Source organism: Phocoena phocoena, chromosome 18 (assembly GCF_963924675.1).
Source record: "Phocoena phocoena chromosome 18, mPhoPho1.1, whole genome shotgun sequence".
In the NCBI taxonomy this organism is placed as follows: Eukaryota; Metazoa; Chordata; class Mammalia; order Artiodactyla; family Phocoenidae; genus Phocoena; species Phocoena phocoena.
Window position 1 is genome coordinate 208,292 of NC_089236.1, and position 119,091 is coordinate 327,382.

Below are 119,091 nucleotides of genomic sequence, written 5' to 3' on the forward strand. Positions count from 1 at the left end.
GCCACCTTAAAGTGGCAGCTAGAAAATATCATGGCGGGACAACATCTGCCCGAAGAGGTGGCTCTGCTTCTCGAGCTTTGCGTGAAGTGTTTTTATTCTTTTATGACATCAGAGAGGAGGGATGGAGAGCCTCTGCCCGTGAGAAAAGGGCAGGTCAGAGTTTGGAAAGGTCGAGGGCACCCCTCTGGCCAGGTGCCTTACAGCTAACAGCACAGCAGCGCCCTCAGGGACTGTTAGAGTCTGAAACAAGGGGCTGTCGACCCCAGCGCACGCCCCTTGGCCTGCCTCTCCACTGAGGGATCGCAGAGCCTGGGCTTGTCGCTGACTCTGCCCCCCGCTGGGGATTTCCTAATCATAATTCCTTGCTTCAACGCAAGCGAACTAAATCTCTGAAAATATGAGTGTTGTTTCTTCCTTGGTGTCTACAGCTTTACATTTCCAAAAGAAGAAAATCTGATAGCAGTGGATGTATGTCTTGGAATGGGAGTCACTAGAGAAATGCACATGGGCCACAGAGGAGTCAGGAGAGACCTCGAGAGTGTAAGGTGATGCGAGTGAGAAAATGTCGCTGCCATGTCAGGAAACCAAGCGTGCTGCAGCCATCAGGCCGTCACAGTACAGCGGCCCAGCGGTGAGCCCTGAGGGAACCAGGATGGACCACTGCAGCCCTCCCACACAGCAAACCACGAGGAGTCTCCAGATGGGAAAACACAGGGTACTGCCCCAGGTAGCTGAGGAATGATTTCAGGGAGCCCAGACTTCTGCATCTTCCCATACATAGAAAAGCACCAAATTCATTACCTTGAGGTGTCTGGTTTTCTTTAACTCACAGTAATCGTTTGATGTTCCAACTACCTAGCCTTTGTGGCAAAAACTCCCTGACCCCTTCAGGGCCGCCTGACACCTGCCTCCGCCCAGGCTGAAGCCCTCAGGTTTGTTTTTTGTATTTTTGAATTAATAATCTAATCTATTATACATTTTAGAAGAACTCATAAGGCTTGTCTTAGTACTTTATAGTTTACAAGTCCGTTCATCTATTATCTTGTTTAATCCTCACAGTACCGATATCAGCCCCATTTAGCAGCGAAGGAAGCTGACGCTCAAAGATGTAGAAATCTTCCTCCAGGTTGCACTGAGAAGGGGGGATTTGAATACAGCCCCTGGCCCTCAGGTGCCAGGGTTGTGACCAACTGATGAGGTCTCTTGATAAGGTTTTTGCATATCTGGGAGCTTTGTTTTAAAAAAATGAAAAAAATACCTTCTTATCTTTAGCAACTGCCCTGCATTGGTCTGAATGGTTTTTGTACTCCAGTCTCATTAGAGTTGGGTGATTTAGTTTCTTTTGCTAACCCTTGATATAGTTCTTTAGGGAATTAATTTCTCTGGCATTGTGAACTGTGAAGCCCTCAGTTTTGTCCACCGAATAGAACATAACTCTCAACTTTTAGGTTGTGCATTTTTTTTTCCCATCGACAGCAATCTGTCTCTCAGTGTGGGACTTAGTCCAGTTGCAGCCAGCCGCAGGACGGCTATTAGATAGCACAGGCCTGGGCTTCACCCTGACCTTCTGAGTCAGAACCTCTAGGTCCTAGGCCTCTGCATTCTCATAACCTCTCAAGGAATTCCTAAGCGCACCAAAGTCTGGGAACCACAAGTCAACCTCTGCTGGTTAAGTTCAGGCCAGAAGTGTCTTGAGCTCTGCAACTGAGGGCCCACACCCAACACACCCAGGAAGGCAGCCACCTGCCCTGATGGTGACGAATATGCAGGTGGAGACCGCTCCCAATTAACGGCCCTGAAGACGGCAGGGGAGGCGCACTGGGGGATGCTAACACCCTGCTGCCCTATAGGGAGGCTCATGGGGGTACATTTCCTCAACTTTTAGGGCCCCAGAGCTCTCCTTGGGACTATTTTTCAAGAAAGGACACTGCAGACCCCATCCTGTCCCCTAACTCTTCATAGCAGCAAGGTTGAAGCTTGCTCATCCCTACAAAGGCCCCCAAATCTGGCCTGGAGCTGCACTGGTCATCTGTCCATCAATCTAAAATTTCATGTCTGTGCAGTGCGTCTCTGTTATAATTCCCAAAGTAGAGTTTTCTGAAGGTGGACATGGGAATTGGTGTAGTAAAGTCCAGGAGCATGGTCCAGAAATCAAAACACTGGGACTCGAGCTCTACCCAGGAAGGTCAGAGCCTTGGCTTCCCCATCCTGAATGAGGATGTGCGATTCAGTGATCGCTAAAGGTCCTTCCTGCCCCATTGCCCTGAAATTTCTAGGGACAAAGCCAGAGTCACTTCCTGAAAGAGGGGTATTCTGCCCCCTCCAGAATATTCATGGAAGACAGCTTATACCTTCTCACTGCACACCTCTGCTAGCAGTGACTCAGAACAGAAAGGTCAGAGGCAAAGTAGCAGAGGACCTGAAAACCACCTGCAAAGGTAAGAAAGGCACCAAACTGCAAATGCTGTTTGTCATGGGCCTGGCGCCATCTGGTGCCCTTGGAGACCGTGTCACGCTGGCTGGAGTGTCCTCCCTATTGCCGGGTTCTGACACCAAGTGAGCGCTCACAACTACATTTCTACTGGGCGCGTACCGTGTACCAGCCTCTGTGAATGTTGTATAATCAGTTATTTTCATGACAACCTGATACTTTTAGTGAGTCTAGAAGGAAAATGGTAAACCCAACGTTTTATCGAAACAAAAGCAGAACTGAAGTTAAAATATACTTGATCCTTTTTTTAAAATCATAATAAAATGCCATCGTGGAATATCTGTCTCTATGTTCTGAGGTGGCACTACACCAACAGTGTACAGGAAAAGGGTAAATCAAGGTTCATGACGCTGTCTATCCAAATTACTGTGTTCCATCGCACCCCACTTCCTCCCACTCCTATGCATATACCACCAACAACAAAACTGAATTTTAAAGTAGAAGGGAAGGTAATACAGCTCATGGAAGATAATAAATCACATGAATGTTTAGCTCGGGGAAAGACTTCTTAAACAATATGCAAATATTGCAAGTCTTAATGAAAATACCATAGTGAAATAAAACACCTTGGGACAACAAGAGGTATCAAAGTGAAGAAACAAGTCACGGCCTGAAAAGTATATTTGCAATGGAATCCAGGATAAATAAGGAATTGCTACAAATCAATAAGAAATAGAGGGCTTCCCTGGTGGCGCAGTGGTTGAGAGTCCGCCTGCCGATGCAGGGGACACGGGTTCGTGCCCCGGTCTGGGAAGATCCCACATGCCGCGGAGCGGCTGGGCCTGTGAGCCATGGCCGCTGAGCCTGCGCATCCGGAGCCTGTGCTCCGCAATGGGAGAGGCCACAACAGTGAGAGGCCCCAACAGTGAGAGGCCCATGTAACGCAAAAAAAAAAAAAAAAATAGACAAACATGTCCCCCGACCAAACAAATATGAAAGCCTGAATGACCGATAAATATGACATGATGCCAGCCTTACCAGTCTTTAGAGAAATGCAAATTAAAGCCACAAGGAGATATGAAAGTACAGCCATGAATTAGCAAAATATAAACCGATGCTAATCCAAGCATTTGCTAGAAGGTTCATACACTGCTGGTGGGCGTGAACAAGTTGGCTAAAAGGCAAAGAAGTTTATCTTGTATACTTTTGGGTGGGGAAAATACCTCCCCAGGTAATCTAGAATACACACCTGCCTTTAGGGGGGCTTGGGATTCAAAATATGCTATTGGAGTAGTCTAGGAAAACACAAGCCAAGAAATTAAAGTGGTCCTAGATTCATAGTTCTTTGGGAACTATGTTCTACAAGAAGCAAAAACATAATCTGGAGAAATATATCCTTAATGCTGGCTTCAAAGGATTCCCTGGGAATTCCCTGGCAGTCCAGTGGTTAGGGCTCCACACTCTCACTGCCAAGGGCCTGGGTACAATTCCTGGTCAGGGACCTAAAATCCCACAAGCTGCATGGTGTGGCCAAAAAAGAAAGGATTCCCACAGATAAACACTCCCAAACGTGAGTTTAAAATCCAAAATTACCAAACACATGAGGAAACAAATCACCATGAATGAAAATCAGTAGAAATAATAAATTGCAGAATTGGACCCCTCAAGAATGTCAGAGAAAGAAATTTGGAGGTACATAATGAAATAAGTGTTTAAAATATCAAATTAATAAAAGATAGAATCAAAAACATGAGAAAGGTACACAATACTATCCAAAAAGATCAGGCAAATTTGGAAATTAAAAAAAAAGAACATCTAGAATTAGATTAGTCATTGAAAATTTAACTCAGTGGTCAGGTTAAATGCAGATTAAATCCAGGTGAAGAGAGAACTGATTAACTGGGGGATGCATCTGAAAAGAATTATGCAGAATGCAGCACAGAGATAAAGAGTGGAAAATATGAAGGAGAGGTTAAGAGAAATAAAGGATAGAAAGGGACGGCCCTGTTACTGTCTAAAAGGAGTTCCAGAAGAAAACAACAAGGAAGAGGTAGTATTCAAAAAGACAAATGGGGCTTCCCTGGTGGTGCAGTGGTTAAGAATCCACCTGCCAATGCAGGGGACACGGGTTCAAGCCCTGGTCCAGGAAGATCCCACATGCCGCGGAGCAGCTAAGCCCGTGTGCCACAGCTACTGAGGATGCACTCTAGAGACCGCGAGCCACAACGACTGAAGCCTGTGTGCCTAGAGCCTGTGCTCCACAACAAGAGAAGCCGCCGCAATGAGAAGCCCGCGCACTGCAGCAAAGAGCAGCCCCCGCTCGCTGCAAGTAGAGGAAGCCCGCGCACAGCAAGATAGACCCAATGCAGCCAAAAATAAACAAATATATTAATTAATTAAAAACAACAACAGCTGTCACTTGAAAAACCTTCTAAAAAAAAAAAGACAAATGACTGAGAATTTTCCAGACCAGTATGATAGGAATGAATTCCTCAGATTGAAGAATTGCAATCAATCTCAGGGAGGGCAAATAAATATCCACACTTCGATATTATAACGAATGTATAGAACACCAAAGAAAAACAACTTACCTATAAAGAATGACAATTGGATTCACAGTAAACTTCTCAATAGCAAAAATAAAGGTCAGAAATCAGTATGATGCTATCTCCAAAGTCTGAGAAAAAAAAACTGTCAATTTAGAATGTTATGTTACTAAATGATCATTCAAGAATGAAGATGAAATGAGAGTATTTTCATTCAAATAAAAGCTGAAAGCATTCACCATTAAGATACTTTCACTAAAGACATTTCTTCAGGGTGTCCTTGAAGGAGAAAAATTATCCTAGAAGGGAGGTATGAGACACAAGGAGGAATTAAGAATTGGCCAGGGGCTTCCCTGGTGGCACAGTGGTTAAGAATCCACCTGCCAATGCAGGGGACATGGGTTCAAGCCCTGGTCCAGGAAGATCCCACATGCCACGGAGCAACTAAGCCCGTGTGCCGCAACTACTGAGCTTGCGCTCTAGAGCCGGCGAGCCACAACCACTGAGCCCACGCACTGCATCTTCTGAAGCCTGGGCGCTCTAGAGCCTGTGCTCCACAACAAGAGAAGCCACTGCAATGAGAAGCCTGTGCACCACAACAAAGACCCAACACAGCCAAAAACAATAAATAAAAATAAATAAAAAAAAAAAAAAAAAAAAAGAATTGGCCAGTGTGTGAGTAAATGGCCAGACATTATAAAACTAGATTACCTGAATAAAATTAGGTTATTTCTTAAGCTAGCTGGAGCATAGATGAACATTCATAATTTTATTCTTTTTTTTTTTTTTGGCCGTGCCACTCGGCTTGCAAGATCTCAGTTCTCCCAGGTCGAACCTGGACCATGGCAGTGAAAGCACCAAATCCTAAGCACTAGACCACCAGGGAACTCCCCATAATTTTATTCTTTATTCCTTATTGTGGGGCTAAAATATTTTATAATAAATTTTTTTAATAGTGCAGAGGAGGGAATTCCAGGCAGAGGCCCTAAGGTTAGAAAGAGCTTGATTTACTTACAGAAGTGAAAAAGGCCAGCGTATCTGGAGCATAGTGAGGAGTAGTGGGGAGAATGAAGCTAGAGAGGGAAGCAGAGGCCAAATCATAAAACCTTTGAAGGCCGTTTCAAGGATTTGTCCCAGTCAGTGGGAAACCATTAAAGGATTCCAAACAAAGGATTTAAACAATCTAAATTAAATATTAAGATAATTCTGGCTGCTCCATTTGAAAGGTCCAGAGGTACTAAGACCTATTATATGAGGCCTAAACATGTCACTGTATTTCTCACTGACCCCGATTTACCCAGAATTTATTCAGCTGGGATTACCAAGGCATAATTCCCTCCATTTGGCCTGGTGATAATCAGTTAATTCCTTTGTACTGCACCACATTCAATTCACCTGAGGGCGCAAGAAAAACCCCTATGCAATGAGATTGCCATTATTCAAATTACAGTGGAAAAGGAGATGTGGCTAATTGCTACCATGTTGAGTGCAGGGAGAAATCTGAAGGTTTGGAGGAGGGGTAGGTGGCTCTAAAGCTGACGCACGAAGGATGAGGAGAATATGAATTGATGAAGAGGAAAGAGTGGGCATTCCAGATGAGGGGAACAAGTAATACCACTCACAAAACTGTAGAAAAATTAGCAGGCTACATGGGAATACTGGCTTGATTGGCACTCTAAATTCCATTTTGGATTAGTAATAGAAACTATTGGTTGGGTAGCGTGGAGATAGGTTAAGGAATCAGTACTTTTTCCTGAGGGCAACAAAGTATAAGGATTTTTGAGTATGGGTGAGCTTTTATTAAAATTGAAATATAGTTGATATACAATGTTGTGGTAGTCTCAAGTATATAGCATGGTGATTCAGCTTTTGTTCTTTGTAGGGTTTTTTTGCAAATTATATTCCATTGTAGGTTATTCCAAGATATGGGGTGTAATTCCCTGTACTACGCAGTATATCTTTGTTGATTATCTACTTTATGTATAGTAATTTGGGTCTGTTAATCTCATAGTCCTAATTTGTCCCTCCCACCCCATCCCATTTGATAACTGTAAGTTTGTTTTCTATGTCTGTGAGTCTGTTTCTGTTTTATATATAGATTAATTTGTATTAATTTTTAGATTCCACATGTAAGTGATATCATGATATTTGTCTTTCTTTGACTTATTTCACTAAGCATAATATTCTCTTGGTCCATCCACATTGCTGGAAATGACAATATTTCATTTTTTTTTATGGCTGAGTAATAGTCCATTGTATATATAGACAACATCATCTTAAGCCAATCGTCTGTTGATGAGCACAGGGGTTGCTGCCATGTCTTGGCTATTGTAAATAGTGCTGCTATGAACATTGGGGTGCATGTAACTTCTTGAACTAGAGTTTTCATTTTTTCCAGATATATACCCAGCAGTTGAATAGGTGGACCATATGGTAGTTCTTTTTTTAGTTTTTTAAGGAATCTCCATGCTGCTTTCCATAGTGGCTGCACCAATTTACATTCCCACCCACAGTGCAGGAGGGCTCCCTTTTCTCCACACCCTCTCCAGCGTTTAGACTTTTCGATGGTGGCCATTCTGACTGGCGCGAGACAATTCCTCATTGTGGTTTTTATTTGCATTTCTCTAATAATTAGCAATGTTGGGCATCTTTTCATGTGTTTGTGAGCCATCTGTATGTCTGCTTTGGAAATGTCTATTTAGGTCTTCAGCCCATTTTTTAAAATTCCGTTGTTTGTTTTATGATATGGAGATGTATGAGCTATTTGCATATTTTGGAATATTAACCAGGAGTGAGCTTTTGAACAGAATACTTCTGTTTCTATTTCCAAAAATACGTAGAGGGAAAAAGAGAAAATGAAGCCTATGTGCTGATTTTAATTCTTAGCAGCTGAAGCCACCCTGCCATCCCCAGGTGCTTCATCCACAATATACTTGCCAAATTGCTACCAGATTACTTCATCCCTTGCTCACTCGATTTCCCCAGGACACTACTGCTTAAAGGGTAAGTCCAAACTCCTTAGCCCAACATTCAAGACTCTTTAAAATTCGACCCCAATATACCTCTCCAAAAAAGCTCACTTTAAGGAAGTTAAAACTCTGGCCAAATGGTCTATAAATTCCGAATAGGCCACAGCATCTCCCACCTACTTTCCCTTGCTTACACGGTTCTTTCTCCCTGGAATGCCTCATTTCTTCTGTTTACCTCTGTAAGTTCTACCCAGGTTTTAAGGTCTAGTGCAAACCCCAAGCTAGGAAGGCTTTTCATACAACGCAGACAATTCTTATTTTCTCTAACTTTCCTCTGGCATTTAATACAAGCTGCCTTAGTAGAAGTTACCCTTTTAGGTAGAGGGCTACATACCTCTCAAGCAGGAACCTGTTAGTTTATAAATTCTTAGCAGCCCCAAACTTTCTCAGCACAAGGCCTTGTATATATACCATTAGCGTCGACAACTGTTAGTAATAATGACCACCCCTTTGGTTTGAAATTGTTAACCAAATCTCCCCACCTATGGGTAGCTAGATTGGCTTCTCCACTAAGGCCGCTACGACCCACTAGAGAAGGAAGACAACTTCAACACAAAGGATCGTTCGCTACTCGCGACGCCTAACGCAATATAGTGAGTAACGCGTGGTTGGGTCATGAAACGCTTCCGGAGAACCACGCGGCCTTGTCTCTCACGCTCCAGGGGGTAAAACAAAAAAACCGCTACGCTCAGCCGGCCGCCCCAGGCTGACTGGAGGGAGGGCTGGAGCTTCCTCGCCACCGATTGGCTCCCTGGAGCCGCCTCCTCCGGTGATTGGCCACTGCCGCAAGGGACGCCGGGACGGCACGCGGCGCTGGCCTCACATTCGAGGCGGCGACGATGGAGGCGGCGGCGTACTGTTTTGGGCAGGTGGAGAGCAAGGGCCAGGCCTGGGGAGCCGCCGAGGCCCTGTGCAGCCGGTGTGGAAGAAGGTCGTCCGGAGCTCCGGGTGAGGGGCTGGGGGTCAGCCCGCGGCCCGCCGGCCGGCGGGGGAGCGGAGAGACAGGCTGGTGGGCAGTGGCCGCGGCGGCGAGAGAGAGCGGGGGAGCCCAGGCCCCGAGCCCGAGTCCGTAGGCCGCCTGCGAGGTCGGGACGCAGAGGCCTGGAGGGCGGCCCTCACCCCAACTTCACACCCCACCCCCTCACACCCCCTTCCACCCCCTCCCCCCGTCCCCTCACCCTCATCCCCCCGCCCCACCCCCCCCTTCGGCCCCTCCACCCCCTCACCCCCTGCCCCACCCTACCCTCCCCCCTACCCCCTCACCCTCCACCCCCGTCACCCTCTCCCTCCACCCCCTCCCCTTCACCCCCTGCCCCCTCCACTCAACCGCCTCACGCCCCCACCCTACCCCCCTACGCTCCACCCCCTTCCCTTCCCCCAACCCCCTTCACCCGCCCCCTGTCCCCTCCACTCAACCCTCACCCCCCACCCCTGCCCCGCCCCACCCCCTGCCCCCTCATCCCCCGCCCCCTCCACTCCACCCCCCTCCTCCCCCCACCGCCACACCTTGCGCCGCCCCCTCCCTCACCGACCGGTTCGCAGGTTCGGGAAACGGGGGATGTGGGAATTTGGCCGTCATCCTGTGGTAAAGCAGCAACGACACGTGATTTTCTTGTGCGGCTCTTGTTGTGGTAATGAAATGTTGCTGAAATTAACGGGCGTGGGGCGTGTTGCTCCGTTTGCTTCAGGCGTTGTTTGGAAAGTAGCGCGTCACTTTTGTGCGTCTTGTGTTCTTCTGTCCTGGGCCGTCGGGGGCACCGTGCGCTCGTGACCCGCCCACCGAGACTCTCCTCCGCTGAAAACAGGTTCAGGTTACTTGAACGGCACCTAACAGGCCTTAGAGTGCTGTGCTTCTGCCGGGGCGGGTTGTTGACTGTCAGCGCCTGGAGCTGCCAGAAAGCCTTACTGTCACCCTGTGTGACTGTCACATCTTTGTACTTGCAGAGCGAAAGTCAGTTTTCTCAGTCTCTCCGGGACGGACTCCGCTTGGGAGACCTGAGCGTGTAGAGAAAGTTGGTGTGTTTTCCGGGGAAAGAGGCAAGTTTCTCCTGCCCGGATTTCGATCGCTGCTGTTACGTAGAACATCTCCATTATTTGAATGATGTAGTACTGCAGAATAGAGTTTTAGAACGTACGTTTTTAAAATCGCTGGTTCTTTCATACATTTGTATTGTGGTGCTGAGAAGTACTCAGTTGGAAAGATGGTGCCTCTGCATGTAGAATTGTCAAAGTGCTTTGTAAGCTGTAATGCAGCACACATACAGTATCAGAAATCTTATAAAAGCCTTTTGATTTCTTTAGTAACATTATCTCTGGAATTTAAATAGAGCTTTAAAATTTAGCTTGGTTATAAGAAAGTTTAAGATGTTTCCTTGGCTTAAAAACTAAAGCTCTTTTTTATCAGAAGAATGCAATTATTATAATATAAATCAGCAGGAACACTATAATTTTATAGTAAATGATGACTAACTTTATTTAGCTACTTTTCCCTTTTTCTTGCGAAGCCTTTTAAAATGACAACCTTTTGAAGTGACATAGCTATAATGTTTATTATGATAAAGTTCTGCTTAGAGTATTAAAATCTTGGTATTAGATTTTCAGCCAGGATTATGGTATTTCCCTTCATACATGCGAAGTTTGTGAAAATGATCTTTATATGGGTCGCGTGTGTGACAGTGGTGGCATTTGACTTCTGCCCTGGCTTCTGTCTTTGCCAATGTCTTAATCATTAAGGCTGGGGTGGGGGGTGTCTTTTTTTTTGGAGTATATTTGATTTACAATGTTGTGTTAGTTTCAGTTGTACAGCAAAGTGAATCAGTTAAACATATACATACACCCGCTCTTTTTTTTAGATTCTTTTCCCATACAGGCCATTACAGAGTATTGAGTAGAGTTCCCCGTGCTATACAGCAGGTTATTAGTTATCTAGTTTATATATAGTAGTGTGCATATGTCAATCACAATCTCCCAATTCATCCCTCCCACCCATCCCCTGGTAACCATAAGTTTGTTTTCTACACCCATGACTCTACTTCTGTTTTGCAAATAAGTTCATAGGTACCCTTTTTTAAAATTTATTTTTATTATTTATTTTTATAAATATTTATTTATTTATTTATGGCTGCGTTGGGTCTTCGTTGCTGCGCACGGGCTTTCTCTAGTTGCAGTGAGCAGGGGCTACTCTTTGTTGCGGTGTGTGGTCTTCTCATTGCAGTGGCTTCTCGTTGCGGAGCACAGGCTCTAGGCGCGTGTGTGTCAGTAATTGTGGCTCGCGAACTCTAGAGTGCAGGCTCAGTAGTTGTGGCTCATGGACTTAGTTGCTCCGCGGCATGTGGGATCTTCCCGGACCAGGGCTCGAACCCGTGTCTCCAGCATTGGCAGGCGGATTCTTAACCAGTGGGCTACCAGAGAAGTCCCTATACCCTTTTTCTTAGATTGCACATGTAAGCAATATCATATGATATTTGTCTTTCTGTGTCTGACTTAACTTCACTCAGTATGACAATCTCTAGGTCCATCCATGTTGCTGCAAATGGCATTATTTTGTTCAAGAGAGGGGTTTTGCCAGTTTCTCATGTCGGCCCTCACTGTCCCCTTCACAGGATGGGAAATATAAATTAGCAGAGGGAAGTATGATCAGGTAGAAAGAACATTAGACTTGGAAACAGAACTAGGTTGGAGTCTGGATTATACCATTTACCCCAGATCACCAAAATGTTTATCCATCTCTAGGTTGAATAAATATTCCCAGCCTACTTAGCTGGGAATTTACAATGTCAAAATGAAGTACCTCAGAGCACTTTATATGATTATAAGAGATGGCAGATTCAAAGTATTATAGGTACCAAATAACTGTATAAAGAAAGGCGAACAATACTACATAGCTCTGCCTGTTTTTTCTTCTGATTTTTCTCCCTCCTTCTGAGTTGTATTGTTTCTCCTGAATTTTGTTTAATCATCCATTTCTAACTAAACTAGATATCTTTTCCTATACAAGAGAGTTCCCTTTAATTTTCTCCCCTGATTATACTGAATATTCGATGTTGACAAACTGAAAAGTTTAATTCACAGTAGAATTTCATCAATAGGTCATCACCATGAACTTCAATGTGGACATGCTTTTTGTGAACTGTGCTTGTTAATAACTGAAGAATACAGCACAATTACATGCCCTGATTGTGAGGTAAGTTTTATTGTCTTTCACACTGAATGCATTACAGCCTAATGTTAAAGGTAAAAATGTTAAAGAAATAAAACATATTTCTGGTTAGGAACTAGAAACTTGCATTTTTGCTAATGAGTCTTTTAAGTAAAGAAACCTAGTAAAAGGTAAAGCTTTTCACATCCATTTTATAATTGTTCAAAGAGATCAAGAAGAATGCAAGGTTAAGGTCATAAACTTATTAGCCTACATATTTTGACTCTGGAGATTTCTGTGGAATATTTCCTTTTTTAATTTATTTTTATTTTAATGAAGTATATTCCTTTCAAATCTCTACACCCCCTGCCCTTTTTTGGGGCCGCGCAGCGAGCGGGATCTTAGTTCCCTGACCAGGGATCAAACCTGCGACCCCTGCAGTGGAAGTGCAGAGTCTTAACCACTGGACGGCCAGGGAAGTCCCCAAATCTCTACTCCCCTTTTCCACACCAGTACCATGCAAGCAAATTTTGAATTTCCCCCTGACTCTCAACCTTTGCATGTCATCAAATTTACATTTGTGGAGATGTGTAAAAAAACAAAAACGAAACAGAAGGCAAACAACGGCCTAAAGTTAATGTTAACTTCAGAAGTGCTAAAAATAGTACAGTTGCACTAAAATCTGTGCGCCCGTAATAATGAGAACAAATTAAGGATTTAAAATAAAATTTACTGACCATTCTTTGCATTTACTACAAATATAAATGTTGCTCAGTTTATATAGTATGTTCCTGGAAAGTTGTCTTAATCTCTAAATTCATAGTGTTCCACTTGAGAGATCAGAGTTTGGGGATTTGTATCCATTGTTTTCTGTGGCAGACAATTAACATAGAGGCAGAAGACCTGGAATGCAGTCCTAGTTCTGACACCTTAAGGCTGAGTTTCCTTATTTGTGAGATGGAAATAATACCTGCTTTTTTTATCTCATAGGATTGTAAGAGTCAAATCTGAAGTATGTGAAAGTTCTCTACAAGCTTTAAAATAAGTGTAGTCGACCCTTGATTATTTAGGTGTGGATTAACTGGTTTGCAGGTTAAACGTGATAAAAAAATATATAATAATATGTATATAAACATAAATGTATAATTTGTGAAAGTTTCAATTATAGCATAAACATTTACATATAAGAAAACATCTGTTTTGGAATTACATACTTCACAAATCATGGCCTTTATTGTGGGAAATTCCTGTCCCCTTTCCCTTTTTTTTTTTTGACAGTCAGTTCCTCAGATGTGGCTAGCTACATAGTTAAGGCAAAAGGGGAACTTAGCTCCTGTGGTTGAAATGGAGTATCCCTGACACATTGAATCTTATGGTGGGTAAAGAGTGTGAAGGGAAAAGGAAGAGGCAGAACTGTCTCTGCTCATATCCATCCTGTTCTGATATTCAAAAAACAGCAAGTTTATTAGAACGGTAACCTCTTGCCTTTTGTGGCAAATGACTTTGTGTTTAATGGTCTCTTAAATCACTATACTTGTATTATTTTTAGTGTTTTGGGTAACATCTAATGAAGTGTTTATAGTGTATTTACAAATATTGGTTTTTGATTTTAGGGTTGTAGCAAATCTATTTTGTATCATTTGACTAGCTCCGACTCTCACTTTGGGGGATATGTGATCTGTCCCATCCTTCCTTCCTTTTCCCCTGTGCTGAGTCCTTCAAGAAACCATCCTGAAATTGTTACCACTCTTTTATTAGTTTTTAAAGTTTAGATTTTTCCTGATAATCTTATATTTGGAATAAGAGATAATGGAAGAATCAAGTCTAAATTAGTGAAAAGTCTGAATTTATAGACTATTTCAGGATTGAAGTTTATTATTTTTAAATAATGTACATTGCTCTAAAAAGTAAGATTTAGGTACCTATATTCACATTAGACATATTTATAATTTATCTTTAATGTTGAAGGCATAGGTAGTGCTGATTACTTCAAGCTTAAGCCTAAAATGATTCCATTCAGGGTTAATGGGTATACTTGTGTTCTTATTTTTGAGTTTGGGTGAATATGAATTTATCTCCCAGTCTTTATCTTTTATACGTGTATGTTTTGTTTTATAGCATCCCTTCTGCTTTTGATTGATATTAATGGTTAATAATAACCATTCTATAATTACATACAGCAATATGGCAGGTTTTGTTCAAGGATAGGATCATACTTAGGTACCATTCCAAAAATACTGGCATTTTATTGATAATTTAGACCTGAGTCCAAAAGTATATTGGGCCATGAGGAAATGATAATTTATCCAATCAATAGGTAATTAATATATATTAAAATCCCATGTGGATTGGAAATGTTAATAACATGCAAATTGAAAATGTAAAATAGAAGAGACTATAGATAATTGTGTAATCTTGGATGGCGAAGCCTTGTTAAATATATCACTAGGGCTTCCCTGGTGGCGCAGTGGTTGAGAGTCCGCCTGCCGACGCAGGGGACGTGGGTTCGTGCCCCGGTCCGGGAGGATCCCACATGCTGTGGAGCGGCTGGGCCCGTGAGCCATGGCCGCTGGGCCTGCGCGTCCGGAGCCTGTGCTCCGTAACGGGAGAGGCCACAACGGTGAGAGGCCCATGTACCGCAAAAAAAAAAAAAAAATATATATATCACTGAAGTCAGAAACCATAGAAGAAATGCCATTTAAATTTGACCGCATTTTTTCATTTACAAGTAGAAAAAAACAACCAAGCGAAAACACCACCATAAATAAAACTTAAGTGACAAGCTGTGCTAGGGGAACGGGGAGAAAATCTTTATTATATATATTAGAAGTTAAGACTCTTTACACAATTTTAACTGAAATCTTTTAAATCAGTTGTATTTAATATTTTCTTAAATTTCCTGGGAGAAATGTTCTGCATCAAATCTACTGGTAGTAACATTAACTTCTTAACTATGAAATGACCAGCCAAAGGGGCATAAATGAGTAGGTGGATAGAAATTATTAAGGTTTTAGCCCCCAGTTTTGGGGTGTGCGCCTAAAAATAACATTTGATCCAATGTGATGTTTTTAAAGTAATGCTTTTCTCCTAATTATCTAATAATAGATAACTGTCTTTGGTATGTTATACTTGAAACCTTGCTAGGACATCCTCTTCCCACCAAAGACACATATGTATTTACATGGGAGACTATAACATTTAGTAGTCTGCTTTATATCTCTCAGCATTAACCTATCCTCATGAGCGTCTCCTACGTTACTTTTTTTTTTTTTTTTTTTTGCGGTATGTGGGCCTCTCACTGTTGTGGCCTCTCCCGTTGCAGAGCACAGGCTCCGGACGCGCAGGCTCAGCGGCCATGGCTCACGGGCCTAGCCGCTCCACGGCATGTGGGATCTTCCCGGACCAGGGCACGAACCTGCGTCCCCTGCATCGGCAGGCGGACTCTCAACCACTGTGCCACCGGGGAAGCCCTCCTACGTTACTTTTAATGGCTGCATAATAAACCCTGGTACATAAGTGCTGTAATATCTCTTTATCAAAAACACTTAGGTGGTTTTCAAATTCTTTCACTATATTTTTGCATAATTCCTCAAACCCACTCCCACCAAAAAAAAATCCCATCAGCAGGTTCTGTTAATCTCTGTGTCTTAAAAAAAAAAAAAATCGGTGTTTGTCACATTTTAAAAAACATATTTGGCAATTTAATGGGCAAAAAATTGGGTATCTGCTTGTTTTAAATTGCAAATCCCTGATTGCTAGGGAAATTGAGCAATTTTTCATATGTTGACTTCTCAGCTCTTCTGGGAGGATCTTTAACAGATCCTTCCAGGTCCTTTCCATATTTTCCTTTTGAATTGTCTTTTTCCTAACTTGTAAGAATACTTCATGTGATAGAAATATTAACACTTCGTTCTGTGTATTTTAACTATTGATATTTTCTCCCAATTTTTCACTTTTAGTTTTATTACATTTAACCATTCAGAAATGTTTCCTTTTTCAGTTGTTTTTTCCCCCTTCCTTCATGGCTTCTAAGTTTTCTTTGATTAGGCAGACTTTTCATCTCAGAGTTATACATATTTATTTTTTTCAATACTTATATAAGTATTGAAGTATAAGTATTTTTAAAAGGCGCATATTAAATCTCTTTCTGTTTTATATGATGTAAGGTGGGTATGTAACTTTCTTCTTCAGAATGATTAGCTGGCTTTCCCACATGATTTATTGAATAATGCTTCGTCTATTTAATGGAAATGCCATTTATAGGCTGTATGAAGTTCCCTGTATATGAGGATCTGTTTCAGGGCTTTGTTCTGTCCATTTACAGTTGACCCTTAGACAACTCAGGTTTGAACTGTGTAGGTCCATTTATACCTGGTATGTTAAAATTTTTGTAATTTTTACACATTATATTTTCCATATGAACTTTAGGATTATATTAATTTTATATTAGATGTGTTTTAGGGTATTAAATCTTTGTCTTCAGGAACCTAACATAATTTTCCATTTATTCAGTTTTTGTTCTATGATACCCAGTAAGTTTTTTTGGTTTTCTTTTCTTAGGGCTTATATTTTTCTTATTAAAGTTATCCCCAAGTATTTTAGAGTTTTTAACATACCTTAAGATAGCATTGTAAAATTTTTACAGTAAATTTTTAAAGTAATGTTCCAAGTATTTCCTTTATAAGTGTGGTGTTTTAGTTAATGTTCTGTTTAATTAATAGCTGTCAAATTACTGATTTCCTCAAAAATTAAAATAGGATAAAAATATCACATAAGTACAATTTTTCTTTGATTTAAAGAGGATTTAAGGATCTTTTCATTTATCTATGAATGGCTCACTAGTTTTTTGAATTCTGGATAAACAGAATTTATTGAATGACTTTCTGTTTTTTTGTTTTTAATCTTTTGTCGTAAGGTTGTTTCGACTATAAATACAAAACAAGAATACTGCCCAATAGATGGATGTATTAAAGAAGATTCTTTTATGGAAAAACTTCAGCCTAAAAAGTATGTTCCATGTGCACTTATTTTAGTATTTAAAGTTCAGTATGTTTCTGAAAGAGTTATTTTAGAATTATTGATTAAAGGTCATTCTTAGATTAATATTTCTAACCCATTGTTTACAGAGAGCTCTTTAAGTTTATAATTTGAGCTGTTAATGAATCCAGCTCCTAAAGAAGCAGCATTAGTTTGTCCTTATTTAAAGTGAGGCAAAAAAAAGAATGCAAGATTACCATTTTTACACTCTGTTTAATTGTTGTAGTCTCTTTTGCCTACCTTTAGCTCTTCCAGACTCTTTCCTGTTCTGTGGTTCTTTATTGCCTGTCCAAATAAAATCCAAAATCCTTTAGGCTAGCAGTCATGACTTTTCACATAACTGCTGCAGTTTCTCTGTCCAGATTTAAATGGGTGCTTAGAAACCAACAGAAGAGTTATTTCTTTGGGTACTAAAAGCACTTAGCTAAAGTCTGGCAACTGGTTTTTGATAGAACCAGCGGTAGCACTCAGGCTCATTGAATGCAGGTACTGCTCCCAGCTCTTCTATTTGTATTCCATCAGTCACTTCCTCCATATGCTCTGAGTGGAGTGATTAGAATAAATCTTTAGGAATCTTTGTGGCTCTGTGTGAGTCATAACATATAGGAACACCTACATATCTAGCAGGTGACTTACTGTGTGAGGGAGACCGACTTTAAAAGGGCAGTAAAGATTGTGCACCCGCTCCATAGGAGGGAGCCCCTACTCAGCTCCAGCCAGTCACTGGAGCTGTGTGTTGAGACCATCCCAGTGGTCCCAGATTATCCTTTTCTTTTCCAAGACAAAATAGAAATCTAGACTTCTATGTGAAACTTCCTTACTTTTTAACCATCATGCAAGTCAAGTTTGATTGTACTTTTGTCTAGGTATGTGTAATGTCAAATACAGTTGCAAAGTAAAGTTTTACTTTCAGAAGTAGATGAATCTGTTTTAGGTACCCCATTTTTTTTCCAAATTGCCATTTTTTAATTAGTTCTCCATGTCGAGTGTACTTACGTTAGAAACCCCTATTTCCTAATTTCAGTAGAGTTTGGTTTAAATAGTTATATATTTTAAAATAGAAGTATTCCTTGATACATGATGTATTTCTTTCCTGATTTGTCTTTAATATTTTGAAACAGGAATTGAATGATGGACTCCTTATGGCTAATGCATTCACATATGTTTTCAAGAACATGAATATCCACTTTTTAAAGTAATTGAATGTTTAAAAATTACCTAGTGTATTATTCTATGAGAGTAACATTTAATCATAATAAACTATTATAGGCTTATGATTAACTTATTCAGCAAACACTGAGTGCTTACTGTGTGCCAGCCAACATAGGGATATAAAGATAAAAATAGGCCGAAACTCTAGCATCTGTAGACAAGAAATGCAGCTTACTCTTCCGTTGAAATTAACTTGCCTAGTAAATTCATTACCTTTATGTACATAAGGCAGGCCTATAAGTACATTTTTTAATAGCTGGCATTTGTGTGTATAAATACTTTAATTGAGCTTAGGATAGTTCAATGATTACCAACATCTCTACCAAAAAATATCAGGGAAGGAGAGATGATTAGGAAATTAAAGCACAATTTATACTGTAAGCTGTTATTTTTTAGGAATTTGTAAAAAGTTGAATTCTTTTTTTTTTTTTTTTTTCCGGTATGTGGGCCTGTCACTGTTGTGGCCTCTCCCGTTGCGGAGCACAGGCTCCGGACGCACAGGCTCAGCGGCCGTGGCTCACGGGCCCAGCTGCTCCGCGGCATGTGGGATCTTCCCGGACCGGGGCACGAACCCGTGTCCCCTGCATCGGCAGGCGGACTCTCAACCACTGCGCCACCACGGAAGCCCAAGAAGTTGAATTCTTGATTAAAATTGTTTTATGTGAAAGCGTATTTAGTCATAGTTTTCCTCTCTTTGCATATCATAGATAATTGAGAACCCACTGTAAGTGTTCTTGTAAGTCATCATAAGAATTTTTTTTTTTTTTTTTTTGCGGTACGTGGGCCTCTCACTGTTGTGGCCTCTCCCGTTGCAGAGCACAGGCTCCAGACGCGCAGGCTCAGCGGCCATGGCTCACGGGCCCAGCCGCTCCGCAGCACGTGGGATCTTCGCAGACCGGGGCACGTGCCCGTGTCCCCTGCATCGGCAGGCGAACTCTCAACCACTGCGCCACCAGGAAGGCCCCTCAACATTTTTTCAAACTTACTTTTCCCCTCTAATTAGCTGCTAAGTCTTACCAATTCTGCCCCCAACAGGGAAGTCCAGAATTATTTTTGATAGAGGGTAAAAATCAGAATAGAAGATTTAAAACATTATATAAATGTTGATATTTAAAATAATGTACTTGACATTTTTCCAGGATGAAGAATTGTTCTCAGGACTTTAAAAAGACTGCTGATCTACTAACTGTTGGTTTAGAACATTCAACCTCCACACACGGGACTGTTTTGAACCCATCAACTGTAATAGAGGTATGAAAAATGTAATTCATGAAGTGAGATGAGGCCAAACATTTTTACTTTTCTCTGGTAGCTTAACTTTCCTCTCCTCTCAAGGGTCGTATAATTATAGATTGTTTTGGAAGCTTAAAGGTAACAGAGGTAAACCTACACTCCTTGCATGAATCTCTTGTTTTATTCTAAACTATGTCTCAACAATTCTCTTTTCTTCCCAAGGCAGCCCATTCTACCTTTGACCAACTCTGTTAGTGCTCTTGATATTTACCTGTATGTAGCTGCTTCCCTTTGAACCTAGTTACTGAATTCAGATTCTGTGAAACTTGTGTAAAGTACAAGTTTCTAAATTCTTTTCTTTTTCAAGATTTTTTTTGATGTGGACCATTTTTAAAGTCTTTATTGAATTTGTTACAATATTGCTTCTGCTTTATGTTTTGGTTTTCTGGCTGCGAGGCATGTGAGATCTTAGCTCCCCGACCAGGGATCAAACCCACACCCCCTGCAGTGGAAGGCGAAGTGTTAACCACTGGACTGCCAGGGAAGTCCCACAAGTTTCTAAATTCTAAGTGTGATTTTCCAGTTGTTTTAATGACAGCTAAAAGGCCTAATGGCACTCGTTGACGATGATGTAATTGTTGTTGGAAGATTTGAATTGTACCAGTTACTACTTTTGATGACTTTAAATAATGTATTCTTTTAATTGAAGGTTAGAAACACAAGAAACTCCAAAATGCAGTTGAATGGAGTATTAAGTTTTTTTGTTAAGGAGATCATTAGTGGGCTGGGAGAGGAGAGAGCACTATCTTCAGTGTTTAAATCTTAACGTAGCCTAATCATAATCTTGTTTTCTTAAAAACTATTACTTTTTACATGTATTTATTTATGGCTGCGATAAAATTTTCAGGTAGTTTTAAGTTGCAAAATGTTTATAAGACATAATCCCATTTATTCAAAAAGATAGCTAAAAAAAGAAATCCGGAATGCTATCACCAAAACTCTAAAATGTTCTTCGTTGCTTGTTTTCAGATTTCTGTAATTTGTCTATGTTGCTTTTGTAACCAAAACGGTAGCTTGATGTTTCTGCAACTAATACAGTATATCTAAGCATCTGTTTTTATATTTTGTATTTGTATGTGGTCCCCCTCCCCCTTCTTAGGAGACTGAAACTGTGGAAGAAATTGATGAAGCATTGAAGGTGGCAGGGAAAAATTTTGAACGATTAAGTATTGCTGTAAAAGTAAGCATTCTGAATGATCAAATTCTATCATAAATTAAGGCATGTTCTCTTTAAATGTGTATATTTAGATGTAACATCACTGAAGGTAGAGCTTAGCACTGAGTTATTAAGTATGATAACCTAATGAGAGAGAAACGTACAAAAGAATGGAAAACTCTCATGGCCTGCTAGGATTAGTCTCCTAGCATTGTTGTGCCAGCAGCCTACTGAAATTGGAGCTTTATTAAGGAACTCTCATTTCTGCTTGCTGTGAGCTGAATTTTGTCTTGGAAGCATTGCAGATCACCCTTCTAACATTGCTCATTATTTGGCTGTATACTGTTACACTGAGTCTTATGTTCTTTTCTTTCTTACCTCATCACCCAAGAGAGAGACTCCCTCATTTATTGACAAACAGCAAGCTCCTTGAACCTAGTAATGGCAAATTTACAACCAGGGCATTCAAAAAGTTATAGCTGATAATGAAATTTAAGACTTCAACAGATGAATTTGGGAGAGGGGTAAAAATTCAACCCATAACAGGTTCATGTCCTTCTCACATGCAAAATACATTCAGCACATCTCACACCCCCAAAATTCTTAACCTATTTCAGCATCAATTCTAAGTCCAAAATCTCATCTAAGTATCTTCTAAATCAGGTATGGGTGAGACTCAGGGTATGACTCATGCTGGGGCAAAATTCCTCTCCAATCTGAATGTGTGAAACTAATAAATTATCTCCTTCTAAAATACGTTGGTTGGGCAAGCAAAGGATAGACATTCCCATTCCAAAAAAGGAAAAATTAAAAGGAAAAAAAGAAAGATCTCAAGCAATGATTCTTTGTTTAAAAATATAAAGAAGGGCTTCCCTGGTGACGCAGTGGTTGGTAGTCCGCTTGCCAATGTTAGGGACGCAGGTTCGTACCCTGGTCTGGGAGGATCCCACATGCCGCGGAGCGGCTGGGCCCGTGGGCCATGGCCGCTGGGCCTGCGCGTCCGGAGCCTGTGCTCCGCAATGGGAGAGGCCACAACAGTGAGAGGCCCACATACCTCAAAAAAAAAAAAAAAAAAAAAAATATATATATATATATATATATATATATATATATATAAAGAAGTATGTAGAATAGTCAACATTTTAATTCAAGTATTTTAAAAATATATAGGTATAAATTTTTTTTTTTGGCCGCACTATGCAGGATCTTAGTTCCCTGACCAGGGATTGAACACATGCCCCGGTACTGGGACCGCGGAGTCTTAACCAGTGGACTGCCAGGGAATTCCCTAATATTATATTTTAAGTTTTTATGAATTTAAGGAATCCTGCCAGAGAGAAACTCAGCTATCCAAAATGATCCATTTCCTGTACTGATTAAAAGTGATACGAAGTTTAGAAAACTTAGTGGATTTTCTAGGCCTTTTTGCTAATTTATCAGTACAGAGTGCTAACAAAGATGTGATCTTGTTGACAAGTACCAGGATTTAAGGTTTAACCTTGTGACTTATTTTTATTATCTGATCTCTTGTGTTGTTATTTTGAAAAGTCCAAAAAGTACCTTTTACTTTCAAAATTATGTTGAATAGTACAGTTCCTACAAAATAAAAATACCAAATTAGGTCTTTGTATTATGTTCTTCCCAGGTGCTCGAACACATATACAATCAAACAAAAGAGGAGACAGTCAGTCTTATAGAGGTTCTGGAGAAACAGTTTGATCAGCTTTTCACTTCTCTTGATTCCAGGTAATAAGTTAAAAATATAGACTCAGTGCAACTGAAGCTTTCAACATTAACTTGTCATTTTATTCCTTTGTATAGACTGAAGAAATGAGTAAATTTTAAACAAGTTTGGAAGGTAATGGGTGGTCCCTACAGGCTGATGTTTACAGCTTCAAAATGAAGAACTATTTATTTATTCATTTAGGCTATTTGTCTTCTGGTCCCAAGGCTGTTAAAATAAACAATTTCTTTCTTAAAGCGGTTAGCACAGAAAAATACTTTCCAATTCTGAATCCTGTTGTAGAATTCAGCGTACTTGGGAAAATGCAAACATACATTTTCATGTGGATAGTTCCATCACTTTTTTTCAGGTATTTGCATCAGAGCAAAGAATACTCTAGTGATTTTTCTAAACAAATACCATACTGTTACATATCCAGTCTTTTTGAAAAGTTGATATATGTGATCTCAAATAATCTTTAATCACACTTTGCATTTCAAGAGACAGGCTCATAAAAGTTGTGATAAATATATTTAGAAATGGTACTTGCCTATTTGGCTCTTAGTTCTTTTTTTTAGTCTGATTAGGATGACTAGAACATATGCTCAACACTACGAATGTATCAGTTGATATTCTTTATTCCTTAATGCTGATGGTATGTCACATTTGGTATTTAATTATAACACTTAAGTGATAGGTCATGTGCATGCATTTAAAAAATACTTCTTAAAAGTAGTAAATACACAGAATGAAGTTTACCTTTTTAACCATTTAAAAATACAGTTTAGTGGTGGAGGGAGGGGTAAATTGGGAGCTTGAGATGAACATACACACACTGTATAAGATAGATAACCAACAAGAACCTACTGTATAGCACAGGGAACTGTACTAAATATTCTATGATAACCTTTTTGAGAAAAGAATCTAAAAAAGAATGAATATATGTATATGTATAACTGAATCACTTTGCTGTATACCTGAAACTAACACAACACTGAGTATCGACTATACACCAATAAAATTAAAGTACAGTTTAGTGGCATATGGTAATTCTACGTTTAACTCTTTGAAGACTGCCAAACTACATTCTATGGTGGCCACACGTTACATTCCCACCAGCAGTGCACAAAGGTTCCAATTTCTCCACATCCTCACCAACATTTGTTTTTTTTTAAAAGATGAGCCATTTTCAGAATGTGAAGTGATGTCTCGTTTTTGGATTTGACTTACATTTCCGTAATGACTGGTATTGTGGAGCACATCTTTTCATGTGCTTGTTAATTGACCATTTGTTTATTTTCTCTGGATAGGTATGTATTCCAGTTCTTGGCCCAATTTTGATTTGGATTATTTATTTTGTTGTGGTCGGAGTAGGAGTTCTTTGTACGTTGTGGATGTTAGTCCTTTATCAGATACATCATTTTCAGATATTCTCTTTCTGTGTCTTACCTTTTGTTTGTGTTTTTTAAAAAAGGTTTTTATTGGAGTATAGTTGATTTACAATATTGAGTTAGTTTCAGGTGTACAGCAGAGTGATTCATTTACACATACATGTATTCTTTTTCAGATTCTTTTCCATTATAGGTTATTACAAGATACTGAATAGGGTTCCCTGTGCTGTACAGTAGGTCCTTGTTGCTTATCTACTTTATATAGGGTAGTGTGTATCTGATAATCCCAGCCTCCTAATTTATCCCTCCCTCCCTTTCCCCTTTGGTACCATAAGATTGTTTTCTATGTCTATGAGTCTGTTTCTGTTTTGTAAGTAAGTTCATTTATATTATTTTTTAGATTCCACATAAAAGTGATATATGATATTTGTCTTTCTCTGACTTCACTAAGTATAATATTCTCTAGGTCCATCCACGTTGCTGCAAATGGCATTATTTCATGCTTCTTTATGGCTGAGTCGTATTCCATCGTATACATATATCACATCTTCTTTGTCCATTCATCTGTTGGACACTTAGGTTGCTTCCATGTCTTGACTGTTGTAAATAGTGCTTCTGTGAACATTGAGGTGCATGTGTCTTTTTGAGTTAGATTTTTCGTCTTTTCCAGATATGTTCCCAGGAGTGGGATTGCTGGATCATATGGTAACTCTATTTTTAGGTTTTTTTTTTTTTTTTTTTTTTTTTTTTGTGGTACGTGGGCCTCTCACTGTTGTGGCCTCTCCTGTTGCCGATAGCACAGGCTATGGACGCACAGGCTCAGCGGCCATGGCTCACGGGCCCAGCCGCTCCGCAGCATGTGGGATCTTCCCGGACTGGGGCACGAACCCACGTCCGTTGCATCGGCAGGCGGACTCTCAACCACTGCGCCACCAGGGAAGCCCCTATTTTTAGTTTTTTAAGGGACCTCCGTACTGTTCTTCATAGTGGCTGTATCAATTTCCATCCCCACCAACGGTGTAGGAGGGTTCCCTTTTCTCCACAGCCTCTCCAGCATTTATTATTTGTAGGCTTTTTGATGATGGCCATGCTGACCCATGTGAAGTGATACCTCATTGTAGTTTTGATTTGCATTTTTCTAATAATCAGTGATGTTGAGTATCTTTTCATATGCCTGTTGACCATCTGTATGACCGTCCTCTTTGGAGAAATGTCCATTTAGGTCTTTTGTCCATTTTTTGATTGGTTTTTTTTTTTTTAGATATTGAGCTGCTTGTATATTTTGGACATTAAGCCTCTGTTGATCACATCGTTTGCAAATATTTTCTCCCAGTCCGTAGGTTGTCTTTTGTTGTCTTGTTTATGGCTTCTTTTGCGGTGCAAAAGCTTGTAAGTTTGATTAGGTCCTATTTGTTTATTTTTGCTTTTATTTCTTTTGCCTTGGGAGACTGACCTAAGAAAACACTGCTTCTGTGGCTTGTCTTTTCACTCTCTTGATAGCATTCTTTGATCCAAAAAAGTTTTTAATTGATAAAGTTCAGCTTATCTGTTTTTTCTTTTGTTGCCTGGGTTTTGATGTCATATGCAAGAAATCATTGCCAAATCTAACATCATGAAGCTTTCCCCGCCCTGTGTTTTCTTCTAAGAGTTTTAGCTCTTACATTTAGGTCTTTGAGTCATTTTAAGCTAATTTTTGTGTATAGTGTAAGGAAAGGGTCCAACTTATTCTTTCCCATGTGGATATCCAGTTTTCCCAGCACCATTTGTTGAAAAGACAGTCTTTTCTCCATTGAATGGTCTTGGCACTCTTGTCAAAACTCAGCTGAACCGTATATGTGAAGATTTATTTATGAGCTCTCTGTTCTGTTCCGTTGGTCCATCTGTCTGTCCTTGTGGCAGTAGCACACTGTTTTAATGTGGCTTTGTAGCAAGTTTTGAAATCAGGATGTGTGAGCTCTCCAACTTTGTTCTTTTTCAAGGTTGTTTTGGAAGTTTAGGGTCCCTTGAGATCTCATGTGACTTATAGGATGGGCTTTTCTATTCTACATGAAACATCATTGGGATTTTGATAGGGATGGCTTTGAATTGTAGATTGCTTTGGGTATTGACATCTTAACAATATTAAATCTTCTGGTTCATGAACATGGGAGATCTTTCCATTTTTTTTGTCTTCCTTAATTTCAGCAGTGTTGTGTAGTGTACAAGTCTGTTGCGTCCTCGGTTATGTTTATTCTTGAGTATATTCTTTTTATTCTGTTGTAAAATGAATTGTTAATTTCCTTTTCGGACTGTTCATTGTTAGTGTGTAGAAATGCATCTGATTTTTTGTTGTGTTCATTTCGCATCCTACATCTCTGCTGAATTCGTTTATTAGACCTACTAGTATTTTTGTGGCATCTTTACCTATAAGATCATGTCATCTGCAAAAAGAGATCATTTTCCAACTTCTTGTAAGTTTGGATGGCTTTTATATCTTTCTTTTTTTTTGCCTATTTACTCTGGCTAGAACTGACAACGATATATTAAATAGCAATGGCAAAATCTCACATCCTTTTCTTGCTACCATTCTTAGAAGAAAAGCTGTCAGTCTATCATCGAATGTAATGTTAGCTGTGGGTTTTTCTTATATAGCCTTTATTATGTTGATGTCATTTCCCTCAATTCGTAATTTGAGTGTTTTTATCCTGAAAGGTGTTGAGAACGTCACATCCTTTTTCTCTATCATTTGAAAGGACCCTGTGGGGGGATTTTACTTGTTTCTGTTAATATAGTGTATAACATTAATTGATATTCATATATTGAAGCTTCCTTCATTCCAGGGAATAAATCCCACTTGACATGATGTGGTATTCTTTCACTATACTGCTGATTCAATTTAGTAGTATTTTATTGAGGATTTTGCATTAATATTTCTAAGAGACATTAATCTATAGTTTTCTTATAGTGTTTTCATATGGCTTTGGTATGAGGGCAATGCTGGTCTCATAGAATAAGTTAGGAAATGTTTTCTCTGGCTCTTCAGATTTTTGGAAGAGTTTGAGGAGGATTGGTGTTAATTCTTCATAAAATTTTTGGTGAAGCCATCTAGTCCAGGGCTTTTCTTTTTGGGGAAGCTTTTGATTACTGATTCAATCTTCTTACTTTTTTTTTGGTCTGCTCAGATTTTCTATTTCTTCATGATTCAGTGTTGATAGGTGGTGTGTTTCTAGGAATTCGTCCATTTCGTCTAGCTTATCCAATTTCTTGGCATACAGTTATTTACAGCACTGTTTTCAAATATTTTTTGTCTGTAAAATTGATCATCCTATGCCTACTTTATTTTTGAGTTTAGTAAGTTGGCTCTTCTCTTGTTTTCCTAGATAGTGTAGCTGAAAGTGGTCAATTTTGATCTTCTCAAAGAACCACCTTTTGGTTTCTTTGATTTTTCTCTATTTTATCCTATTTATATACTTATTTCCACTCTAATCTTACTACTCCTTCCTTCTGCTAGCTTTGGGCTTAAGTTTGTTCTTTTCTGGTTCCTAAGGTGTAAAGTTAGGTTGTTGGTTTGCCATGCCTTTTTTTAATGTGTTTACAGCTGTATATTTCTCTTTTAGCTCTGCTTTCACTGCATCCCATAAATTTTGATACTTTGTTTTTCCATTTTCCTTTGTCTCAAGATAGTCTCCTTGTGTTTTTCATTTTTCTTTGATCCATTTGTGTTTAGTAGTATGTTATTTAATTTCCACATATTTGTGAATTTTCCAGTTTCCTTCTATTATTGATTTCTAGTTTTATTCCATTGTGATCAGAAAAGATACTTTGTATACTTTCAGTCTTTTAAAATGTATTGAGTTCTTTTTTGCCCTAATATGTTGTCTCACATGGAGAGTGCTCCATGTATGCTTGAGGAAGATGTGTATTGTCTGTCATTGGGTGGAGTGGGTTTTTTTTGGTTTCTTTTTTCTTTTGCGGTACGTGGGCCTCTCACTGTTGTGGCCTCTCCTGTTGCGGAGCGCAGGCTCCGGACACGCAGGCTCAGCTGCCATGGCTCACGGGCCCAGCCGATCCGCGGCATGTGGGATCTTCCCAGACCAGGGCACGAACCCGAGTCCCCTGCATCGGCAGGTGGACTCTCAACCACTGCGCCATCAGGGAAGCCCTGGGTGGAGTGTTTGTATGTTAGGTCCAGTTGGTCTACAATGTTGTTTAAGTAGTCTGTTTCCTTACTGATATTCTGTATGGTTTTTCTGTCCACAGTTGGAAGTGTAGGATATTGAAGTCTCCACCTATACTTACAGAGCTCTCTCTTTCTCCTTTATTACATCAATGTTTGCATCATATATTTTGGGCCTCTGATGTTTGGTACATATGTATTTATAATTGTTTTATTGGTGAATTGACCCTTTTATCAGTCTATAATGTCCTTCTTTGTCTTGTAACGGTTTTTGACTTAGTGTCTATTTTGCCTGAAATTAGCATAGCCACCCTAGCTCTCTTTTGGTTACTATTTGCATAGAATATCTCTTTCCATCCATTCACTTTCAACCTATCTTTGTCTTTAGATCTAAAATGAGTCTCTTATCGACCTAACTATATGCTGTCATTAATAAAAAACCCAGGCTTCTCTGGTGGTACTGTGGTTAACAATCCACCTGCCAATGCAGGAGACACTGGTTCGAGCCCTGGTCCGGGAGGATCCCACATGGTGTGGAGCAGCTAAGCCCATATACCACAACTACTGAGCCTGTGCTCTAGAGCCCACGAGCCACAACTGCTAAGCCTGCGTGCTGCAGATACTGAAGCCCGGGCCCCTAGAGCCCATGCTCTGCAACAAGAGAAGCCACGGTTATGAGAAGCCTGTGCACCACAACGAAGAGTAGCCCCCACTCACCACAACTAGAGAAAGTCCACGTACAGCAACAAAGAACCAACGCAGACGAAAATAAATTTAAAAAAAAAAAAAAAAAACTGACTTTTCTTCCACTCTCTGCCTTTTAAAAAATTTTTTATTTTTATTTTTGGCTGCGTTGGGGCTTCGTTGCTGCACGTGGGCTTTCTCTAGTTGCGGTGAGCGGGGCTTATTCTTCTTTGTGGTGTGCAGGCTTCTATATATGTCTAATATCTTTTTTTGTCATTCATTTCCTCTATTACTACCTTCTTTTCTGTTTATTTGATTTTTTTTTGGTGGTGACACATTTTGATTCCCTTCTCATTTCTCTTTTGCATATTCTATAGTTAGTTTTTTTTGTGGTTATCATGGGCATTACAAATAACATCCTCACATCTATTTTGAATTGAAGCCAGCACAACTGAATTGCATACAAAATCTCTACTTTACATTTCCACCCCTTCTTTATGTTTTGTTGTCACAGTTGCATCTTAATACATTGTGTATCCATTGACATAGCTTTATAGTCATTTTATGTATTTGTTCTTTAAATGCTGTGGAAAATATGGAGGAGTCATAAACCAAAATTACAATAATAATACATTTTGTATTTGCCCATGTATTTAGCTTCTCCAGAGATGTTGATCTCTTTCATTTTAACCTGAAGGATTCCCTTTTGCAAAAAACCCCGATCTGATTTAAAAATGGACAGAGGGACTGAATAGACATTTTTCCAACGAAGACATACACCTGGCCAATGGGTACCTGAAAAGGTGCTCAACGTCACTAATCATCAGGAAAATGCAAATGAAAACCACAATGAGATATCATCTCATACCTGTTAATATGGCTATTCTTGAAAATACAGGAGATAACAAATGGTAGCAGAGATATGGAGAAATGCAAACCCTTGTGTATTGTTGTTGAGTATGTAAATTGGTGCAGCCACTATGGAAAACATATGGAGGTTCTTCAAAAAATTAAGAATCCACTAATTCTAATTCTGGGTATTTATTCGAAGAAAATAAACACACTAATTTGAAAAGATATATGCACCCCTGTGATCAATGCAGCATTATTTACAATAGCCAAGATAAGGAAACAACCTAAGAGTCCATCAATGGATGAATGTTTAAAGAAGATGTGGGGTGTGTGGGTGTGTGTACACACACACACACACACACACACACATATATAGATGTCTTTGTATGCGATGGAATATCACACAGCCATTAAAAAGAAGGGAATCCTGTCAGGCCCTAGATGCGGAGGACAGATTGGTGGCTGCTAGAGGTGGAGACAGGGGTGGGTGAGGGGGGTGAAAGGAGGCAGGAGGTGCCGCCTCCCAGTTACAAAATAAGTGTGTCGTGAGGGTGCGGCGCAGAGTATGCGGCCGCAGTTACTAGCATGGTGTCACGTATTTGAGAGCCACTAAGAGAGCAGGTCTTGAACGTCCTTGTCACAAGAGAGAACTGTAACTGTGGTGGTGGATGGCAGCTGGACATTTTGCAGTATATGCACTTATAAGTTCATAATGCTGTACGCTGAAATTAGCACAATGTCATATGTCAACATACCTCAGTTTTTTAAAATAAAATTTTTTAAGTTAAAATTGTTTTGAAAAAGAGAATTGGGCGTTTGCAAAAACAGCCACCTCTCCCAGTCTTTGCAGACTGTTTGCCTGTGCAGCTGAGTCTTTGGATCAGCCTGGGTGAAGGCTTAAGGTACTTTGAGGTCTTCTCTGAACATGTATCTTGCATGAGTGTGGCTTGTTTGACTCCTTTGTGTTCTTAGCTCTTTACAATGTCTTAATTTCCTAAAGCATCTCACCCCAGCTTCTCCTTTGAGCCTCAGGTGGGCTGTTGTGTGTCTGTATCTGTGGTCTCTGTTGCCAGAGCACCTGTAGCTGTTAGTCTCTCTGCAGCTTTCCCAGCCCACTTTCTCTTGCTGCCTGAGTTCCACATTAGGTATAACAGCTCTTCAGGCAGCCCCCCAGACAAATGAGGACGTTGCGAATAAGGTTTGCTGCGGCCCCTTCGGAGGGAAAGTGTTGGGAACTGCGCTGCTGTCTCCAGACCAGGACTGCACCACGCTGAGCAGGGGTCTGGGCAAGGTCAAGAAATGAAATTTCCTACTGATTTGACTGTGGGTTTCTCTCAGTTGCACATCTGCTTCATTGCTGTATACCTTTGTCCACTTCCCAGAGTCCTATAAGATTGTTTTAACCAGTCTTTGGCTCTCATTTGAAATCTCCATTGGGGAACGAGGGCTTAGAGTTTCCTAGTCTGCCATTTTGCTGACATCACTCCCTGGGCATGATTTTTTTAGGAATCATCTGGAACTTATCAAAATGACCAATTATCCCCTAAAAAAATGATTTTCATAAAGCATATATATAATTACTAAAAGTTTTTTGGAATACTTCTTCACCTTCAGAGCCTTGTCACATTCTTATTACTCTTCAGTGTGGCAAACGTTCCTTTTTTGAGGCCAGATTTGATTTTGAGGAAATCGTTTTATTTATTTGATGAATAAGCAAGTTAGACACTATAATTTTTGGTCAAAATATCTTAATTTCCATAATAATTAATTCCACTGTAGACAAAAATTTTTGAGAAGTGAGGCACAAATAATGAAGAAATAACTGTGAGCTTCGTAAGTGATTACTTTGAAGATTATAGTTCATCGCTACCTAAGTTTTGGTTTGGTGAAGTCTATTTTAAAGTCTCATTATTTTTTATATAAATTTATTTATTTTAAATTTTTGGCTGTGTTGGGTCTTCATTGTTCCGCACGGGAGTTCTCCAGTTGTGGCGAGCGGGGGCTATTCTTCATTGCGGTGCGCGGGCTTCTCATTGCGGTGGCTTTTCTTGTTGCGGAGCACGGGCTCTAGGTGCAGAGGCTCAGTAGTTGTGGCACATGGGCTTAGTTGCTCTGTGGCATGTGGGATCTTCCCAGACCAGGGATCGAAACCATGTCCCCTGCGTTGGCAGGCAGATTCTTTTTTTTTTTTTTTTTTTTTACGGTACGCGGGCCTCTCACTGTTGTGGCCTCTCCCGTTGCGGAGCACAGGCTCCGGACGTGCAGGCACAGCAGCCACGGCTCACAGGCCTAGCCGCTCCGCGGCATGCAGGATCTTCCCGGACCAGGGCATGAACCCGTGTCCCCTGCATCAGCAGGCGGACTCTGAACCACTGTGCCACCAGGGAAGCCTGGCAGGTGTATTCTTAACCACTCTGCCACCAGGGAAGTCCTGAAGTCTCATTTTAAATTCATGTAATATGTATCTGCTTATGAAATTCTAAAATGTCTAGGTAGGTCCTTGTGAGAAATGAGTACAGATATGTCTTTGTAATGGCACAAGTGACTGCAAGAGAGCCAGGATTTCTCTCTTACTTTTAAAAGTGATAGAATCGTCTAGTGTCTGTCATACCTCTGCAGTTCTATGACAGCTGTATCTGTGACATGATAATTGTATCCTACAAAATTTACCTTTTTTCTAGTTATACGTACATAGCTTTCAACTATAATAGATTTCTGGGCTTCCCTGGTGACACAGTGGTTAAAAATCCTCCTGCCAATGCAGGGGACACGGGTTCGAGCCCTGGTCCGGGAAGATCCCACATGCCGCAGAGCAACTAAGCCCGTGTGCCACAACTACTGAGGCTGCACTCTAGAGCCCATGAGCCACAACTACTGAAGCCCATCCACCTAGAGCCCATGCTCCGCAACAAGAGAAGCCACCACAGTGAGAAGCCTGTGCACTGCAACGAAGAGTAGCCCCCACTCACCACAACTAGAGAAAGCCCGCACACAGCAATGAAGACCCAACGCAGCCAAAAATTAATTAATTAATTAAAAAAAAACTATAATAGATTTCAGTTCAGTTGAATGCCTCATTAACCATGTTATTTAAGTTCATAAAGTAGTGAATTTACCTTTTCAATACTGCTGAGTTACTTTAAATTTACTTTCATAAAAATGTTTATGAAATACTGAAAAATAACTTTATCTTAAATGAAGGAAAAAGAACCTGTGTGAAGAGGTAGTAAGAAATACGGATGATTACTTATCAAATATAATAACGGCTAAAAGATATATTGAAGTGAAAAAAAATGATTTGGATGCAGCTATGAAGATAGCAAGAGAATTAAAATCCACACCTGCTCTAAGAATATACTGTGACCTGAATCAGGTAGTTTTAACAATTCATAATGTGAATTATTTCTGTGGTGGCTTATATTACCTACTTTGGAATATAATATTTAAGACTTAACAAGAAGAATTTATTTTTCAGATTATCCTAATTTGTATTGGCATCAATTTAGAATTCTTAGGTGTTTGAATTCTAAGATAAACATTAATAAACTTGTTTGGCCTTTTATTATTACTTACCACTTAGGGAAATGGTGCAATAAAGTCTTTATAACACACAGTCTGAGAACAAGTAGGATGACATTGAGTCGAAAGTTGTTTCTAGGACAGTTGAGTAAAAAATGAGGACAAGTAAGAGTAGCAAAGTAAATAGGACTATTTTTTTTTTATAAACAGTTAGGTATGACTGTCAACTCTTATTAAGATGCCATTTAGGTTTTTAGACCTTATCAAGATGCCATTTAGGTTTTTCTCCCAGCCCCCAGCTGTGCACCTCAGGAGACAAGGTGATTCAACTCTGCCCTGTCATCTAAACATGTGCCTAGAATTAGGCAGCAGTAGAAACATGTTTTTTATGGGATCGTTTGGCAGGATGGGGTTAACCATTGATCCTCTTTGCTGATTTCTGTCTTGCTCCCTTGGGGTGTAGATCCTACTCTGTTGTCTTTGAATCTTCAGGGCCTCATTACCCATAGATGATCAGATATTTGGATTGAACTGAAATATAAAATAGAAGCCATTGGTTTACCTGCCTCCAGAGTCTTGAACTTTGAAGGAGAAGAGTTTGCCACCATCTTACTTGACCAGGCCTCCCTCCAGCTGTAGTTCTAAGAATAGTTATAGTTCCTGTGTATTACATGTGAGGCATTAGGAGGTGAAAAAAAGTAAAATTTGGTCTTTACCCTAGTTAGCTGCATTAGGAAGATGGGGAAAAAAAAAAAAAAGAGAAACGTTTGAGGACAGCAGTGCAGGTGCAGAATGAATCTGATCAGAATTTTCCCTGATCATGTAGCTGTATCCCATTTATTAACTAGTGTCTTTTGTTATCTGTTAATACAAATCTTCAAAAGATTTTAGATTTCTTTTGGGGAAAAATTCATAAACTCTTATTTGCATCCCTCCCTTTGCTTGCCTAAAATCAAACCCTGAGCACATTAATTAGTGAAAATACCTAAAGGGTATAGTTTTTTTTCTAAAATCTTACTCTGTTTCAACAGTATTTATAACAAAGCAAAATGCACATGAGTGATACTTCTCTTTTGATTTTAGATTATCTGGACTTTGAAATTAACATTTGAGAGCGAATTGTCACATGTCAGCTCTCTAAAACTAAGGAACTCTCCCAAGTAAGTAAGTTATAATTCAGGAGAGCGTGGTAATTAAATATAAAAATGTATTAGGCTAGATTTATTAAAATAACAAGCAGTTATAAATTGAAAATTTGGGTCAAAAAATGTTTCCCAAACTAGCAACCAAATTAAAATAAGTGTAATTTGTGATAAATTAGAAAGTTATTTAAATGTTCTGTCTTTCAGAGTTTTTAATGTTAGCAACTAATTTTTATTAGGAAAAGTAATAAACTTGTATTAGAACATTTTTTATGCTAAGTATTTAATTTTAGGTTGAATATGAATTGCAGTGAGATCATCTGTATGTTCAACAATATGGGAAAGATTGAATTTGAGGATTCAACAAAGTAAGTATGAGAATGGCAATATGCTATTAGTGTCTGACATGGTGTAAGGGACAGAAATATTATTTGAGACAGAAAAATTGATGTTCAGTGTAATATTTATGATTCAAAATCTGAAAAATAATATAAAGGGCAAAATGGTTACTATCAGTTAAATTCCACATAAAATATTTAAGAATTAAAAGACCTAGAAGGGGTCAGTATTCAATGATATATATCAGAGTCATCTTTTTTAAAAATAAATTTATTTATTTATTTATTTTTGGCTGCGTTGGGTCTGCGTTGCTGTGTGCGGGCTTTCTCTAGTTGCGGCGAGTGGGGGCTACTCTTTGTTGCGATGCGCGGGCTTCTCACTGCAGTCACTTCTCTTGTCACGGAGCACAGGCTCTAGGCACACGGGTTCAGTAGTTGCAGCATGTGGGCTCAGTAGTTGTGGCTCACGGTCTCTAGAGTGCAGGCTCAGTAGTTGTGGTGCAGAGGCTTAGTTGCTCTGCGGCATGTGGGATCTTCCCGGACCAGGGGTCGAAGTTAGTACCTTTTTGTCCCTGTACTTAACAAACATACTGCTGTTATCTTACACCTCATTTTGAGTTAATCTGTCGAATCCGCATTGGCAGGATTCTTAACCACTGCGCCACCAAGGAAGTCCTCCGAGTCATCTTTGAGATTCATTCATTCAGCTAGCATTGAACACTGATGTTGTGCTAGGCACTAACACCCTAGATACTGAGATTTATGCAGAGAAGTTAAACTAAGTAGACAATGATACACATAAATAATAAAGTACATAATTGCTATGATAGTAGTTTGTGCAGAATTTAATGGAGATGCAAAGGAAGGAATGATCAGTTCTTTGAGATGTAACGGGTCTTGGAAAGAGGAGATTTTATTTTCCCTCATCCATGAAAAATGAGTAGCAGTTGGAAAGGAGGACAAAAGGGAGGCAGGCATCTTTGCAGAAAGAACTGTATGGGTAGTGAGATCACATACTACATTCAGCGACCTGCATGTATAATTCCATACGGCAGAGGATACATAGAGGCTGAATCCTAAAGACTTTGTTGTGTAGTGGTATTTGGACTTTATTTCTTAGACCTGTGCTATCCAATATGGTAGCTGCTAACCACGTGTGTTCATTTAAATTTAAGCGTAAATTAATTAAAACTAAATAAAATGAAAAATTCAGTTCTTTGGTTGCAGTAGCCACATTTCAGATGCTCAGTAGCCATATTTGGTTAGTGGCTGTCAGATAGTGCAGCACAGTTTCATTATTGCAGAAGGTTCTGTTGGACAGCACAGCTGTAAATAATAGAAAGCCACTAAAAGATTTTGAGCATGAAAGTAAAAATAATTAGGTTACACTTGTAGAAGATAACTCTAGTGACCATAGAGGGTTCTTTGGAAGAATATGAGGCCGGAGGCTGAAGGATGGGTTAGGCTGTTATATGAATAGTCTCAGCAAATGATGAGAAACCAAATGTAGGTAGTAGCACTAGAGAGGAACAGATAATGACAAATGCTGAATAGGGAAAAGTGGTGTAACTTAGTAACTGTTCGGGTGTGGGGAATGAGGAAAAGGGAAGCATCCTCAGTGATTTATAGGTCTGTATTTGGTGATGAATTGTGGTATTATTCACCAAGTTTGGAAATACAGGAAGAAAAGAAGTTGGGAGGGGGAAGATAGTGGGATATGTTGAGTTACTGTTGTTTACTAGGTATCTCGGGAGAAATGTCCAGAGGGAAGTGAGCTGTATGTGCTGAAACTTAACAGGAGGTTCTGAATTTCATTCTTGGTTTAGGAGTAGTCAGAATGTAAATGGTTTAGAAACCCCCAAAAGAAAATAAGTTTATTCAGTTGTAGGTGGTATGACTCCTAAGGAAATCGTCCCCCAACAAGCATCACGTTCATTATTCTGAGGAAATAATGAGGGTCCAGCCCACAGCCTTACAAGCTCAGAAACAGACATGAGCAGATCTTACTCTAAGCCAGGTAAACTCATGTAAGCCAAGTTCAGAAAACTGACATATAGTCAGAATGCCAGTTTATTAACTTAAGGGGCAAATATAATTGACACAGGGACTAGAATACTTATGTTGACATTCTTTTCCAATATCCAGACAGACACAAGAAGCCAAATCATCAGAAGTTGCTTTGTTGAGGTGTTTTCCGAATAAAGGGAATAAGGTTTATCGAATAGCTGAACAGTGTTGGTCCTGGACAGCCCGCTACATTCCTTTCCCCCCAGGGAAGACCTTGCCAGAGGCCTCAAGTACAGTCCTTTGGCTCAGCTCATCTTCCCCACATGTGGAGCCCTGGCCTCTGTTTGCCTCTGTGACTTGACTTTTTGCACTTTTCGTGGATGATCATCCTTTCCAGTCAGTACGTTCTTCTAGATATTTTCATAACTTGAATATGGTTACTATCAAATATTTTTAATACCAAAGGGTATATTGTCTGTATTGATCTTGCCTTGGTTTTAAATTTAACTCAGAAGTCTTTTAAATTTCTTCCTAGTTTTTAGGGAAAGTATCACTGTAGCCTGCCTCTGCTGATGATGGGTGGTAATTAAAGAATGGGTTTGCCCAGTGAGAGCAAGTATTGAAGTGCGTCAAGGACAGTGCCCTGGAAAAAATATTAAATTTTAAGACAGGGAAAGGGTAATCTGCAAAAAAAAACAAAACAAAACCAAGAAGGGGTAGGAGAGAGTGGTGTTCTACAACTAAGAGGAGAAGTCTGTGAGACAGGTTGGTTGACGGCATTAAATGTCTCAGTAAAGCCAGACAAGAGTTACTGTAAAAAGAAATGTTTTAGATTACAGAGTTGTCAACCTGTATGAATCCTCAGAAGTGTTTGGACCTTTAGTCAGTGTGTATTAAGAGACGGGTAAGTTAGGTCTGCTGAATCCAGTTGGCTTTTTAGGTTCTTATTTCTGATTTCATTTGGCTTTTTTTTTTTCCCAAATTTATTATTTATGTTTGGCTGCGTTGGGTCTTCATTGCTGCACGTGGGCTTTCTCTAGTTGCGGCTACTCTTCGTTGCAGTGTGCGGGCTTCTCGTTGCAGTGGCTTCTCTTGTGGAGCACGGGCTCTATGCATGCAGACTTCAGTAGTGGTGGCTCGTGGGCTTAGTTGCTCCTTGGCTGTGGGATCTTCCCGGACCAGGGCTCGAACCTGTCTCCCCTGCATTGGCAGGCAGATTCGTAACCACTGCGCCACCAGGGACGTCCTCATTTGGCTTCTTAAATGGTGATCTGTGAAGAACCTAAATGTGTCATGGGTTAACGAAAATTAAAGCTTTTGAGAATCTCATTGTTTTGATAGAATATCTATACTTTTAGATTTGATAGCCCGTATCTGTGTGGATTTATGAAGGAGATAGAAAAAGTTGTAGAATAGTGGCTATTGAATAATCATATCCAAAGGATTCAGACTGATGGTGATTTTTGGCCTAGATGGAGGTTTCTAGTAATTTTCTCAGGATTGTACCTCTCACTGCTTCCTACACTTTATTTTTAAGCTAGTGAATTAAAAGAAGAAATAATCTTAGCATAGTTTAAAATCAAACACCTAAGCCAAATTAAAATTTGGATAATTGAAACTGAAAACCTATATCCACTGTCCTTTTAGGATCAGATCATTGTGATATGACTGTATATCAAGTTCTTTCTTCAGGTTCTCATTGATTTTACCTCTTGTTGACCTTTTAAAACCCTTGGGCTTGCTTAGGAATGGGCAGAAGTTTTGGGATAATGGAAATGTTCTAAAATTAGATTGTGGTTATGGTTACCAACTCGAAATTTAGTAAAAATTAATTGGATTTTATAGTGTGTAAATTATAACAATACAGCTGTCTAAAAAAATACCTGTGGGACACCTATACAACTTTAACTCTTTGTATGTGTCACAGTACTGTCATGTGGAAAGGGAATGGTTTTAAGGTGGTTATTAAAAAATTATGAAATGATTTAAAGTAGCCTCTGTATTTTTAAACAGATTTGATCCTCAAGAAAGTGAAATGGGACAGAATGTTCAAAAGAAATATAATCATAAAAAGGAATTTTCTTGTAGTGGTACATACCCATCACTAGAAAAGAAAAAGGTTGACATTTCTATCCAAACTAGTGAAGCCCGCCCACCAACTCCTTTGCAACGGGAAAGCAGTGATACGCATTTAGAAGCAAAACACTTCCCGCCACAGAGCAAGGTTGTTGCAGTAACCCCCTGTGAAACCCTTGCTGCTCTGCCTCAGGCGGGACCGAGCCCTGATGTGATCATCGAAGAAGTCATCGAAGAAGACCTGGAAAGTGAGTGAAAATAGAAAAACAAGGAAACAATATATTGTGTCTGGAATTAGAAACGAAGTTAGTACCTTTTTGTCCCTGTACTTAACAAACATATTGCTGTTATCTTACACCTCATTCTGAGTTAATCTGTTGATTCCATGCCCCTACTTTCACATTTTCCAAAGTTAGGATAATTTTTAATGCAATAATATAGCTAAACTCTAATATTTGGTTTAATTAGGGTGTTTGACTTTTTAGTGTTCCACATACAAACCTCTATAAAAGATGAAAATACTATAAATAAATGACAACCATATTAGAAGCAGTCTGATGACTTTGTTCTTAAATTTAAGAACAGCATATCTTAAATCTTTGTTCTGAGATACAGTCCTTTATAAAATGAACAAGCATGAATGTAGTAGCATCTGTTAATAATGTTTGTGAACATTTAAATGTATCATAATTGTTTGATTAGATTTCCAATGTTGGTGTTCACCCCATTTCAAAGTAAAGGACATGCTGTTTTCTCTCATTTCCACAATATTATTATTATCTCACATTATCTCAGTGAGTTAAGAGAACTATCAGGACTTGGCCTGCTGATACAAGGGGGTCTTGCCCTTCCAGTCTTTTGCCCATTCAAGTACAGCTTTTTAAACTGTATGTTAAGTATGTCATTGTCAGCATAATAAAACTAATAACAATTGCCTTTATTTTCTCTCTTGATGAAGCATGCTTCACAGATTATCTTGTGGAGACACCTAGATATCCAAAAGAGCCTCTTCAGAAAAAATCATCTGTTCCTTTTGGATCAAAAGCAGGTACGTTAACAACTCTGAACTTGTTGAAGCAGAGTTAATACATAGTAACTCTTATGGAGAGGGAGGCAGTGAGTAAAATGAATTTTACTAATAACTAAAACTTAGTTATTTATTTATTTTTGCCACGCCACACGGCTTGTGAGATCTTAGTTCCCCGACCAGGGATCAAACCCAGGCCCACAGCAGTGGAAGCGCGAGTCCTAACCACTGGCCCTCCAGGGAATTCCTAAAACTTCTTCCTTTTTACTGTTATAAGTTCTGCCTGTTACTGGCAAAAATATTTCTGAAATTTATAACACTTCTCTCAGCTGTCTCCCCAGCTACACATACTTATCTCTTTACCTCATCCTCAGTTTGGGTATTATTCTGTGTGATCTGTATTGGATAGGTAAAATGATCTATTTGTTCAGTTTTTATCATCTATCTGTACTTCAGTTCCTCCTAGTCTTTGTTCTTTAAACATTTTTACTAGATATACTAGGACACCTACATTGTTCAAAAATTAAATATATATGTATTAAAATACCCTGTGAACCTTTTCCCCTAACCTATTCCCATTCCATTTGTCCTTTCCTCCCTTCCAGTTTCTTTATTCATATTTGAACAAATACACATATATTATTTTTCTAATTCTCATTTTTGGTTGTTTTTGTACACAAAACATAGCATACCATATACACTGCAGTGTTTTTTTAATTCCTTTCTTTTTTCCTTGTTTTGTTTTTTTTTTTTTTGTCTTTTTTTTGGCCACATCACATGGCATGCAGGATCTTAATTCCCCAATCTGGGATCGAACCTGTGCTCCCTGCAGTGGAAGTGTGGAGTCTTAACCACTGGATGGCCAGGGAAGCCCCTTAATTCCTTCCTTAACATTATATTCTGGAGATCTTTTCATATCAGTAGAAACACTTGGCTTAATTACTGCTGTATACAAAAAGTTTCTCACTGTCTTTTATTCTGCCCCACCCTTACTTCCACCAAAACACACATATCTCCCCTTAAATGCTGCTCAGTATGTTGTCTTTCCCAGACTTTTTTTCATACTTCTCCAGCCTGATTTAAGATTCAAAGTGGCTATGAGCTAATTATTAGTTCTTTCAGTTTAGTATAGTTTAAACAGGATTTTGTTTCTATATTAGAAACATCGTTATCAATGGGGTTCTGAGTTCCAATTATGTTTATAAATAAATTCTGAAATTTTGTTGTAATACAGTAGAGTTACAGCATATACTCTGACTTTAGAACCTAACTAACTACTTGAACTTCAATTCCACTTATTTAACATATTTTGCAAATAAAATAAAAGGTTTGCAGTTCAGGTTGCTAAAGAAATTGTGGAAGTGGGATGTGTTTGTTTTATCAGTCTAGTTACTGTTTGGGGTTTGGGTTACCTTTTGTGGGCCCAGGTATTCTAGAGTTTGCAGTGCTACAAGACACATTCTTTCAAAGGATACTGCATTCAGTTTCTGTGAATTCTTTCCTGACTTTTGGCTTATTAATGTGGTTTAAATATTCTCATCCAGGTTCTCCAGAGCTAGTTTTTGTAAGCCATGTAATACATCCTTGCCACTTCTACATTCGGAAGTATTCACAAATAAAAGATGCAACAGTATTGGAAAAGAAGGTGAATCAGTTTTGCAGTAAGAGTGTATACCTTGATCCTTCAGACATTTTGGAGCTAGGTAATGAAATATTACTCTAAGTTAAAATATGAAGCTTATTTAAATATTATAATATTGGCCAACCCATATAGACTTCTTGTAATACAGATTTGTGCAAGCATAAAGGTTTTGGAATTATTTAACATAAGTTCAATTTTATTTAGGTAACTTAGCTAAGTATTAAAATCAACTTTTTTTTTTTTCTGCTCAGAGTTACCTAGTAGTAATAGTATTACAGTATACAGTATAATTCCAGTATTTTTAATGTCATTTAAAAATGATTTTTAAATATTTTTAGTATCATTTGCCAAGTTTAACTGGAGTCATACTAATTTGGAGCTTGCTTTTTTTTAATGTTCTTTTCCATTATGGTTTATCACTGAATATTGAATATAGTTCCCTGTGCTATCCAGTAAGACCTTGTTGTTTATCCATTCTATTTATAATAGTTTGCATCTACCAACCACAAACTCCCACTTCATCAAAAACCAAATATGGTATTTGTCTTTCTCTTTTTGACTTCACTTAGTATGATAATCTCTAGTCCATCCATGTTGTTGCAGATGGCATTATTTTGATCTTTTTTATGGCTGAGTAGTATTCCATTGTATATATGTACATCTTCTTTATCCATTCGTCTGTCACTGGACATAAAATTGACTGTTGAGTGAGATATACACAAAAACTCCATTATGGAGTAAGGTGAGATATTTTTAAAATTACAAAACCCATGATGGGTTATATAATTTGTCCCCTCATCTCCAGAGAAAAGTATTCCTCTGAGTGTTCCTTGTAGTACGACTACCATCCCTTGCTGTCTACATGTGAATGTTGAAGATGTCGCTGAACGCCTGAGTGAGATAGATGCAGGGCAGTGGCATCCATTTCCTAGGGTCACACAGAGGGTAGTTGGTAAATTTAATCAGTCCATCTTAATTCTAAGGCCGTGTATAATTTGCTGTCATTTAGGCTTTCATTACAAACGTTTTCCTTGTAACACTTGATTAAATTTGATTATACTCTGTAATAAGATGAAGCTATGATTTGTTTGATTTATTAATAGAGCATTTTTCTCATTCTATTAATATCAATGCCTCTATATAACTAATACCAAAAAGTACTATATTGTCTGTTCAGCTTTATAGTATGGGGTTTTTTTAAATTTTTTAATTTTTTGGCTGCATCGGGTCTTGGTTGCGGCACGTGAGTCCTTTCATTGCAGTGCGTGGGCTTCTCTAGTTGCAGTGCATGGGCTTCTCTCTAGTTGTAGCATGTGGGTTTTCTCTCTCTAGTTGTGACGTGTGGGTTCCAGGGCATGTGGGCTCTGTTGTTTGTGGCACTCGGGCTCTCTAGTTTGAGGCACATGGGCTTAGTTGCCCTGTGGCATGTGTTATCCTAGTTCCCCGACCAGGGATTGAACCCACATCCCTTGCATTGGAAGGGGGATTCCACCACTACCACTGGGGAAATCCCCATAGTAGTTCTTTAAAAGTGTTAACTAACTCTCAGCTCATCTTTGTAGCTTATCAGAATATCAGAAGACTAGAATCATCATATACTTCTGATAAAAATGAATAATAATTTTTAAAGTTAAAAAACAGTGTTTAGGGCCTTCTCTGGTGGCACAGTAGTTAAGAATCCTCCTGCCAGTGCAGGGGACACGGGTTCGAGCCTTGGTCCAGGAAGATCCCACATGTCACAGAGCAACTAAGCCTGTGCGTCACAACTACTGAGCCTCTGCTCTAGAGCCTGCAAGCCACAACTGCTGAAGCCTGTGTGCTCTAGAGCCTGCGAGCCACAACTGCTGAAGCCTGTGTGCCTCGAGCCCGTGCTCTGCAACAAGAGAAGCCACCACGGGACTTCCCTGGTGGCGCAGTGGTTAAGAATCCACCTGCCAATGCAGGGGACATGGGTTCGATCCCTGGTCTGGGAAGATCCCACATACCACGGAGCAACAGCCTGTGTGCCACAACTACTGAGCCTGCATGCCACAACTACTGCAGCATGCGCACCTAGAGCCCTGCTCTGCAACAAGAGATGCCACCACAATGAGAAGCCCGTGCATCTCAACGAAGAGTAGCCCCCGCTCGCAGCAACTAGAGAAAAGCCCGTGTGCAGTCATGAAGACCCAGCACAGCCAAAAATAAATAAATAGAATAAATTAATTTTAAAAATCGTGTTTAAATTCTGAATATCTAAGGAGGGAAGAGTGTAGTGTTAAACTTAATTTTACGGCTGCAAATAATTCTCTAAATTTAATACATGCACAAAAGAGCTCAGTTTAGATTTAGAAAATGTTCTAAGAAAGCCAAAAAGTCATCCTTTAAGTTGTCAAGAATAATTATTATTTCAAGGTAGATATACATGATTTAAATACTCATTTATCGTTTTTCTTTCAATTTTTTTATTTTTGGCTGCGTTGGGTCTTCGTTGCTGCATGTGGGCTTTCTCTAGTTGTGGCGAGCAAGAGCTACTCTTCGTTGCGGTGCACAGGCTTCTCATTGTGGTGGCTTCTCTTGTTGCGGAGCATAGGCTCTAGGCGCGCGGGCTTCAGTAGTTGTGGCTCACGGGCTTCAGTAGTTGTGGCTCACAGGCTCAGCAGTTGTGGCTCACAGGCTCAGTAGTTGTGGCACACGGGCTTAGTTGCTCCAGGGCATGTGGGATCTTCCCAGACCAGGGTTCGAGCCCGTGTCCCCTACATTACCCTGGATTCTTAACCACTGTGCCACCAGGGGAGCCCTTATTTATCTTTCAAGAAATTAATGGTAAGGGAAGAAATGTAATATAACGCTTTAGCAGAGTTTCCTCTTGTTCCCTTTTCCTGCCTGTGTTCTTCATTATAAAGAACAACAGATTACTTCAATAGACTTTTATCTCATCTATTGCAAGAAAGAATAGTTTAATAGCGTATAGTTTAAAACTAAGAATATTGGTTATATGGTATATCAGCATAAGAGAAGGGTTGATGACAATCTCAAGGCCAAAACAGATGTTTTGGTAGAACTTAAAAGGTTGCCCTGATGTGCCTCTCAACTATCCTGTTTTTATTAGCATGTATAGAGGGGATTATGCAGCATCTCTCTGTATATAATCAGTGATCAAGTCTTAACAAGTATATTTCTGATGCTAGATGAGTTTTTAAGAGGATGGGCTCTAAGACTACCTGGGTTCTCTTCCTACCTCTTCTAAGTAGCCATGTCGCTTCGGCTGGGTTTTCAGCCTCTTTTTGCGTAGTTTCCTCACCTATGGGATGGAAGCACCATCTCCATGGGGTTGTTGTGGGGAGGAGGTGAATTCAAACATAAAATACTGAGAACATTGCTGAGCCTATAGTAAAAATAAAAATTCTTTCTAACTTGATCTTTTTTTCTGGTTATTAATTTGTAATTCATCTGATCCCTCCATAAGGAAAGACCATAAGGTCTTCCTCTGCTGCTTGGTCCTTGGTTCATCTTCCCCTTCTCTGAACTCCACTGTGTATTAATTTCTTAATTTTGGCCTTTCACACTCTCCCTTTCTTGGTTTCTTTACTTTCACTCCCCTTTTACCAAGAGAATGTCATTGCTGCTTCCTTTATGCTACTAAAGTATTTTATAGATTTCGGTATATATATATCTGTACTTGCATGTGTGTACCTGCACAAGGATAGGTCTTTATTGTTATAAGTACAGTGTATTATAGTCACTTGCCTGTCTCCTTTCCTTTCTTGAGCTTCTTGATAGCAGGACGGTCTTACTCATCTTTGTTATAGTTTATAAAACACAGGTCCTCAGTAAGGACTGCTGGCTTTGTTTTCTTTGTTTTTACCTCCGCGTCTAGGACATAAGTTTCTGTATAACAGAAACTGCCAAAATACACTACCTTTTAATCCCTCTCATAGCACTGACACAGTACTGTATCATCAGTTAATAAATGAATTAAGACTTCTTAGTGGTGGAACTAATGTACATGTTTGTAAATTAGAGCTAATTAGATATTCTTCTTCATAAACATTGATAATGATTTGTCTCCATTATTTAGGTGCAAGAATATTTGTCAACAGTATTGAAAATGGAATGTGGTGTCGAGGAACTATTACTGAATTAATTCCAATAGGAAGTGAAAGTATTAGAAAACCTTGTATTCCAACCAAATTCTCAGTCCACAAAGTTGCACTAATACAAATATTCATGGTAGATTTTGGAAATTCTGAAGTCCTAATTGTTGCAGGGTATGTTATTTTATAATTACTATGTGTTCCTGGTCTGCTTAGAAACACTTGTGAATGGGGGAGGAGGGGAGATACTAAAGAAGAAAGAAAAGTAGGAAGAGGTAGAGAGGAATAAGTTATCCTTCTTCACTTCCAAGGCATATACCTTTTATTTTGCTCTGTAATTTGTCTTACTAATTACTAAATTAGTAAAGTATTAGCTATCAGTGTTACTAGATTGGGAGCTTGGAAAAAGAACTTTCTGATGTTTCAAACTTAAATGCTCTTCTATATAGCCTCAAAGCAGAAAATGAAGCACAAAAATGGTGGGGTTTTTTTGTTTTCGTTTTTTTTTGCGGTACGCGGACCTCTCACTGTTGTGGCCTCTCCTGTTGTGGAGCACAGGCTTTGGATGCGCAGGCTCAGCGGCCATGGCTCACGGGCCCAGCCGCTCCGCGGCATGTGGGATCTTCCCGGACCGGGGCACGAACCCGTGTCCCCTGCATCGGCAAGCGGACTCTCAACCACTGCTCCACCAGGGAGGCCCCAAAAATGGTTCTTTTAAATAAAATGTTACGGTTAGTGGCCAGATGATTGAGTAAAATTTTTAATCATATTTCCATAATTCCATTATTGTATGTTAAAGTGGCATAGTGTCTAACTCTAGGTGTTCAAAACTGTTTCCCCCAGTCTTCTAGGAAAATAAAACAAACTGAAAATGTTCTTCTAGTAAGGACCAGTATTAACTCTTGCATGGTCACTTTATTAAATGGTCATAGCTTTATAAATAGATTTCTGTTTGGGGGTGTCATTATGCCTTTTAAATTTAAACCAAATAGGTATATGAAAGACAATCCAGATGAAGGCAGTTGAGATTTATTTCTATAGGTAGAAACAGTGTCTGTGTTTATAAAAGCTAGATTAAGTCTATATAGTGAGATAGTATGAATCAGAATATAACTTTCTAAGAGAAAAATACCATATATTAACACATTTATATAGAATCTAGAAAAATGGTAGTGATGAACCTAGTGTCAGGGCAGGAATAGAGATGCAGATGTAGAGAACAGACTTGAGGACACAGTGGGGGAAGGGTAAGCTGGGACGAAGTGAGAGAGTAGCATTGACATATATACACTACCATGTGTAAAATAGATAGCTAGTGGGAAGCAGCTGCATAGCACAGGGAAATCAGCTAGGTGCTTTGTGACCACCTAGAGGGGAGGGATAGGGAGGGTGGGAGGGAGGAGATATGGGGATGTATGTATATGTATAGCTGATTTACTTTGTTATACAGCAGCAATTAACACATCATTGTAAAGCAATTATCATCCAATAAAGATGTAAAAATAAATGAATAAATAAATTTTTAAAAGAGTATAACTTCCTAGAAGATTTAACTTAAAGAGAGTATCCTTAGAAATGCATACCTTTTGTGGGGTAAGGCAAGTTTGGGCTTGAAGCATTATCTTCAGTAAATATTGCTTCAATTCTTCCCAGAGTTGGTGATACTTATGTGAGATCAGAACACATTGCTAAGCAGCATGTCACACTAAATGACTTGTGTCTGGCTCTGAGGAAGTCTGAGCCATATATTGAAGGGCTGCTGAAAGACATCCAGCCATTAGCACAGCCATGCTCATTGAAAGACATTGTTCCACAGAACTCAGTAAGTGAGACTTAAATTATTTCTTATTCAGGGGCCAAATAGTCCAGTTTTAGCTATGCATTGCTGATCAGATTACTGAATGTAGGTTCAGTTCTCTTGTTAAATACATTTTGTATAATAAACTATTGGTGCCAATAAAAAAGGAAATGAACTTCAGTTTGTACAATTAGAATCGTTCTTAATGGGAAATTGAGTTGAATATGCATATATGAACATAATGATAGGTGAAATATCCAAGTAAACCACAAAATTTTGGAGTCAAATAAATATGGAGAGAAAAATAAATTTTAAATGTTATGTGGTATGTGTTTCCATTCATTTCTTCACTATTTCCATGGCCCTTTGCTCACTGCTTATAGCCTATATTGCATTCTGTTTATATTATTAATGAATATTTATTTCCCAGAAAGATTTAAAACTCCTATGAGACAGAAATTGTGTGTAAAAATACTTGTTAAGCAGTTATATTATTATAAAGTCTGTGAAAGCAGGAGTCTGCACCTTTGCTCATCTTTGTATTCCAACACTTAGCAAATCACTGAGCATGTAGTAGGCGTTCAGCAAATATTTGAAAGAATGAACAAATGAATAAAAAAGTAAAAGGAAACACATACACATATTAGCCCTGGTATTTTCCTCAAAATGGGAAATTTATTTTGGCTTTAATTTTATCTTTTTTTTTTTTTTTTTGCCTTTTCTATTCTGAGTGGGCTTTACTTTTATACTCACGAAATCTTTAGAAGATGTTTTTTTTTTTTTTTTTTTTTTTTTTGTGGTACACGGGTCTCTCACTGTTGTGGCCTCTCCCGTTGCGGAGCACAGGCTCCGGATGCACAGGCTCAGCGGCCATGGCTGACAGGCCCAGCCACTCCGCAGCATGTGGGATCTTCCCAGACCGGGGCACGAACCTGCGTCCCCTGCATCGGCAGGCAGACTCTCAACCACTGCGCCACCAGGGAAGCCCTAGAAGATGTTTTATTTTTAAGGAATGTGTAGTTTTGGCCTGTGAAATTTACTTTAGGTATGAGTACTTAAAGTTTCAAAGTTCAGTGAGAAATTTTTTTTTTCAATGGGTGAGTATTTTTCCTTATTGTTTAAGTAGCATTTACCTCATATATTGCTAGTAATGGAAACTAAGTTACCTGGTAATGATTGTAAATATCTTTAATGTATGACATGGCTTCCATCATGCTTTCAAAATTACCTTTTGGATTTCATCGTTTAAGTGGAAAATTTGTACATAATACTTGTTTTATTTTTAAACTTTTATTTATTATCTTGATATTAATATTCAGAAGTAAAACTAAGTCCTGAAGTACAACAGCTTATGGTCACCTTGAGACCATGTTTATAAAATCTAAGTGTGATACGTACATTGTGCATACATAAAGACTGTCCTTGGGTTTGTGGGCCCAGCTGCTTCTAAATATCTATGGTTGGTTAAGTGCCTTTGTTCGAATCTGCAGACTTTGGCTGTTAAAAAGCTAAATCTACAACATTGTACCATTAGAGCTAATTATAATTACTGAATACATTGGAATTTTACTTTTTCCACAGACTGAAGGCTGGGGAGAAGAAGCTAAAATAGAATTTTTGAAAATGGTAAATAAGAAGGCTGTTTTAATGAAAGTTTTTAAAGAAGAAGATGGTGTGCTAATTGTAGATCTGCAGAAGCCACCAACAAATAAAATAAGCAGTGATATGCCTGTGTCTCTTAGAGATGCATTAGTTTTTATGGAACTAGCAAGGTAGGTAACTTATTAAAATGTAAATATTTTCAAGGTTATAGCTATAAATTGGAACAGCAGATTTTACCTTTAAAAAATATGGGCTCTGGGGCCTCCCTGGTGGTGCAGTGGTTGGGAGTCCGCCTGCCGACGCGGGGGACGCGGGTTTGTGCCCTGGTCCAGGAGGAGCCCGCGTGCAGCGGAGCGGCTGGGTTCGTGAGCCGTGGCCGCTGAGCCTGCGCGTCCGGAGCCTGTGCTCCATAACGGGAGAGGCCACAACGGTGAGAGGCCCGCGTACCACAAAAAAAAAACAAAACAAATGGGCTCTAAAGTGAACTGTCACATACACTAAGAGGGCGCACCAAATCCTAACCACTAGACCACCAGGGACATCCTAACATACTCGAAGAGGTTAAAAATATTGCTGTCAGAGTTTTCTAAGTATGGTTGTCTGTGAAAATTGCATTCAGGTCATTTGATTTAAGGAAATAGAAAAATTAAGGTAGCTCAAAATAGAAACTATTGGTAGATACGGAACATTTTTTTAGACTCTTGCTAACTTTTACAAGTAGCTCCACTAGGGTTTCAAGAATTATAGTTTAAGAGTTCTTACATTTTCTAACCTTTGGAATAAGATCATGATCACCACTCTATATTTAATGTATGAATCTAGAGTAGATACTTAAATGTCTTTCCTTTCTCATGTCTGATGAACAAAGTAAGATGACTAAGTAACCACAGAGATGATGGAAGATACTACTTTCTGTCCTGAGCAATTACACGACTCTGAAAGTGACCCAAGTAGATTCCATTCTGGAAAAATAAAACTTAAGTAGAGTATTGGAGCTGAAAGGGGTCACAGAAACCCCTCAGCTGGCCTTTCTGATTGCTACCATAGATGCTGGGTATTGTCAACCAAAGGAGTAGAAACTTTGAGTAGAACATACAGGCCCAACTCACAAATGTTCCAGCACAAACTTGAAGGTTAATTATTGAGTTTTGAGACTTGACCTCTTATTTATCCTGGTTTGATAATTGGAGACAATACTAAGAAATGTTGTAAGTTAGAAGAGAGAAATTGGAAAAATACTCTTGGTAGATAAATCAGTATGTGTGTAAGTCCTTTCTTCAGATCAGTTAATCCACTGAGAGAAGAGAGACTTAATGGCTCTTGCTTATGCTTTTAATTAGGTTTAGGTCTCAGTTATCAAGAAGTCACTCTGAAAAAAATACGACTTTACACTATCATCCACCTGTTTTGCCTAAGGAAACGACAGATGTTTCAGTTATGGTTTGTCATATAAATAGTCCTACTGATTTCTATCTTCAGTTGGTAAGTATATAGTGGTCCTTTGAGACAAAATATTTTTTCAAATTTTAAGTAGAAATTTATAATGGAAGTGAGTGCCCAGTATGAATTGAGAGCAAACCACTATCAACCTTCTGCAAATTTAAGTTTCTTAGTAGTTTCTTGTTTTTAAACAAGAAATTCACATGATTCACAGTAAATTGAAGGAAATCTTTTATCAGGCAAGTTAGTGAAGTATGGAGGGGAAGGAGAATGAAGGATCCCTAATGTGTAAATGTTTCTTGCTACTTTCTGAAATCTAGAAACCAGGAGAGCACGTAGAGCTGGCAAATCAAAATAAAATGATAACACCTGCTTCTGATAATGTATGAGAATTTACTTATTATTCCTAGGTAATTTTCTGAATTACAATACCAGAATAGATTCAGATTAAAGGCATTCATAGAAAATTTGGGGTATATGACTGATGGGTCTGTTTTAGATAGCTACCAGCATTAAAGTTTATCTTTATTGATCTCTTTGTGTCCATGCTTTATGTGTCACCCACAAAGCAGTATGGCCCTTAGAATGAGTTAATTCCAGTCCATTGCCCATTTTTGAATTGGATTATTTATTTTGCTGTTGTTGGGTTATAGGAGATCTTCATACATTATGGATATTAATCCTTTATCAGATATATCATTTTCAGATGTTTTCTCTTATTCTGTGGCTTACCTTATCACTCTCTTGATAGCATTCTTTCGAAAAGTTTTTAATTGATCAAGTCCAGTTTATCTACTTTTTCTTTTGTTGCCGGTATTTTGATGTCATATCCAAGAAATCATTGCCAATCTAACATCGTGAAGCTTTTCCCCTCTGTGTTTTCTTCTGTGAGTTTTATAGTTTTAGCTCTTACATTTAGGTCTTTGAGTTATTTTGAGCTAATTTTTATATATGGTGTAAGGGAAAGGTTCATTCTTTCCCATTTGGATATCCAGTTTACCCAGCACTGTTTGTTGAAAAGATGGTCTTTTCTCCATTGTATGGTCTGGGCACTCTGGTCAAAACTCAGTTGACCATATATGTGAATGTTTATTTCTGGGCTCTCTGTTCTATTCCATTGGTCCATCCCTCTGTCCTTATGGCAGTAGCACACTGGTTTTTTTGGTTGTTTTTTTTTTTTTAAATTGAAGTATAGTTGATTTACAGTGTGCCAATCTCTGCTGCACTGCAGAGTGACTCAGTTATATACATATATACATCCTTTTTTTTTTTTGCGTTATGCGGGTGTCACCACTGTGGCCTCCCGCGTTGCGGAGCACAAGCTCCGGACGCGCAGGCTCAGCGGCCATGGCTCACGGGCGCAGCCGCTCCGCAGCATGTGGGATCTTCCCAGACCAGGGCACGAACCTGTGTCCCCTGCATTGGCAGGTGGACTCTCAGCCACTGCACCACCAGGAAAGCCCTACATTCTTTTTTAATATTCTTTTCCATTATGGTTTATCCCAGGAGATTGATTATTGTTCCCTGTGCTGTACAGTAGGACCTTGTTGTTTATCCACTGTAAACGTAATAGTTTGCATCTACCAACCCCAGACTCACAGTCCATCCCTCTGCCTCTCACCCTCCCCCTTGGCAACCACAAGTGTGTTTTCTATGTCTGTGAGTCTATTTCTGTTTTATAGATAGGTTCATTTTTGCCATATTTTAGATTCTACATATCATATGGTATTTGTCTTTCTCTTTCTGAATTACTTCACTTAGTATGATAATCTCTTGTTGCATCCATGTTGCTGCAAATGGCATTATTTTGTTCTTTTCTATGGCTGAATAGTATTCCATTGTATATATATACCACATCTTCTTTATCCTTTTATCTTTCGATGGACATTTAGGTTGCTTCCATGTCATGGCTGTTGTGAATGGTGTTGCTATGAACATAGGGGTGCACGTATCTTTTTGAATTAGTTTTCTCTGGATATATGCCCAGGAGTGGAATTGCTGGATCATATGGTATATCTCTATTTTTAGTTTTCTAAAACCTCCATACTGTTCTCCATAGTGGCTGCACCAATTTACATTCCCACTAACTGTAGGAGGGTTCCCTTTTCTCCACAGCCTCTCCAGCGTTTGTTATCTGTAGACTTTTAATATTTTTAATTTTTTTGCTTTTATTTACTTTTTTGGTCATGCCACATGGCATGCAGGATCTTAGTTCCCCAGCCAGGGATCGAACCTGTGCCCCCTGCAGTGGAAGCACGGAGTCTTAATCACTGGACCATCAGGGAAGTCCCTATAGACTTTTTCTTTTCTTCTTTTTTTTTTTTAATGGCTGTGTTGGGTCTTAGTTGCTGCACGCAGGCATTCTCTAGTTGTGTCGAGTGGGGGCTACTCTTCGTTGTGGTGTGCAGCCTTCTCATTGCAGTGGCTTCTCTTGTTTCAGAGCATGAGCTCTAGGCATGCGAGCTTCAGTAGTTGTGGCACACGGGCTCAGTAGTTGTGGCGCGTGGGCTTAGTTGCTCCCTGGCATGTGGGATCTTCCTGGACCAGGGCTCGAACCCATGACCCCTGCATTGGCAGGTGGATTCTTAACCACTGCACCACCAGGGAAATCCCCCTATAGACTTTTTAATGGTGGCCATTCTGACCAGTGTGAGGTGGTACCTCATTGTAGTTTTGATACGCATTTCTCTAATAATTAGTCATGTGGAGCATCTTTTCATGTGCCTACTGACCATCTGTATGTCTTCTTTGGAGAAGTGTCTATTAAGGTCTCCTGCCCATTTTTCAGTTGGGTTTTTGTTGTTGTTGTTGTTGAGTTGTATGAGCTGTTTATATATTTTGGAGATTAAGCCCTTGTCAGTTGTATCATTTGCAAATATTTTCTCCCATACTGTAGGTTGTCTTTTCGTTTTGTTTATGGTTTTTGCTGTGCAAAAGCTTGTGAGTTTCATCAGGTCCTGTTTGTTTGTTTTTGTTTTTATTTCTATTGCCTTGGGAGACTGATCTAAGAAAACATTGGTACAGTTTATGTCAGAGAATGTTTTGCCTATGCTCTCTTCTAGGAGTTTTATGGTTTTATGTCTTATAAAAGTCTTCAAGCCATTTTGAGTTTATTTTTTGTGCATGGCGTGAGGGTGTGTTCTAACTTCACTGATTTACATGCAGCTGTCCGACTTTCCCAGCACCACTGCTAAAGAGACTTTTTCCCATTTTATATTCTTGCCTCCCTTTTTTTTTTTTTTTTTTTTTTTGCGGTACGCGGGCGTCTCACTGTTGTGGCCTCTCCTGTTGCAGAGCACAGGCTCCGGACGCACAGGCTCAGCGGCCATGGCTCACGGGCCCAGCCATTCCGCAGCATGTGGACCCTCCCGGACCGGGGCACAAACCCGTGTTCCCTGCATCAGCAGGCGGACTCTGAACCACTGTGCCACCAGGGAAGCCCTACTACATTTTGGCTTAGAAAAGATTTCATAGGAACACTCCACTTTCAGATAGCAGGGATACCTGTATTTGTCCTTTTGGCACTGGCTTTTTTCACTTAGCATATTGCCCCATGTTGTAGCATGTGACAGGACTTAACTTCTTTAAGGCTGACTAATATTCCATTGTATGTAATACCACATTTTATTAATTCATTCATCCGTTGATGGACATTTGGTTTGCTTCTACCTCTTGACTATTGTGAATGATGCTGCAATGAACATGGGTGTGGGAATACTGTAGTGTCATGTTTTGGTTCCCTTCTTATTTCCTTTTGTGTATCTATATATTTATCTATTGTTACCATGGGGATTACATATAACATCCTAAAGTTACAGAAGTTAATACAAATTGATACCAACTTTAATTGAACAAAACGCTACTCATGTATAACTCCATTCTCCTTTTATATTATTGATCTGTGTACATTGTGTGCTCAATAATGTAGATTTATAATTATTTTTATGCATTTATCTTTTAAATCCTGTAGAAAATAAAAGTGGAATTACAAACTAAAGTTAATAATACTGGCTTTCATGTTTGTCCACGTATTTATGTTAACCACAGATCTTTACATTTTAATGTGGCTCTGAGTTACACTCTAGCACCTTTCATTTCCTCCTGAATGACTCCCTTTAGCTTGTTTATAAGACAGGTCTGGTGTTAGTGAACTTCCTCACCTCTTGTTTATCTGTGAATAGCTTATTTCTATCTGTCTTTTGAAGGATAGTTTTGCTGGATCTGTAATTCTCAGTTGATGCTTTTTTTCTTTCAGGAGTTTAAATATTATCTTCTGACCTCCAGGATTTCTGATGAGAAGTCAGATGATAATCTTATTGATGATCCCTTATATATGACAAGTCACTTCTCTCTTGCTGCGTTCACAACTCTCACTTTGTCTTTGGCTGTTGACAGTTTGTGTATCATGCATCTAGTGTGTCTCTCTTTGAATTTATCCTACTTTGCGTTTTTTGAGTATAGTAACTTTCTAGGGCAGCTATAACAAAGTGCCACAGGGAATTGCTTGGCGGTACAGTGGTTAGAACTCTGCGCTTTCACTGCCAGGGGCCAGGTTCAATCTGTGGTCAGGGAACTAAGATCCCACAAGCTGTGTGGCATGCCCACTCCCACCCCCCTCGTGCAAAAAGTGCCATATAGTAGGTAGTTTAAAAAAGCAGAAATTTATTTTCTCACAGTTCTGGAGTCTGCAAGTTTAAGATCAAGGTGTTGGCAGAGTTGGTTCCTTCTGTGGTCTGGGAGGGAAGATCTGTTCCATGTCGCTTCCCTAGATTTGGTGGTTTAGCACTCATTGGCTTCTGCTGCATCATCCCGGTCTCTGCTTCCTTCACATGGCGCTCTCTCTGTGTACTTGTCTGTCTCAATTTTTTAATACAGACAACAGTCATGTTGAATTAGGTCCCGCATAAGACTTTAACTTGATAATACCTATCAAGGTAAAACCCTACCTCCAAATAAGGACACATGCTGAGGTACTGGGGGGGTTAGAACTTCAACATATTTGGGGGGGAGGACACAATTCAACCCATAAGCAGTCCACTTTCTGCTGTATCAAAAATTTCCTCCCCACATGCAATAACACCATCCCAACATTCCAAAATATCTTAATCATTCTAGCATCAAATCTAAATCCAGAATCTCATATAAAATCACTAAATCCCTGATTATCTGAATCAGGTATAGGTAAGAATTGTTTAACTCAAGCTGAGGCAGAACTCCTCTCTGTCTCTGAATCTGTGAGACCAGACAGTAAGTCTAAAACCTAGCAGGGAAAATTCCATTAGATTCTTATGGCTTGAGAATAATCCTCATTGGCTGGATGCTCTGTCCTCCAGTCCCACTAGGGTGGTGGCCCTACCCCTTCAGTCATGGCAGCAACCTCACCCATTGGAATTGAGGATTTATCCTAACCCTCTGGAACCCGGGAGGAGGCCCCATCCCTGGAACAGAGGAGGAACCAGCCCTGCCTCTCAGGTCTGTGCCCTCTGGGCCTGAGTAGCAGTTGCAGACACACTAGCCTCTGAATCTCCTTCAGGATCAGTCTTCCCTTTTCTTGAAACATAAGTTCATAACTGAATAGCTCTGTCAGCTCACTTCCTGCCTATAGAATCCCACAAGCCCACCGGCCCCCCTTCATTTCCTCTCACCTCTGTCCCCTTCAGTTCACGCTGGCATTGTTTCTGCTGAGATGAATGATTAGATCCACAAGTCATATACCCATAATCTCCTTTTTTTTTTTTTTTTTTGGCAGTACGCAGGCCTCCCACCACTGCGGCCTCTCCCATTGTGTAGCACAGGCTCCAGACACGCAGGCTCAGCGGCCATGGCCCATGGGCCCAGCCGCCCAGCGGCATGTGGGATCCTCCCAGACTGGGGCATGAACCCGCATCCCCTGCATCGGCAGGCGGACTCCCAACCACTGCGCCACCAGGGAAGCCCTACCCATAATCTCTTGAGCAGACACTGTCCAGCCGTGCCCTTGGTGTTCACTCCAGAGCTTGCTTTCTCATTTTTTGAAATACATATAGACTGAGAATTCTCTAAATCTTCAGATTCTGCTTCCTTTATGTTTAACAATTTATTCTTCAATTTATGTCTGTCCTCTCACATTTTATTATAAGCAGCAAGGAGAAACCTGGCTGGCACTTTGACACTTTGCTTAGCAGTGTCCTCAGCTAAATATCCAAGTTCAACTTTTCACCCAGTAGAACATAATTCAGCCAAGTTCTCTACCACTGTGTAACAAGGATTGCCTTTCCTCCAGTTTTCAGTGTCATTCCTCATTGCTGTCTGAAATCTCACCAGAAGCACCTTTAACATCCATATTTCTGCCAGTAATCTTTCCAAAGCAATCTGGTTATTTTCATTCAAGTACCGCATAATTCTTCCTTTTCTTTCTATTCATTACCCAGTTTCAAAGCTTCTCTCACATGTTAGGTATTTATTACAACAGCACACTACTTTGCTATTCCAAAATCTGTATTCATTTCTTAGGGGTGCCATAAGAAAGTTCCACAAGTTAAGTGGCTTAAACAACATAAATTTATTGTCTCACAGTTCTGGAATCTAGAAGTGTGAGATCAAGTTGTTAGTAGTGTTGGCTCCTTCTGAAGGTTGTGAGTGAGAATCTATTCCATGCCTTTTTCCCTAGCTTCTGGTGGTTAGCTGGAAAATTTGGTGTTCAGTGGCTTCTGCCTCACTCCAGTTTCTGCCTTCATCTTTACATGCATTCTCCTGTGTATGTGTCTTTGTGCCCAAATTTACCCCTTTTAATAAGGACACCAATCACATTGGATTAAGGCCTACTTTAACGACCTCATTTTAACTTGATAAATACCCTATCTCCAAATAAGGTCATGTTTTGAGGTTCTGGGGATTACAACTCCAACATATCTTTTTGGAGGAGACATAAATCAACCCATAACATTGCTTGGATTTGTAGATTTGTGTATTTCATCAAATTTGGGAAGTTTTTGGTCATTATTTCTTCAGATACTCTTTCTGCTCCTTTCTTTCTCTCTTCTCTTTCTGGGACTCCCATAATGTATATATTGGTGTGATTAATATCTCACAAATACTTTGGTCTCTGTTCACTTAATTCTTTCTTCTTTCTGTTCCTCACTATTTCAGTTGTCCTATATTCAAGTTCACTGACTCTTCTGCCTGATCAAATATGCTATTGAACCCCTCCAGAATATTTTTTGTTTCAGTTATTGTACTTTTCAGCTCCAGAATTTGATTCCTTTTTATAATTACTGTCTCTTTGTTGATACTTTCATTTTAATCCTTTATTGTTTTCCTGGTTTTCTCTAGTTCTTTGTCCATGTTTTCCTTTAGCTCTTTGAGCATATTTAAGACAGTTGTTCTAAAGTCTTTGTCTAGTAAATCCATTATCTGGGCTTCCTAAGGGCTGATTTCTGTCTGTTTATTTTGTTCCTTGGAATGAGCCATGTTTTCCTGTTTCTTTGTATGCTGTCTGATTTCTTGTTGAAAATTGGGCATTGACTATTATATAACTCTAAAAGATCACCCACCACACACATCCTGGATTTTTTAAAATTGTTGAAGACTAGTAGTTGGTTTATTTTAAGACTTTTTCAAACTATTCTTACAAATACTATTCCTAGTATGTGATAACTGAAGTCTCTCTGTTCTTTTAGCTCGTGTTCAGCAAATGTTTATGTTGATTTCCTTGAATGTTGAAAGCTTAATTGGGTGTTTGCTTGGGTGCTGTAAGCCTTTGTTTCCCAGAGCTCTAACAAAGTTGGTTCAGATGGTTTCTCATTTTTTCAGTGTTTCTGTGGGGACACAAGAGCTTGGAGCTTCAGAGTCTGCTGTTTTGCTGATGTCATTTCTCTGTTGAATTTTCCAGTGTTCCATTTGGGTAATCTGTTAATGGAGGAATATGAATAATACCTACTTAGAAATAAAGGTTTACAGTCTGTGCATCCAGACCTCCGTCCATTTCCTCCATCACATATAGTAGTCCCCCCTTGTCTGCAGAGGATACAAGACTCCCAGTGGACGCCTGAAACTGTGGACAGTACTGAACCCTGTATATATGATGTTTTTTCCTATACATGTATACCTAAGATACAGTTTAATTTATAAATTAGGCACAGCAAGAGATTAACAACAATAACCAACAATAAAATAGAACAATTACAACAATGTACTGTGGGAAAAAAAAAGGTTTAAAGTGTTGTGAAAATAATTTATATGAAATAACAAAAGATTCAGAAAATTTCCACTTGCATTATTATACCCACAAAAGAGAAAAACTTCATTTTTTGACCATTTGAGATGGATTTTAAAATATTTTTCATCTTAAGAATTGGTATTTGGAAAAATAAACATTTATCCTTGGTTTTGTTTTAGGAGCTGTGTTTTAAGTAGTATAAGAACATCAGGTTTTAAAGTAACCGAATAGTCCCATTTAATAAGATAAAGCTCTATTCAATTATGCAGTCATTTCACAAACTCTACTGAAATGATTGATTTATTAAAGAAGATTTATCAATTCACATTAAAACCATTAGATGGATGGCTGATGGGAAATTGGATGTTCATACAATGCCAGAGTAGTACTACATGAATTACTTGGTGACCACAAGGGAAAAACGTAACTGTATAATGAAGGGATGAGAATCACAAGCCCTTTCTGTAGGTGAATCTTAGCATATCATTAGTGAGTCAGTAATATTGTGTCTTGATGTGTTGCAACTTGACGTATTCTAGCCAAAAGGTTTGGCTTGAATCCATCAAACTTGTAGATACAACTCTCAGTTGGGGAGAAATTCCAGGGATAGGCCCTGCTCAGTGGAGGAACAAGGTAAATAACAGGATGAAAACATAACCACATAAATCCAGAAGATGGGGCATTCTGCAGAAAAATAGCACACTGTCTTTAATAAGACAGGGTCATTTTAAAAAGAACACTACACTAAATTATAAGACTTATTGAGATAACCAAATATAACATGTAGTCTTAGATTAGATACTGGGTTTGGTCAGTTAGGGAAATCTAATATGGTCTAGAAGTACTAGTAGGAACACTTACTTGAAGCAGAAAGTGAGAATTGATAGAAAAATGCAGATTATCGAATTATACATATGGTATGGTCTCATTTTTGGTACATACAAAAGTATGGAAAGTGTGCTTAGAAAAAGATCTAGGAGCGGGAGTTCCCTGGTGGTCCAGTGATTAGGACTCAGCGCTTTCACTGCTCTGGGCCTGGGTTCAGTCCCTGATCAGGGAACTAAGATCCTGCAAGCTGCACAGCGCAGCCAAAAAAAAGAAAAAAAAAGAAAAATATCTAGAAGCAGATATGTTTTAGATATCTGGAAAAATGTGATTTTTAAAAATTTTGTTTATATATGTTAATTTTATATACTACTTCTGTAACAAAATATTTCAGGTATAAATTACATGACAGCTTATATCTAATTCAGTTCTAATATTTCATAATTTTATGAGCAGTGCCTATAAACATGCAACACTTAAATTTTAAGTTTCTATGAAACTACAGTGCTTTAATCCCTGCTTTAACTCTGTTTCTTAGATAAAGAGCCTGGATTTTTTATTTGTATTAAAGGCAATTGAGGAATTCTATAAAAATGAAGATGCAGAAAATCTTGAAATCCTCTGTCCAGTTCAAGATCAAGCCTGTGTAGCTAAATTTGAAGATGGAGTTTGGTACCGAGCAAAAGTTATTGGTAGGAAATTGCACACTATTTCCTCAGGGAAGTGTTACGCTTAAAAATTGATAACCATTTGAGTCAGTACAGATTAAATCATGGAAGTGATATTATTTGATCTTACAGTTTTGCTCTTTAGAAAGCTAGCAATAGTGTTGATAGATGAACCTCTGGCTCCTTAGATTTCATTCGATTTGACTAGGACTTCACCATTTTTTTTTTTTGTTTTCTAACATTACCTTATTGAAAAAGTTAAATAGTGGTAAATGACACGTACTCCACTCTCCTCCAAAAAGACAAATACTTTTTGTCATTTATCTGTGTTGTTTCTTCTAAATAATGTAATACTTTGTAGGTACTTCAGTCTTAGGTATTAATTATGTTAGATGAATTTTAGATCTCTTGTAGTTCTTTTGTCCCCTCTCTCCCCCCACATAGTTATTGATATATCACAATTTTTAGTTATATTCTTATTCTATGCAAGTATTTTCAGTGCTACTCCATAAAGTATAGTTTAATTCTGAGTTAATAATTGCATCAGTTTTTCACTCCATTTTCTTTCATTGGGTTGGCCAAAAGGTTCATTTGTTTCTCCTGTAAGATGGCTCTCATAGCACTTAGTTGTCTTTAGCTTCATTCGAAACAATTTTGTTAGATTGTATTGTGACAGCTGTCATATCAACGTGCATTTAAAAAAAACATCAAAATTGGTGAAATTTGTGTAGCCATTTTAATTTTGAAGATGGAAGAGAAAACAACATTTTTGGCATATTATGCTTTATTATTTCAAGAAAGGTAAAAACGCAACTGAAATGCAAAAAAAGATTTGTGCAGTGTATGGAGAAGGTGCAGTGACTGATAGAATGTGTCAAAAGTGGTTTGCGAAGTTTCATGCTGGAGATTTCTCGCTGGACGATGCTCCACTGTCAGGTAGACCAGTTGAAGTTGATATCGATCAAATAGAGACATTAATTGAGAACAGTCAACGTCATACCATGCTGGAGATGCTTTTGAGTAGCTGACATACTCAAAACATCCAAATCAAGGGTTGAAAATCATTTGCACCAGCTTGGTGACGTTCATCGCTTTGATGTTTGGGTTCCACATTAGTTAAGTGAAAAAAACCTTCTTGACTATATTTCCGCATGCGATTCTCCACTGAAACGTAACAGAAACATTCCATTTTTAAAACAAATTGTGACGGAGGGTGAAAAGTGGATACTGTACAATAATGTGGAACGGAAGAGATCGTGGGGCAAGCGAAATGAACCACCACCAACCACACCAAAGGCCAGTCTTCATCCAAAGAAGGTGATGTCACGTATATAGTGGGATTGGAAGGGAATCCTCTTATCATGAGCTCCTTCCGGAAAACCAAACGATTAATTCCAACAAGTACTGCTCCCAATTAGACCAACTGAAAGCAGCACTCGACGAAAAGCATCCAGAATTAGTCAACGGAAAACACATACTCTGGGCTTCCCTGGTGGCGCAGTGGTTGAGAGTCTGCCTGCCAATGCAGGGGACACGGGTTCGTGCTCCGGTCCAGGAAGATCCCACATGCCGCGGAGCGGCTGGGCCCATGAGCCATGGCCGCTGAGCCTGCGTGTCCGGAGCCTGTGCTCCGCAACGGGAGAGGCCACAAAAGTGAGAGGCCCGCGTACTGCCAAAAAAAAAAAAGAAAGAAAACACATACTCTTCCATCAGGATAATACAAGACTGCATGTTTCTTTGATGACCAGGCAAAAACTGTTACAGCTTGGCTGGGAAGTTCTGATTCATCCGCTGTATTCACCAGACATTACACCTTGAGATTTCCGTTTATTTCGGTCTTCACAAAATTCTCTTAATGGAAAAAATTTCCATCTCCTGGGATACTGTAAAAGGCACCTGGAACAGTTCTTTGCTCAAAAAGATAAAAAGTTTTGGGAAGATCAAATTATGAAGTTGCCTGAAAAATGGCAGAAGGTAGTGGAACAAAAAGGGTGAATATGTTGTTCAATGAAGTGCTTGGTGAAAATGAAAAATGTGTCTTTTATTTTTACTTTAAAAACCGAAAGAACTTTTTGGCCAACCCAGTAACCTATGGCTACATTTTCCTAATAGTTTAAAACAATTTTCCACATGATTAGACTTTTCAGATAATGCTGGTTTGATTTTTTTTTTTTTGGTAACAATGAAAACATCCTATTATCTGCTCCAATTAGACTGCTTGTCCCCTAGGCTTGTTATTTTGGGAGTTTATTTCACTTGTTTTCCTAAATTGGATTGCTTGTTTTCTGGATCTCATTTACCTTTTCGGTTTACTCCCATATTTTGGTGGAGCATTTTCCTCAGAGAGAATAAATGGAAGGGAAATTTTGAGACCTTCCCATGTCTCCCGATTCTACTCACACATGATTGATAATTTGGGGAAAACTGTTCTTTAAGTCCCATCCCATATCCATTTGTTTGTTTTTGTTTAAAACCGCATCTGCATTCAGAGACTTGAGGAATGGTAAGAATCTAATGGTGTCGTTACACTTGAGATTATCTTTCTTGCATGAGGATTCCAGTGGAAACAGGGCAAGGTCCCCTCACCTCTTTACCTTACTCTTAGGGTACACACGACTTCTCAGGTACCTGAGCTGCTTGAGTGCCATCTCGAGCAGTGCCAGTATTGTTACATCTGCTTTCACTTCTACCAAGGGGCAGAGAATGCCCAAACTTTTTCCATTTTGAAATTATATGTACTGTATTAGTTTTTAAATTTGAAAGTAATGGCAACAAGTTTTGTAGCATTGTACATACGTGTGCTTAGGGGACTAAAGTCAGTCATATTTCATATTCTGAGTATTTACAAAAAGGTCAGTTTATGATAGATCTTTATTCAAACTTCGATGTGTTCAAACCTTCCAGAGGTTTCTTTGGTATCCTTTAAAATATGAAAACTAGTTTCACATAGAGGTCTGTTTCTGCTCATTTTTCACAATATCCCCAGATAATTTTTTAAAATTTCACAATTAGATATTATTATACGAATGAACGTGTGTCTTGATCATTAAGTCTTTTGCCTTGTTTGATTACCTATGTTGACTAACAAACATTAAGTGCTTCTTTTATGCTTGGTTCTTTGCAGAGTATTTTAAATAGGTGAGTCCTCAAAAAGAGTCTTAATAAGATTTGATTCTATTGGTACACCCACTTTACAGGTGAAATAATGAGGCCTACAGAGAAAAAGTAACTTGCTCAGGGTAGTATCTTAGAGATATTAATTAGCGTTCTCAGAGTCACATGTCATTTAAGTGTCTAACTCCAAACCTAATTCTTAACTTTTAGGACATAACACCTAGCATTTGATGGCTGTTTTGTTATCCTGATTTTGTTTGTCCTTTAGATATCTTTTTTATTTTTTTATTTTTTTTATTTTTGTGGTACGCGGGCCTCTCACTATTGTGGCCTCTCCCATTGTGGAGCACAGGCTCCGGACGCGCAGGCTCAGCGGCCATGGCTCACGGGCCCAGCCGCTCCGCGGCATGTGGGATCTTCCCCGACCGGAGCACGAACCCGTGTCCCCTGCATTGGCAGGCGGACTCTCAACTACTGCGCCACCAGGGTAGCCCCAGATATCTTTAGATTGTTAGTTTCTCATTCACCGAGTCTGAACAGCTGTGCATTATGGTTGATTTTGTGAAGTTCACATATTAGAAATGTTTTTTACATTAAAATAATACTAAGTTTGTATGTTGAACATAAAAGTGTTCGAATCTAGTTGATTGTAGATGAGTCTTAATCTTGCTAGATAATTCTTTTTTTTCCAAGTTTGTGATTTCCAATTTCATAATTTTTGAAGGATTGCCTGGACATCGTGAAGTTGAAGTTAAATATGTGGATTTTGGCAATACAGCAAAAATAACACTTAAAGAAATGCGTAAAATAAAGGATGAGTTTCTGAATCCTGCAGAGAAGGTAATCTACTCATTATAAATCATAGGGTTAGAATATTAGCACAAATATGCAAGTATTTTTAGAAGTTATTTTCACCGTAGAAATGTTCTTTTAACTTCACTTTTTCTGTAAATAATTTCTGATTCATGGGCTATAGAAAAGAGTCTCTATAGTTACTGTTTAAAAAATAATATGTATCTTAACAAATAAGCATTAATTCTAAATGTGTATATATTTGTGTCTTTATAAGTACTTACTGGTGTGCAGCTTTTAGTGTTATTTTGAAATACCTGTATAAGGTAGTAAGAATATGGTATATTATGTGAAAAAAACTGATTACAGAAATGATTTTACTGTGATCCCATTTATGTTTAAGTATATATAATGTGTGCCAGAGAAAGAGAGAAGTCTGGAAGAATAAGTATCAATAAAAAACTTATCCTTCTCTTGGAATCTTACTCCCCAGAGATAAATTTAAGGAGGTTTATTTCCTAATTCATATACTCCTAGTATTTGAATTGTTATTAAGCAGTATTTTTCATTTAAAAATGGGTAAAATGATACAGGAAAAATTTGAAAATACGGATGAGTAAAATGAGGGGGGAATCACTCAGAATTATTCAATATTTTTGATATATATACTTGTAAGATACATCTTCTGTGTTTTTAAGAATTATGGGATTAGGGCTTCCCTGGTGGTGCAGTGGTTGAGAGTCCGCCTGCCGATGCAGGGGACACAGGTTCATGCCCTGGTCCAGGAAGATCCCACATGCCGTGGAGCAGCTGGGCCCATGAGCCATGGCCGCTGAGCCTGCGCGTCCGGAGCCTGTGCTCTGCAACGGGAGAGGCCACAGCAGTGAGAGGCCCGCGTATGGCAAAAAAAAAATAAATAAATTATGGGATTAGACTATATATAGTCCTATAACTTGATTTTTCATTTAACAGTGTATCATAATTCTTTCAGTGGATGCTTATTATTCCACTGTCTGAGTATACAATAATTCATTCAACAAAATACTGTTTTTTTGTTGTTTGTTTCATTTTTGGTTTGGATTTTTTTTTAATACGTTATTACGGATTTTATTTTTTAATTGATGTACAGTATGTAAGTTGCAAGTGTACAATATAGTGATTCATGATTTTTTAAAGTTATACTCCATTTATAGTTATTGTAAAATATTGACTATATTCCCTGTGCTGTATAATATATCCTTGTAGCTTATTTTATGCATAATAGTTTGTACCTCTTAATCCCATACTCTGTTGATTAACTGTTTGCATTTATAAAAGTACTGTTAGAGACATCTTTGGACATTTATTTGTTTTCTAAATACGTATTAAATTCAAATGCAAAGTTTAGTTTTGTACACATTTAACACTTTATTTTAATTCTAAAATAACTGTAAATTAAGTTTACTTTCTTAATGGTGCAATTTTGTTTGACACAGGCAATTAAATGTAAGCTGGCCTATATTGAACCATGTAAAGGGACACTGCAGTGGTCAAAAAAAGCTACAGAAAAATTTCAAGAAAAGACTCAAGATAAGTTTATGACATGTTCAGTCATTAGTAAGCTATTTCCATTTTTATTTGTTGCTATATGATCATAATTTTAAATAAGACTAACATTATGGTATAACATTTGTCAGATCATATAATAAATTCAATGTGTCATTAGTATGAGTAGTGAGAGAGAACATTTATTGAGAACTGGGGACAATGGAATAATATCTTCTGCAGGCTCTAGAGCCTAAAATCAGTACATGAGGCAAAAATTTCCATTGAAGATCAAGTCACCCTCAGCATGGCCCTTTGAAAGCCCTAAAGCAAGGAGTTAGCTTCTCTTGTTTCTCTTTGCTTTTGTCCTGGGTCTCTGTCCCTCATCTTGGAGTGACGTATTTTGAAAAAAAGTTGCTTCTTTTTTGGAACAGTTTGGGTCTGAGATACACAGGCTGAGCGCTAGCCCACAGTTTGGTAACCCAGCAAGTTTAATGGCAAAATCTGATCTGAATTTACATGAAGATACAATGCTATATGTTGTATTGATCTCCTTTACAGTGAGATATATTCCACTTCAGGATAGTCATGTTCGCTTCTGAGCTGCTGCCTCAGAATCGCTGTGGGTATCACAAAATAAGCAATATATGTTCTATATAGCTTTTCTCAATTTGAAGAATTCTGAAACATGTCTGGCCCCAAGATTTGGATGAGGGATTTGAAAGCTGTTATTATCTGGGATTTTGATCTTTTCCAAAGCTGTGACCAACGTGGCTGTGTTGGTCTTAACAAGTACTAGTGCAGGATACACACCAGCATGTTTACTTAGGGTTGACTTAAGGGACTTCAAAAGGTACTTTTTACTGTATCCATTTTTTTCATTTTCATCATACTCCCATCTAGTAAACCCAAAGTACCATGAGATTATTAGCCTGTTTTACAAGGGAATTGAAGCTTAAAGATCAATTGCTCAAGGCCACATAACCTAGAAATGATTGCATATTTGTGTTAATTTATTCACTTTAACATAAGACATTGTTCTGACGTAGTAGCTCTGTTGAAGAGGAATATGATGGTAGAAATTGTACCCTTAGTCTATAGAATTATGTCTGGATTCTCTGATATAAACAGTAAGTTAAGGGCCTCTTAGTCTTGAATAATCGCCACTGATTTTGAGCTGACTTTAATGTGCTTTAATTCTGCTTCTCAGCTTTCCTTTTGGTATTTTATTCTGTTGGTTTTTAGCTCTCCCTTTAACGTCTCCTCCCGAGGTTAACCCATGAAGACAAGACCTCCTGGGTTTCTCTCTTGACTCCCCCTTTTTCATTCTCAATTACTTGTTATACCAATAATATCTAAACACAAGTTGTAGTGTATCTTAACCTAGATAATCTGATTTAAGGAATGCCAGAAGGCCCCACCAGACCTAAAACATCTTTCCCCATTAACCTGCACAGTGATGAGATTAGTATACATTGTTACCTTACAAAGCAAGAGACATTTAAACTTTAATTAGGAGCAGAGCAGGGAAGATGGTGAAGGTACAGCACCATGGGAAGCTGGCCCTGTGGAATAAAGAACTTGTGCATGGGCAGTATGAAATCAAAGCACTAAAGGGAACACAAAAGATGGAAAGTGAGGAGATTAGAGTTTACTGGGGCTCAGAGCTGCTTAGCTTTTTGTTTCTAGACAATTTATCTGGTCTGTTAAAGTAGTGAAGAATGATTTTTAAGCTCTTGAAAAATAGCTTTCTAACATGTATTCTTACAACTAAGTAATATAGGATGTTACTGCTGGTAATGAGTTATCTTTTTATTTGGAATCATCATTCTCTTAGCACCTGCCAGCTACTATTGTATAGAAGTATAGGCATAAACCGATCTCAGTGCATAGAACTGTGTGTTTCCTAAAGAAATTCCTCTGTCGTTTATTCAAATGCATATTGAGCAGGTTCTCTATGCTATGTACTATAAATAAGTAAATAGGCACACGAGGTGTAACTTTACCCTCAGCTAACTCCCAGTTTAGATTAAGAAATAGACCTAATGGTTTGTCCTAAAAACAGAAGGACGGGGAAAAATTCCACTTAATGCTCTGGGTTGAGTTTTTGTTGTTTTAAACTTTGTGCTGTTTTTTGTTGTTTTGTTGTTTGGTGCCATTCTTATAAAAGCTGTAAAACTTTGCAAATAAGCACTGGCTTGAATTAACTTTCATTCATTTCTTTTGTCCTCTGGAATTTGGCAGAATCCAATAAAACAGTTTAAAAACACAACAGAATGCTGCTTCAATAAGTATATGTCACTATGTTTTTTCTGAATCTAAAAGCTTTAAGCTGCTTTCGGTTCATTATGGAACAGTACACAATAACCTAAAACGAAAATTTTATTAACATTGGCAGTTCTTTTATGTGTGAAAAATGCTACTTTTACCCCTAGAGAGAGACTGACATTATGCAAAATGAAGGAAATTAAGTTCTCAGGTTTTTAAAAATTGCTCTTTAGTATATTTTGGGACATATTTGTTTCTTTCCCCAAACTAGTGTTAATGGTTTTACAGAAATTCTGGAAGACAATGTGCTCTTAGTTGAGCTTTTCGATTTTCATGGTGCTCCTGGAATGACTCCTACCAGTATTAATGACCAGCTAGTTAAAGAGGGCCTAGCATCTTATGAAGTAGGGTAAGTGGACCTGTAAACTTTTATTTTTACTTCATATGTAACACTTCACAAGAAGGGAAACTGGCGTATCATTCCCCATTGATTATCTGCTTAGGCTATAGACTTGGGAGCTTTTCCCTGTTAATGGGTCAGTAAAAAGAGAAGGAAAAATAATTGGAGTCTTTAGTCTAGTGGGAATAGAGTGGCTTTTTCCTTCATCTGTAAGGGATTCTACAACAACAAGAATGGCTCCTGGAGATGGAGGGTGCTTCTAAGAAAAGGAGACTGGCGTCTTATTCTAGGTGGGGTGTCTGCTTAGGTGCCTCCTGAACCTTTGTGAAGAGGATCAGGAAGAGAAACGGCAGGGTCTAGCGTGAGCATCGTGGCAGAGAAGCCCATGTTCTCACCTGGAGACATGTGGATCTTTCCTGGGCTCAGGTAGATACTTTCAGAGAGACCCAGGCTTGAGCTATTGTGCTGAGACCCAGGCCAGGCCAGTGGTTGAGGTGACCCCAGAATCAGAAGAGCAGAGTGGTGCTAGGGAGGGTGGGAGGGTGTGAAGTCAAGACACAGCAGTTCTTCCACAATAGTGACTTGTGCAGTGGGGTTGGCCCCTGAGGGGTCTTCTGAAGAACTCCCTCGCACAGCCATTAAGAAAGCCAATATTTGATAACACCCACACGTGATGCCTGCCAGGGGAAGCCAGAGGAGCAGTGAGGAGACACCCAGCAGAGGCCTGCAGTGACATGCTCAGCATGTGGTCTGGCTCTCCCCCCACCTCCCCCCTAACAAGGGAGGAACAGAACTAGTAGCAGAAGAGAGGGCCTGCCCTTCTTCACTATAGGTCCTGAGCGAGGGAGGGGGAAGGAAAGGAGAGGAAACATTCAAATGTATTGGTCTGAGTTTTCTTTTTTTTTTTTTAAGTAGGGTTATTGAGATATATAACATATATAAGAAATTCACCCTTTTTAGGTACAGTTATGAGTTTTGATAAATACATATAGTCATGCAACCATCATCACAGTCAAGATGCAGACTATTTCCATCACCCCTCAGAGTTCCCTCTTGTGCCTTTATGTAGTCAGTCTCCTTCCGCCACACCCGGTCCTTGGCAGCTACTGATCGAATTTCTGTCTCCATAATTCTGACTGTTCCACAACTTCATATAAATGGAGTCATATAATATTTTGCCTTTTTGTGTCTGACTTTTCCATTTAGCACAGTGCTTTCGAGATTCAATCATGTTGTTGCCTATATCAGTAGTTTCTATTGCTCTGCTCATTTCATTGTATGGATACCACAATATTATATGTTCACCAGTTGATGGACATTTGGGCTGTTTCCAGTTTAGGAAGATTTTATGAATAGAATTTGCATACAGGTGTTTGTGTAGACATATGTATGTTTTCTTTTCTCTTGAGTAAATACCTAGGAGTGAAATTGTTGCTTGTAAGGTAAGTTTATTTCTAACTTTATGAGAACCTGCCAGATGTTTGTGTATGAGAGTTCTAGTCTCCATTCTTGCCAGCACTTGAATTTATCATTTTGTGTTTATATTAGCCCTTCTGATAGGAGTATTGTGGTATTTCATAGTGGTTTTAATTTCCTTAATGACATTAAGGATCTTCACATGTGCTTATTTGCTGTCTGTATCTGTTCTTTGGTGAAGTATCTTTTCAGATGTTTTGCCCTTTTAAAACATTGTTGCTAAAAAAAAAAAAACATTGTTGCTTATTGTTATTGAAATATGAAAGTTGTTGATACATTCTAGATACAAGCCTTTCATTAGGCATGTGCTTTGCAAATATTTTCTTCCAATCTGACTTCCTAAAGTGTCTTTCAAAGAGCAGAAGGGGGACTTCCTTCGTGACGCAGTGAGTGGTTAAGAATCCGCCTGCCAGTGCAGGAGACACGGGTTCGATCCCTAGTCTGGGAAGATCCCCCATGCCGCGGAGCAACAAATGCCGTGTGCCACAACTACTGAGCCTGCGCTCTAGAACCCTTGCGCCACAACTACTGAGCCCGCGTGCCTAGAGCCTGTGCTCTGCAACAAGAGAAGCCACCGCAGTGAGAAGCCTGCGCACCACAACGAAGAATAGCCCCCGCTCGCCGCAACTAGAGAAAGCCCACACGCAGCAATGGAGACCCAACGCAGCCAAAAATAAATAAATAAATTTATTTATTTAAAAAAAGAAAAGCAGAAGGTTCTGGTTTTGAAGTTCAGTTTGACAATGATTTTTCTTTTATAATTCAGGTGCTTGTGTTTAGGTAAGAAATCTTTGCCTAACCCCAGGTCATAAAGGTTTTCTCCTGTGTGTTCTATAGTTTTATGTTTCATATTCAGGTCTGTCACCCTTTTTATTTTGTTAGATAGGCTTTGTTTTCTGTAGCAGTGTTGGGTTCAGAACGTGGAGCGGAAGGCACAGAGTTCCCGTACACTTCCTGCCCCACGCAGGCACAGCCTCCCCACCATCATCACCCCCTAACGTGTTGTGTTCGCTGGTATCAGTGAGACTGTATGGACGTGTCATAATCATCAAAGTCCATGGTTTATATTAGTGTGTATTCTGTTGGGTTTAACATATATACTGACTTGAATCCACCATTATAGTATCATACAGAGTATTTTCACTGTCCTAAAACTCTGTGAGAGCCTGTTCATCCTTCCCTCCCCTCTAGCTTCTGGCAAGCACTGATCTTTTTACTGTCTCTGTAGTTTTGTCTTTTCCACATTGGAATCATACAGTCTGTAGCCTTCTCAGATCGGCTTCTTTCACTTAGTAATATGCACTTAAGGTTCCTCTGTGTCTTTTTCTGGCTCATTGCTTTTTAGCACTGAATAATATTCCATTGTCTAGTTGCACCACAGTTTATTTATCCATTCACCTACTGAAGGACATCTCGGTTGCTTCTAAGTTTTGGCAATTATGAATAAAGCTGCTGTAGAGATTGCGTGCAGGTTTTCGTGTGGACATAAGTTTTCAGCTCCTTTGGGTAAATACCAAGTAGCACAATTGCTGGATCCTATGATAAGAGTATGTTTAGTTTTATAAGAAGCCGCCAAACTGTCTTCCACAGTAGCTTCCAGTGTGCGTTCCCGCCAGCAGTGATGAGGCTCCTGTTGCTCCACGTGCTCGCCAGCATTTGGTGCTGTCGGTGTTCCAGATTCTGCTGGCTCTAGTAGATGTGTAGTGGTGTCTCATATTTGGTTTAATTTGCATAATTCTTACCTCACACTGTACACAAAGGCTAGCTCAAATGGATTATACTCTTAAAATTAAGAGCTAAAAGTAAACTTCAGAGGAAAAAAGAAGGAAATCTTCAGTACAATGGATTGAGCAAAGATATCTAAGATAAGACACCAAAAGCACAGTCCATAAAAGAAAAGAAATGATAAGTTTGTCCTCATCGTATTTAAAACATGTACATTTCAAAAGACACTATTAAGTAAGTGAAAGACAAACAACAGACCGGGAGAAAATACTTGCAGAATGTATCCTATAAAGGACTTGTTTTTGGAATTCCTAGAACTCTTAAAACTCAATAAGAAGTCCAACCAAAGAAAATGGATAAAATATATGAACAGACATTTACCAGAGAAGATATACAATTGGCTAATCGGTACATGAAAGATGCTCAATGTCATTAATCATCAGGGAAATGCAGATTAAAGCCATAATGAGGTACCATTTCTCCCCCACTAGAACAGCTGTTATACATAAGACAGACAATTACAGATGCTGGTGAGGACGTGGAGTAACCCTCATTACTGGGGGACGCAGAACAGTGTGTAGCTCTTTGGAAAATGGCTTGTGGATGTTTCAAAATTTAAACATAAAAGTACCATAAAACCTAGCAGTTCCTCTCCTAGGTATCTACCCAGGAGAAATGAAAACATATGTCCATACACGAACTTGCAAGCAGTTGTTCATAGCAGCACTATTCATATTCTAGCCAAAAATTGGAAGCAATGTAAATATCCAGTGACTGGTGAATAGACAGGACACAGTATATTCCTACAGTGGGATATTGTTCAGCCATAAAAAGAAACAAACTGACACATCTACTTCATGGATAAACCTCAGAAATTTTTTAAAAATATTTATTTATTTATTTGGCTGTGCCGGGTCTTAGTTGCAGCACGTGGGATCTTCTTTGTGGCATGTGGCATCTAGTTCCCTGACTAGGGATCAAACCCAGCCCCCCGGAATTGGGAGCACAGAATCTTAACCATTGGACCACCAGGGAAGTCCCTAAACCTCAGAAATTTTAATCTAGGTAAAAGAAGCCAGAAACACGAGATTACTAATTGTATGATATGTCCAGAAAAGGCAAACCAGTAGATACAGAAAGTAGATTAGGGGTTGCCTGGGGCTAGAAGTGGGCACAAGGATTAAGGGTAAATGGACGTGGGGGGTCTTACGGGGGTGTATGTGTGAAAATGTTCTAAAACTGATCGATGCTGGTGGTTATACCATTTGGTAAAGTTACTGTCATACACTTGAAATGGGTGAACTTTTTGACATCTAAGATACACTTCAATAAACTTGTTTTTTTAAAAAAAATAGCCCATTAGCTAATAGTCCTTATTGTTCAGTTACATAAGCGAGAAATATTTACAGGCTGACTTGTTATGCTATACTCAGTGGTGAGTAAGGTTGGTTTGTAGTAGGAAAGGAGATGGTCAGTCTGACCTTTCAGTGCGATAAGGGCTGTGCAAAGGGTAATTACAGTGCTGTGGGAATCCTGGAGAGCTCACCAGTGGAGCTCTCACTTAAGCTGAATTCTTTAATACAACCAGGAGTGAAGGCCTGCATTCAGGAAAAATACGTGTGTTTATGTATTGTTAGTATAGTCACACAGCTAACGGACAGAAAAAAAGGTACTGGTGGCTGGTATGGCAGGAGAAACGCAGAGACTAGATAATTGAGGAAACTCAGTCACTGAGAAGTAAATTACAGTACTTTTCAAACACTTGAATGTGTTTGCAGTTTATCCCTTGAAGAAAGGGGAGCTATTGAAGGATTTTATGATTTTTTTTGTGTGTGTGTGTGTGTGTGTGGTACGCGGGCCTCTCACTGTTGCGGCCTCTCCCGTTGCGGAGCACAGGCTCCGGACGCGCAGGCCCAGCGGCCATGGGTCACGGGCCCAGCCGCTCCGCGGCATGTGGGATCCTCCTGGACCGGGGCACGAACCCACGTCCCCTGCATCGGCAGGCGGACTCTCAACCACTGCGCCACCAGGGAAGCCCTATTGAAGGATTTTAAACAGAGGACTGAGAGATTTGCATTTTAGAAAGCTGTGTCTGATGGCAAGTTTTAAAAAAACACCTGGAGATGGAAAATGGCTAGATCGTGAAACATAAAGGGGGTGAGCATCACAAGACCCTGCTGCTCATTGTAGGTGAGAAAGAGGAGGGAGTTGAGGTTGACTCAGGATCACTGACCTGACCACCAGTGACTGGTGACACCATTCCCTGAGAACAGAGCACAGGTTTGTGGGGAGAGTGAAGGCAGCACCCGCTCTGGGTGTATTGCATGAGGTCCTGTGGCTAAGAAAGCAGAGGGAGAATCTCCAGGCAGCAAAAGCATTGTGCAGCGGTGGGGAGCTGTGGGCCATGCCCTCGGCCGTGGGACCGCAGGGGTTGCGTGGTGAGAGTGAGGAGCGGGCGCTGCAGCGGCTAAGGAAGGGGGGTGAGGGGAGAGGCGGCCATGTCTGCTCACCCTTGGTGCTCAGGCTTGTGCCCGGCAAGGGCAACTCCAGGTCTCCTGGGTCAGCCTGAAGTTTGTACCATTTGGGAGACCCCATTTTGAGAAAAAGAATGCAAAATTATAACTATAGAATTTAAAAAACAAAAGTAATATTTATATAGGCTGGCAAAAGAAATGAACAAATTAGAGTTTCAAAAGTTAACAAATACCACAAATTTTAGAAAATTCAGACTCATCTGTAAAATACTTTCTTTTTTAGCTGTATACTGATTACCACATGAAATATCAGATTTTGTGATATCCCTATGGAGAGAATAGAAAAGTAATCCAGTCTTTAGTGTGGCTGATCGAAATTTGTTTATTGGTAATTTTTTTTTTAAGTTTTTTAGTGCCATAGCTCAATTATTGGTAATGTCATGTAAATTTCTAAAATTAATTTTAGGAGAATCTATTATTTCTTTCATGTATTATACATACATTATGTATATACATAATATTCAAGACACTTCAAGTTTTATTATAATGAATCTTTAATACAGTTTGATTTGACATTTATTAATGTATTGATATATGATTTAATTTGTTTATTAACAGGGTAACCCTATTTCTCATCCAAACTGGGACATGTTAAAGAATGAAAGAGAAGCACTGTTATGCCAGGAAAGCAGGTGTACAGTGGCTCAATTACTTATTACACATAGTGGTGCATTAGCTTTGTATTGAACCTTATGTTTTCATATGTGACACTAAGGTTGTGGGAGCATTTCTGGAACCCACTGCTGCACCAAGATGGCTAGCAATAGTGTAACTCCACAGGACGTGTCCTGAGCCACAAAACTGTATCCCACTAAATCCAAACTAAATGTGTCTCCAACTCAGCTTCCCCTTAGCCAACCCAGAATGCTTTGGCCAACATCCAAGATGAGAAAAAATAGGACAGGGAAAGTGAGAGTGGAAACAGCCCGTGATCTTAACTAATTGCACTTACAGTATTTACTTTTGAAAATTTTATAAAAGCACATTGCTTTGCCCCTCCCAAGGTACCAGTTTTCATAAACCACCTCTGCTGCTCTGGCAGCCCAGCCAGTCTCCTTGCCCTTCCACACCCGGATTGCCGATTCCTGAGGACTGCAACCAGTCCCACTGTTTTCATAATATCTATGGCCTGTCCTCAAAGTAGAACATGAACTTCCCTTGATCAGTGCGTGCCCTGAGCACCTGAGGCATAAGAAGAAAAGAAATGTGAAGTTCCACAGTCTAGTCTGTCGGGCTCAACTATATCATATACGCACACCATCCTTTATAAAATAAAACATAGTGTTTCCCAAATATTCTGGTCCCTGTCTACCTTAAGGTTCATGTCATGTCCTACTGCTCTACTATGTCAAAGCTACATGTTTTCTTTTGGTTTCTGGAATGCCTCACTAACTTCTGCTTGTCCTTTTAAAATCTCAATTGAAATGTCATTTAATCAAGAGAAACCTTCTCCAACTCACAGACTGGGTTAGATTTCGTTGGCCTATGCCCTTGTTCTGTATAATTTATTTTTTGTGTAATTATGTGATCTCTCAGTATCACAATAGCATAAGCTCCAGGAGGACAGGAACCCTGCTTATTTTGTCCACTGCCATATCTCTGGGATCTAGCATTCTTGGCTCACAGTATGTACCCAAGAAATATTAGTTGAATGAAAGAAATGAGTACCTGGGTCTGGAGCATGGAAGAGAGACCTGGTTAGGTGATTCAGATGGCAAGTTAACATACACGTAATAAATGAGTCCATCACTTTCATCAATCATACCAGTCTTCCTAGGTGAAGATGCAAGTCTGAGCATTATCACTTACAAGAGAGAGAAGTTAAAAAAAAAAAAAAAAATCAGGAACCTAAAACTAAAGAAAAACCAGGAACCAAAGAAAGAGAGCATTTCAAGAAGGAAAGAGTAGCTAGTTTAGGCTCAGAGTAGATGTTGAGTAAGGACTGAAAACTGTCCATTAGATTTAGAAGGAAAAATTGTTAGTCTCTTTGGTTAGCAAAATCTCAAGCTTATTGTGAAAGAACTTAAGTTTTTTCCTTTAAAGAAATTTTGACATTAATTATTTGTGATTAGAATCTGAGCTAATCTGATTCATTAAACATTCTAAACACTTCTATAATTTTGCTTATTAAGGTATTTTAAAATAGCAGTTGTTTTCCACTTATATTCTCAGACAGATGGATACTTTTTAGTCAAGGAGAAATATTCAAGTCACCAAAAAAAAAAACACTGAATAATTCTATTCCTTTGTGAGTACAAAATATCAGTGGGAAATTGTGTAATTATGAGCACACTTGGTATTTTAAACTGTTTTTAAAATAGAAAGTTTGGCTTTTACTTGTCCTCTTTGTCCTTTGTTAATCATTAAGAACTCTTTTTAAAAAAAAGACTGGGGCTTCCCTGGTGGCACAGTGGCTGAGAGTCCGCCTGCTGATGCAGGGGACACGGGTTCGTGCCCCGGTCCGGGAAGATCCCAAATGCCACGGAGTGGCTGGGCCCGTGAGCCATGGCCGCTGGGCCTGCGCGTCCGGAGCCTGTGCTCTGCAAAAGACTAAAATTTCTGTTAGTATCAAAACTGCAGAGCAGTGAATCGTATCTAAAATCGTATTATTCATCTCTAGATCTAAGCAAGTACAAACATAAATATTTTGCAAGCTACTCTTTTTGCTAATGGATTTTGTTATTTTTCAGATATACCCTCAAAGATAATTCCAAAAAGCATACTGAAGTATGGGATCCTTCTCCAGAAGAAATTATTTCAAATGAAGTAAACAACTTAAATCCTGTATTTGCAAAATCTCTACCTAATGAGGATCTGCAGTCACTTTATTATAAGGAACTGCCTGTGTACATCTGCAACGTAGTGTCTCCTGAGAAGATTTATGTTCAGTGGTTATTAACAGAAGACTTACTTCATAGGTATAACATTCAAAGAAAACATTGTGCGTGTAGCTTTATTCTTTTTTCTGTATTTCGTTTCAAAGATCTAGAAGTCATAAATGCAGAATTTTAAAAGTACAAAATTATTTCAGCTAAATATTCACTAAAAAGCCAGTTAAAAGTATACAAATAATATTTTTACTGGTTATTTTCACTGTGTTAGGGTTTATAAATTCCACAAATGCTTACTGAGTGCCTATTATTTGACAGCCAGTATTATAGGTGTTGGGGATACAGTGGTAAAAACATGGACAAGCTTGTGCTGTCATGGAGCTTAAATACTAGTAGAGGGAGTGACAGTGAACAAAGGATTCAGTGCAGCAGATGATGATGAAGACGAGAAAGATCAAGCAGTGGGGGAGGAAGACCTCACAGAGTCAGTGACACTTGAAGTGGACCCGGAAGGCAGGGAGGGAGGGAGCCATGAAGATGCCTGGGAGAAGCTCACGTCAGGCAGAGGGAAGAACTAGTTCCAGACCCTGCAGTGGAAATGTGCTTGGGTGTCCAAGGAAGAACAAGGTAGCCGGTTTGTTTGGAATAGAATGAGGGAGGGAGGACAGTAGAAGACAGGGAGTCAGGGAATTGTACGTTACAAGAAAAGGTTTCGAGAGTTAACATTTTTTTTCTTTACATAGTTTAGGAGAAAAGATGGTCTCTGCTTATGAAAACTCAAAATGGGAACCTGTTAAATGGAAGAGCAATATGCACTGTGCTGTTAAGATCCCAGATGAAAATCAGTGGCAAAGGGGCCAGATCATCAGAATGGTTACAGACACATTGGTGGAGGTAAATGCAGCATTAAAAATATAATCATGAAAGTGAATGCATTTTGTATTTTCATCCAATTTTTATCATGCTTTTCAGTTTGCAAAAAAAAAAATTTTTAAGCACTGTCTTTCCATAGACTTAATAAGTTATTGTTTTCATAGGTCTTGCTGTATGACGTGGGTGTTGAACTAGTAGTGAATATTAACTGTTTAAGAGAACTTCAAGAAAACCTAAAGACCATGGGAAGATTATCTTTGGAATGCTCTCTTGTTGATATAAGGTAGTTTTTAGCTGAGTAAATTTTCTCATTATTGAATATGACTTTAAATATTCTTTTTGGATGGATTCTTATCAGTTTTGATTTTTCTGACATATTCTGAAATTTTCATAAGATCTAGTTGATCTGTCTAGTTAATTTTAAGGTTTTAAGTAGGAAAGAAGAACTTCCCTGGCGCTCCAGTGGTTTAGACTCTGCACCTCCACTGCAGGGGGCGTGGCTTCAATACCTGGTCAAGGAACTAAGATCCCACATGCCGCATGGTGTGGCCAAAAAATTAAAAAACAAAAACAGGGAAGATAAAAATATGAAGTACATAATAAACTTTGGTGGTATCTAGAAAGGATTCAAACTGTTAAAAAAAAAAAAACCCTTGAGGCACACAAGCAGATAGAAATAAAAATGTATTTCATAAGCTTAAAATCGCATGGATAGCTAAAAATGTGTAAATTACCAGAAAGAGTGAATTAGGATTCTGGGAAATGGCAAGGTATAATTGTAGAGTCTGCTAGAATCCTACCATAAACACATAAACATGGATGCAAATCTGCAGACTGCATGGTCAACATCTACAACGAAAGTAGGCAACACAAGCAGGTGGGGTGCTCCACAAACCAGACCCTGTGGTGTCACACTTGTGGGGGAGGATGGAGAGGGAAGGCTGCCTGGGGTCCTCACAGGTCTGAAAATAGGAACTGGCAACAGCATTTCACTGGAGCACATGGGCCAACTTGAGAACAGCAACCAAAACTGAGACGCAGGGTGCTCTTTGTAGTTCAATGCGAGAGCTCTGTGACAGGCCGGTGTTTCATGGTACTGAAGCCTTCTTAGCCACACAAGCTCTCTTCCAGGACCCCCAGACAGAGGAGAATCTGCTGGGAAGAGAGCATGATTTAAGCAAGGCAGACAGTGGGGCAAAGGAAAGAAAAGATGCTGATAAAAGTAGAGAGCAAGGTATGAAGCCATGTTGTCTGTCACTTTGGGAGAATGACACAAGTCAGAGTTCCAGAGCCATGAAGCTCGGAAAGCAGTTGTGATCCCCCCGTTCTCCTGAAGTACAGGAGATTTTACTTCACTTAATACATGAGTGAAAAAAAGGATTACAGTCGAACTCCTTACAAATTATTATGAGAAAAGAGAATTAGGAACCAAATAATAACCCTAGAGGCAATGGAATCCACGAAAAAGACAGGCTTACAAAACAGTAGTACTTCAAAGTAAACTAAAAAATTTAGAAAATGATAGACACTGTGAAGAACAACATAAAATAGAATTAGAAAAACTCAAATAAGATTGATTACAGAAAAAGGAAGATTTGAAAAGAGATGATAGCACTCAGGAAGGAAAAGAAAATCATATCAGAATGTAGACTAAACTAGAAAAAAACACAAAGCAAATAAGTAATAGAAAATGTCTTAAAGAGAAATACAAGGGACTTCCCTGGTGGCACAGTGGTTAAGAATTCAGCTGCCAATGCTGGGGACACGGGTTCGATCCCTGGTCCGGGAAGATCCTACATGCTGCAGAGCAACTAAGCCTGTGTGCCACAACTACTGAGCCTGCATTCTAGAGCCCGCAAGCCACGACTACTGAGTCCATGTGCCACATCTACTGAAGCCTGCATGCCTAGAGCCCGTGCTCCGCAACAAGAGAAGCCACCACAGTGAGAAGCCTGCACACCGCAACAGAGTAGCCCCTGCTGACTGCAACTAGAGAAAGCCTGCGTGCAGCAACAAAGAGCCAACGCAGCCAAAAATAAATAAGTAAACAAATAAATTTAAATAAATGTTTAAAAATAGAAATACAAGATCAAAAGGGCAGATGTTTTTAATTTAAAAATTAAAAATCCAAAGGATTTAAAAGAAAACAAAAGATACCTAAAGTAGGCGGAGACCTAATATACATGTAATAGGAATGTCAAAGAACAAGACTAAAAGAAATAGATCAAAACAAATACTAAAAACCCAATTCAAAAAAGTGCCCCTAAAATACTACTTTAAAAAATACATTGAAAAGGCGCACTGCCTATCTTGGAAAATCGGTTCAGGAATGCCAACACTGAGAGATTATCTAGTAAAATCACTGATTCACGAGAGATTATAAAATAACATTGTCATCACCAACACTTTATGCCAGAAGGTAAGAGAGTAACATTCTAAAAATACTCAAAAGAAAATGGCAAGCTGTGGGTTTTATATCCAGCCAACTGACTTTCAGGTATTGGTAAAAAGACCACAAAATACTGATTTCATCACTCAGGGAATATTGTTTCCAGGAACGGTCCCTGTAAGAGAACAAGTTTTAGGTAACCAACGAGAGAGATTTTGACATAAGAATTGTGGTGAGCATTACATTTATTTTACCAAAAGAACCAAGATTAAATGATCGTTATTAGGAAAACAGTATAGAATGCAAAGTAGATCAGCCACAATTTCAAAGAATGGAGGGAGAAAGGAGAGTATATGTGAGAAGCTGAATCAACTTCCTGTTGTCACATTGGTATTAACTAGGAGTAAGTACTTCAAATAAGTTGGGGAAAAGAGAAGAGGTTACTAACAATATCAGTTTAACATTAGAACAACATTAATATTTTATGCAGACAAATCAGTAAAAATAGTAAAATGAAATTAACCGTATGTGGTGGTGGTATAGCCTCTCAGAGAGGAACTTTTTCAAGTAACTTTAAAACACAATAAGTTGACTGTACATGCTTACCAAAATATATCCTAAGGACAAGAAATAACTGCCCCCCCCCCCAAGTCAGCTGTTTTTATTAATCCCAAAGTTGGTTGTAGTGTTACTGAAACTGTTGTGTGTGTATTGTGGGATAATTCAAAATAGTAATTATGTACATATCATTAAAAACAGGTGTGGTTGTTAGATGGTAAAAATGTAAGATTAAGGTTGATTTACCTTGTACTCCTGATTTTGAATTCATAGTATCAGTAGAAACTGATAAGGTATTTTAATTATAAAAAAAACATGTTATTTAGCCTTGTAACATGAAGGACCCAGTAGCAATGAGCCATGCTGGTGCACAAATTGTGGTCTCCAAATACCATTTCCCACTAAAAGAATTTAGTGCTCTTTGGGAAAATGTCTGATTCCAGGTCTTGGGAATGAAATACACAGTGTGAGCCTAGAATATCTTGACCTAGCAAAAAGCAAGAAAGCTATAAATAAATAGATGGATGGATAGATAGATTATGACAAAAGGACTCAGTAGCCAACCTGAATAAACTTCCACTGACCAAAGATGGGACAGTTTGAACAGCAGTAGGATGATTATTATGTTGTATCAAAGCATTTGATATGTTTAAGTCTCTAAATTCATAAAGTGATTTTTTTAAAAAAATCACTTTTAGAGGATTCTAGGGAACTAGTTCATTATTCTTAAAATTGGTAAATAAGGGAAATGAGCACTTGTTTTTCCTGTACAGTCTGTGTCTGGAGATAATCAATTAGGTGATAAGGGAAAGTTGTTCTTTATAAGCATTCCTTCTAACAAAGGAGGAATGATATCATTGGAATACCACCATTTTACAACCCTTATATACTAAGGGATCTAGACATGATTGTTGGTGGCTGCTAACATCACAAAAGAGAATCAGACATTATGTACCTCCTGAGGGAAGTACACAGCACCATCTCTGAATAGTATTGCTGAAAAAAGAAATATGCGAACCTGAATCTGATCGAGACTCTAGACCTAACTATGAATTTAAAGGAAATACAAGAGACAGATGAACATGTTAAACACCATGAGAATGCAGTCAGCTAAATTCAGACCATTGAAACTGCAAACCAACTCTGTTAATTCAACAGAAAATTACAAGGGAAAGAGATGGAAGGGGCACTAATGATACATATTGCCCATTCATGATGTATGGATTTTGTTTACCAATTCAGACTGTTTTGAAACATCAGGAAAAAAACACCATCTGAATAGTTGATCTTAAGAATAGTTGATCTTAAGAAATTATTAATTTTTAATGTGCCAACAGTACTGTGGTTGTGTTTATTTAAAAAGATTTAGTTTTGGGGCTTCCCTGGTGGCGCAGTGGTTGAGAGTCCGCCTGCCGATGCAGGGGACGCGGGTTCGTGCCCTGGTTCGGGAAGATCCCACATGCCGCGGAGCGGCTGGGCCCGTGAGCCATGGCCGCGGAGCCTGCGCGTCCGGAGCCTGTGCTCCGCAACGGGAGAGGCCACAACAGTGAGAGGCCCGTGTACCGCAAAAAAAAAGATTTAGTTTTGGAAATGCAAGCTAAAATATTTTCAAATGAAATAATGTTAAATCTGGGACTTAAAAATAATTAGGGGCTTCCCTGGTGGCACAGTGGTTAAGAATCTGTCTGCCAATGCAAGGGACACGGGTTCGATTCCTGGTCCGGGAAGATCCCACATGCTGCGGAGCAGCTAAGCCCGTGTACCACAACTACTGAGCCTGTGCTCTAGAGCCTGTGAGCCACAACTACTGAGCCCACGTGCAACAACTACCCGTGCTCTGCAACAAGAGAAGCCATCACAATGAGAAGCCCGTGCACCGCAACAAAGAGCCCCCACTCGCTGCAACTAGAGAAGCCCGCGTGCAGCAGCGAAGACCCAGCTCAGACATACATACATACATACATACACACATAAATATTAAAAAAAAAAATCAGGGATGGGAGTGAATACATGGGAATATGATGAAATAGAATTGGTCATATATTGACAATTGTCAAAGCTGAATGATGAGATTTATTCTCTCTGCTTTTGAATATGTTTGAAAACTATAATTGAGAAACAAATTGAAAATTTTTAAAGGTAAATTCACCAGATATTTTTTATTATATAAGTTTCAGTTGTACAGCATTATAATTTGACATTTGTATTCAATGCAAAGTGATCACACCACAAGCCTAGTTACCATCCATCACCGTTATAATTGACACCCTTCACCCTTTGCACCCATCTCCTAACTCCCTTCCCCTCTGGTAACCACTAATATGATTTCTGTATGTATGAGTTTGTTTCTCTTTTGTTGGTTGGTTTTTTAGATTCCACATATGAATGAAATCATGTGGTATTTGGCCTTCTCAGTCTGGCTTATTTCATTTAGCATAATATCTTCAGGGTTCATCCATGTTGTTAGAAATGCAAGATTGCATTTTTTTTTTTATGGCTGGGTAGTATTCAATTGTGTGTATGTCACATCTCCTTTATCCATTATTCCATTTTATGGACCCTTAGGTTGCTTCCATATCTTGGCTGTTGTAAATAGTGCTGCAGTTCACATAGGGGTGCAGATATCTTTTTTTTTGCGGTATGTGTGCCTTTCACTGCTGTGGCCTCTCCCGTTGTGGAGCACAGGCTCCGGACGCGCAAGCTCAGCGGCCATGGCTCACGGGCCCAGCCGCTCCGCGGTATGTGGGGGTCTTCCCAGACCAGGGCACGAACCTGTGTCCCCTGCATCGGCATGCGGACCCTCAACCACTGCGCCACCAGGGAAGCCCGCAGATATCTTTTTGAATTATTGTTTTCAGGTTCTTCTGGTGAATACCCAAAAGTGGAATAGCTGGGTTATATAGTAGTTAATTTTTTGAGAAACCTCCATACTGTTTTCCAATAGTGCTGTACCAATTTACATTCTCACCAACAGTGCAGGAAGGTTCCCTTTTCTCCACATCTTTGCCCACACTTTTTATTGGTTGTCTTTTTTTTTTTTTTTTTTTTTTTTTTTCGGTACGCGGGCCTCTCACTGTTGTGGAGCACAGGCTCCGGACGCACAGGCTCAGCGGCCATGGCTCACGGGCCCAGCCGCTCCGCGGCATGTGGGATCTTCCCGGACGGGGGCACGAACCCGCGTCCCCTGCATCGGCAGGTGGACTCTCAACCACTGCGCCACCAGGGAAGCCCTGGTTGTCTTTTTGATAACAGGCATTCTGACAGATGTGAGGTGATACCTTCTTGTGGTTTTGATTTGCATTTTCTTAAGAATTACTGATGTTGAACATCTTTTCATATATTTGTTGGCCATCTGTATGTCTTCTTTGGAAAAATGTCTATTCAGATCCTCTGCCCATTTCTTAATGAGGCTGTTTGGGGATTTTTGTTGTTGAGTTGTATACGTTCATTATAATTTTGGATATTAACACCTTATTGGATACCTGATTTGCAGAATATCTTCTCTCATTCAGTAGGTTGCCTTTTCATTTTGATGGTGGTTTCCTTTGCTGTGCAGAAGCTTTTTAGTTTGATGCAGTCCCATTTGTTGATTTAGTTTCCCTTGCCTTTGGAGTCAGATCCACCGAAATTGCTACGCCTGAGGTTAGTGAGGATACTGCCTATGTTTTCTTCTAGGAATTTTATAGTTCAGTTCTTACATTCAAGTCTTTAATTCTTTTGGGGTTAATTTTTGTGCTTAAGGTAGTGGTCTAGTGGTCTTTTTCATGTGGCTGTTCAGTTTTCCCAGCACCATTTATTGAAGAGACTATCCTTTCTCCATTGTATGTTGTTTGCTCCCTTGTTATAAAATAATTTTCCATATATGTGTGGGTTTATTACTGAACTCTCTATTATGTTCATTGATTTATGTGTCTGCTCATGTGCCAGTACCATACTGTTTTGATTACTGTAGCTTTGTAGTATAGTTGGAAATCAGAGAGCGTGATACCTCCAGCTTTGTTCTTCTTTCTCTAGATTGTTTTTTGGACATTTGGGATCTTTTGTGCTTCCATACAAATTTTAGAATTACTTGTTCTAGGACTTCTAATACTATGTTGAATGAAAGTGATGAGAGTGGGTATCCTTGTCTTGTTCCTAATCTTAGAGGAAAAGCTTTCAGCTTCTCACCATTGAGTGTGATGTTAGTTATGGGTTTGTCATATATGACCTTTATTATGTTGAAATACACTCTCCCTGTACCCACTTTGTTGAGAGTTTTTATCATAAATCGGTGTTAAATTTTGTCAAATGCTTTTTCTGCATCTATTGAGATGGATTATATGGTTTTATCCTTCATCCTGTTAATGTATGTACCACGTTGATTAATTTGTGGGTGCTTAGCTATCCTTACACTGCTGGAATAAATCCACTTGATCGTGATATGTGACCCTTTTAATGTATCGTTTGCTAATATTTTGTTGATGATCTTTACATCTATGTTCATCAGAAATACTGACCTGCAATTTTCTTCTCTTGTGGTGTCCTTGTATAGTCTTGGTGTCAGGGAAATACTGGCTTCATAAAATGTGTTCAGAAGGTTTCTCTCCTCTTCAGTTTTTTGGAAGAGTTTGAGAATTCTTCAAAACATTTTTTTTTGAATGTTTGGTAGAATTCACCAGTGAAGTTATCTACTCCTGGGCTTTTGTTAGTTGGGAGATTTTTTTATTACTGTTTCAATTCCCTTGCTAGTAATGAGTCTATTCACATTTTCTATTTCTTCATGATTCAGTTACTAAGATTGTGTGGTTCCAGAAATTTATCCATTTCTCCTAGGTTGTCCATTTTGTTGGCATATAATTGTTAATAGTCTCTTATGATCCTTTGTATTTCTGTGGCATCAGTTGTTAATATCCCCTCTTTTATTTCTGATTTTATTTATTTGAGTCTTCTCTCTTTTTTTTCCTTGGTGAGTCTAGCTAAAGTTTTGTTGATTTTGCTTATCTTTTCAAAGAGGCAGTTCTTAGTTTTGTTGGCCATTTCTATTGGGTTTTTTTTTGCGGTGGAGGGGTCTCTATTTCATTTATTTCTGCTCTGATCTTTATTATTTCCTCCCTGCTACTAATTTTGGGTTTTGTTTATTCTTCTTTTTCTAGTTCCTTTAGGTGTAAAGTTGGTTTATTTTAGATTTTTCTTGTTTCTTGAGGTAGGCCTAATTGCCATGAACTTCCCTCTTGGAGCTGCTTTTGCTGTGTCTTGTAGATTTTTGGTATATTGTATTTCTGTTTTCATTTGTCACTAAGTATTTGATTTCTCCAGTGACCTATTGGGTGTGCAGTAGCATGTTGTTTAATCTCCACGTTTTTGTGGTTTTCCCCATTTTTTTCCCTTGTGATTGATTTATAGTTTCATACCATTGTGGTTGGAGAAGATGCTTGATACGATTTCATTTTTCTGAATTTATTCAGACGTGTTTTGTAAACTAACATGTCATCTGCCCTGGAGTATGTTACATGTGCACTTGAGAAGAATGTGTATTCTGCTGCTTTTGGATGGAATGTTCTGCATATATCTGTTAAGTCCATGTGATCTAACGTGTTATTTAAATCTGCTGTTTCCTTACTGTTTTTGGTCTGGATGACCTATCCATTGGTGCAAGTGGGGTGTTAATGTCCCTTACCTTTATAGTATTGCTTTCAATTTCTCCCTTTAAGTCTGTCAATGTTTGGTTTGTATATTTTGGTGCTCCTCTGTTGGGTGCATATACATTTATAAATGCTACATCTTCTTGCTGGATTGACTCCTTTATCATTATGTAACACTCTTCTTTGTCTTTTATTACAATCTTTGTTTTAAAGTCTCTTTTGTCTGATATGAGTATAGGTACTCCAGCTTTCTTTTTATTTCCATTTGCATGGAATTCTTTTTTTATAACTTCGCTCTCAGTCTGTGTGTGTACTTTCTTCTGATTAATTTTACTACTTTTATCTTTTAACCTTCATGCTAGCTTTATAAGTGATTGATCCACTACTTTTGTTATACCATCTTCAGTGAGATTTTTACTTTTGTATGTTTTCTTATTATTAATTAGTGCCATTTCTTTTCAGCTTAAAGAAATCCCTTTAACATTTCTTGTAGGGCTGGTTTAGTGATGACGAACTCCTTTAACTTTTGCTTATCTGGGAAACTCTTAATCTCTCCTTCAATTCTGAGTGAAAACATTGCTGGGTAGAGAATTCTTAGTTGGAAGTTCTTTTCTTTCAGCATTTTGAATAGTCATGCCACTCCCTTCTGGCCTTTAAAGTTGCTGCTGAAGAATTTGCTTATTGCCTCATGGGGATTCCCGTGTACATAACAAGTTGTTTTTCTCTTGCTGCTTTTAGGATTTTCTCTTTATCCTTAACTTTTACCATTTTAATTATAGTGTGTCTTGATGTGATCCTTTGGGTTCATCTTATTAGAACTCTCTTGGGCTTCCTGGACCTGGGTGTCTGTTTCCTTCCTCAGATTAGGGACGTTTTAGCCACTATTTCTTCAAATAATTTTTCTGGTCGTTTCTTTCTCTCTTTGTTGTCTTCATCTTCTGGGACTCCTATAATGCAAATGTTTATTCCACTTGTTGTCTCCAAAGTTTCTTATCTTAACTTTTTTTTTTTTTCCATTTTGCCGCTCTGTCTGGGTGAGTTCCACTGCTTTGTCTTCTGCCTGCGGATTCACTCTTTGTCTTCATCCTGTGTGCAGTTGAAGCCCTCTAGTGCATTTTTCATTCAGTTACAACTTCTGTTTGGTTCTTTCTTGTATCTTCTGTCTCTTTGTTGAAGTTCTCATGGTGTTCATCCATTCTTCTCCTGCGTTTGGTGAGCATCTTTATGATGATGACTTTTCAGTCTTTACCAGGTCCATTGCTTATCTCTGTTTTGTTTAGTTCTTTTTCTGAGGTTTTAATCAGTTTTTTTGGTTGGAACGTATTCCTCTGTCTCCTCTTTTTGCCTAATTCTCTGTTTGTTCATATGTATTAGATAAATCAGCTATCTCTTCCGGTCTTGAAAGAGTGGCCTTACTTAGGAGATGCTCAGTGGGACTCAGGGGTACAATCCTGCCTGGTCGCCACAGCCTGGCACTCAAGGGGTGTCCCCTCTGTGGGCTCTGTGTGCCCTCCTCTTGTGGCAGGGCAGCGGCTGCTGTGGGGTGCTGGTGGGCAGGGCTGTTGCTTGCATGGCTGTGAGGCCCAGCTGAGGCTCGGGTGGGCAGGACTCTCAGCAGGGCAGACCCGTTAGTGCTAACAGGTTAGAGGGAGAATTTCAGTGCTAGTGATAGCAAGGTAGCCTGAGATCACAAAAAAGGCTCCTGCTAGTGTCTCAGTCCCTAGGGGGCATCCCAGCTGGTTTCTCCCTCTCCAGCAAACGCTTTAAGATTTAGTAAGTGGGTCCTCTTCGTGTGTGGCCCATGTCCTTTTCAATCTGGTGTCTTTGCACTTGTTTTTAGGTTGAGTGAGTTTGGGCACAGGCCCTTTAAGGGCAGGTTTTTCTGTTTACTACCAAGCAGGGCCCTCTGGGACTCCCTGGCACAAAGACTTTCTGTGTCCCCCATCTCTTTGATTACAGGAAATAGCTTTCAGCCTCCTTGACCTGAGTTCCAATGGGCAGATTCAAACAGTTGCTAATTAGGGAAGGGAGGGGATGCGAGACCAGGGAAAAACAGTCAAGAGAAACAGTAGTGCAGCCTTGGGGAGGGTGCTGGTTCCCCATCAGTGGATAAACAACAATATCTTTGAGCTGTTTTGGAGATACTGAAACCCCCTCCAGGTGGGAGAAGTTAACGATTAATGATAGTATGCTGCCCACAAGCCTGTAGACCCCAGACCAGTTGGAACCAGTGAAGGTTGATGATGCTGATGCTGACATATGTCTCTTACCAACCCATCAGAAGAATGTCCATGTGATCACGCCCTCTTTGAACGATTTTTTTTTTTTTTTTTTTTTTGGCTGCGTCAGGTCTTCATTGCTGCATGTCGGTTTTTCTCTAGTTGTGGCGGGCAGGGGCTACTCTTCGTTGCAGTGCACAGACTTCTCATTGTGGCTTCTCTTGTTGTGGAGCATGGGCTCTAGGTGTGTGGGCTTCAGTAGTTGTGGCACACGAGTTCAGTAGTTGTGGCTCACAGGCTCTAGAACGCAGGCTTAGTAGTTGTGGCACACGGGCTTAGTTGCTCCACTGCATGTGGGATCTTCCTGGCCCAGGGCTCGAACCTGTGTCCCATGCATTGGCAGGTGGATTCTTAACCACTGCACCATCAGGAAAGCCCCGAACCATTACTATAAAACTTCTCACTATCCTCTCCAAGTTGGAACACATAGTTTTTCGAGGCACTAGCCCTCTGTTTCCCCCTTTGCTTGGCAAAGTAATACAGCTATCCTTTTCTGCTTTACCCAAAACTCTGTCTCCAAGATTCAGTTCAGCACCAGTATACAGAGAAGCTGAGCTTTCAGCATCATGCTCTCTGCAGTTCTGTAGTTTTCCTGGTCATATTTCCTATTGGTTTTCAAAGCCAGGTGTTCTGGGGACTCTGTCCTGTACAGGATCTAGAGGTCGTGATGCCAAGTGAAGGGTATTTCCTATACTCAAAACAATGGGAGACACAAAGTTTTTGTGCCCAGGAGCCCTACAGGGCCCTGCTCAGTATCAGTTGGCATGCCTCATGTAGAGCTCAGCTCTCTCCCTCCTTTGTGGTCCCTCCTGATTCTGGATCGCTGCAGCTGGGGCGTGGGTCTTTCCTTGGCGAGAATGTGTCTCTGTCTCTCCTCCCTATCTTGATACTGTCCTTTTCCCTTTGTTGTGGAGGCTCTGTTCATTGATAGAACAGAATTCTGTCAGTCCCTTAATTGTACCCAGTATTGTAGAGCAGCAGTCCCCAACCTTTTTGGCACCAGGGACCAGTTTCATGGAAGACAATTTTTCCATGGATGGGGTGTGTAGGGGGGGTATATTTCAGGTGGTAATGCGAGCGATGGTTCAGGTGGTAACACGAGCGATGGGCAGTGGCAGATGACACTTTATTGCTCGCCCGCCACTCACCTCCTGCTGTGCAGCCTGGTTCCTAACAGACCGTGGACCAGTCCACACCCTGGGGGCTGGGGACCCCTCTTGTAGAGAATGCATTCCTATTGACACCTTGAATTATGTCTTATGGACTGTAATGGAACACCACTGTTTCAGGAGTCTAATAATAGCTAACCTTAAGCATGTCTAGACCCTGTATTAATTGCCTTAACAGGCATTATTTTACTTAATCATCACAAAAGACCTTTAAGCTATAGATAAAAAGTATTATTTAAAGATAAGGAAATTGAGTCTTCAAGAGGTTAAATATTTTATAATCCAGAGTAATACATCAAACTGTTGAACTAGGATTATTAAAGTTCTGATTCTGGAACCAGAGTCCTAACCACTATGCACCCTTCTGAGAAATCTTTTTTATAGATTTCTTTTTATTGTGGTAAAATATACATTAACATAAAATTTATCATTTTTCAGTGTACAGTTCCATGGCTTTAAGTAATGGAACCTTTACCACTGTCCATCTCCAGAACTTTTTTATCTTTCTCAACTGAAACACAAAGTTTTATGGATACATGCCATAGATTTTTTGAAATGTTGTGAATACTTTCAGATGTTCAAAAGGTAATATTTTAAAGTGTGTATTCTTAATAAATCATAGGAAAACCTTAATGATGCTTGTATGCTGATGTTATCTGTATACCATCATAAATAAAAAACGATAACTAATTCAAGGCGTCACTGATAATATAAGCTTCTTAGCTCATAGGAACACTGTTTGGGCTTCTTAATAAATAGTTTTACTAAATCCTATTTGGTCAAACTACATACACAGTTGATTTTTTTTTTTTTTTTGGCGGTACGCGGACCTCTCACTGTTGTGGCCTCTCCTGTTGCAGAGCGCAGGCTCAGCAGCCATGGCTCATGGGCCTAGCCGCTCCGCGGCATGTAGGATCCTCCCGGACCGGGGCACGAACCCGTGTCCCCTGCATCGGCAGGCAGACTCTCAACCACTGTGCCACCAGGGGAGCCCCACAGTTGATTTCTTTAGTTCACTCACATAAACCATTCAGTGTGAAAAGATTGGCCACATTGCTTATTTACTCAGAGGATGGGGCAGCGCTAATGAAACTCCACATCTAGAAGCCTTTTCTAGAGAGCCTTCATAGCCTGCAGTATTTACTTGTAATCTCTTTAGTGGTACTAGTTCTTTATTCTTTGGGGGTGGATTTGATGGTTAGAAACATCTAAAGTCACTCAGTTTCAACTTTGCAAACTAAAATAGATGATGAAGTTGATACTCTGCTCTTCATTGATTTGTCAAATATTTATTGAACACTTTTTACCATGATTATTAAAAATAAATTTTCTAAAAATTATTGAGGCTAATATTTATGGGTAGTAATACAAGTTAGCTTTAAATTCCAGAAAAAATCTTCCAAAGATATTTGGGCAGAGAAATCATCATTACAAAGGGACTGTTTGTATTTCCATTAAATATTTTTGGCATGCCTTCTGTGAGCTGGGCACTATGCTAGGCACTGGAGATATGATGGACATAACACATACAACACATAATATACAGATGACCCTTAACTCAGGTTTGAACTGCACGGGTCCTCTTATACGTAAATGGTAAATACATACTATGGCACTACATGTCCGTGGTTGGTTGTATCTGGATGCAGAACTACAGATGTGCAGGGCCAATTGTGAAGTTACACACAGGTTTCTGACTGCACGGGGGGTCAGCACCCCTAACCCCCACATCGTTCAAGAATCAAATGTGTGTACACATAACACACAAAACATTATCCCTGCTCTCTGAGTTTATAGTGTAGTTAGCATATATGAAATGTATATACTAGCTTTAAAAAACTTAAAACACATCTACTTTTTTAGGAGTTCTCAGTGTAGCTTCAGAACGATGTACATAAATAACTTAGCATGTAATTTGGGCCGTAGCTAGAATAGAGGGATGAATAAAAGGCTATGAAAATGGGGAAGAAAATTGTGAGAATAATACAAAGCCATGTTTAAATTGACTTCTCACTACATATGTAGTTGTTTGAAATATATTTTTATATGATGGTTCTTTTATGTTTCTATATATGCTATTTGTTATAAAACAAGTTGTCATTTTTTGTTTTAGACCAGCTGGTGGGAGTGACAAATGGACAGCAACAGCCTGTGACTGTCTCTCGTTGTACCTCACTGGAGCCGTAGCAACCATCGTCATACAAGTGTGTGAACAGGTACAGTAGATGTGTACTGGTTATTTCATTGACATTTTCTACAGAAGCATTTATTTTGTTGAGAAAATAATAGTAAGCTGTTTGGATTTATTTTCTGGCTGCGTGGCATGTGGGATCTTAGTTCCCCAACCAGGGATCGAACCTGTGCCCCCTGTAGTGGAAGCGTGGAGTCCTAACCACTGAACTGTCAGGGAATTCCCTATTTGGATATTTTTTTGCAACCTTTTTTTGGTCTTCAAGTTATCACGCCTGTTTGGGAATTCGCTGGCAGTCCAGTGGTTAGCACTCCATGCTTTCACTGCCAAGGGCCCAGGTTCTGTCCTTGGTTGGGGAACTAAGATCCTGCAAGCCACACGACCTGGCCAATAAAAAACACTGTAACGCCTGTTTCATAATAGATATGTACTGTAAATGATTATATGAGTGAATCAAAACATTTCTAAACTAATATTCTTGAGTTGATAATTTGCATATTAAAAACCAGAAGGTATGTATGCTAGAGTGCAGTTCTGAAGCCTTTGATATTCTTTACGAATTGGTAGTTAGGCTTCTAGTGAAATCATATTAACTGTACATCATAAAAGGTGTTTGTATGAGTGCCGATTTGAGAAGAGGATACATATATATAGGACATGTCCTTTCAGAACACTAAGAAATATTCCTTGTCTCCTTAACTTTTTTCTAATTTGATACATTTTATTGCATTAATGATTAGAATTTTCTTGTAAGTCTTTCCATGTTAATTTTTTCTTTGTGTACTTCCCCCACTTTTATAATTCCATATAAAACAGAACATATGTTTTGTAGTTCTTTCTTTGGCTTTTCACAGCAGAAGAAAGGCACACCTGTGAAAATATATTTTAGTTCTATAATTACAAAGAATTCAGGAGAATAGAGAACTTGTAATTGAGGATGTTTTCCTCCCTCCCCAATCTGGGATGGAAAACACAGTTTTCAGTCATCCTTTTTTCTCCTCCACTTGGTATTTTTCACCTGGACAGTGAAGTCTTCCTGATAGACTTCACAAAACAACTGTCTTTCTCTGTTGACTGTCTTCCATGCTGTTTTCTCTCTGATATGTTCCGATATCAAAATTACTTGGTTGCGGGCTTCCCTGGTGGCGCAGTGGTTGAGAGTCCGCCTGCCGATGCAGGGGACACGGGTTCGTGCCCCGGTCTGGGCAGATCCCACATGCCGCGGAGCGGCTGGGCCTGTGAGCCATGGCCGCTGAGCCTGCGCGTCCGGAGCCTGTGCTCCGCAACGGGAGAGGCCACAACAGTGGGAGGCCCATGTACCGCAAAAAAAAAAAAAAAAAAAAAAAAAGATTACTTGGTTGGGCATTTTTCTTTCTGGCATGGAGAAATGTGGAGGGAATACCTGTGAAAAGTGTAATGTTTATATGAAGTTGCGTTTTTATGTCTCATATTTACTCTGCTCTTAAATCACTGCAGGAAAACAACACAACATGGCCATTACCTGTGAAAATTTTCTGCAGAGATAAAGAAGGAGGGTGTGTTGATGTCTCCAAATATTTGATTAAAAGGGGTTTGGCTTTGAGAGAAACGAGGTATAGACTATTTTTTTAAAACAGCATTTTGTGATGGAGGCTTCTTATGTGCCTGTGTAAATGTTCGTATCTGTGTGTGCTCAGACATGAATTGCCTCTTGTTTGCTCTTAAAAATGATTTATAACTTAATCCTGAGGAGCCAGCTTAGAAGTAAATTCATTCAGAATTACTAAATGTTTAAATTCCTAGACATTTTTGCTTTTATACTTCCCCCTTTGCTCTGGCATTTATCAATACATTTTAAACTAAAGGAAAAGAGAATTACACAGTGGGTACCAGATCTGAACCCTTTGGCCTCATTTGCTTAAGCAGAAATGTTTAAGCTTTATGTTGGAAATTCTGGTAGGTATATACCAAAATATATTTGTGTGATACAGGTAGCAAATGAGTAGAAATGGGTAGCCAAAAAAGTAATTGAACAATATTTACATGTAAAGATCCTTTCAGATACTAAATTTGGGGTTTAAATACCTTTGATCCAAGGGGAGAAGGATCAGGATATCACTGTAACCCTAGTTTCCTCTTTTATCTTTTTCCTTCTAGAGGTAGAGGTATATTAGAATTGCAGATACATGTTCCAAGTGGTCACCTTCTACCATACATGGCCAGATCTCTTTTTTTTTATCTTAGATTATTATACCTTACCTTATTTGGATCAGGACCCCAATCTTGATGAAATGGAAGGAGAATGAGAGATCAGAAATAATACGGAACCCGAGGTAGTTGGCCAGGTGTGGTAGATGCTGACTTCACTGCCTGGGCCTTGGCAGGCAGCCAGGCTCTGCATCTAGTCCTGCATTCACTGACTTCAGGCTAATACAGTTCCTTGCTGAAAGAAATGTTAAAGTGAAAAATGCTGGGCATTAAAAAAAAAAAAAAAAAAAAAATGCCGGACAAGTTTATATTAACTAACAATATCTGCCACTAATTTAATGTTCTTTTCTACTTTTCTGGCACTAAAACTACTACCTCAAGGCTGGGAGTGATGAGGGAGCAGTGTTAGTTGAGGAATTATGCAGCTATTATCTCACCAGTGCTCATTTCCTTTTGAAAGAAAATATAGGAAAGTGGAAGAAACAAAAATCTGCCATCATTTTTCTAACATAAACAATGTTAATATTTCCTTCTAGGGTTTTTTATAGGCATGTTTTTTTAATTGGAAGGGAATAACAGGAAGTAAAGCAATTATGAATGAATATAGCATGTGTTACCACTAACACTTAATATCTGAATAGTATGGAAAAACTGTTTTTTTAAGGGACTCATTATCTTTGTATTATTTTATGAATGTTGATAACTTGCCACATGTATGATCTGTCTTTGGGCTAAACTAGAATCAGCTTGAAGCTGTTGTATTTCCCAATAACATCTAGTTAATTGTATGATACTTGGGATATACTTAATAGATTTTAAGAGAGAATAGCATGTAAATATGGGATAGTAATTTAATGCATTTAAGTGAAATTATATTGCTTTATTATCATCAAGCTCATGCATAATTTAAAATAATTTTCATTATAACTTAAAGTATGCTCATTTTTATGTAACAAATTAGACTAGGATATCCTAGTTTAATTAGACTAGACTAATCCTTCAAATATATTTGAAGGATTCTTTTTATATTGTTTTCCCAGAATTTTTTTATTTGCTCATGGTTAGATATATTCTTTTTTGCATGTTACAGAACTAATAAATTATATAACAGCCATTCATTATCCCAGAAGTCTCTGGAAATCCCACTGGTACAAGGAGAGTCAGTGGTTACTAAGTGTATTAAAATTAACTCTGACCCTGACAAAAGAGCTGCTGATATTCTCAGTGAACACGAGGTGTCTGAATTTAAGGAGAAAATTCTAGAACCAAGAACCACTGGATGCTATAAACCACCAGCTATTCCTAACCAGAAAGTATTTGAGGCAGTAGTCAGCTGCATTGGTGATGATGGAACTATATTTGTGGTACCTAAATTATCAGGTAAGATCTTTCACATTATGCAGTATTCTGTACAAGTGGTCGCTTTTACTGCTAGAGAACTTTAATTGGAAGGGAATATCTCTAGTAAAATACACATGGATTGAAATTCCTTGGGCAGATATTTAACCTTTCTGAACCTCTTTTTCACTGAGTTGTTGTGAGGTTTGAATGAAATAATGCATGAAAGGTGCTTTGCACAATGCCTAGCACATGAAGATCATTTATTGAGACATTGGGAATGGATAAACATTGGGCCTAAGATAAGCATGGGGGGACAGGTTCCAGTTATACAAGTTTGGAGGCTCTCTAAGAAAAAAAAATGCAAATGTTTATATTCGTTTAAAAGTGAGAAAAGAAGTCACAACAAATGACTGGAGAGTCAGGGCCATTTGAGATTCAGGTCCTTCCTGAGATCTCTTTAGCTTATGTACTAACGCTTCCTTTCTACAACCTGAGTGTGTCCAGGACACTTGATGACTCACAGCAGCTCTAGCTTTCATGGGACTTAAGCTCCGTTAGCTTCATAGTAAGTCCACCTACGGATAGGGGTATGGGGGCTACGAATTTGTTGAAATTTTTGTCTCATGTGTTGATCTGCTAAATACTGTTTTTTAATTTGAAAACCAGACTAAATCTGTGTAATTGGCTATTCTAGAAGTGAGTAGTGTTTCAGACCTGTAGCAACAGTACTTAATCCAGAAACTTTGCTTGACGTGTGTAAATAATCATAGCTAGAACTGGTTGCCAGATGCCTCACTTCCAGTCTCCTGCAATACTGATAATGTGGGCTAGCACTATTACACCCAGTTTACAGAAGAACAGACTGAGGCTTATGCACAGGAGCTCACAACTAAAGTAGTAGAACTGTTACAGGAATGACACCAGAGCTTGCCGTCTCTGGCATCAGTTATGGGCATATAAATTTACTGTGGAAATAATGAGCCAGTTAGCAGGAAGTAGCAATATTAGAATTTTAATATTATACCCGCAGCACTATGCTGTATCTAAGCATCAAATAACAAAGAGCTTTTAATGATTCTTGCACTTCCAAGATAATGCTTGTGTTTGTAACCATAGATCAGAATAATAATTTACATGTTGTTAGTAGTATGTTTCGAAACATATTGAAGCTATTGGCTAAATTAGATTTTTATTAAAGCTCTATTATGTGGGGAGTGATTTTTAATTGCTTTTAATGTTATCTAAGTGATGAAGTTACTAAAGTTTGATGATGACTTCATTTGAAAATGGTAGGGAATTTTTCCTAAATGCTTTCTATTTTTAATAATTTCTTCAGAATTTGAACTAATAAAAATGATGAATGAAATTCAGAGTAATTTAAAATGCCTTGGTCTTTTGGAGCCTTATTTCTGGAGAAAGGGAGAAGCTTGTGCAGTAAGGGGGTCAGATACTTTGTGGTATCGAGGCAAAGTAATGGAAGTCATTGGCGGCACTATCAGGGTGAGTCTGAAATTCTTTTGTGACTATTTTAAGGCTAAGTGCTATAACATTAAGAGGTCTTTCAAGTTCAGATACATGCAATTTTGATTAAAACATCTTTTAATGAGTTCATTCATGTAAGAGAATCACTTAGATGCATTATATATTTATTTGTAATAAGAATTCCTCTTTTTATTTTCAAGTATATTTATTAACCTGAATAACAAAAAAATATTTCCAGATACGGATTTTTACCACTGAAACTTTAATGGTACCACTTATTTGTGATTGGCAGCCTTATTTGTGTGCATGGTGCTAAATAAAACAACTTATTTTCCAGTATATTCTATATCTCCTTAGTAAATTTGTTTACGGGACCCCCTAATTTACCCTTTCACATGAGGGTTAATTTACCCTTTCCAGACTACTAAGAATAGTACTTGAGTTTCATCTAAAATCTTCAGAAAGAGCTGCATACAGTTGACCCTTGAACAGCACTAGGGCTGGGGAGCCAACACTCTCTGTAGCTGACCTGAGTATAATTTATATCATGCTTCCATGTCCACGGTTCTGTGTCGTGGATTCAATCAGCTGTTGATCATGTAGTGCTGTAGTAGGTTTTTACTGAAAAACATCCATGTGGAAGTGGACCCTCATAGTTTAAACCCGTGTTGTTCAAGGGTCAACTGTACTTTGAAAATATGTGTATATAAAAATATAGATGAAAAATGTTTCCATTTACATTGTACTTTAAGTATAGCAATGAAATCGAGACATTCAGCCTGTGAAGATTTTGGTTTTAGGAGGGGAGGGAAAATTAAGAAGAAAAGTCTTTTGTTAATACTTGAACAGATTATTATCTATTTGATGATGATACCTGACAATAACGTAGCACTTCAGGTTTCTAAGCTTTTTTCACATATGCATGTTTGTATTTTCTTATTCGTTTCCAGCTATCATAGATGTAGATTGCTATTCCCATTTTACCAGTAAGAAAATTGAAATTTATGTTCAGTGATGTGCCTGAGGTCAACATGTCAGTGGGTGGTGGTACTAGAATTATATCTAAGCATCTGATTCCAAAATTTCTGATCTAAGCCTTGTGCTTTCTGTGCTGGAATACAGACTTTACAGGGTTTTGTGTTTTTTTTTTCCTGGAAGGTATCTTTTATTTTTATTTTAAAAAATTTTTATTGCAGTATAGTTGATTTACAATGTTATGTTAGCTTCAGGTATACAGCAAAGTGATTTAGTTAATACAAATACATTTATTTATTTTCATAGGTTTTTTAAAATTTTTATTTATTTTTGGCTGTGTCGGGTCTTTGTTGCTGCACATGGGGTTTCTCTAGTTGGCCGCGAGTGGGGACTACTCTTTGTTGAGGTGTGCGGGCTTCTTACTGTGGTGGCTTCTCTTGTTGCAGAACACAGGCTCTAGGCGCATGGGCTTCAGTAATTGCAGCACGCAGGCTCAGTAGTTGTGGCTCGTGGTCTCTAGAGCACAGGCTCAGTAGTTGTAGCGCACGGGGCTTAGTTGCTCTGCAGCATGTGGGATCTTCCCAGACCAGGGACTGAACCCATGTCCCTTGCATCGGCAGGTGGATTCTCAACCACAGCGCCACCATGGAAGTCCTTCATAGATTTTTTTTTTTTTTTGCGGTATGCGGGCCTCTCACCGTCGTGGTCTCTCCTGTTGCGGAGCACAGGCTCCGGACGCACAAACTCAACGGCCATGGCTCACGGGCCCAGCCGCTCCATGGCATGTGGGATCTTCCCAGACTGGGACACGAACCTGTGTCCCCCACATCGGCAGGCGGACTCTCAACCACTGCGCCACCAGGGAAGCCCCTTCATAGGTTTTTAATAGAAGTAAGATGGTTTAAAATTTTGGGTTACTATTTAGGTATATGGATACTCAACAGATTCATGTGTTTATATGCAAATGAGTCTATTTTCACATACATTTGAATTGTTCAGATAACTTTTTTAATCTAAAAGTAAATTGAAATTCAATTTTCATTAAGGTATTAAATTCATAATCTTTACATATATAGGATCCAAATAAGATAGTGGTGAACTATATTTTTTTTATACTTTCTAATATCTCTTTTTTAAATGCGAGAGTATTTTGATATTTTAATCATTTTTAATTAATTTCCTATGCATTTCAAGTATACACAATAAATTTTTCATTCCTTAACCTGCTATCTTTCAAGGTTATCCTATGATCCACATTAAGAAATAGACATTACATGTAATTGTACATACCCTAACTACCTGTGAAGTACTCAGATAATTTTTATTTAATTCTATTTCATTTTTTTAATGCTGACTGCCAAGACAGCCCAATTAAACAGTGATATGTTAATTTCATTAAGTTGGGGTAACAGAAGTAACTTATTGACATTCCTTATTCTTGAAACAATTTAGAAACTGAATAATCAAAATTAAATAAAGCACTTTTAAAAATGGACTGTTGAGGACTTCTAGTTTCTGGTTCCACATTTAAGAAGCTTTGAAGTTGCCACACCATCCTAACAGCAAGTAAAAAGCTGAACAAACTGAAAAATCTGTAACTCTTCTTGTATCTGTAAGAGAGGGAGTACAAAGGGCAAACCACTGCCCCAACAGTTAGAGAGTCAGGTGAATATAGGGAGTCACAGCTTATGGGAGCAGAGACTGACGACCAGAACTCTAATGGAAGAATTGCTGGATTTTTTTTTTTTGCTGCACCACATGGCTTATGGGATCTTAGTTCCCCAACTGGGGTTGAACCTGGGCCCTCGGCAGTGAGAGCCTAGAGTCTTAACCATTGAACTGCCAGGGAATTCCCAAGAATTACTGGAATTTAGTGTGGACAACTCTGAGAGGCAAAAACTCCAGGGAACCCAGTCATCAGAAGGTTCCACACGGTTCTATGAGATTTATCTCCAAGAGCTTGACCAGGTTCTCACATAAATATCAGAGATGCTTCCAGCAGAGGAAGGAGAAAAGGAACCATTTTGAAATACGCTACAGCATTCTGTTTTTCTTAATGAGGCTTGCACTCAGGAGACAGTAGTTAAGCAGGGCCTAAGCATCTGGGGTATTATCAGAGCCTAATCAACCTGGGGGAAAGGAAATTACCCAATTCCATTTAACTCTAGCTTTCCACATTGGAAAAAGACCCAACTCCAGCTCACTATATCATCCTTTCCCACTTTAGGGAGTAGAGCAAAAAACTGAGAAACACTTGTGAAGTTCACAGTCTGAAAGCATAGTCTCAATGAAAGACTGAGACGTAATCATAAGACTATAGAACATTTCCCCTCCCGCCACACCTTCCTACCACATTACTGAAGGCCCATTTATAGCAGTTCCTTTTACACAGTACATATCTGGCTATCAAGAAAAAACTACAAAACAGTATGATATTGGCATAAAAAAAAGATGCATAGATCAGTGGAATAGAATAGACAGCCTAGAAATAAACCTACGCACATGTGAACAATTAATTTATGACAAAGCCAAGAATATACAATGGGGATAGGACAGTCTCTTCAATAAATGGTGTTGGGAAAACTGGACAGCCACATGCAAAAGAATGAAACTAGACCACTGTCTTAAACAGTACACACAAATTAACTCAAAATAGATTATAGGGCTTCCCTGGTGGCGCAGTGGTTGAGAGTCCGCCTGCCGATGCAGGGGACATGGGTTCGTGCCCCAGTCCGGGAGGATCCCACATGCCGCGGAGCGGCTGGGTCCGTGAGCCATGGCCGCTGAGCCTGCGCGTCCAGAGCCTGTGCTCCGCAACGGGAGAGGCCACAACAGTGAGAGGCCCGTGTACCACAAAAAAAAAAAGAGTAGCTATAATGATTTCAGAACAGACTTAAAGCAAGGAAGGTTATCAAGGAAAAAGGGCATTACATAATGAAAAAGGGTCAGTTTTCCAAGAAGACATAAAATTCTGAATGTCTTAATAAATTCTTAATATGGCCCTAAGAACAGAGAGTCAAACTACATGAGGCAAAAACTAGTAGAACTGCAAGGAGAAATAGGTGTATCCACTATCATAGTTGGAGACTTCAACACCCCCCCCCCCGAATCAGAAATGGACAGATCCAACTGGCAGAAAATCAGTAAGGACATAACTGAATTCAGCAACAACATCATCAACTGCATATAATTAGCATCTATAGAATTATTCCTCCAACAACAGCAAGATACACATTGTTAAGCTCACATGGAATATTCACCAAGATAGACCACGTTCTGGGCTGTAAAACACACCTTAAATTTAAAAGAATAGGAATCGGTGTTTGCTGTCAGACCACAATAGAGTTAAACTAGAAATCAGTAAGAGAAAGACAACTGGAAAATCCCAAAATGCATGGAGATTCAACAGCAAACTTCTAAATAACTCATGGGTCAAAGAAGAAATCTCAAGAGAAATATTAAAATATTTTGAACTAAATGAAAATGAAAACAACTTAAAAAATTTATGAGATGCAGCTAAAGCAGTTCTGAGGGGAAAATTCATTGTATTGAATGCATACATACATACATACATACATATATATATATATATATATATATATAAAATAAAAGAAGGAAAGTCTAAAATCAATTATCTATGTTTCTACCTTAGAAAATTAGAAAAAGAAATAGCCAAAGTAAGCAGAAGAAAAGAAATAGTAAGAGCCCCTGACCAGGTCAAGCTGAAATCTGTGAATCCCTGAAAATAGGAATTCAAGGGAAAAAAAATAATGAGATTTAAAGCTGATTCGTTGAAAAGTTTGATAAAATCGATAACCCTTCTAGCCTGGCTAGCCAAGAAAAAAAAAAGAAAAAGGACACAAATTACTAATACCAGAAATAAAAGGGATATCAATACAGATTTAATGAACACTGAAAGATAAAGGAATACTGTGAACAAGTATACCCACACATTGGATAGCCTAGATGGACTAGACCGTGTACCGCAAAAAAAAAAAAAGCAAGAGACTCATCAAAAAGCTCTTGGAACTAGTAAGCAATTACAGGAAGATTGCAGAATATAAGGTTAATATACATAACTCAATTTCTTTCTCATATACTAGCAGTGAACAGATGGAATTTGAAATAAAAAACAATACCATTTTACGTTAGCACCCCCAAAACAAAATACTTAGGTATAAATCTAACAAAATATATACAAAGATATATAAGAGGAAAACTGCAGAACTCTGATGAACAAAATCAAAGAACAAAATTAATGGAGCAACACTCTGTTCTTGGATAGGAAGACTCGATGTCAAGATGTCAAGTCTTTTCAACTGTATTTATGGATTCAGTGCAATCCTAGTCAAAATTCCAGCAAGTTATTTTGTGGATATCAGCAAACTTTATTCTTAAGTTTATATGGAGAGACAAAAGAGTCAGGATAGACAACACAATATTGAAGGAGAAGAACAAAGTTAAAGGACTGACAACGCTAGGCTTCAAGACTTAGTATAAAGTTAATCGAGACAGCGTGGTATTGGCAAAGCAAAATACAAATAGATCAATGGAATAGACTAGAGAACACAGAAATAAACCCACATAAATATAGTCAATGATCTTTGACAAAGGAGCAATGGCAATGCAACTGAGCAAAGATAGTCTTCTCAGCAAATGGTGCTGGAACAATGGAACATCCACATGCAAAAAAATCTAGACACAGATTTCATACCTTCCATAAAAATCATCTCTAAATGGACTACAGACCTAAATGTAAAACATAAAACTGTAAGACTAGAAAGACAACATAGAAACATAGATGACCTTTAATATGGCAATGACTTTTTAGATACAGCACCAAAGACATGACCCATGAAAGAAATAAGGTACAAGCTGGACTTCATTAAAATTAAAAACTTATCCTCTGCAAAAGACAATGTCAGGATTATGAGAAAACAAGCTAAACACTGGGAGAAAATACTTGCAAAATATACATCTGATAAAGGACTGTTATCCAAAATATACAAAGAACTCTTAAAATTTAACAGTAAGAAAACAAGCCAATTTAAAAAATGGACCACAGACCTTAACAGATACCTCACCAAAGGAGACATACAGATGGCAAATAAGGATATGAAAAGAAGTTCCACATCATATGTCACCAGGGAAATGCAAGTTAATACAAGATAGCACTACACATATACTAGAATGGCCAAAATTTGGAACAGACGACACCAAATGCTGGTGAGGATATGGAGCAACTGAAACCCTCCACTGCTGGTGGGAGTGCACGGTGGTACATCCACTTTGGCAGACAGTTTGGCAGTTTCTCAACAACTAAATCTACTCTTCACATATGATCCAGCAGTCGCACTCCTTGGTATTGTTGACCTGAAATAAACAGACTGCCAGATACTTCTCCAGCAAAGTTGGGTTTATTCAGGATCAGCAGAGAATTACAATTCAGGGTCTGCAGGAACGTGCAAGTTCCTGCAAAGCAAGGAAAGGAGAACACGTTTATAGAGAAGAAAAGGAAGTGGGTATGGCTCTAGTAAACAAAGAGTCCGTGGCTTTTCATTGGCTGAGTCCTTCCCAGGAAAGAAGAAGAGTCTGTATTCCTCCTGTTGGGCTCTGCTATCATCAAAGGACATGGAGCTCCCCCTTTCTGATCTCCCAACTCTGTTTAATTGAGGTTTCTGTTTACTAAATTTTTACAGTATTTACCCAAAGGAGTTGAAAACATGTCCACACAAAAACCTGTTTATAAGAGCTTTATTCATAATTGCCAAACTTGGAGGCACCCAAGATGTCCTTCAGTAGGTGAACGGATAAATAAGCTGTAGTGTGCATTCATACAGTGCAATATTATTCAGTGCTAAAAAGAAATGAGCTATCAAGCCATGAAAAGCCATGGACGAACCTTAAATGCATATCACTAAGTGAAAGCAAGTCTGAAAAGGCTACATATACTGTATGACTCCAACTATATGACCTTCTAGAAAATGCAAAATATGGAGATAGTAAAAAGATGTTTGCCAGGGGTTGCGGGGAGGGAGGACAGAGGATTTTTAGGGCAATGAAAACACCCTTTGTTTTCACAGGGCATCTTTATACATTTGTCAGTCCCACAGGGTGTACATCACCAAGTGAACCCTAACGTAATCTATATGGACCTTGATTTTGACGTATCCATGTAGGTTCATGATTATAACAAATTACCACTGTGGTGCAGGATGTTACAGTGAGGGAGGCTGGGGTGTGAGGGAAATCTCTGTGCCTTTCTCTAAATTTTGCTGTGAACCCAAAATTCTTTAAAAAATGAAGTCTTTAGAAAGTTATTTTACAAAATTTGAGGAACATTGGATGACTTAAAAACAAGTTTCTTTCTCATAGGACTTCTCAGAACCTTTATTATGCAGTGTGATTCTCCAGGAAGGAAACATTACATGCAGAGTTTCCCAAACTGTGAAACTGAGGAATACTGAGAAATGTTCTTTTATTAAATGGAAATCAGGACTTCTAAAATACTTGGAAAAACAAAAGAAAAATTTTAAACATCCTCCAAAAAATTGATTATTCTCAAGAAAAGAAAAAGCTTTTGTTCATTTGTAAGAAAACCTTTTGACAGTGAGGTTTGATACACTATGGGATGAGGAAATACAGTGTTACTTTTTTTCTAGAGATTTTTTAAATCCAGATTTATATCTCCTTCTAGAATGTCTTTTTTTTAATTCTATTTAATACCAGGGAGTCTTTTCTGTCCCCTAGTTTTTAGTAGTAAGTTTTAATTATGAACTTTGTCCTGTTTCAGGTACAATATTTAGATCACGGATTCACTGAGAAGATTCCACAGTGTCATCTTTACCCTATTTTGCTATACCCTGATACACCCCAACTTTGTATTCCTTGTCAGCTCTATAATACCATACCTGTGAGTAAACAGAGATTTTATACGATGATTAATTTTAAAATACTGTCTTTATTAACAATAGTTTTCTAGAAATTAGAATGTAAGATGAAATCCCTTTCAGTGCAGCAAAAATAATATTTAGAAATAAGCTTACAAAGATAGCTAAAGGGCCTTTATGAAGAAAATGGCAGAACTATACTGAAGGATATAAAAATATCTGAATAAGTTAAGAGAGAGAATGTCTTCATAGATGGGAGTTTTGTTTGGAATTGTTAATTTTAGTTATGGTTCAAATAAAATTTCAAGAAATTTGAAGCTGGATCAGAGAAGGGAATGGTATATTAATTATCTCTTGCTATATAACAAATTAAGCTTAAAATTTAGTGGTCTAAATTGACAATAAGCTTTTTAAAAGTTTCATACAGTTTCTGTGGCTCAGGCATTGGGAACAGCTTAGCTGAGTGTTTTGGCTCAGGGTCCCTGATGACTCTGCAGCCAAGATGTGCACCAGAAATGCAATAACCCAAAGGACTGACTGGGCTGAAGAACCTGCTTCCAGATGCTCACTCACAGGGCACTGGCAGGAAGCTGGGGCTCCTCGTGGGCTTTTGGCAGGAGGCCCCAATTTCCTGGCCAAGTGAACCTCTTAACACATAAGACGTAATAGTCACTGCTCCTTAATAAATACACATTGTAGTCAGTTTACAAGCACTGCTTTGGCATATTGGCCTCTTTTAAAAGTTCTATGATGCTTTGTTTTTAGTGCAGGTTTATCTTTTTAAAGCATAAAATGCTTTAAGAGAGTAACATGGGGGGAAGCTGAGACAAATTATTAGTTTCTTAAGATCATTTTTATCATATACCCATGATATTCTCTGAAAACTGCCTATATATTTTGTCCTTCTCTCTAGTGTTACCTGTTTATGGCTACTTTTGTGTATCTTCATTTACTTCCTGCTTTTATTTTGTGAAAGAATCTGAGTTTATTAATCCCAAATAGGTCGGGAATGTCTGGCAACCAGATGCAGTAGAACTCCTTCAGGAACTGCTTTCAAAGAGAGAGGTGGAAGTTCACATTATGGTAATTTGTATTTAAAGCATATATCATTGGGACTTCCCTGGGAGTCCAGTCGTTAAGACTTCGCCTTCTGATGCAGGGGCTGTGGGTTTGATTCCCTGGTCGGGGAGCTAGGATCCCACATGCCTCTCGGCCAAGGGACCAAAACACAGAAGCAATATTGTAACAAATTCAATAAAGACTTTAAAAATGGTTCACATCAAAAAATCTTAAAACAACCAACTTCAAAAAAAAATTAAAAATAAAGCATATATCATTGATTTAGTTTATTAGCCATAAAGTGTTACAGGTAATATAATTTGAGGGATTTTTTTTATGAAGAACTATGTTCCTATGTGATTATCAGTTACTCGTTAACATAAAAGAAGTTACCACTTTGGTTCCTAGGCTCACTTTAAATAAATCTAATTTTGAGCAAGTTCCTGAGAACTTCCATAAGCAAGTAACTTGGAAGATTCCTTATTAACAACTTATTTTGACACAAGGAGAGTACTAAGGAAGTAGAGATGTTTATAAACACACATGGTAGTTTTCAGGATGGTGCTGTGTGTGTAGCACTGTGTTAGGTGCAGGTAATTCCCGTCCTCAAGGGCCCTGTCTAGTTAGTGAAACAGTGAGACACAAGACAAAACCCTAAAGACTTCACACCACAACTTGCCGAGAGCCAGACAGCTGGTAAAAAGAGTGAGTGTAATAGGAATGTAGAAATGGGAGTTGATGAAGTGCTCCTGACCAGGTAGGTGCGGAGACAGAAATGGGAAATGCATCTACTAGAACAGTAGAAGTTTTGGGAGGAGCAGCAGTGCGAATAGGGTTTAAGAGAAGTAGACGTCAGGCAGGAGGCCCCGCTGGGGGTTCTTGAGCAGTGAGGCAATGAGAAGATTCTCCTGGAGCTGTGTTGGAGGGTTCAGGCAGAAAGATAGAAAAACTTGAAGTGTTTCTGTATGAAAGGTGTGATGGCAGGCTAATAAAGACCTAAAAAGAGCCACAGACGCACTTAAATAAGAAAGTGGAGAAGCCTCTCCACCTCTGGTTATTCACAGCCTCTGTGGACAGTCGCGGCAGTCCTGCAGAGATGGGGACTGTTCAGGGTGTCCAGGTGGCTTTCTTGGCTGCGTAGCTTATTAGCCTAGGAAAACAGTGTGGCGTATACCAAGGCACTGGATCTCTCAGAAACCGTGCCCGTGCCTGCCCTTGCAGCCCTGCTGCCGTAGCGGACCTTCCCCAGAAGTGTTCCTCCTACCTTACGTGCTCATGGCACGGACCCGGTGCCTCTTACCTGCTGGGCTCTGTCCTGGGCCTGCAGGCACAGCAAGAGCCGAATAGAAGCTCCTGCCTCCGTTGAGCTTCCATTTTAGTGATGGGAAGTAAAATAAAAAATATATATATAGATGTTAAATAGTAGTGCTGGCTAGAAAAATGAATTCGGAAAGGCTGATAAGGAGAGGTGGGTGGGGGAGGAGATAACATTTTAAATACAGTGGTCAGAGAAGACATCCCTAAAAAGATAAAATTTGATTGAGACTTCCGAGTGGTGAGAGGACACACCACGCAGTTACCAGATCAGTGCAGAGAGCCGCAGGGCAGGAGACGCCTGGAGTGTCCAAGGAGCAGACGGAAGGACGGAGGTGGGAGGCCACCTGTGAGAGGTGCAGTTGTCACTGCGCGGAGGTGGATGTGATCTGACCTCACAATCTACTGTTTTCACTTTGCACTGGTGAAAACTGGATGGTAGAAAAAGGTAGAAGCAGGAGATCAGCTGGAAGGCGATTACACTTAACTCTGAGTTTGGACTAAGGTGGTACCAAGTGGAAACAGCGAAGAACGATCAGCTTATCAGTCATGTGCATTTTGGTACCTAATGTTTGAAAATAGACCCACGGGTTTGAAAGCTACTATATGACTCCTAGACTGTTGTTAATTTCTTCTGATTCCTGCCATTTTTGGATTTTTAACTAAACTTCATTTCTTTACCCCTGAGCATAACTTTTTCTTTCTCCTTCTACTTAGTATAAATTATTAGTATTATCTAAAGATGATATATAGCAAATTGTTTTCTTTACATAACTAGAAAACTCTACCTTATGGACATGTAAATATATTTTATAAAAACCAGAGTAGTAGCATTATTGCCTTGTTATCTGCCAAAATACCAGGAAGAAAATTTTACAAAACGAGTCACTAGTCAAACTAGTAATACTGTGAATGTCAGAAATCTAATTTCATTTTTGCCGACTGTAAAATTTTAATCTTCAAGCAGACTTTATTTTTGTAGTAATAATCTCCTTTATTGAACTTAAATAGGAATTACCAGAAAATCCATGGGAGAAATTATCTATTCATCTCTATTTTGATGGAATGTCACTTTCTTATTTTATGGCACACCATAAGTATTGTACTTTTGAACATTCTGAGGAAATATTGAAGGAAGTAAGTGAACTATTTTTCTATAAAAATCTAAACTATAGAAAAAGGAGAAACTGGTTAAAATGTCATATTTTGTGTTTTGCCTCAGGCCTTCCATATAGTTCTACATGCCTGATATGTTAAGAGGGTCTAGAGGATTTGTAAATTCTTTGAGAAAGCAATACCCTATATCATGCTTTATAAAGTCCTAAAAAAGATTTCAATTGCATTAAGAGTCACTTAGTTTTCTATATCTTCAAACCTAATGAGAAGCTCATATGTTGTCTAACGTTGTTTGAATATAGATGTAAATTATAAAATCATAATGGAATTCACTGCCAGAAACGACCTTCTCCCAAGATAAAATGGTTTTGCCTTATATTCAGTATTATAACATTTACCCCAGTTTGCTTTCTTACAGGGAACTCAGAGCCAGATTTTAAGCTTAGCTTCAGTAAATAGCCCGTTCCCAGTTGCCTGGTGCTTCTGTTTATAATATTTTAAAAAACATAATTAGTCTGTTACAGATACGATTTCACATTGCAGGCTGCCACAAATACTTTATAGAAATAGGGTACTCATCATAAATAAGAATGTGAACATTTTATATAGCAAGATATTTTTAGACTTGCAGTTCACTTGTTAGGTTTTTGAATATTCATTTTAGTGATAGTACACAACCAAACAGTAGATGTTCAGTTCAATATAGGAAACTACTTTCTTCTCTCAAATAGGAAACTATGACATAACTTTGTACATGCAATGCTCACAGCTAGTTGTTTCTTTTGAGCATAGAGGTGTGTGTGTGTGTGCATGCATGTGTGCCCCCCGCGTGTTTGTGTAAAGGGTGTTTCATCTGTTAAACAGATTTTATAAAGATTACTTAGTCTCTCTGCCAGGTGTACTCTTCAGTGTGAACATTTAAAAGGAAAGGTAAGAGCTCCCACTCTTACTATAAACTGATGACAGTTGACATGCTTTTAGCATAATTTTGAGGATTCTTGTTGCAATATTAAGATCACTCAGAACACTAGATTTTCCCATAGTTAAGCTGAAATGAATGCCGACCAGGTCATGCACGCAGTTTTTGTGGGATGAAATATGAAAGTGCCTTAAAACAATATTACATAAAGATAGTTTTATTCATTAATAATACTATATTATTTCAGAAACCAACAGATTACAATAAAAAGTATGAGGAAGAGAGATGGGAAATAAGGTTTGAGGTAAGTCTCAATCTAAATATTTTGAAAATTTGGACACTTCATCAGTACAAATAATCTGATACAAGATCAGGAAGGTAAGCATAACAGCTTTATTGAGATAATTTACATACCATAAAATTCAGCTTTTTAAAGTGTACAAGTCAGTGGTTTTTAATATATTCATAGAGTTGCGCAATCATCACAACGATCTAATTCCACAACATTCCATCTCAGAAAGAAGCTCCATACCAGCAGCAGTCACTTTCCATTTCCCCTTCCCCAGTTTCCTGGAAACTGTTTCTGTGGGTTTGTCTGTTCTGGACGTTTCATATAAAGGGAACCATAGCCCTTTGTTACTGGCTTCTTTCATTCAGCATAATGTTTGCAGGGTTGAATCATGTTGTAGTATGTGTCCTTTTTATTGCTGAATAATATTCCATTATACAGATACACCACATTTTGTTTATCCATTCATCTGTTGATATTTTACCTTTACAGATAGTGAATTAAAGCTACTATGAACGTTTGTGTACAGATTTTTAAGTGGATGTCTGTTTTCAGTTCTCTTGAGTATGGACCTAGGAGTGGCATTACTAAGTCATATGGTGACTATGTTTACCATTTTGAGGAACTGTGAAACTGTTTTCCAAACCAGCGGCATCATTTTACTTTGGTACTAGGATTGTACAAGGGTTCCACTTTTTCCATATCCTCACCAAGACTTATCTGACCTTTTTCCTAGCCATCTTAGGGTAGGTGTGAAGATACAAGTCCCTTATCAGATATGATTTGCAAATGTTTTCTCCCATTCTGTGGGTTGTCTTTTCACTTTCTTGATGGTATCCTTTGATACACCAGAGTTTTAAATTTTGATGGAGTCTAGTTTATCCTTTTTATCTTATTTTTTCTTTTGTCACTTTTGCTTTTTGGTGCAAGAAGTGTTTTCGTAAGTAAAATGTTATCATTTAAAATTTTAAGTAGAATTTAATTCCTATAATTATAAAAATGACATGCTTGTTGTAAAGTGTTCTGTAACAAATCAGTAAAATTCAACAGTAGGTAGTCACTTCTTGCTGAAATCTAAGTGGTTCAAATATGTTTTGTTTTGCCACCAGTTTGGAAATGTTAAATAGTAATAAGTGAGTCTGCAAATTTGAATATGATTGTTTTAGTATTTATCACCATATTAATCACCATATTCAAGTGTTTTTTTAACTTACTAAAAGAAAAACCCCCTATATTTTTATATGTATATTTCTTTTAACAACTGCTAACTGCCTTGATCCTCTTTGGAATCATATAACTTTTAATTACTCCTTATGCTTTTATAGAGCTTAAGAGAGAGCACACTTTTTTCATGATTTTTAACTTAAATCTTCCTTTGTCATTTCATATATTAGTTTTTATTATAAAATACTCTAAATGAAATAGCACAGAAATGTGAAAAGTTGCCCCAATTCTACATCTTGAACACCCCAGTCCGTCCCACTAAGCAGCCGCAATTTGTTAATCATTCTTCTAGAGTTTTATGTGTTATATGTAAATATTATATATATAAGTAAATATGCCTGTGGGGGTTTTTTTTACACGAAATCTTTTTTTTGGGCATGGGACAAAAGATTGCTAAAGATCTTTTGTTATTTATCACATTTTGGTCCCACTACAACAAAATTATTTTGTGATTTTCAGTGTCTCAGCTAGATTTTTGCTAAATGAAAGTACATTGGCACTGTAATAAGCTTTAATAACGTGGTGGGTTTCTGTAATAGTCACTCTGAAATTGGAATTTATTTTTGGTGTTTTAGGAATTGCTCTTGCCTGAAACAGAGACTCCTGTTTTACCACCATATTTGTCTTCACCTCTTCCTCCCCCTGGAGAGCTCTACGCTGTTCAAGTTAAGCACGTTGTCTCACCCAGCGAAGTACGTGATTCCAGTAATGCTGGTGGTTAAAAACATGACAGGCAGTCTCGGTCTTTAACTCTAGGGTTGAGTCTCCACATTTCCATCTTCCTGATTTTCATAGCTGACAGCTGGTGGCCGCTAGGTTGCCTGCCCTATAATGTCCTCTTCAGACACTTGTTTGTACTTAATGAGGCAAGTGTTCCTTAATCACTGTTGGGTTTTCCAAGTATTGTGTAGCTTTTTCAATCAAATATTTAGATTAAGTTGGAACTTATTTCCACCTGTGAAATCTTATTAAACATCTCATTCCCCTGTCCTCTTCCTACATTGAACTTAGGTGCTCTTTATTCGTTGTTTTTCCATACCACTTATCACCTTGTAACAACACACTGTGCCACTTCCTTATTTTCTTTGTCTGCTTCTTCCCACTAGAATGTAATTCCTTGAGGACAGGGATTTTTGTCTGTTTTCGTCAGAGGTGTATCCCTAGAACCTAGAATACTGCCTGATATAGTAGGCACTCAGTAAATATTGACTGAATGAGTAAGTACACTAAAGAAAATTCAATTATATATGCTTGGCCTAACAAGAGAGAAAGAAATGACAAATTAAGTGGCCAGGCAGTCCCTCAGCCATTTTTACACAGTAAACCATTCTTTTCACAGACAAGAAGAATTTGCTCCATAATTTCATCAGAGAACATAGTAGTGCAAACTATTGTTGGTTTTTATGATTTTTAATTAGTTATTAGTCGCCACATAAATTACCCCAAATTGAGCAGCATAAAACAACACACGTGAAAGTCGGGAATCCAGGATCTCGGGTTGCAGTCGGGGTGTGTGTGTGGGGTGTGCAGGATCCACTTCCAGAGCCCGAGTGCTGGGCCCCAGCCCCACGGGCCCGGGTCTGCACGCTCCCCTGGTGGGCTGAGCGCCACCAAGGCAGAGACCACGCCTTTGACAACCTGGGCTCGGTGGTCACATACCGCCGCCGCTGTCGTGCTTTCCAGTCACAAAGAGCAAGTCTGGTTTGCTGTGGGGACTTGACTCTGTGAGGACTGTGAGGCCGTTGCTGGGGACTGGCTGCGCAGTCGTTCTGTCCACATCATGAATACTAAAAATTACAGAATCTGAACTTTCTCCCTTCCCTTCTCCCCACTTAGGTGTATATTTGCCTTGACTCTGTAGACAACTATAATCTGGTTAAGCAGCATGATGACACAGTTGACAGTGGAGTCAGCTGGGAACCTGAGCCTGAGAGCCTTGAGGAAGCGCTAGGGAGGTTCAATGTGGATGTGGAGACATTCCGTCCTCTGACGGACTTCAGAACAGGTACTAAACTTTCAGATTAAAACGGGATTCCTAATGAAGCCACTGTTTTGTTTCAGTGCTGATAAGATTGGGTTGTTTCTAAGGTTAACTGGTATTTTTATCACCCTCACTTGATATGGTGGGCTGAGCGCCATATCAAGTGAGGGTCTCTTGCCTTGGGGTGCTTTTGTTATCACATTACTCATGGACTGTTTGTGCAGCCTCCCTTGAGAGAAGAGCATAGTGAGGAAGGAATTGTTTCTTCCAGATTATAAATTAATTTACAAAAGTGACAGTTTATTTTTTCACTCATTGAGCAAATACTTAAGAGCACCTATTTGTGCCAGGTGCCCTCCTTAAGTGCTGTGGCACATGGTCTCTTGCCTTGGGGCGCTTTTGTTTTTCAAAGCTCAGGTCGAACTGTAACATTGACTGCATGAAGGTGGCTTTTCTGAGCTTGTAATTTTGCCAGTAGCTCAGATTGTGAGTTGTTACTTGGACCTGAACGGCACTTATTTTAATTACAAGCCACCTAAGCTGCTAATTGTGGTGTGGGTAAGCAGAACTCAGATTGTGTTGAGTCCTGCCAGCATGGGTGAAACCCTGATTTTTTTCCCTTTCTATTTCCCTATCTTTATTAAATATATGGCATTCTCCTATGAGGAAAATGCATCTAGTTACTGGTGATGACGGTTCCTGAATACAAGGAGTGGTGTCTACACATTTTATCAGTATGTGATGTATAGGGATGTATTCATCCTTGGTATTTTGTTCATATCAGAGGATAATTTAGCAAAGGAAAACATCAGTCTGACGTCCTGTCTGATTTTACTTAATGAGATTTTAATCACTTGTGACCCATGTTTGGCTGATAAACACCACTTGCTGTTCCCTCTGCCTGGAAAGTTCTGGGATGTGTATGTAGCAGGGTCTCTGCTCAGCTATCCTCGAATGGCAGCTCTTCCCTGATGCATCCCACCCCACCCCCTCCTCCCCTCCTCCCGGCATTTAAGGCAGCACCACAGCAGGGACTCTGTGCCACAGCACTTAAGGAGGGCACCTGGCACAAATAGGTGCTCTTAAGTATTTGCTCAATGAGTGAAAAAATAAACTGTCACTTTTGTAAATTAATTTATAATCTGGAAGAAACAATTCCTTCCTCACTGTGCTCTTCTCTCAAGGGAGGCTGCACAAACAGTCCATGAGTAATGTGATAATTCACGGAGCTATACATACATGTGTGCATTTTTTCTGTGGTGGTTCTTCAATTATGTATATGTACAAGTTGATTCATAGACAAGTGCTTATTAAATATGTATGGAATCTATATTGAAGGAGCTGAATAAGGAATCTATTTAGGTAACACGTTGAGGATATGTGGTTGAAGTGGGTTGGGAGTATATTGTGAAGAACCCTGTATATTGCAGTCTAAGGACTTGGTACTGCAGACAGTTAAGATGCCATTGACATTTTTTAAACTACAGAGCAATGGAATTGGATTGGAGGAGAAGGAAATTAAAAGTAGGAATAACAGAAACCATTTTACTATCATTTGCAGAAGACAACTGCCCAAAGGAACAAAAATCGGGGGCATATAAGAAGTGGGAACAATGGAAGGATGGTTTAAGCCTTGGGTGGTGGAAGAACTAGGACTCTGAGAATGGAGAGGTGTCTTTCTTCCAGCCTTTTCATAACTTAGGAATTAAGAAAAACAAGGTTTATAAAGTATAAACAGAAAAAAGAGCATAAGCCAACATGTGGCTAACTGTTGAGTGTTTAATTCTGAACAATGGGTAATTGGTGATTATATTTTCTTTGTACTTTACTGTATTTTAAAAAAAAAAAAAAAAAAACGTTTTTAAGAAAATAAAAGGCAATGTGGGGCTTCCCTGGTGGCGCAGTGGTTGAGAGTCTGCCTGCTGATGCAGGGGACACGGGTTCGTGCCCCGGTCCGGGAAGATCCCACATGCCGCAGAGTGGCTAGGCCCGTGAGCCATGGCCGCTGAGCCTGTGCGTCCGGAGCCTGTGCTCCGCAACGGGAGAGGCCACAACAGTGAGAGGCCCGCGTACCACAAAAAAAAAAAAGAAAAAAAAGGCAATGCGATTTTCCCCTTTTTGTCTTTTCAGAAATGCCTTGCCTTGCAGAATATGACGATGGCGTATGGTACAGAGCAAAGATTGTTGCCATTAAAGAATTTAATCCTCTGGCTGTCCTGGTACAATTTGTTGATTATGGATCAACTGAAAAGCTGACAATAAACAGGTTAAAAAAACAAAAATGTAAACTTAGTTGAATTAGGATTCTTAGTTTTCTATTCTTTTTTTTTTTAAATAATTGAAAAGATTTTGCCTCTTTTTAAAAGAAAAAAATCTATTTTAAAGCTGCTTATATATTGGGAGTATTTTCTATCTAAAAGTTATTTTTTATTGTGGTAAAATATACATAACATAAAATTTACCATGTTAAAAAATAAATTTTAAAAAATTCTTAGAGAAAAAATTTACATTAGCCATTTTTAAGTATACAGTTAACTGGCATTAAGTATTCAGTGTTGTGTGACCATTGCTACTGTCCATTTTCAGGACTTTTTCATAACCCCAAATAGAAACTGTACCCCTCAATAACATTCCATTTCCTTTCCCTCAGCTCTCGGTAACCCCTCTTAGAGTCCCTGTATGAATTTGCTTATTTTAGGTTCTTCATCAAGTGTAATCATAAGTATTTGTCCTTTTATGTCTGATTTATTTTACTTACAATGATGTTTTCAGAGTTCATCCAATTGAAGCATGTGTCAGAATTTCATTACTTTTATGACTAAATAATATTTCGTTTTTATGTATATACCACATTTTGTTTATCTGTTGATGGACACTTGGTCTGTGAATAATGCTATGAACACTGACATACAAAGAGCCGTTTTGAGTTCCTGCTTTCAGCTGTTTGGGGGTATTATATACCTCAAAATGGAATTGCGGGACCATATGATAATTCTGTGTTTAACTTTTTCAGGAAATGCCAAACTTTTCCATAGTAGCTATACTATTTATATTTCCACCAGCAACGCACAGGAGTTCCATTTTCTCCACATCCTTGCCGACACTGTTATTTTCCAACTTTTTTTATTGTTGTTTGTGATACTTTTTTAATAGTGGTAAAATACACATATCATAAAGTCTAACATCTTAACCATTTTTAGAAGTATAGTTAAGTAGTGTTAACTTTCTTTACATTGTTAGTGCAACCAATCTCCAGAACTCTCTTCATTTTGGAAAACTGAAACTAACCCTGTGCCTATTAAACGATCCCTCATTCCCTCTTCATCCAGCCCGTCAACCACGGTTCCGCTTTCCCATCTCTATGAATTTTGATTGTAGGTATCTCATACGTCTTTCTGTAACTGGCTTATTTCACTTAGCATGATGTCAAGGTTCAACTATGTCATAGCATATGTTAGAATTTTCTTCTTTTTTAAGGCTGAATAATATTCCACCATATGTACGTAACACATTTTATTTATCCATGCACCCATCAGTGGATACTTGGCTATTGTGAACGATGCTATGAACATGGGTGTACAAAAATCTCTTCATGACCCTGCTTTAAATATACTCAGAAGTGGAGTTGCTTCTTCTTAGTATTTGGAGGAACCACCGAACTTCCCCACAGTAGCATTTTGCATTCCCACCAAATGTCCAAGGGTTCCAGTTTTCCTCTGTATCCTCACCAACACCTGTTAGCTTCCGTTTTTGTTTGTTTGTTTAATGGTAGCCATCCTAATGGGTGTGAGGTGAAATCACATCGTGGCTTTGATTTGCATTTCCCTGATGATTAGTGATGCTGAGCACCTTTTCATTTGCTTGTTGGCCGTTTATATCTCTTCCTTGGAGAAATGTCTTTTTTAATGTGTATTTTCTCTCATTCTGTACGTTGCCTTTTCACTCTGTTGACTGTGCCCTTTGCACAGTTTTAAATTTTGATATAATCAAAATTTTTTCTTCTGTTGCCTGTGCTTTTGGTGTCATATCCAAGAATCACTGCCAAATACAACACCATTAACTTTTCCTCGAATTGTGACATTCCTAACATTTTAATTTAAGGATTTCTTTTGTGACAGACTTTGTCAAATTCCTCTTCATCTTATGCAGTATCCAGCCCGAGCCATAAAGGTTCTCTTGGCAGGGTTTAAACCTCCCTTAAGAGATACAGGAAAGGCAAGAATACCGTACTGTCCCAAGTGGAGCATGGAAGCATTGTGGGCTATGATAGACTGTCTTCAAGGAAAACAACTTTATGCTTCTTCCATGGTAAATATCTGTCTTAATGTCTTAATTAGCCAAAATACTTTCAAAGCTATTTCAGGGATCCCTGTTAACTTTCTAAAGTGCTTTTTATCTCTGCAGCTCTAGATGCAAAAACGCTTTAAAGCATTTGATGTTGTAAATACTATAGGATTAATCTTAAGGCTTGTTCAAATGTCTTAGTTTATATTTTACAACCTTTTGATTAGCCCTGCAATGATATAAAATATCAGTGATGTAATGACTAAGATGAAAAATGATCAAGATGAGTATCCTATAATCAAAGAACTGATAATGAGGAAAACATGTAAACTACTAATACAAGGTAGAATGAAATAAATGCTATAAAAAAGGTATAGGCATCTTTGGGGTGTGGGTGTGGGGAGAGAAGCAGGAGCGATGAGTTCTGTCTGGAGAGATCAGGGTAGGGTGTCTGAGCCCCTGCTTAGGAGGTACTCGAGTGCTTATTCAGTTAAGTACGACCGGGAGAAAGTGACATTTGAGCTGCATCCTAAGAGTAGAAAAGACCAGAAAGGGGATTCTGGTCAGAGTCAGAGAAAGGTTCAAATGGTGCTCATATCATAACTGTACTTACTTTGAATTGTTTAATGCAGGAGAAGGTCCAGAAAAGAAAATTCAGATCATGCTTGGTATAAATATGCTTTCTACTTGAGGGTTAGTCACAAAGGGGTGGCTCAGAGGCCACATCTGGCTTGTAACCATGTTTGATTCAGTGCACAGCTGTTATAAAATTGGAAAATTATACAAAAAGTCTTATTTCTAAGTACTACAAAATCTTCTGGAATGCCAGCTAGCACCAGCGGGGCAACAGCAGTCCCTCTAGGTGGAAGCATGCTCTTCGGTTCACCCTAGTCCTCACCACTGCTGTTTCAGTCCAGCTCGCCCTGGTTTGGGGACCCGAGATTTGGGGGATTTCTGATATACTGGCTGTGGCAAGAATGAGCTCTTAATGAAGCAGTGCTATTACTAGAAAGTGCTTTTTCAAAACCTCTGTACATACCATGTTCCCGTGTGTGCAGTGGTGTAAATAGCTTATGCAGGGTTTCTCTCAAGAAGCCAGTGAAAATAACAAATGTTCCTATAAATACATGTGTATTCACCTCTATGAGTAACACTCAAAATTTGGTGACTGTAATGCCGAAAGGTATGCTTTATGTGTAGAATGTAAATGAATTTTAACAGAGATGGTAGTATTAAAGCCCACTGGCTCAATCTAGGAAAACTTTGGGGAGAGTTACATTTTAAATAAAGTAAAAGATGGAAAGAATGAGACTTAGCAAGAAACCATCAAGATACCTTTTGAAAGTAACAGCGTATAAATTATAAATAAACTTAGAGAATGCCTTGTCCCTCCTGCCAGTTGTAGGAGGAACAGGCAGCAACGACATGATGGTGTTTTCTTGACATGTATCTTTTTAATTTTAGGCTCAGGTACCACAACAAATAGTGACATTATATGAAGATGAACGGTATCCAGTTCATATGTCATTAGTAGAAATGGGGCTTGCAGACCAAGATGAGTGATGTAAGTACCACGACTTCTTATTCACCCTCATAGTCAGCATACGGCATGTGACTGATGTAGCAGAGATTCATACTAAATTGCCCTGAAAAGCACCTTTGGCCTTTCCTTGACTTGTCAAAGGAATGACAACAAAGCTCGACCAGAGTCTCTCTTGTAGATCTCTCCTTCATAGGCCCTTCTTACCTATTGCGTACCAGCAACAAAGAGGTTCCATAGCTATAAAGACGCTTGGGACGGCTGTCCTGACCATGCATGGTGCCAGGTGGTTATGGGGGCAAGGAGGAGAGCAGCAGAAAGCGGGCACTATAAATAATTTAAGCACAGAACTCTGTGCTACACGTGCAGCACTGCTGGACAGTCAGTGCCCTGATAACAAGGTTATTAAAGTCCTTCGGTAAACAGCTCACTCTTTATCCATTCACATAAATGTAACGTGATTCAGTAACTGTATTTGAACCTTAAGCAAAGGTTTAAAATAACACACCTTTTGTTTTTCAGGTTTACAGTACAGAGCATCTATAGCAGCCCAGAAGAAAGTTCTCTGTTATATGTAGACCGTTTCAGGCTTATTTTTCTTGACTTGTTCTGCAATAGTGCTGGGCTTTTTTTTTTTTCTGTTCTTTACATGCTGAACTGTTAGGAATTGTTCCAAAAAAGTTAATAAATATTTGCTTTCAAGTATTTACTTACTTTATTTTACTGTAATTTTTAAATGAA

At 38.9% G+C, this 119,091-nt stretch overlaps 1 protein-coding gene across 1 annotated transcript; it reads left to right on the forward strand.

The window, feature by feature from the left end:
- Positions 1-8,845: 8,845 nt before the first annotated feature.
- Positions 8,846-118,373, forward strand: RNF17 (ring finger protein 17). Its single transcript, XM_065896316.1, has 35 exons — positions 8,846-8,954; positions 12,095-12,189; positions 17,060-17,151; positions 19,533-19,644; positions 20,786-20,866; positions 22,488-22,588; positions 32,850-33,021; positions 34,251-34,327; positions 34,603-34,677; positions 38,668-38,978; positions 41,302-41,460; positions 45,460-45,649; positions 47,129-47,297; positions 48,855-49,045; positions 50,216-50,357; positions 59,876-60,029; positions 63,844-63,959; positions 65,387-65,507; positions 67,992-68,112; positions 76,529-76,756; positions 77,413-77,563; positions 77,707-77,825; positions 91,672-91,774; positions 93,226-93,341; positions 95,027-95,316; positions 96,614-96,777; positions 104,528-104,647; positions 105,627-105,707; positions 108,009-108,134; positions 109,280-109,336; positions 111,121-111,237; positions 112,382-112,550; positions 114,657-114,792; positions 116,645-116,834; positions 118,275-118,373. Exons 1-35 carry the CDS (start codon positions 8,846-8,848, stop codon positions 118,371-118,373), a joined length of 4,854 nt encoding a protein of 1,617 aa, XP_065752388.1.
- Positions 118,374-119,091: the final 718 nt, after the last annotated feature.

Coding starts and splice junctions, on each gene's coding strand:
- RNF17 (XM_065896316.1), top strand. CDS start 8,846: ATGGAGGCGGCGGCGTACTGTTTTGGGCAGGTGGAGAGCAAGGGCCAG. Junction 33,022..34,250: donor TATACTGTGACCTGAATCAG/GTAGTTTTAACA, acceptor TTTTGATTTTAG/ATTATCTGGACTTTGAAATT. Junction 93,342..95,026: donor TTGGCTTTGAGAGAAACGAG/GTATAGACTATT, acceptor TGCATGTTACAG/AACTAATAAATTATATAACA.